Source organism: Candoia aspera, chromosome 3 (genome assembly GCF_035149785.1).
Source record: "Candoia aspera isolate rCanAsp1 chromosome 3, rCanAsp1.hap2, whole genome shotgun sequence".
In the NCBI taxonomy this organism is placed as follows: Eukaryota; Metazoa; Chordata; class Lepidosauria; order Squamata; family Boidae; genus Candoia; species Candoia aspera.
In genome coordinates, this window is record NC_086155.1 from 199437008 (window position 1) to 199581186 (window position 144179).

Below are 144179 nucleotides of genomic sequence, written 5' to 3' on the forward strand. Positions count from 1 at the left end.
CCTTTTGCCCCTGGAGGAACCCTGGAAATATTTTTCAGGCCTCAGGGAAGCCCAGCTCATTCAGGCTCAAATATAGGCCAGAAGTTACAAAATTATGATATTTATTTCATGGGCAGGCCTGCATATATGCATGAACAGTGTTCTTAAACTGAAAATAAAGAATGAAACTTACCTCTTTAATGTGAAGTTGTCTGAATTTGAAATAATTTTTTATATAAATCATGATCTCCCAGGGAACCCCTAGGGACCTCTTGCAGAACCCTAGGGTTCCATGGAACCCTGGTTGAGGAACCCTGTGTAAGAGGCAGATTTCTCCTATCCCATGTCTTGTTCTTCTCTACCTATTCTTGACCCAGAACCTGTGGTTCAGCTTTAGATCCAGTTCAGCCTCTGAGAAATACAGCTTGATCAACCAAGTGGCCATCAAGAATCATAGAATTGGAAGAGATGCCATAGATCAACTAGTCGAATCCTCTGCTCTGCAGGAACAGCTGAAGCATTTCTGACAGAAGACTATCCAGATTTGGATCAAAGATCTCCAGTGAAAGGGAAATACAATATTATGAAGCCACCTGTTCCAATGCCAATAGATCTGACCATCAAGAAATTCCTCCTACTATCTTACCTGAATCTATTTATCTGTAATTTCTACCATTGGTTGTGGTCTTGCCCACTGGGACATCCAACTATATGGTAGTCCTTCAGAAACCTGAAGGCTACTATCAGATCTGCCCTCACCTTATCTTCTGTAGGTTCCTCTGTGACATCTCGTTCAAGCCATCCCTCCAGCCAGCCATCCTCTTCATTGACTATCCTGTCAAGGAAAAGGAGACGCATACATTGCAATGAAGTAATGTACATTGAATGGGACATTATTGTAGAAAAAAGAAACTTAATATGACCGTACAACTCCTCGCATTTTTAGCAGTCCACCCAACTGAAATAATAGGTTTGGATCTCATTGCACCTTCTGTCTGGATTAATATCCTGAAATTGGTAACCTCTGCACCAAAAATATTCCACAACATTATTCATGCTCTGTAGGTCATGCAATTACATTTCCACTGGAGTATCTAAAATCTTAGGAACGTTCAGCTGAGATAAATATTCATCAAGTTTGTTATATGAGTATGCGGGGGGGGAGAGAAGGTGCTATAGTGTGGTAGGGAATATGCAGGCTACAAATTCCCACATGAGGGGCATCTAAGGGGGAAGGAGTCAAAAAGTCAAGATTTATTTTATTTTATTTACTTATTTATTCAAATTTTGCTACCGCCCATCTTCCCCAAAAGAGGGACTCTGGGCGGTGATGATGATTGTGTGATTGAAGTCCCACTCCTTTTTATGTGTATTGCGTAAAAATAAAATACAATAAAATAAAATAAAATAATAAAATGTGTTGAATATGTTGAAGAACCCCTACAATTATAGCTTTTTGCTATCTTCCGGCTATGCTTCAGCATTTATCTTAAAGCGAAATATTCATTCCATAGTCAGATTGGGAGAAGGGTGTCTCGGTCACTGCAGGGGAAAATGTTCATTAGCTTTACTTTGTTTGTACTGGCTGGGAATGACATGACTTGTTGGCCATCAACATTCTTTCAATCCCATCACTTTAACAATAAGAAGCCAGATATATTTGGTAAGCCCACGTTCAAGACAAATCACTCATCAATATTCCTTGTGCTTTGCCTCCTGCATTTGGTAAATATGTATCTGGAAGATATTTATCAGATATCAGCACTTCCATAATACATTTCAAGTAGTCAATGTAATTCATATGCATTATTTGTTTTAGTAATCTTTTCAACAACTTGGTATGGTATTATTATTCCCAGACTGCAGATAGGAAGTTGAAGAGGATGGTAGTGAATTTTCATAAGCCTGACTTTTGCTGTTTCTGTGAAAATATTCGTGTAAAACTGGGCATTTTTTGGCCTCCTGCGGCCCAACCTGGATGTTGTACAGGCATCATCTGAAAGCTGAGAAACAGCACTCAGAGGCAAGCATTGTCTGTCAGAGTTCCTGTCCTGTGGAATAACTTACTTCTAGAAATAAAATTAGTGCCCTCACTTTTGGTGTTCGGGAGGCTAATTAAGATCTGGCTTTTCTGGAGCACAGTTGGACACTGAGGATTAGAATAGATGAATGAGAGATGAGTGGGATGAGTGATGCGTACAGGTAATGTGAGCTCAGAAACCTGCATTACTGGAGCAGCATGTAAGTCCCACTCAGTTAAGTAAGAAAATACATAAATGACTGTGATATGGTGGTTTCTTTTCCATTTTTATGCAATTTTTATGCACATTTTGATAATATAGTTGTTTCTTTTGTAAGCCACTTGGATTCAGTTGACTGAAGCAGCATCAAAGCACCTATAATAAATCAATTAAGATCCAACCAACCATCCAACCAAACTACTACCATGTGAACCTCCATTTCAGAAGTGATGTATATGTCTTCTCCTCCTCCTCCTCCTCCTCCTCCTCCTCCTCCTCCTCCTCCTCCTCCTCCTCCTTTTTTCTTCTTTTTTTTTTGCACCTTGAAGAAAAACCTACTTTTTCTTTGAATCAGAATATTTTAAGTTTGGTCAGGAAGCTCCTTTGGGGGTTCTGCAACCCATGCTTCTTCTCCTATTGGAGGAAATTTTTGTCTCATCTCACTCCCAAGCTCCCAAGCTCAATCAACTAGTACAGTTGTCACAATGAAACTTCTCCAACAATCCCCATAGAGCAGTGTTTCTCAACCTCAGCAACTCAACTTTAAGATGAGTGGACATCAACTCCCAGAGTTCCCAGCCACTGGGAGTTGAAGTCTACACAACTTAAAGCTGCTGAGGTTGAGAAACATTTCCATAGAGGTCTGAATCCTTTGTATACACATCATTTTGTCCTTCACTTTCCTACAATCCCACCAAGCATAATAAACATGTTGCCATAGTTGTATTGGAAAAGGCATCTCAATAGAGAAATGCTGGTGTACCATCCTGCCATCTTGTAGCAGACTTTGGAAGGCCACCACAATGAATGAAAATATTGTGATGCTTTCAGTCCATGTGCATTTGTTCATAGACAATCTTTCCTCCCAGCCAACCCTTATATGTGCCCTTGGAAGAGTTTCTTCTTCTTAGATCCCCAAACAAATGTACAACATTGTAAACCCCTAGGTGTGGGCAGGTGAGTTCCAATTTATATTATGTTCTTTCAGAGGGGAAGGAGAGGAGGACAGCTGAACAGTTCTTTATGTTTGAGACACAATTTTTTTATTATTTATTTTCTACCCTGCCTTTATTATTTTTAAAAATAACTCAAGGCAGCGAACATACCCAATACTCCTTCCTCCTCCTAGGGCTGGGATGTTCCCTGATTGGCCAGCTTGGAGGTACCTAGAAAGAAAGAGCATTCATTGGATGAATTTAATGCTGCAAGATCGGACTAGCTTTGGTTAATAGTATTTGTGTATGTTCTTTAGAAGCGGTGATAACATTGAAGGAAAGTGAGTTTGATTTAGGCTGCATTCTGAAGGCTTGGGAAAGACCTGAAGGAAGGAAGGCTGGTGGTCTGGACATGCCTGTAGAATGAAGCCTTACATGGCAATGTAGAATAAAAGGTCTTGACTCCTTCTCCTTTCCCAGCCTTGCAGAGAGTATATCTTGGGGAGGGGTGGCGAAAGACAGAGGAAAAAAAAATCAGAGGGAATCATCAGAGTTGAAGGCGAAAAACCCACCAGGTTTCAAAGGGGGAACATCAAACTGCAATTTTTTTCAGGGACTTTTCCCTTTAAGAAAAAATCTGAACCCGTAGAGAAAGCCACAAAGCTAGCAGCAAGCAGCTTAAGCTTTGCAAATACATTTAATGGTAATACTGAGCATTGGTTAATGAGCAATTATGGATTAATCTCTTGCAGTGTATCAATTTGGAAGAGGAAGTGCTTATAATCCATTTAAAAATACATTCACGCCCCCGCTTCTGTCGCTACCCTCACTGGCAACTTATGTCTGCCTTTTCTTGACGATAACATGTCATACTGGGAATTAAAGTGCCTTAATCAAATATATTGCAGACAGACTCCACTTAACTGTGTTTTTTTTTCTTCGTCTTCCCCACCTTATTTTAAAATTATGCCTTCCTTCCATCCAGCATCTCAAGAAAATTTGCAAGGAGAGCCACATATTCAGGGCTGGGCTTCATGCTTAAAAATATTCTGGAAATCTTATCATGCATGGTCTCTGATTCCTGGAGGGAAGATTAGATATTAGTGCAAGAAACAGATGATCAAATAAATAAATAATGTTTTTCCAGTAACATATCAAGAGATGTCATCTTTGATATAAATACATAAAGACATGCATCCCTTTTAACAACCCTTCCTGACTAAATATTATCTTATGTGAAACCCTTTGTTTGCACAGTTAGAGGAGAGTAAAAAAATAAGCAAACAAGCCCAATTTTACAGGGTCAAACCAAAGATGAATATTTGCAGTTGGTCTGGAGCGTGTTACTGTGGTAAAATCAAGAGATTCCGAAATGCCTTGATGGGTTTCTGAGATGCTCTTGGCTGGAGGAAAAAAGTAAAACAGAATTGAATGGTGAAGTTATTGACTGTGATCTCAAAAGAGCCTTCTGAATGTAAATTTGGAGGCCATAGCCTCAATTCCAGGGATATCTGGGTGGGGGGGAGGATGTTAAAAGAAGTCAAGATGGAGGTCAGGACTGCGTGATCAAAGCCCCACCTCTTTTTACATCCATTGTGGCTCACAAGTCACAAGTGCTTGGTTTGAAAGTTCAAGATCCAGAAACTGAGCAGTAATCCAGACAATGCAAAATGTTTCTAACCAAGCAGAAATCAGAGAACACAACAGGGATTCAGCCTGAGAAAGGTTGTATTTATTGTTGTAAGCCACCCAGAGTCACTTGCTGAGATGGGCAGCTATAGAAATCAATCAATCAAACAAACAAATAAATAAGATTCCCCTTCAGGACTCAAGATGAGAGTTTGGATACTAGATTCAAGATATACCCAAGGTCTTCCAAGCTTTGATGGTAGTCATGAGTGGTGTTACAGAACTGAAGCTATACCTTAGAGGCATCTTGTATCTCCTGCTTTTAATTTCTTTTCACTGCTATTTCTCACCCCTTTTCTGTGCTTTGCAAAATGTTGTTTGCCTGGGAAGGGAAGAGTGTGACGGTTTCTCTGTGTGATGCTGTTTTTAATGGAGGTCAATTATAGGAAGCATGCAACTAATCTCTAGCAACAAATTCACTGCTTGTGTTTATTTTATGTTGCTTGTGACCTATATAAACTTACATGACTTGTGTCCAGTCACAAGCCTGCCAGATTTCTCTATCCTACTACTATTAAAGCATATTTGGCAAAATGAAATATAGCTTTCTTGGTGGTGGTTTCTAATCTCTGTAACTCCCTAGCAGAAGACTTCTTTCTTCTCATCTTCAGCTTTCTGTAAGCAAACATATCCTTATTCAGACTTCTGAACTGAAACAGGTATTAACTTCTTAACACCCTTTGGATGACTGTTTTTAACTGATGGGTTTTAAAAGCTATTATTTAGCTAGCAGTTTTAATCATGTTAGTGGAAAGTCAGGATATAAAGTTAAATACATGAATATATAAATAAATAATCCACCATTGTTGGCACATATCTGTATATCTGTAGCCAAGTTGGCCAAACCAACATAGTTTCATCCCTTCCCATGATCAACATCTAACGGAGGAGTCTGAAACTCATGGTCCCACATCTATGATTTCCAAAGCACCCCAAGATCACACAGTCAAAATCCAGGTGCAATTTCTGGGTATGAGAACAGCAGCATGGGCTGGGAATGGATACACTAGACTTCTACAAGGCATGATGTACCCATATAACCCTCCCAGTTTCAAAGGCTGCAAAATCACCATCTCTCCAAAAGGTCAACTGGAAGGATGAGTTGATGCTCCTGAGCTGAAAAAGATGCCCCTTCCTGATTTGCATGAAAAAGAAAGGAAGCACCTTTGATTTGTCCACAATTTGCCCACTCATTGTTTAGTTCCTTTGTAGAAAGAGTTCTAAAGTGCCTCCCCCATATATGCAACTTAAAGTCATCAATGTCAGTGTTTCAAATAATTTATCTCTTTCTGACTCAGCATAAGAGTTTAATTCACTGAACAAACCAAATTGTTTATTTATAAGCTGGCTTCTCAACAGAGATCCATTTTTATGGTTCAGATTAGTTAATTGCTTCCCCACCCGGAGATCGGGAGACCCCTTTCTCCAGCAAAGCTTGTTCAGAACAAATGAACTAGATGGATGCAGTTCTAACACAGCCCAATATTTATTCAAGAGCAACACATTTTGCAAAACAAAACATCCTCCCACAAGGGCGGGCTAAAAATGAAGATCCATAAAACTCCCATGTTAAGACATGCATTTTTAATTAAACTAACTTCTTCAAGAACTTCGTATTTACAGTGTTCCATTTACTTGAATTAATTGAGTGCCTTGCAGATGTCCTCAGGTTAGAATGAAGCAACTTGTTGGCCATCCCGATTGGAATTCCAGCAACGTATTTCCACAAATCTAGTGAATACTAGATTGAAGAAATCTAGTTTCCCTAATTCTTATTCCATTTCAATATCATGGGCAGTCGTTTTTTAAAAAGTGAGGAATATTGTTTAACACTTTAAAAAAAAACCCTTCTTTATATGGAAGCTTAATTAAATGCCTCAGAGACAGAGGGTGGGGCTACTGTAATTTAACACTTTTATTAATGATCTCAGGTAGGAGAAAAGAACAACTCCATTAATTTTGCACAGACAGTGTAAAGACTAGATACTGAAGGAAATTGTGTGGAGGACAGACAAGAAACAGAAGAATGCAGTATAAAATGTTCCAGCTGAGAATGTATAACAAAAATTAATTAAGGGAGAAAGGGTGAGGAATGCAAATTAAGGGAAAGATGCACAGTGGAGATGCAATGTCTGTCCTGTGGATGTCATTTAACAACCTGTGTGGAGATATCCCCTCCACAAGGGATATTCATATTATTTATAAATGTATTATAAAAGCAAATGAAATGTGCTTTCTCCAGATGAGTATTTTTGTTCTTCAGCAGAACACATTGAAATAGCCCTAAGTTAGAAACACTGAAAATAGAGCTCTTTTGCAGAACAGCAGAGACATGGGTGGACACAGGATATGTAAGGTCCAGATCTCAAGTAAGAGACAACCTCTGTGTGTGTGTCTCTGTGTGTGTGTGTTGTGTGTAAAAGTAGCAGCACTTTGGAGAGCTCTAGCAAATTTGTTTAGTTGAAAGTTGGAGACTGAGCAAGATTTTTTGACTGTTTCATTACCTCTCCTTGTCTAAGAAACTGAGGAGTGTGGCTACTTGAGGGGACAACACACTGGGAAGCTCAAGAGGCAGCACTTCTCAATGGTTTCTCATCTAGCAGGAATACTGGGTTCCTTGGAGAACACCTGTGAGTCAGGCGCTTGTCTAGAGTTGTGGAGACCCAGGTTCAAGTCCACTCTCAGCCATGGAAGCTCACTGGGAGATTTTGGGCTGGACCTCCTTTCTCTCAGCCCAACCTTTAGCACAGTGATGTTGTTGTAGAGAAAAAATGGAAGAGTGCTTTGTACACCATCTTGAGCTTCTGGAAGACAGGTGGAATATACATCAAATAAATTAGGGAGGTCAATCATAGAACCCTCTGAATTCTTCTCTATTACATGTTAAACTCTAAGGTTTAATTGTGTGCAGAGAAGAATCCAGAGTTCTAAAACTGACCTCCATCGGATGATGCCATTTCAAGCCCATCAAACTTTAGCAGTCTCTATCTTAGAAAGCTGGAAGGCACCAGCAAAGAAGACCACCAAGTTGATGACTTTGGTTTTCTATCATCCTTTGACCTTTCAAGCAAAAGTATGGCCAGGCTGTGCTGGCCTCTTGTGTTGTATAGCCTGTCAATGGCAAGACATTTTGTTAACTTGGTAGGAAGAGAAAAAACTCCTGCATTAGCAATGTCAGCAGAAAGTACTAAGGCATGAATTTAAAGAGCCTATAAAATATAAAAGAAGCCTGTCAACTCCTATTAACCTAGCAGGACATCCTTTAGGATTATTATTATTACTAGTAGTAGTATTTGTTGCCAAGGAAAGACAAAGGGTCACAGGACAAAATTCTGTAAATGCCTGTTTTGTTGCAGGCAATTTTAAGTTGCAGGTAACTTGTCCCCTTATATAATAAATAAATAAATGAAAGGTATTGTAGGTGTATAGCATATAAATAAACACATTTATAAATAATATGAATATCCCTTGTGAAGGGGATATCTCCACACAAGTTGTTAAATGGCATTCACGGGATGGACATTGCCCCTCCATGGTGCATCAGAAGCTTTGTGCAAGCAAGCACCATTCAGTGTGAGATCAAAAGAAAAGCTTTCCTCAGTTGAATCTCACTCTGAGGATTTTTCACGGATTTATCCATTCAGTTTTCTTGGCAATAATAAAGAATAATACGCATCTCTACCTGCCTACATAGCTGTAGGTTTTTGTTTTTTTTTACTCCTTCGTGTATGTTCCCCATCCCCAATTTTAGCTTTCCTGGTCTTTGAGGTTTAGCCTCATAGCCTCTCATTCCTCCTGATAGATTTGTAGAAATGAGTTAGCCTGTAAAATAAGCTGTGATTTTATCCAGCCCTCTGATGTCTGTTTTTTTTCACAAGGTGCAAAATGTACATTCTAACTCATCCTCTTGATATCATTTGTCCTGAGTATTTCATTTTATCCCAGGCTGCATTTATGATGGTTTCTTGGGATGATTGGTAAATAAAGTAGGCTTAATCTTGCTGTCTTGTGAGACTGGTTTCAAAATCCAAATTCACAGATGTGGGGAGGGACAGAGCTGCCTTCCTGCCCACCTATGTAAGAATGGTGATGGGACAGCCACATCTTCTTTCTCTGCCTGGAGCAGTGTTTCTCAACCTTGGCAACTTTAAGAGCTGTGGACTTCAACTCCCAGAATTCCCCAGCCAGCTTTCCTCAGAATAAAAAAGATTTGCACACCCCAATACAATGGGTTTCTTTTGAGGTTCTATCCAGCAACAACATGTAAAGCTGTGAAACTTGCAAACACTACTTTTGTGTGCAGGGGAGAAGTGTGGGGTACTTGTGCATGGATGTTGGGGGATGGCATTTCATATGTCTTCTCATGTTGCTGTATTCATATGCATGTGGGATGCTGTGCATGGATGTACATGTAGGTGGAGTGATGGTGTGATGTGTCTGTGTGCTTCTCTCTATGTATATGTGGTTGTGTGTAGAAAGCTGTATGAGTATTGTATGTTATCAATGCAGGGGATTTGTGTTGGTGTATCTGTGTCAAGGAAGTTATTTCTATTCCTCTACACATTCAAGTCCATGCGGGTATGTGTATAAAGGGTTGTCCAACCCCATCCTATGTAAACTCCAGAAAAAGAACTATATTCTTCTGAATCCAACTGTCAAGGGTGCATGTACGTGTGTGCCAAATTCAAGTCTGCTAGAGATATCTGCTTTGTTATTTAGACTTTGCACTGAATCAGCAAGGTTCTTTCTACACTGTAATATTTAGCAAAGGTAAAGGTAAAGGTTTCCCTTGACATGAAGTCCAGTTGTGTCCGACTCTAGGGGGTGGTGCTCATCTCCGTTTCAAAGCCGAAGAGCCGGCATTTGTCCATAGACACTTCCTCTGTGGTCATGTGGCCGGCATGACTACATAGAATGCCGTTACCTGCCCGCCAAAGCGGTACCTATTAATCTACTCACATTTGCATGTTTTCGAACTGATAGGTTGGCAGGAGCTGGGACTAGCAACAGGAGCTCACCCTGTCACGTGGATTCGAACCACCAACTCTTCTTTGTGAGTTCAGCCAACCCCCCCCCCCTTTAAGTCATTCAAGTTATGATCATCACCACATCTTGCGGTAATGAATCCCACCGGTCAATTATGCTCAACTAATAATGAGACTAGGTAAAGGTAAAGGTTTCCCTTGACATGAAGTCCAGTCATGTCCGACTCTAGGGGGCGGTGCTCATCTCCATTTCAAAGCCGAAGAGCCAGCGTTTGTCCGTAGACACTTCCTCTGTGGTCATGTGGCTGGCATGACTAAACGGAATGCCGTTACCTGCCCGCCGAAGCGGTACCTATTAATCTACTCCCATTTGCATGATTTCGAACTGCTAGGTTGGCAATATTTAGCAAAACCCTTCACAAAATTAATAAAATATACTAAATATCTATTGCCCACTGGGATGTCACGCATCAGAGAAAACAAACTAACAAAGTGAATAGGAGCTACTGCAGAAGGACATTACGATTTCAAAATATGGATCATTTTAAAGACTGTATTGAAACAAAAGCTATCATACTGAGACTGGATGCTATCTTTAACAGCCATCAGGGAATCGCCTGTAACCAATTTGATTTGCTATTTGGGCGGAAGTTCAGTAATTGTGGAGATAAACTCTCTGCAGCACCTCTCCTGTCTCCTTTTTTAATACAGCCACTTAGAAAGAACCAGTAATTCAAATAAGCTTATGGGGACTTGCAAATCCTGATGGTCTGCCTTCAATTATTCATACACTTTCCATTTTTGAAAGAGTCGGTGGCCTGTATTCTCATGCTTTGCCGTATCCTTTGTTTTTCTTCTAATATAGTTAGCAAAATGGAAATTACAGCACAGAGCCTGGGGAAGGGTCTGTTCTCCATGGAGATTGGCTCCAGAGAAGCTTTGTGTTTATGTGTCAGTAAAATGGTACAAAAAATAGTGATAGAGTTATAAGATTTCACATTAACAATTTAAATTTTTTTCAAGTGGTTCACTGGTACATTGGTAACCCAGGGACGTGTTAGACATTCTCATGTTATGTAATTCATTGTTCCCTGATCCTTTTAAGTAGCAATGCCAGGCATTGAACTTTAGACCTTCCCCGTGCAAAACACGTTCACTACTACTGGGCAGGAGATTTTGTTGTTACTCTGAGATACTACAAGAAAATAGCAAGACAACCATGAAAGTGACAAATGTTGCAGTTGCACAATATTTCTTTAGTGTACTTTACACGTCAAACATTCTGTCCCTAGAACACCGAGCATCAGTAATTTTGCAGATATTGAGCTAATTTGAAAAGCGCTGTAGGATGGAATCAAAAATTCCCCTTGCATTTTCAGCTATTCTCCTTCATGTTCATTGGCAAAATTGCTTTCAGGAAAAAAATCAGTGAGAAGTTGGGAGGGAATGCAAGCAGAATAAGTATGTTATGCCCTACCAATATTAGGTTTATTTTTACAAAAATTATTGGGAAATGATGCTGCTGAAAATGTACCGTTTGTTGTTACATTTCAGAAGTGTAGTCTTGGAGCATTACAAGAGCTGAAAAGAAAGATGCTGGGGCAAATGTGACCCTTAATATATGGCTTGTTCACTCTTGTTCTAATAATTCTGGTCCCTAACTTGAAATCCAGTAAAATATCAAAGACTTGGAGACTGGTAGCATCATCAAGACTAACCAACTTTATTAAGACTGCTCATGACTGGGGTTCCTTAGTAATGCAGCTGCCAAATGATGAGGGTGGAAGTTGCAAGATCAACTTGGAGACCTCTCTCTTCCTTTTGCAATGATGACCCCATTTTCTGCTATTTTTCAGGCTAGGTTCAAATATGGGTTTCACACTGCCCTCAAATAGCATTATTCCAAAATAGCATTACCCCCATGCCCAAAGGGAGTCTGAAAAAAGGATGGCCATCAAGCTGCCTTTGAAGGTACCTATCCGGCTTCTCCCAGACCAATAGTGGAACTAAAAGGTGGTGTGAGACTGTGAGACTGGCCTGTGTGAGGATGTGAGGCTAGGCTGAAGTTGCCATAACCAAAATGGAGAAGGCTCATACATAGTAGAGAAGACAAAAGCCATGAATCTTGTCATTAGATCCCTTCAGAAGGTAGATAAGAAGGCATCAATCATCAAGGATCAAAGAAGAAATGTCATCAGAAGATAGACAAAGCCTGCCCATTCCTGAAGTTGTTGGGTCTGGATTTGGCAGCATCTATTTCTCTAACTAGTGCCTGTCCAACCTAGTTGAGCAGGATTGGGGTAAGTGAGTGAAAGAGTATGAGAACAACTTAATACTTTAATCAGTAAAGCTTAACTGTGGCTTTAAATTCGGCAGATCTCCATATATGCAATTGGAACCCTGATGTCTCAGTGTTTGGTTGAAAAGGATTTGCATGTGCTCCTAATTATTTCCCAGCTGTTGACCAGGGATGGGTGTCTCATGTGCTGTAGCCACACCTATCTGGAAAACCCTAGTAGAGAGCAACTGGAGCAGCATGGTCTACATGCCTTGACAGTCTGCATGTGTGCAAGGGAGTAACCATAAGCCAAACCTGACTGGGCATGTAACAGTGGACAGGCAGTGATTTAAGGACATGCTTATTTTATTAGAGACACCAGAAAAACCATTGGTATAAGTAAAGCCATTGACTTCCAGCTAAGATTCAAACCATATAGCAGTGTCAAGATTCAAATCTTCCATCTCTCTCTCTCTCTCTCTCTTTTTCACCAGTACATGATATAAGATGTGGTTGATGCTTCAAGGTTGTGTTGAGATATGGACTGATTGATTAATAAAGTAGATAATCAGATTTGCCTTTTCTGTCCAAATTCACTTCCTTCTAGTCCCTGCCCCACCCACATTAAGGAGAGTGATGGGTGGATGTTTTTCCTGCTGTCTGGAAGGCAAAAAAAGCCAGAGAAATCCATCAATGGCTTCCCTCCCCTTTCCCACATTAAAACTCTAGGGTTGGCCTCCTGTGGCAGAACTGAGCTTAGCAACAAGGGCAGATTAGTTTATGTCAGCAAACTTTTCTGCTGACTCAAGGATGGGAGAAATGCAGATTAACATGGCCATGTGAAGAACAGCTCATAGTAACTCAGACTGATATGTCCTCCCTTCCTCCTTCACATGAGCAAATGAAGTCAGGATTCTCAGAGGAAACCTGTCAACAGCTTAAGCCCCTCTTCATCATTTTCAGCACATCTGAAATTATAAACACACACTTTAAGAGGCTTGGAGGGAGAACAATATGCTGTCCAAGAGTTAGTTTGCTATCCTGAATGTGTAAGCTTTTTTTTATTATTTTGCATTTTCTACTGTCTAAACCAGCTGTCTAAACATCTCCTTAGTAGCTATTTTGCAAATGCGCTCTTCCACATTTTCTTCTACACCAGATTTTGGGAAATTCATCTCTGTCTCAGTCTGACACACACAGAGAGTCAAATACCATTTTTAGACTGGGAGAACAATTTCATTATCAACATACTGAATTTCCCCAATATTAAATAAAGGACAGAGCACTGTGTTTCCATTAAGTTTACATGGGTCCAGCTGTTTTATTTTGGACTGGTCTATACATAAGTTATTACTTCAAGCTCTTCTATGAAGATTTCAGTTCTATGCACCCTTACCTGGATCAAAATTTTAAAACAATTTCAAGGTGGGTTCTGGTGCAAATGTACAGTCTGGGCCTACTTCCTTATGCTTCTCAATCTCACAATTTGCATTTATAGTTATATGTTGTTATATGGGGAGGTAGGGAGGAAGAGATACCTTGACATTTGCGCACATATATTTTGGGCCTATAAATCTATCAGCAGCAGTGTAACCACTTTCCCTGGGATCAGTGACCCTAAGAAAGAAGGCATTTGTGTCTCACAGCTGCTGTCCCTCCCTCTTGTTGGTTTACAAGAAATTCCTGGGCTCAATAGTTCTTCAGAGAATATGGTGCATAAAGAAGCATAAATCTAGCCCGCTTTATGTATCCTTCACAGGAAAAGTCTGACTATGTTGAAGAGCTTTTAGCCCTGCCCAACATTCTCTTTGCCTACATCAGTGTTTCTCAGCCTCAGGAACTTTAAGATGTGTGGACCTCAACTCCCAAAATTCCTCAGCCAGCCATGCTGGCTGGGGAATTCTGGGAGTTGAAGTCCACACATCTTTAAAGTTCCTGTGGTTGAGAAACACTGGCCTACATCCTTGCATTGGACAATGTTGTTTTTTTTTATAAAGGAACCATAAAGCGGACTGGCAGCCAATGCAGCTTGCATAGCAGTGGTGACACATGGGCACGCTGACAGGTACCCATTATTGCTCATACCAATGCATTTTGAACCAGCCATAGCTTCCAGGTGGTCTTTTAGCCATGTTATTTTCCCCCCTTATTCCTATACTGTCCAAGAACAGCATGGACACGTAAAAACTCTGTTAGACTTTGTCCCCCATTACCTAGGAGGAAATCAGTCATTGGCAGTGGCTGAGAATAGAGGTAAGAGAGGGTTCAACAATGAGGACATACCTGTCTCTTTCCAATTGAGTCAAGTAGATGCAACTTCAGCTGAGGAGTAGAAGGCCTGAGAAATCCTCTGATAGGAACAGACTGAGCTGTCTTATACCAGATCAGATTGTCTATCCTCTAGCCTAATTTATTCAGACTGTAAGAACTTCTCAGAGTTTAGGGCAGACATCCTTCCTAACATTCATTTCCCCATAACTGGAATAAGCCTGGGATCTTCTCTACATGGAGCAGGTGACATAGTACACAGCTATCATCCTTCCTGTCCTACATGCCCTAGAATTTATTGGTCCTCCATTTTATAAAGCAAGAGTAAGAATGCAAGCCATAGGCAAAGTATTGCTTGATAAAACAGATTATAATCAAGTAGCACTTTGCCTACAACCTGTATTCTTATTCCATCTGAGGACTTTTCTTTAATAGAAGCCCATCAAAGTCTTATTAGGGATAGACTACATTCATCTTAAATTCCTTGAGGCACAGAGACTCACACACACAAAGCAATGCTTTGCCTTGAAAAGAAAGAAAAGCCATATGACCAGGAACTAGAAAGTCATGTAATGAAGGAATGCCATCAGTTTTCACAGGAAATTGTTTTAATTTTTGTGCCTTTTGATCTTTCTTTTCATGGAAACCTCCAATGGTTCTAACCTCCCATGCATGCAGCTATGCTGAGCCAAGGAGAAGAAAATGGAGAATAAGATGTCACTGCTTTAAGCACACAAGGAACTAATCATTTTGATAGTGAGTGGTCCAGTTCATCTTGGAACCAGTTAAAGCATTTTAAATGATCTCCAATTTTTAAGACCAATATTCATTCATCCATCCATCCATCCATCTCCATCTGTATCCAGTAATCAAACAGCAATTAAAAATAACTTTTATAAAATAATGCATATAATTGTGGAATCCTCTTAAGAAATCCACTGAAGTGAAATAGTCTCAAGGAATCTTTTAAAAGCAGATGAAAAGCCAAAGAACTTTACTTGGTAGGGGCAGAACATAAGTTCCACAACTGAACAGAGAAGGAAAAACTCCTCACCCTTTTTCTTGAGGAAGGTATGAGAACAAGTCTTAAGACGTAATGCAGACCTTGAAACAAGTTTGTAAGAGAAAAGGCTATTTCCAGATATTTAAAGCCATTTGAAGTTTTGGACTGAACCTAGAGGCAAACTGGAAGACAACAGCCAATATTGTCTGGGAATTCTGAGTTCCCAGTATATCTGTAGGACTTTAGGCTGGGGAAATCTCTGTGCTTTACTTCAGTTCTTCTTATCATCTAAGGCAGTGTTTCTCAACCTTGGCTGGCTGGGGAATTCTGGGAGTTGAAGTCCACATGTCTTAAAGTTGCCAGGGTTGAGAAACACTGTTCAAAGCATACCAAGCAAACATACAGTGAGAGGATAGAACACCTACAAAAATAGTGATAGAAGTCAACTATAGGTGAAATGCTCAATTTCTATGACCAGCCCAATGTATGGAGGACATGCCTGAGCAAAATTGGGGGGGGAGGTTAATTGTGGGAGAAAAAACATTGGGATTCATTATGCTTACAGTTTAATGAGATCTATTTTACTGAAAGGAAATAACTTAACCTTCAGAATTCAATCTGATCCAGAACCATGAAAGAATTAATCATTGCTAGTTTGTATACAACTTGACTGTGATCTAGAGAAGGATAGCAAATCTCCGTTGCTAAGCAAGATCAAGGAGGCAACTGCAGGGTAATAAAAAGAGTGGTTGCGATTGACCTTGATCAACCAGCAAACAAATCTCTCTTCTTTGCTACCCAGGTAAAAATTTTAATTCACTGACTCTCTTCACCTTCCATTCCATACCTCCCAAATTATTGCTTCTGTGAAAAACTATCAATCTACTGCATTCAGACTGGCAATTGGTAAATGGCCCATTCCAGCAACAGATATCAACTATTATATGGTTTGCATGGAATGTTAAGAACAGTCCATGATGCATTGATTAAACCACAGTTCCAGTTGATCCAGAATGCTTGGCTGTTAGATGCTGCACAAATTCTTTTCACCTCTCTCTCTCTCTCTTTCTCTCTCTATCTCCTCTGGCCTGTGGAAGATATGCTTAATACCCAACCTACAGGATTATTTCAGAGTTCCATTGCAGTGTGCAATGAACTAGCTCCAAAATGCTTCAAGGGGAATCATCCTGGAGGTGTGAATTATGGCTACTGTTTTGTAGTGAGACTGAGAAAAATATTGTTTTATGTCTATATGAACACCATGAATGAGTAGGCTGGAGTCAGGGCCGTTCATCTTCAAAGGTGATTTAACAGGTTTTGAGGGAAACAGAATGTCTTCTGACTCCAAGCTGGAAGGGAGGGAGGAAACTGAAAACCAAATAGGAGATTCAGAAAGATATCTTTAAGCTAATTATTGCAATGGCAGTTTGTGAAGGAAAAGAGGACTGTGGGTGAAAACAGATCCTTCCCCCCTTCATGAAGTGATTGATTGATTGAATGAGTGCCATCAAGTTGTTTTTGACTCCTAACTACCACATAGATAGATTTTCTCCAGGAGGATCTGTCCCTAACCTGGTCTTTCAGGTCTTTCAACAGTGTAGTTATCACCACCATAACTGAGTCCAACCACCTTGCTGCTGATCATCCTCTTCTTCTCTTTCCTTACATCCTTCCCAGCATTAGAGCCTTTTCTAGATTTTTTTTCACACAATGTGTCCAAAGTAGGATAATCTGAGCCTGGTCATTTGTGTCCTGAGTGAGAACTCTGGGTTGATTTGTTTGATAATCCACTGGTTTGTTTCCTTGGCTGTTCATGGTATTCTCAGGAATATTCTCCAACATCAAAGTTCAAAAGCATCAATACTCTTCCTATCCTGCTTCTTCAAAGTCCACTTCCTGAAGTAATGCTGTGAAAAACAGCCAGCTTTTTAAAATTTTCTATACCACTTTTATTATTTTTATAAATAACTCAAGGTGGTGAACATACCTAATACTCCTTCCTCCTCCTATTTTCCCCACATCAACAACTCTGTGAGGTGGGTTGGGCTGAGAGAGAGGACTGGCCCAAGGTTACCCAGCCAGCTTTCATGCCCAAGGTGGGACTAGAACTCTCAGTCTCCTGGTTTCTAGCCTGGTGCCTTAACCACTAGACCAAAATCACCCCCCAAAACCTAGGATGTGAGGTTTATTACTGCCAGGAAACCCAACAGAAGAAGTGTTCAGTCCCTTCCCCCAGCCTGTGGAGAGTGGCAGACTGATCAGCCCAGACTCATCTCACCTGCAGACACATTGGTATTCCCAGCCAACTGGTTGGCTATGCCCAACTCCTTGATGGGTGTAACAGCATCCACAGCTAGCTAGTTTAGCTACACCCTGGCCTATTCAAGGACATGCTGACATCCATAGACAGCCAGGTTATCCATTCTTGCCCCATCCTCACCCTCAGCCTGAACAGGGAAAACTATCCAAGAGTGGGTGTCAGAAGGGAAGACTGCCATTGAATAAGGAAGCTGGAAGGAACATCTTTAGCCATGACAGGCAATAAACAGGACAGACATTAGCTGCCAGGACCAAGAGCCATGTGCAGCCATGTGCACTCTGGAGCTCAGCTTGATGCTCAGTAGCTACCCTGCTTAGAGCTCATCCTAGAGCTTGGCTGAAACTTGGCTCTGCAGCTTGATTGACATAAGCCACAAAACTGAAGCTGCCCAAAATCCCCAGCACGGGCAAATTATTCTGGAGGGAGACATGGACTCTATGTTGCTTTAACCTACTGTAAGTTCTTACTGATATGGAAAAGGTCTGACTTAGGCAAAGCCCAAAGCCTTGGTTAGGTAGCTAGACCAGTTCATTAGAACTGGGAGAATGAAGTAAGGCCTAAGAAAGTGTGAAATCAATCGAAGCAAATATTTGTAGCTCAGGGTTGAACTGTGGAGTCCCTGGTCCTCTCTGAGCCTTGTTGTTTTCTTGCAGACATTTCATTGCCAGACTAGGCAACATCTTCAGTGTGATGTTCATCCAGAACTAAAAATGACAATTTCCCAGAAATCAAGGAGCCATTAATCCACAGCCACTCCATCTTCCCTGGGTTCAGCCGCAACCTGTTGTCCCCCATACAGGCCCCCACAGCCTCCAGGCACTCAGAAAGGGTGGACACAGCATCACTTACCTCACCCAGGATGGAGATGTATAATTGGGTATCATCTGCATATTGATGATACCTCACCCTGTAGTGACGGATGATCTCGCCCAGTGGTTTCATGTAGATGTTAAAAAGGAGCGGAGAGAGTACCGAACCCTGCAGCACCCCACAAAGTAGGGGCCGCAGGCCGGATCTCTCGCTCCCTATCAACACTGACTGGGACCGACCCTGGAGGAAGGAGGTGAACCAGCACAGAACCATGCTGCCCACCCCCAACTCCTTAAGTCGGTCCAGAAGGATACCATGGTTGATGGTATCGAAAGCCACTGAGAGGTCAAGAAGAGCAAGGATGGATGTACTGCCTCTATCTCGCTCCCGCCAGAGGTCATCCCTAAGTGTGACCAATGCCATTTCCATCCCCTAACCAGGCCTGAAACCTGACTGAAAGGGGTCTAGATAATCCATTTCATCCAGAATCCTCTGGAGCTGCAAAGCCACCACTTTCTCAACCACCTTCCCCAAAAAGGGGAGGTGGGAGACTGGTTATATATTGTCCAGTATAGTAGGGTCCAGCGATGGTTTCTTGAGGAGGGGGTGCACCAGTGCTTCCTTAAAGGCTGCTGGGAAAACCCCCTCTCTCAAGGATGTGTTTACCATCACCTGGACCCAGCCACATGTCACCTCCCTCGCTGCTTTCACCAGCTAGGAGGGGCATGGGTCTAACTGGCAAGTGGTAGCATTTACAGTCTGGAGGATCCTGTCCACTTCCTCGGGTTCAACAGGATCGAACTGGTCCCAGATAACCTGGTAAGTACGTTCCCTGGGTATCTTCTCCGACTCTGTCTCACACTTGGAGTTCAACTCGGTCCAGATCCGAGTGATTTTATCCTGCAGGTGCCCTGAAAATTCCTCCGCACGGCCCGGTAGATGGATTTCTGACTCCCCTTTCCCTAAAAGGGATCAGGTAATCTTAAACAGGGCCGCCGGGCGGCATTCTGCGGACGCAATAAGAGCGGAGAAGTACTGGCGCTTCGCCACTCTTACTGCCACAAGGTAGGCCTTAATCGCGGCTCTAGCTTGTGTTCGGTCGGGTTCGTTTTTTGTCTTCCTCCAGCGGCACTCTAGGCATCTCTTAACCCTCTTCAAAACCCTCAGCTCCTCTGTAAATCATGGGGAGTGCCAGGTTTGGGTGGGCAAGAGAGGCCACACAGGTGCAATCCTGTCCAAGGTTCTGGCCACCTCCCTATTCCAGGCAGCAACCAGGGCCTCCACTGGACTGTGCAGGAGAGACTCGGGTATAACCCCCAGCTCCCTCTGAAACCCAGCTGAGTCCATCAGTCGCCAGGGGTGGACCAATCGAATGAGTCCTGCCTCTCTGCAGAGGGGGGCGGCACGAGAGAATCTCAAGGCCACCAGGGCATGATCTGACCATGACAAAGGGGAAAGATGTAATTCTCCCCTCAGATCACATTGCCACTGCTCCGACAAGAAAACTAGGTCCAGGGTGAGGCCACTGTCTCTAGTCGGGTCCTGAATAATCTGGAACAGGCCCATAGCTGCCATGGTAGCCATAAACTCCCAGGCTGCTTCCGAGGCCCGCCCCAGGGAAGGCAGATTGAAGTCCCCCAACACCATAAGCCTGGGGAACTCCACTACCAAACCTGAGATGGCCTCCAGTAGCTCAGGCAGGGAGGTTGCTACGCAGCAGGGAGGCTGGTACAGTAGCAACACTCCCAACTGTTCTCAGGAACCCAGCTTGAAGAACAGGGTCTCACACCCGGCCACTTGTGGAACAGGACCCCTGACGGCCACTAGGGATTCTTGGATGACAACAGCCACCCCTCCTCCCCTGCCCTGAGGTCACGGCTGATGCCAGACTCAAAACCCAGCTGGGCATATCTCCGAAAGAGCAACACCTCCTTCAATGCCCAGCCAGGTTTCAGTAATACACGCCAGGTCTGCCCCCTCTTCTGTGATCAAGTCACATATGAGAGGGGCCTTGATGTTTATTGACCTGGTGTTACACAGCAGCAGCCGAAAGTCAGGACAACCACGAGTCTGCTGTCCAGGACCCAGGTTCAAGCACAGAGGGCCGGAACACACCACAGGTAACAAGCACCAGGGGCGTCTTCCTCTATGATGACCTGCCCTCTGGCTCCCGTCATATTGTTCCCTACCTGTCACCACCTCAATCACCTGCCCCACCCTACAACCCCCAGGATCTCAAGGTCCATTAGCCCCCACTCCTGGACTCCTAAGATCACTGGTTAAGGATAGTGACCCCTCCATTCATTCACACAACCACACTGTCATGTTCACTGTACCAATGTGCGCTGTACATCGTAACCTTTCACATGCCATGGCGCTGACGCGCATTTCTGTTTGGGAGGGAGCTGCTGTGAAACCTTGTGCCAAGCTCTGTATCTGTGTTCATTACAATGGAATGTGTTTGGGTTACGTGCTCTGTTCAAGGCCTTTTCCCGCAGACCATCAGAAACTGTTAGGAGCACCTGGGATTGTGAGCTTGGGAAGATTCTACAGGGGGAGGGATCTCATTTGCACCGAGGGTTTTTAGTTTGCGTTTGGCGTGCTTTTATCATTCTCAGCTTTCTCTGTGATCCTGCATACTATTTAATAAATCAGATATCTTTGCATTCCTGCTCATGAGTCTGAGAGTGTTTTAGAATAGGCAACCATTACACACACTTCAATTCAATCACAGGGCGATGGCGCCCCCCCCCCCAGTGCACCAGCTCACGCTCTTGGCACTAGTAGAGCCCAACCACCACCCACACTCACACACTGTGCCCCCCCCTCAGCTTCTCTCACTAGTCAGCAGGGGGGCTACCCAACCACTACTCCTCACCTCTTGCCTCTCACTGAAGGTAGGTGTTCTCACACTACCCATCCAAACCTGGGCACCCCCTCATGTCCCTCACACCTGAGGGGGCCCAGCATTCACCATTTAGGGATCCCTAATGTCCTAATTATATCCTGGGACAGTTAGGAAGGGATGGTCAGTTAATTCGCTATCGTCTCTATCTCGATGTTCTCAAGACTGCCCGGCTTGCTTTATCGTGCTGCAGTTCATCAGTGCCTCAAACCCCCAGTCCGCCGTATTCTCAATTCCAGCCTCTTGTTCGTTGTCCATCTCCATGTCAGAAGTATGGAAAGGGAGGGAAGATTAAGATTTGTACCATAGTTAAAGTCACTAGAAAATTCGCAGTTGGGATGAATAAAAAGCTCACAGCCTATTTCAGCCAAGCCCAATCCTCAGCCTCTCTTTAAATAGTAATAAAAAAAAAACTGCTTTACAATGAACTGTCATTTTCACTGATCAGCCCACCAGGGTATCAAGTACCCCAATCTCTCATGTACACACATGGACTGTTTAAATTTAATTGACTCGAATGGGATTTAAACAACCTGCTGATCTATGCAGAACTGCACATGCAGACAGACACAGAGACACAAGTGTCGAGTGTGTGTTACCAAAATCATGTCAAGAAATGACTTGCTAACTACCCAAGTGTTCAGTCTTTGCAAACATCATTTTCTTCTGATGCTTCTGCTCTCTGAAACACTTCAAACTGTTCTTTAAATATTTAATTACCTCTCCTGGTTTACGAGCAGATTCTGAAGAGCCCTCAAGATACCACTTGACATTTTCTTGCCAATCTCTCCAGCTTCAGGTGTACCAGACATTGTGGTTTTCTTTTTTAAAAAAAATCTGGAATCGGTTTATTGAGATGTTTAAGCCAGCTCATGTAACGCCACAGCCTTTCCCCTTCTTTAGATCCCAGCTTTGCAAACTCTAGGGTGGCAAGAAATCAAGAGAGGATTGAAGATGGTTTTGCAAAAGCTTGTTTCCTAAGAAAGATTTGTGGGGGTGTGGTGTATGGAATTGCAAATGAATTCTTTTTTAATAGCCAGGATAGTAATTTGTGGCTCTAGGAACAAATGCACTCTTTCCTCAGCCAAAGTTCAAAACCTCATGTGACCAAAATTTGTTCAGGACTTTAGTAAGAATGATCTATTCTTTGTCTCCTGCCTGCTGCTTGGGAGACAGAGAAGGAGGTATTAGGAAAAGAAAAATGTGTCCGTACTTAGTCTTGCCTCTGGCTCCATCCCCTGCATGCTCCATCCTCACCTGGCATGTGATTCTCCAACAGATTTAGCTACCTATGATTCAGAACTCCTCTTATGGATCTGAACTGGATTAGATCTGGACTGTCCTTTCCTGATTAAATAAAAGCTGAGCTGGTTCTGGAAATCTTCTTGTGTATCTGCGAGCAACTCATAACTGATCTACAACAGCATGAAGATGCTACTGGGTATAACTCCCATAGACACACAAGCACACGTACACACACTTTCCTCAAATATTGAAGGGTCTGCTGCTCATTCCACAAATCCATAGGATCTGAGAGTTTGGTTGGATTTAGAAAACCTCTTGTTCAGGGCAGCCTGAGCATCTCAGAGAGGAAGATAGCCGGCTTCTGCTCAAATATTTCCCATGGAGGAGACCACACTCCCATTCTGGGGCAGTCTGCTTCACTGTCTCCTACCTTCTCTAAATCTCCTTTTCCTGGACTAAATATATCTATACATTTCAACTGTACTGGGTTTATCATTATGATTTGCATTTCTTCCAGTGAATACCTCATGTCAACACATGTACAAGTCAGTTAAAGTGGCAAGTGAGAGGCCATATAAATGGAGGGAAGGACGGACCTCCACCTGGCACATGTTAAACTGGTTAAACTTGGACAACTTATTAAACTTGCCTGTGCTAACCTTGGTTAATGTTAACCTTGATTTATTTTTACATGTGAACTCAATCCTTTTAATTTCCTTATGGTCCAGGTTATCGTGCAAACACTGAAAGTGGGTTATTTTAAAAGGCAGGTTCAATTTACGGCGTGAACACAAGCATAGACTTCTTCTGTGACTAGCAGAAGAATTGTCTGGATTAAAGACAAGTTGCAATATCTCATAGCCTTGTAATTTCTCATAGCCTCCTGTTTCATGCATGTGCCTAATTCTCATCCCTCTTACAAAGGTTATTATTAATAGTAGCAATAGTCATAACATCCTAAAAGGAAAATATTTATCCTTTAAAAAAATCAGACATTTTTCACTAATCTGGCCTCCATTATTTATTTATTTATTTTATTTTATTTATCAAATTTTATCAACATTTGATAAATAATTATAATAATTATTTGATAAATAGTTATTATAATCAAAATCTAGGGTTTTGATTTGATAAAAAATTATCAAATCAAAAGGAGGGACTCTGGGCAATTTTGAAAAGTAACTTCTTTCCCTGGTCACTTCTCCTTCAAAAAGGTTTCCCAGCTAGTGAAGTTGACATGAAACACTATATAGATCAGAGGTGCCTGCAAGGGGGGTTGAGGGGGGGCACAAATGATAAAACCAGCAGCATCCCATTGCAACACAAGCATTACCTATTTTTAATGCAGGAAGACATTCTAGCTTTTGTCATTTTGACGAAAGCCTTCAATTCTACAGATGCCCCCCATACAGTCCATCAGGTTTAGGCATGTGTAGAGTTACCAGATATCTGGACAGGAAAAGGAGGACGTGAACAATTGGAAAGGAGGACTAATGGGGGAAAATGAGGACACATTAAATGTTTAACATCCTTGGCATCTGCAACAAAAAATACAGTGAAAAACTGCCAAAAAAAAATGCCTAAATGTCCATGTATATGAAAGCACTTTTTCGAGCATGAGAAAGACTTTTTTTTTTTCAGACGCAATATTTTTCCAACAAAACTTCATTTTCAAGTACATATGCTAGCTATGATATAGAATTGATGACGATGCGCTTTTCAGATTTCACCATAGAAACATATGACAAGTTGTGCAATCGATCTCCAGACTTCAGTGATCTTAGTTTTGAAGGGGCTGGATGAAGCCGATTGCTGGAAACAGTAAATAGATGAAATAATGTGGGGAAAATAATGGCAAACCACCCTGCTATAGTCTGCCAAGAAAAAGTCGTGAAAGCGGCATCCCCCAAAGGGACAGACATGACTCGGTGCTTGCACAGGGGACCTTTCACCTTTCACCAGGCTGTTGACAGACGAGGGGGAAAAAGAAACAGAAAATTTACAAGGTCACAATACATGAAAATTTGAATGACCACTGTTGTGAAAACAGTCCAAAATTTTTACAAAAACCAAGATGCTCAAAAAACTGGACAATATGGTTTTAAGGCTATGCCTGCTGGATGGAGGTCATGAGGACAAAAAGGAGGACATGGGACAGTATCAGATGCCAGATTGCTTTGACTGTAAAAAAAACCTCTTTGAGACTTTCCTTAAGACTGTTTCCTTTGCATCTAACTGAAGCATGGGAAGCCAAGGAATGCTGGAGACTAGTAGAAAGGTAACTATGCAATGAAATGAAAAATATTTACCCACATCCCTTGCCCCCCCCCCGCAATTACAGGTAGTCCTCAATTAACAACCATTCATTTAGTGACAGTTCAGACTTACAACCGGTACTCACACTTATGACCATCACAGCATCCCCACAGTCACCTGATCACAATTTGGACGCATGGCAATCAGTTTGTATTTATGACCCTTGCAGTGTCCTGTGGTCACATGATCGCCATTTTTGACCTTCCTGGCTGGCTTCTGGTAAGCAAAATCAATGGTGAACCATATGATTCGCTTAACAACCATGTGGTTCACTTAACAAGCGTGGTGATTCATTTAACAGCCGCCGCAAAAAAGGTTGTAAAATTTAGTCAGATTCACTTAATGACCGCTTTGCTTAGCAACCAAAATTCTGGTCTTAATTGTGTTAGTTAAGTGAGGACTACCTGTAATATAAGTGCCAGAACCCTGTGCACCCCTCCTTCAGAATTTCACTGGATTCTTCTTTTCTTCTGCCTCGTTTGGAGTGATTTCCTTTTCATCAATTGAATCAGAATGATTTAAAAATGCAGAACATTTCAAAGCAGCACTAATCCAAACCAATTAAGATTTCAACCAGTTAGTTCCAGCAAGTTGATTGCCTTTTGTGCCTTCAGATGTTTCTTTGGGAATGAAGTATTTTTCCTCCTGAAATGATAGAGGTCTCTTTAGACATGTTGCTCAACCCCCCCACCCCACCACCACTTTACTCATGTTTTTAATTGTGAACACAGACCAGTTCCTTTGAAGGTATCTTTTAGAGGAAGATTTTAATTTGCTTCTAACTGAAAACACACCACATTATTCTGGGTGGAAAGGCAAAATATTAGTTAATGATATACAGAGCCTGGGTAAAAGCATGCTTTCTGCATTTAAAGTATCTAGAACGGACATTTTTAACATCTACCTTGCATGACCTCACTTCACCTGGGCCTCTCAAGGTGTACTTAATTAAGCCATATATAAAAATCAATTGTCCATGTTGTATGTGCATTTAACACTTTCAGAGCCATGCCAAGCATTTGCCGGGAGGAACACCGTGTGGTATGATGATGTGTCCCGATTACAAAAGAATGACTTTTATATAACTGGAATTGCTTCAAGAAAACTTGTCTTTTAGAATGCCCCTCCTATTAATAGTGGTTGACCACTGCCAGCAAGTTCTTAATGAAAACATTACTGACAAATCTTGAACCTATTGCCTCAATCTGATATGGTTGTAACATCCTATGGCTGCTATAGGTAAAGGTAAAGGTTTCCCTTGACGTAAAGTCCAGTCGTGTCCGACTCTAGGGGGCGGTGCTCATCTCCGTTTCTAAGCCTTAGAGCCGGCGTTGTCCGTAGACACTTCCGGGTCGTGTGGCCAGCATGATGACAAGGAACGCCGTTACCTTCCCGCCAAAGCGGTACCTATTGATCTACTCACATTTGCATGTTTTCGAGCTGCTAGGTGAGCAGGAGCTGGGACTAGCAACGGGAGCTCACCCCGCCGCGCGGTTTCGAACCGCCGACCTTCCGATCGGCAGCTCAGCGATTTAACCCGCAGCGCCACCGCGTCCCGCTGCTATAGTCTATTTTTTTTTTTTTTTTTGGAATATATGGAATGGAGCCAAGGCTCAGATTTTAGTGAGTTACTGGAGGAAACAGGGTCTAAATTTCGGGTTGGGTGGGAAGCACCAAGCAACCTCAGGGGGTGTAGTCCCTCCCCAGAGCTCACTTTCCAAATATTTGCCAGATATTTGCTAGACAGTCTCTGAAAGTTTGCAAAGTTCTTCAGATGCATCTGAGAGCTAATAGCATTTGACAGCAAAGACCACTTTAAGAAGAATAAACTCACAGAATCATAGGGTTGGTTGGGTTTTGTTGGCTGTTGAGACCAGCTTGGTTGTTCGTTTCAGAAATGAAGAACTAGTAGATCTCCTGTTGGTTCCATTAATTGACTCTGCTATTGATTTCTCTCTATCTCTCAGTTTGGTTTATACCTTCCCTTTCAGCCCACAGGGCACTTGCAGAAATTAGGACTCGGTTTTTCTTTGGCTGCAACAGGTAGAAACGGATGCTACTATTTTGATTGGCTGGGTCAAAGTTCACGTGCGATCATTCTGCCCTTGCAACAGAACTGTCAGAGCCAAGCCTGCCTCTGACTCGCAAAGTGGAACTCTCTCTGAGTCAGAGGAGGAATTGGATACTTACGGGGCTGAAACCAGGAAAATGAAACTCCAGGATGAGTCAGCAGTGCAGGAAGAGTCCAAGGAGCTGATTGGGCAAGATTCAGGGGAGGATTTGAACCCACCAATCAGCGTGCGCGTCAATGATGGGCTGAAAAGCGTGCAAAGGAAAAGGCAGCCCGACTGGCTGCAGGGGGGTCCAAGCATGCCAAGGATTGGGATAAAAGGCAGCCGTGCAAAGAGCGAGGTGCCGGAGACAACCGATCCTCCAAGCCTCCAGTATTCCCGGAAGAGTCCTTACCTGCATCGGAGACAGCATCTGTTGCCGAAGAGGAATCAATGCTTTTGCTCTGCTCTGAAGAGGACTTGAATCCTGCTTCTGCTGCCATCGAGGATCCTTTGCTCTCCAGCAGTCTCAGTTTTGCTTCCAGTCTTCAAACTCTGTGATTGTCCAAGCGGCTTCTTTGTAACCTGAAACTCCAGCGCTGCCGGGTGCCTTCGGTACCATCCAACCATGCTTCATGTGCTCAGCCATGTTCAGGGATTTCACACCTATCTTGTTCTGGATCTAGTATCCAGGCCAATCCGGGGCTTCCAGCTGAGTCCAGTCTAGTTCTGAGTTCCCAGCCTTGCTCCAAGTCTCCGGTCCAGAGAATCCAGCCTAGTCTGGGGCTTCTGCCCAGTCCAGTCTTGTTCCAAGTCTCCAGTCCAGAGAGTCCAGCCTAGTCCAGGGCTTCCAACCAAGTCTAGCCTTGCTCCAAGTTCCAGTCTTGCTTCAAGTCTTCAACCCAGACCAGAGTTTCTAGTCAAGTCCAGCCTCACTCCCAGTTCCTAGTCCTGCTTCGAAGTTCCAGTTGCTGCGTCCAGTCCAACGCAAGCTTCCAGTGATCCAGCGACACAGCAGCTGCAGTATTGTTCCAGTTTGAGACCCGTTGCCTTCAGCTTCAGCAGTATATTGAGTTCCAGTCTCATTCAGCCTACAGTTCCATTTAGAAGTCCTGTTCTGCTGCCTTGTTGTGGCTCAGCTGGGCTTGTTGAGCCCAAGTCTTCATTTATCAAGGACTTATTTATTGTAAATAGTTATTAATAAAGAGTATTTTTGATATTACTCTGCCTGGTCACATAGTCTGAACAGGACAAGAACAACATGCCATACAGTGGTGGTTTAATCAACTTCAACTGTTACGATTCTCATGAGGATTCATGGTTTAAGACAATTGGGGTTTCACATAGATTTTTAGTCCCATTGATTAGGACTAAGTTTTTGCTCCACATTTCCTCCTCCTCCACCCCCAATTCAAAATGCATTTGGTGGGATCAGGTCCAGCTTGCTGCTTGTTTTCAGGACTCCTTGTTTAAATATTTGGTGGTCCAAATCCCTTGAAGAACTTTCCCCTCATTCCTTAAATATAAATGTTGCCTTGATTGAACTTCCAAGCTTTAGGATATTTCTAAACAGCTATAAACAAGGCACAGTGGTGCAGTGTGGGTGGTTATGCAGTGTCACAGGCCATCACCTTCAGTCTAGAATTTAAGGATTTAAACAATCTTTAAGTAGAGTTACCAAAACTCCCTAGCTAAGTATGAGCCAATTAGTCTCCCTGACATCATAGCCAAGCTCTAGGCCAAACATTTCCTGCACAGTCTGGAAAACTGAGTTGTTAACAACAATATTTTTGTTGAGAAACAGGCTGAGTTTCAACCTGGTTACTTTATCATAGATCACTGCTTCGTATTGACCTATTTGATAAACAGCTATGTCAACATTGTGAAGAAGAAATTACATGTGGCATTCAGCTTTGGACTCCACTGACCAAAACAAGTTATGGCTTAAATTGGAAGCAATAAACATTAACAGCAAATGCAGGCTTTAATAATGAGAATACACATGAACACCCAAATGCAAGTTAGTTTTTTCCCAACAGGTCATCAAATTGATAAGATTACCACAATTAGGTGGATCTTAGCTCCAGTTTTATTCCACCGTTTAATGAATAATCTAGTGTTGATGTTTGTTTGTTTATTTTATCAAATTTTATCACCTCCCATCTCCCCCCACCAAAGGAGGGACTCTGGGTGGTTTACAACAAAAACGAAGTTTAAAATTCAGTATCATTATAAATACAATAAATAGAAATATAGAATATAAAATGTGGCTAAAGATTGTGTCTCAGTCCATAGGGCTCTAGCCATCCCCATGACTGACTGTTCCCCTTCCTGCTCCATGCATGGTGACAGAACCAGGTTTTTAGTTTTTTATGGAAGTCCAGGAGAGAGGGTGCTTGTCTCACCTTTGGGGGAAGAATGCTGAAGGGAGATAACTTTTTTCTAGTTAAAGCTGTTGATAGGAAGTTAACTGCCCTTCTCTAAGTTGATGAGTTGGCCTTAGTCTCCAGCACATACATTGGTTTATGCAGCCTGTTATCTTCTTTAGACCAATATTGTTTTAAAAAAAACTCTTTGACCAATAATTTCAACAAAAATAAAATTATGGACTTAGGCAGAACTCTCCTGGTCATCAGTGGTGTGGGACACCTGCTCCTTTGACCAAGTACCTTCTTATCACCTCCTTATCAGGCAGCTGGTATCAAAAGACCATGTCTCCAAACTAAGTTTGAATAACAGTTAAAGGGACTGAAATGGTAGCATACTACTGTTGAACATCAAATTCCCCCAGCATTATATCTTCTCAAAATGAAGCTAGCCCCATTTTTCCTTATGGGGCTGAGGTATGGGATCTTTCTCCTTCATATAATCTGGAGCACACTGTGGAAATCTGGGGAACAGGTTATTCGATATCTCTGCATGAGTTGATTTCAGTTCAATCCCTAATTTAAAAAGTTGCCCCTTGGTATGTGGCAAAAACATCCAAGGCTGAATGTAATATCTGAAATCTCTCATTGTCTCTTCTTGCCAATCAGTATTAACAAGACTACAGATGCAACAAATGGCATTGGCTCTACATGATAGCCATCACCTGAACATCCCACACTACCAGCAAGTCTGCTCCTGTCTAGATGGCAGGCTAGAAAACATCCCTCCCTATCTGCTTTGTTGTTCAGTTTATGCTTCTACATGACCCACATACATAGAACCTCTTTTGAAAAATAAAGTGTACAGGTCCAATTTCCCCCAAACTGAATTCTCATTGAAAACAAAAAAGATGGTTGACCTGTCAAGACGGGCAGATTTTGCTCTAATTGCAGCTGAACACCTTCTCCACAGCATCACTACATGAAGGTGATTCCATTATTTTAACTTTTTAAATGACTATTAACCTGATTTTATACAATATTCACTTTTATGAATTACAAATTATTGCTTCACTACATGTCTAGTAAAGGTATAGTATGTTATGACCTAAGGCTTGCAACAATAACTTACAACTGACTGGGAGATTACGCTGGTATGCCCTTTGGGTGGATTGTCTACATGAGGTTCTTCGCACTGTACTAAAATAAAGTTCAGAGGCAAAAAATGATAATAATTCCAAGAAGGGGAATATTCTTAAAATATTCTTAAAATAACTGAAAGAATATCATGCAGAAGAAGACAAGGACTTGTGCTCTATCATCCTCGAGTTCGGGCCAAGAAATCCAGAAAGGCAGATAGAACTGGCTGAATGTAAGGAGAAACTTCTTAATGATAAAAGCAGTTGAGCAATGGAGCCAACAGCTTTGGGAGGCGAACAACCCTTTGCTGCAGGCAGTGAAGGAGACACAGAGGCTTTACCGAAGCCGAAAGACATTTCCTGGGAATTCTGTAGCTTAGATCCCTGTGGCGTGTGGTTGGATTCAGTGGTATAGATGGCTCTTTTCAACTCTAAGATGCTATGATTCTGTCTATAATGGGAATGTAGAAATTTAATTTAATTTTTATCCTGCCTTTATTATTTTTATAAATACAGTAACTCAAGGTGGCGAACTTACCTAATACTCCTTCCTCCTCCTATTTTTCCGCACAACAACAACCCTGTGAGGTGAGTTGGGCTGAGAGAGAGGGACTGGCCCAAGGTCACCCAGCCAGCTTTCTTGCCTAAGGCGGGACTAGAACTCTCCTACTATGCCTGGTTGGTTCTTGGGCTGAGAGAGAGGGACTGGCCCAAGGTCACCCAGCTGGCTTTCTTGCCTAAGGCGGGACTAGAACTCTCATACCACTCCTGATTGGCTCTTGGGCTGAGAGAGAGGGACTGGTCCTGTTAATATGTTTTCTACTACAGATTAAGGTTACTATGGTAACTAATCATTTTGGCTGGGTGAAGAGGTTGAATTTAATTGTCCTCTTTTTGGATGTTAATTTTTGCACCTGGGGAGAAGAACTTGCCTGGGCTTGTTTTAGTTTCAGTTTCCCTTCTGTGTAGGCATGTAGAGAGTTAAGCAGCTCTCACTGAGAGCCTGGAAATATGTTTGCTTTCTGTAAATAAAATTATTTTTATAGAAATGCCTGGTGTTGACTTTTCTGATCTCTCCTGGGCCAAAGGCTTTCCTAGCAATCTACTAAAAGGCCCAAGGTCACCCAGCCGGCTTTCTTGCCTAAGGCGGGACTAGAACTCTCATACCATGCCTGATTGGCTCTTGGGCTGAGAGGGAGTGACTGGCCCAAGGTCACCCAGCCTGCTTTCTTGCCTAAGGCGGGACTAGAACTCACAGACTCCTGGTTTCTAGCCTGTTGCCTTAACCAGTAGACCAAACTGGCTGATTAAAAAGAAAAAAGAAAAAAAACCCTTAAAAGAATGCTTAGCTTAGATTCAAGACAAATTCCCGATTCCACTGTCCCAGTAGTTAACTCCAAGTGCAGCTTTAATGTTGATAAAAATGCCCATGGTGATGCAGAATGCAGAACAGTAAGATGAGAGCTGAACCTCTTTCATCACATGCCTCTTAAACCCGCATTAAGAACGAATCTCCAAAAAATGCTTGCCAGTCAGGTACTTTGCTTTTTGGCATTCCTTTTACAACCAGGTAAATGTCAGGGCTATTACCAGGTGGAAGAGTCTAAACTGGATATGGTAAGGTTGTATGAAAGTTTGCACTTCACATCTCATTTCCTGCTGCTTACAGGGCAGAAGGCACGGACCCTCAAAATGTTTTCTAAAACAAAGCAATTCAAAAGATTAAAATGGAAGCCTCCAACTTGAGCTCCTAAGATACGATGGAAAGATGCAGCAGTAATTTTAATCCTTTCTTAGCCGTTCCTATCCATCCACGCCTGTTTGGGAAAGACGCTGAGAACCATCTTTCCAAGTATATTCAGAACATGGGCTGTTTTCCAAGAGTAGCAATGAAGATGCCAATGGTGGTAAGAGTGGTTGGTATGTTGTGGCTTGCTTTCTCTCCTCTGAAAGGACCTGCTCTTTCTGGACTCGGGATATTCTTGGAAATGCCAGCATTTTTCAAAAACTTTTACAGCAACCCAAACCACAGAGAATTCTATAAATCAGTAACGTACCTTTAGAAATGCAGTTTGCTCATGTTGCACAACTGGTTGTCTTTTGAGGTTGTGTTGCTCAGAGCTCTAAACAGCTATATAATTTCTTGGTTGGCTTTTTTTCCCCTTCTAAAGTAACGGAACTATGAAGGATGCCAGGCAGAGGGGATCAGCCTTGGCACTGCTCCTTAAGGCTATTTCTTCCATTTTGTCCTGCAATTTTATTTAAGAATTGTTGACTACCTTAGATAATCTGATCCAGGAATGCACAAGTATTGTTGGGTGGAGGGCTGTACCATAATTTGCATGACATCTCAGGAGCCACACTCCCAAAACAGATGCAACTTTGGTCCATTTTTGATGATTGTCCCAAACCCTGACTTCAAATGCAAAGGGAAAAAAAAAAGATGGATTTTTAATATATATATTTTTGCATCCATACACGCAGGTGGGAAAGACCAAAAGTGAGGTGCGTGTGGTCCTCAGGCCTTCCTTTCTCCCACCTTGTTTTAATCCATCCAGAACAGGAATGGGGAGTTTGATTCCTGCTGAGGTCCATGTTTCAGTTGAGGGCATGGTTGGTACAAAAGTCAGCAAAGTTATGGATGTCACTTGTTCAGGTATGCTTTTTCAGCAATTTCAACAAGTTCCTTATTCTATCAGCTTTTACTGTAAAGAGACAAAGAAGTTTTTTTAAAGAAAAAAATCACACAAAGTCAGGCTGGTAGAGGGGTCATCCTGAAGGAAAAGGATATAAGTCTGGTTAGAATCCCCAAGACCAAATTGAGAAATTTGGAGGTCCAGCTCTAAAAGACCACCCCAAAATTGCCCATCCGTGATCTAGAAATCAGTGAGTCGAATGCCATTGTGTTTTCAACTGCAGAAACCTGATGGATCCAGGAGCTCATAACAAGCAGAGCATGAAGAGGCTGGTCCTTACAGTTGACCCACTCTGTTAAATTGTTCTAAGTGCCAGCATCAGGAAACTACCTAACCCTCCCTTAATACCAAATGCCAAACATTTTCTATGTTCCTCATTTTGCACACCAAAGCTCAGAATCCTGGACTGAGGGACATCACTGTCTGTGATTCCACCTTTTCCCAGAATACTTGCTAAAAGAAGATCTCTCTTACTTTATTTTCATATCAGTTCAAAAGAGAAATGTCTTCTAAGAAAGGCATTTGAAAATGTGCCCTGAAATTACAGTTGTGCCGTAAATATAACAGGCTTAAACCAAGGCGGCTGAAAAATTATAGATATGAAAAATTACAGAGATATGATCTTTCCGCACTGGTGCATAAAGATTTAATCTCCTGGGTTAAGTGCCCAGAACACAGCAATTGTGTCAGGATAATAGATAGAAGGATTCTTTCAGCAGTTGTGGGGGGAAATTCCCTACTGTTATTTCTCACAGTTTGCTTGCCTGGCTCTGTGAAGAAAGTGTTGTGCTGAAAGTACAGGTGCACAAAAATTGGTCACATCTGTTAGCGCAAGTGGTGGGGAGCAAGTTCTCTCGTGGGAAGGTGATTTTGGAGGAAGAACAAATGAAAGAAACTGCTAGACTGCAGAAGGGTTTACCCACAAGTAATCTCCTCTTTTCTGGGAACTTACTATCTAAGATGACTGAAAGCAGAAGGCAGATCCCATCAAGAAAGGCTCCTGCGCATATAAGTTTGGACTGCATGGAATCATCACACTTTTAAATAAGAGAGGTAAGTATTTCACATTCATTTCAGGGTACTTAGGCAGGAGAAAATCCTGCTGGATTGTGTCCAGATTTATGAATAAAGATCTATGCCAAGGTTTTTTAACCTGAATCCTCTCCAGATATGTACTTCAGCTTCCAGAATTTTCAGCAAGCATGGCACTGCTGACAATTCTAGAAGTCTGTGTATCTGGAGGGCACCCAGGTTTCGTAAGGCTAATCTATGCTGCAGAAATAACGGGACTACTGTGATCTGTTTTGAAGGCCAGCTTCAGTTTTGGGGTATGTGAAGCCATAGATGTTATTAAACATCTACAGAGACTTGCTGGAGAGCTTATCCATCAATTCAGATTGAGGCACCACTGTACAGTGACAACACTCAGTTATACATTATTACCCTGGGCCAAGCTGGTGCTGCCATGGAAATCCTGAACCTGTGTCTGGAGGCTATGATGGATCAAAACAAGCTTAGATGAAATCCTACAAAAATGATGTTGCTGATGGTTAGTTGACAGCTGGCTATTGCAGTAACACCATTCCCGGTAGTTATACTGGACTTTTTGACCACCCCCAGCCATCCCTTTCTCTAAGCCAACTCACTGTTTGGGAGAGAAACTACATGGCAATAGATGGGGAACCTCATGGAAAATTCAGAGTAGCAGCTCAAGGACACTGTCTGCGGGGAGAAGAGCTATCAGAAATTTGTACAGGAGCAGACAGACAATGCTAGAGAGAAATGTATAGCAAGACAGTGGAAGAAATCTAATTGAAATAAAGAGCTGGTGTTTTATAGAACTCCTGACTGATTATTAAATGGCTTTAAATCCTCCTCCCCCCCCCCAAAAAAAAACCACAAATGAAACCTACACACCCACACACAGAGGAACAGCACTCAAAATCCAAGTGTGCTCCTCAACCAGAAAAAACGTTGTTTATCCTGCTATGGAAGATTATTTACAGGCCCTTAATTCAGACCCTAGTACAAAGAAACTATCCTTCATCAGACTAAAGGTCAACTTAAGCCAATACTCTGCTCGTCCATTTGCTTCTGGGAAGCCCCAAAACAGGACAAGAAAACATTAGCCACAGGCTTCCAGCAGTGACTGGCTTCTTTAGAAAACAAAATTAAACCTGTGTTGAGTTGAGCTTCACCTTCGGTGGCTACGTAGAATGTTATATAGCCTTTTGGTAGCAATATGGAAGGGGAGGGGGTATCACGGCCATCATCTGGGGTGTCTTTTTAACTTCTCAATGTAGCCGACAATCCTGGAATTTTCTGGTGATTTCACATCCAGTTATTAGTCAGGTCCAGCCCAGCTTCACTTCTGGGGGATCAGCCGAAGGCTTCTACCTGCCGTGACCTAGAAATTGCAAAGTACTCAGATAGTCCCCATAGCGGAGAGTTATTGAGAAGACCTCTCCATGCTGGTCTCTTATATCCACTTGGTGTCCCTTGTTTCATCGTTTGCTAGCATACAGGCAGTCCTTGCTTAATGATCACAACTGGGACCGGAATTTCAGTTATTAAGTGAAGTGGTCATTAAGCAAATCTGACCTGATTTTACAACCTTTTTTGTGGCAGTCGTTAAGTGAATCACCACAGGCATTAAGCAAACCACATGGTTGTTAAGCAAGTCACATGGTTCCCCATTGATTTTGCTTGCCAGAAGCAGGCCAGGAAGGTTGAAGATGGTGATCATGTGACCACGTGATGCTGCAACTGTCATAAATGTGAACCGGTTGCAAGTGCCCAAATCATGATCATGTGACTGCGGGGGACAATGCAATGGTAATAAGTGTGAGGACCAGTCGTAAGTCATTTTTTTCAGCACCGTTGTAAGTCCAAACCATCCCTAAATGAATGGTTGTTAAGCGAGGACTACCTGTATATCAGTTATGACACACCTTCATTTGTGTTCTTTTCACCTATCCTAAATCCTCTTCCTATCATTTTTCAGCGGATGATTCAAGGTTCTCTCTTTCTCCCTTTCTCAGAAAACTGGAACTTTCAAGTCAGGTCTGAATGTAGAAGAACCGCCCGGGTATTGATTGCAACATTTGAAGATAAATAACAATTACAATATAAATAACATTCCCACTCTCCAAGGAGGTAACCGTTTTCTTATTTTATCTTTACAGTACAGCAACCCTGCCAGGTAACTTAGGCTAAGAAGTGGCGGTTTTCTCAGTCCATCCAATCACTTTTATGGCTTCAAAGGGACTTCCCATGAAGCTATTAGGGAAGCAGGATGCTAAAATTCAGAGCATCCGTGTCTTATGCATTCAGAAAATATGGCTTCTTAGATATTATTGACTCATCTTTATATTTTAAATTTCCCATTCCTAGTATTTTACTTGGATTCTTTGGTGGCATTGTTGTTGTTTGCTAGTGAGGTTCCAGAAAATTCACCTCCCTGTCTCAGATGTTGCATTTTTTTCCAGGTTTTGTTATCTCTTCTACTTCAGTCCATAATTGATTCCCATTCATCACTATTTAAGACAGCACAGAGAAGATTACCAGGAGAAGATACAAACAAGGGAGGGTTATAAATTACAGCAGCAGATTTAGTAGTGAGTGGAGACTTGTAAGCTTAAAAATGGGGATTAGGCACCCTTTCTTGCTGCTTTTTTTAAAAAAAGCAGCCATCTGCATTGTTATAGGGGTGAGATTTAGATGTCTCTAAAAGCAGCTTTAATTTGTAAGGCTGGTGAAGGAGTCCTTGAGTGACTCTCTAAGAATAAGAGGAGATCCCAGGAGATTACAAAATATCCCCTGCAAACAAATGCTTAGAACAGAGGATAAGATATGCAAGATGACAAATGGTGAACTTCATAATACTGCAAAGTCGCACACCTAAAAAAATAGGTTACAAAGGACCAGAAATATGTCTATTGCAATAGACTCTCTAACCATTCAGAATATATTGATGCTTGAGCAGTTATTCCTCTCTACTGCAACATAAAACCCACAAAAGATTTAAAGACTTCTTCAGAGAGTTTTGAATGTATTCTGTGGGGCCAACTGCTGCCACGCATTTACGGAGTTGAAAGGGGCCACTTACGCCACCCAGAGTCACTTGTTGTGAGGTGGGTGGCTGTATAAATTGGACAGATAAAATAAATGAATAAATAAAAGGAAGCCTTTTCTGTCACTTTTAGGGCATGCCTAAATAAAGCCAGTGAAAAGAGTACCCAATATCTAATATCATCTTTTTCAGGCATTTTCTTTAGGTGGTTTAAAAGGTTATCACTGATAGCAGTTCTGGGAACATTTCTGAGTTGAACAGTGGGGTATACATTTAAGAATGAACTGCAACAGATGGGATGGGAAGGGGCTGGCTGGACACACAGATGCCTAGAATCCTACAGCTGGAAGGACCATTAAAGCCACTGAGTCCAGCCACTTGCTCAGGGCAGGAATCCAGGTTCCAACATTCTAGATAAATGGATGTCCATTCTCTGATTGAACACATCCAAAAAAGAGGTGCTTATAACTAGTCTGGGTCATGGGTTCCATTAATGAACTACTCTTCCTGTTAGAAAGGCTTTGATCATTCCATCAGAATCTGTTTTTCTAGAACTTCCACTATTCTATGTCTTCCAGACTGGGCCAAGAGAGAAGATGTCTTAAGTTCTGGGTAATGTTCTCTCAGATATTTGAAGAGTGCTGTTATATTCCCTGTCAGTCTTCTCAAAGCTAAACATGGCTTTTTCCTTCAATCTCTCTTCACACAACTTGATTTCTAATGCCCTGAGCGCCTTTGCTGCCCTTCTCTGAACCTGCTCCAATTTTTCTGAATCCTTCTGAAGGGGCAATGCCCCAAACTGCAACTTTATTTCAGAATAAAGTGGAACAATTACATTCTGTGATTTGGCAATTATACTTTTGTTAATAGAGCTCCAAATTACATTTCCCTTCTTTTCACCCACACCATGCAACTGACTCATTTAGGTGACAAACAGCTATTATCCAATTTTTTTTCACAAGTACTATTACCAAGCCAGGTATCTCCCACCCCATGTATTTGGCATTTGATTTTCATTTCAAAAGAGAATAACTTTGCATTTGTCTCTGTTAAATTTCATTTTTTTTTCAGCCTATTGTTTAATCTGTCAAGATTTTTTTAGTTGATCCAATTTTGTGTCATCTGCAGATTTGATGAACTTTCTCTCCATTTGTTCAACTATCATCAATGCAAAAAATTGAAGAGTACAGGGCCAGGACTCAACTAACTCTGGCCCATCACATCCCTCCAGCCTGAATCATATTCCTTCCCCAATTATGCATACTGCCTCGACCAATGCATTGCTCTATCACTTCTGAAACAATTTGAAGAACAGAAAAGGTGCAACGAAAACTGTGTTTCACAAATAAAACCAGCAAGCTTCAGTCCTGATTCTGCCAACTTGGAAAATGATCAGTGCAAAAATGTGAACAATAATAAAAAGGATCAGGGAGCTGTTAAAAGAAGAAGAGGATGACCAGCAGCAAGGTGGATGGACTTGATTCCCGCAGTGATGGTACACCGTTGGAAGGGTGGAATTGGGACAGATCATCCTGGAGAAGGTCTATCTACATGATGGATAAGAGTTGATATTGACTTGAAGGCACATAATCAATCAGTCCATCAGTCAATCAAGTGGCTTGGTTAGATTTAATTCAGATTAAGTTGGATAGGGGAATTTGAGAGGTGGATGCCCTTAAGTCAAGAGGCCTTTCTAACTCACCCGAGAAAGCTCCATAGCAAATGCAAACATTTAGCTTCCCACGCTCAAAATAAGTTAGCTCCTAATATTCTCAGCCAGAATGCCCATTGCTTATTCCCAGCCAATAGCCTTGCATTCCAGGAGTCTTGAAAAACACCACATTTGGAAAGCTGTCCTAGATTGTATCCCAGTATATTATGGGCGTGCTATAAGACAAAGAGGGCTCTTTCAATAATGACATTAGGTCTATGGACTGGGACACACTAAAATGGGGATGGGTAACCTGTGGAAGGCAGACTATATACATGGTCCCCAACAATCCATTTGCAGCCACTTCTCTCCCCTTTGGCAAGGCAAGAAATTATCATCACTCAACATTAAGAAATTAAAGATAGCAGGAAGCCGAGAGGCAAACCACTCCCATTCCCATTGTATAACCTTCCTAAATAAATAAACAAACAAACAAACAAAGCAAGCAAGCAAGCAAGCAAAACTCCCAACATAATTCCACTGAAATTCAGCCATTTCAATAATGAAAACTGGAGGCATTTGGGGCTGTTTTACAAGATATTTTGGAGGAAGGTGGAAATAGAAGCAGTATATCCCCAGTGGCCTCTTAGCTCTATTTCTACCCTCAAAACTCTCGAATTCACTCATAAAAGGTTAATCATACCCCTTCCCATGACCTAATTAAAGCCTTGCATGGACCCCCAGAAGCTCCTTGTTCCCAAGTATGGTTCCTGACCACCACTACCCACCCAAAAAAACAAAACAAAACAAAACACTCTCTTTTTCACTCCTGTTCTGTAAGGACGACAGACCTATTATTTGTCCCATTAGTCTGGGTAATGTTGTCTGGGAAATTCTGGGAGTTGAAGTCCACACATCTTAAAGTTGCCAAGGTTGAGAAACACTACACAAAGCCAAGAAACAAGTGCCAGTCAATTAGAGTTGACCGCCAGGGCTTTGCCTCTGTATTGATTGCTAAAGACTGCAGAATTGTTAATTCCTACAGGGGACTAAGAGGACCATATGCCAGAATGAAAAGTTTATTTCCTTCATGTATTGCAAGGTCTTGATTGTCACTGCTACTGCCAAATGTGTTTCAGGATAATTGGCTCTGAGGTTTTTAAGTCTGTGCCTATTCTCATCTGACCAAAATGTACATGTGATACAATATATAGGACTTAGTGCTGGACTGAAATATTGTTCTGGGTTTGATTTTGATCTCTTTCACCAAAGATGTACACTCAGATGGACACTTGTGGGCATTTTAGACTTCAGAAAGTTAGGACACTTTTCCTTCCAGCCCTCTGAATTTTTCACTTGGAATTCTGTTTGTCCAAGAAAGATTAGGCAGAAAGAAACTCTGTTTCACAGGGCCAAAATAAAAATAAAAATTTCTGAGATCTACAGGTCCAGTTCAATGTGCTATTAATAGGAGCTTTATTTAAAGCAATATTTAATAAAGTAATGAACATGTAAAACCAGATGAAATTCCACTATACCAAGACGTGATAGCAGTCTTCTAATATCTGAAGGCTGTCATAAGGAAGAGGGTGTGGCTTTATTCTTCAGAGCATCGGAGGGTGGGACAAGAACCAATGAGTGGAAGTTTACAGAAAGAAATCCAAACTCAAAAAAAGGAAGAATTCCCTGACCATGAAAGCTACCAAACAGTGGAACAGACTGCCTCCTGGAGTTATGGGTGCTTCATCACTGGAGGTTTTCAAACAAAGGTTGGACAGCCACGTGTCTGGGGACTCCTGCTCTGCATAGAGAGCTGGACTAGAAGATCTCAAAAACCCCTTCCAACCCTCTGATTCTATGGCTTAGAGACCACAGAGTGAAATCTCCCCCACCAATATCTGACATGAAAACCATCACATTGGCCATCACATCAGGATGCTTATAAGTTCCAGCACTAGGTGTAAACGGGAAACATCAGGCCCTAGTTGTACATTTCTGCTTGTCAGCTGAAAGAGTAGCTGTGGAAACAGTTGGGAAAAGGGTTATGTGTCAGATTGTCAAAGCCCAGGATTACAGATATAGGAGAGAGATCTGACACCAGTCTCTCTTTATCCAGCAGCTGTGGCAGAGCAAAGCAAATGACAGGATGGAAAAGGAAGCAGGGGGAAAACCTGTGTTCAGTGTCCAACAGGTCTGCTCTTAGAGTGGCCTTTGCAGTCAGACCACCACTGGTTGCCCCAACCCAGGAACTTGGAGGTTGGGGAGAAAGAGATAACTAGAGGTACTGTTCACTCTGTGATGGCATCTTTTTTTCACCTAGTCTGTCATCCTGAGAAACGGTGTGATGGTGTTTGGTGACCTATATCAACTTGTTGTCCTGGTCTATTGACTGACTGATATTATGTGAAAGACCAGTGACTCTCTCTCTATCATCACAAGGGTTGACTGGCCCTGGTGTTATGGATTGCTAGAAATTTCATCACAGTTTGCCTGAAAAGAATAAAATTATGGGCACTTTAAAAGAAAATTGAAAAGAAATTCAACTTTAAAAATGTCTGCCTTATTTCTGTGGAACTTGGCATGCTTAACCCTCACATAAAGTTCTAACTTGACTGAAAATGTCATCCTATTCTGCAGATATATAATCATGCCCTAGATCTGGATACTGAGTTGGATCAGTCAGCTATGGAAGATTGCTCATTTCCTTCCAATTCCCTCTTTAGCCAAAGATGCAAGATCTGGACCTCTACCAGAGTTTATGTATTTTATGCTTCTAAAGAGCTTCTGTAGCTTCTAAGTCCAGAATCGGTATGTGAGTCCCCCTGTTCCTCCCTGCCACCACCACCCTGAGACCCACACTGAAGAAGATGGGCTGCTGAGGATTCAAAATAGGTATCAAGAAAGGCTATATGTACAGGACAAAGGAATCCGCACTGATGCCTTTTCAGTAACTGATACAAATTTGGTAGTTATGCCTCTGGCATTAAGAGCAGCTGTACAGCTGCAATGGCCCCCTGATTATCCATACCGACAGCAAGAAAAAAATGGCCTGAAATCTTTCTAAAAAAAGGGTTCCCATTAGGGGGAATCAGTTCTCTTGCCCCGCAAGCAGACCAACCCTGAGTCAGCATGCATCTGATTTCAATTAGTCTCGTGGTAGTCTTGTCTGAAGTGGTTTCTCCCCATTCTGGCTCATGCTTTGTAAACCATATACCAATGGATGGTATGAGCTCCTGCCCACAGATTCCCTATTTATTAACTTGGAGGTGAGTGAAGACCAGCTGGAAACAGTCATGGGTTGGGAAACAACAGCAACAGTCAGCTGACAGGGAACAGCAGTGTTGCTGATTCATGTATTTGGTCTTTTTGGTTTTTCAGGAATCTCCACTTTTTCTGAAATCTAGATCAGTGGCATAGGAATTAGTGGCCAGGGTACCTCCCATTCCAAGAGAAAAAGTAGCTTGCTATAATGGAAAGCATTGAAGGAATGAACAAAAAGGACCACTTTGTGAAATCAAGGTCATTTCTATGCAAGGACTAAAATTGGTCTTCTTCAATAGTTGGGTGGATATACAACTGAACTTAAGGGAGTCAGGACTACAAGGATCTAGGATACAAGTTAGCATAGGCATCTGTGGGGAGATACAAATGATGAAACTATGATTTGCAGCATTGCAATGCAAAGTCCACCCTTTTTGTATTTGCGTTGCACACAAGTATGTAAAGGATTGAGACTGAATTGAATCATAACACATGTTTTGTCATTTTGACAAAATCTTGCTTGCTGCAGACACCCCTGCAAGTCAGATGGGACCTTGAAAGAAGAAGAAAGAAAGACAAAGGGATTGGTTCCCTGGGGGGGTCCAAGAAAAGAGCCCCTTGAATCTTATTCTAAAGAATCTAGTAAGGGTACAACTGTAGGGTCTACAGAATGTTTTTCTTTGTGAATCAACATGCAGCTAATGATTCGTGGTTGATCCTGGAGCAGATGCTAGTCCATGAACCATCTATTTATTTAACAGAGTCACCATGCTTCCAAATACCACTTGCTTGGGAAAAACAGAAACCCATTTTCTCCCTGTTGTGTGGTGCCTTGTATGGGATATCAGTGCTGTGTAAGACTTGGAAGAAGTGCTTTGAGGTGCCATTCTGTTGCTATACACACAATAACTTGCCCTGCTGCATATGCATAGTTAAAGAAGCCAAAGGAGGCAGAAAAACTTGACATTGTGAAGAGCCTTGTTAGGACAGATTGCAGCCAGTCCACCAGATAGACCTTTGATCCACTTTGAAAATATTCTTCTTAAGGTGCATTGATTTTGTTTAAACAGCATGTAGTAGGAAACAGGAGAAGGAGATTACAAAACACTTTTGACAGCCCTGGATATAGTCATCTTCTGCTAGCTGAGTTACTGCTAACAGTTTTCCACACCCAAATGAATTACTGTTAAGGTCCTGCTTTCATCTTTGCCATGGCTCAATTATTTTTTGTTTCTCCATGCTGCTCAACCCTGAATTGACAACAGGAAAGGTCATATGGGCTGTGCTTAGCTAGTTGCAAATGCCACAGTACATTATCTGAGACACAGAAAATAATTATCTTTTCACAAGTGGCAATTAGTGGGAATACCTCCCATCACTTCTGCTTAGAATTCAACAATGCTAATGTAGTGGAAGGTGACAGATTACACCCAGGAAGTTCTAGATAAGCTATGCAAGGCTCTCCTTTCTGAAGCCAGATCTTCCAGTCATTGTTTTCACTTGCTTTCACTATGTTTTAAACATCTAAACCAGGGAGTTCAATGGTGAGGAATAGCAAACTGATCTTTCACAAAAGGTTTTAAATGGTCTATTATGCATTTGTTCTAAGGCTGATTTATGAAATGGCATCATAGCCCCATTTCTAGGAAAGACTCTGCTCCAGGAATTCAACTTGAGTGCAACAGGATTTTATTTTGCCTAGAAAGCAAGAATCCTTTGAACCCCTTTGAAGGTAACAGAAGGACAATGGAGGATGCTGGCCAATGGACTTTTGAAGTTTACTGCCAGGTGATGTCATTTTGGCCAAGCAGAGTCCTGAAAGTGTCATCAGCTGCTTGCAAACTAGCAGCAACCTTTCTTCTTCTTGACTAGAACAATTACAAATCTCCTCTGTTCCATTTCTCTCTATACTGAAATATGTATCCTACTGAACTATTCCCTAGTTCCAAGTGGCCAGAAAACTGGTATTAATGGGTTAAAAATAGAACCAAGAAAAATGTTGAAGACTGGAGGCTTCCTAATCAATATTCCAGCCATCAAACAGTGCTAACTTTGAAGTTATTCCATCCCACCTGTCTTTTCTCCACCCCACCTTCATTTACTATCACGCTGCCTGGAAGAGAGGATTTCATGGCCCCACATAACCCCACAGTGTGCTCAGTTATTCAGTGTAGTGCTAATTGGTTCAAGCTCACACATTCTGTTTTTGTTTTTGTTGTTGTTGCAAACCTTGGAGTTCTCCTTAGCCTGGGGACGCCTTCAGCTTTTGAGCAGGTGATAAGTTCTACACCCACCTCTTGGGCATCACTAATTAAAGCAAAGATGCAAATATATTTCCTGCCACAACTTAGAAGGAAGGGGGGCTGTATCCCCACCCCCACTTTCCCAATTGATCACTGGTTAAATATGAAAGCAGAATAATAAAAAAATATATAGCCTCTGTCAAATTTATCATCTCATAAACATCTGTTCTTTCGGCTCTAATACTTCTATCAACTGACACTGAAAAGGGGCTTATCAATAAAGTTGTTGTTTCTATACATTTATGCATGTTCTCCATAGTCTCCTTTTAGTTCTCCACCCACCCCAAATTATATTTATTTAACGTTCTCTGGCTAGTGCAAAAATATGCTTGGGGTAAAAAAACAAAACAAAATTGGAGCTTGTTCCACTGTGATTCTGGTATGCTTCAACAGCATAATTATATCTAGACCTGCAAATATCAGTATCTGTGTGTGTGTGTGTGTGTGTGTATGATAGATAGATAGATAGATAGATAGATAGATAGATAGATAGATAGATAGATAGATAGATAGATATAGGAAGTGAGTCTGCCAAGGGTTGCAATTTCTTTCCCATTCCCAGTGCCTCCCCGCTTTCTGTCTAGAAGCAAAAAGTGTCCGTTTGATGGATTCTGAGTGAAAGGCTGCCTGTCACTCTGCAGAACTATTTTTATAGCAAAGCAAAACCAGCTGGGTTTGTCGGCCTTAGACACATTCACGGCAGCAAGGCGATCTGTCTGGAGGAAGTGATGCCCGGAATGATTTCAAGGGGAGATTCACAAGCTACATCTAACAAGGAAGCTGAACCTCCTGCTTGGTGCAGAAATCCAAATTAAATCATCTCAGACAGATAGCCTCCATTTGAACATACCAAACACAGGAGTCTACCCCTTCTCTGGATAACTAATTGAATGGATTTTTTTGTTGTGACTTTTTCCCAAAATTCAGTCAGAACCTTCCTGTAACTTATTCCATGTTCTGTCTTGGCCTTCTACTATGTGAATCCTTTTAGGTATCTGAAGAGTACTACCATATCACCATTTAGTCATCTTTGCCCAAGGCTATACATACCCAGATTCTTCAACCTCTCTTCATTGGATTTAGTTTCTAGTTCTCTGATCATCCTCACTGCCCTTTCTGAATGTGTTCAGAACTCTTGAATACTTCTTAAAAGTGTGGTGCCCAGAACTGGACATTGTAGGGAAGGGGGCATCTGACCAGAATAAAATGAAATTGTTTCTTTCCTGGTTTATATTTCTGGAGATGCAGCCTAAAATTGTGAATGCCTTTCTTGCAGCCACATCATTCTGCTGGCTTATATTCACTCTGCAAACAACTACTGTTCCAAGATCTTTTTTACAATTTTTACATTTACCATTTCTAAGTACCAGCAGCAGACACGTAACTTGCTTAACCAGTGAGTTAAAGCAACAGTGAATGCATTAGGTCAATATGCTAATGTTAATTAGTTTTAACCTTGGATAGTTCTTTATGTATCTTGGCCAATTTTTAGTAATTGGTTAATTTATGGCTAAATAGATTGTGCCAGGCCAGAAAAGTGAGTGAATTTAGTAACCAAAGGCAGTAGTTTGTACAAGCCCAGTTTAAGAATCATGAGACTATGACAGATCATATGATACTTCATTTTATGGGCTGTGTTCACAGGATACTTTTTTTTAAGTTGGTTAACAAGCACTTGTACCACATTTAACCAAGCTGTTTGGTTAACCATGTCATCTGAAGCCAAAAAGGCCAACTGTTTTGGTTTCTAAACCCTGGGGCTTAGGCTTATGAGAAACTTTGGAACAAATTTTCTGGAAATGCAAAGTGGTGTACTTGACCACTGAGATGTTGCAATAAGCTACAAAGTATAGTTAACCCTGGAGAAGGTCCTGATGCTAGGGAGAGCGGAGGGCAAAAGGAAGAGGGGCCGACCAAGGGCAAGGTGGATGGATGATATTCTAAAGGTGACGGACTCGTCCCTGGGGGAGCTGGGAGTGTTGATGACCGACAGGAAGCTCTGGCGTGGGCTGGTCCATGAAGTCACGAAGAGTCGGAAGTGACTGAACAAATAAACAACAACAATAGTTAAAGAGTTCCAATGGGATGGAGGGTAAAACAGTCATTAACTGCACATTAACTGCACATGTGTTTTCAGGCATCACTATACACTAAAAGAGTGGTACAATTAGGTCATTTTTCTATTCTGGATGGTTTTCAACCAGACTTTTCCAACTGTAAAGGGTGTCATGGCAAAACCACATAACAATCCTGAAAGAGCTAGAGTGTGACATTAACATCTCAGAACTTTCCTCCTGAGATCCCATTCTCCGCTGACCATCCCTGAGTGGAGAAAGCTATTGCATCTGGAGGGAAGAGTAAAACTGATATTACTTTTGATAATCCCCATAAGCTCCCTCATCCCAGGAGTGATCTAACTGAGACAAGACAGAGCAGGTGGCAATAATCAGCATTACGCATGTTCAAGCATTTTCTATAATATGGATTACTGTGGAATTTTCCCCTCTTTCTCTCAGGGGAGAACTGTGAATGGTAAGCCTTTTCTGACAACTTTGCTAAGCTTTTCAATTGGCTTTTTCTCAGCCAGATTGAGCCAGTTTTCAAAATAATCAAATGAGAAAGAATTGGAGGAAACATGATCATTGGCATCAACTGGTAAAATCAAGAGGTTGACCGAGCTGCTGGAAAAACATTGCAATTTGTGGATAATGATTTGCTTTGAGCTAAGTGATTTGCAGACTAGGTCAGTAGGTGCTGCAGTTGTCATCTTGTAATGTTTAGAGTTTCTTCATTCAAAGTAGTTATATCCCCTTCTCACTCACAATAATTATTTTCCTCCATTAGGCCTCTGGCTAAGATTCTCAACTACTTGAGAAGATTGCTCTAGATGTAGAAATAAAAGCAAAAGTAGAATTTGAATGTTTTTCACATTGGGAGATACCCATCAAAGTTCAACCAATGGCTCTTTCAATCCAGAGCTGGCTGCATTTTCAATATTACATTATGCATGAGAATGTTCAGAACAGCTAACCGTAATGTTTGACCCGCTCGTATAAACACAGCAAGCAACGACACAATGGGGACAAAGTGGTCAGGTCATTCAGTCTGTTGGAGTCACACATTCTGCTAGGACAGCACTAGGCAACCAACTGTGGTCTGCAGTCTGCATGTAATAAAATGGTGGGATTTCAGCAAGCAAGTTTCCCCCTTTTTTCAAAGATAAGGTGGAATGGAAGCAGGAAACCTTTGAGAGACAACCCCATTCCCATTAAAAATCTTCCCCCAATTCTAAAAAAAATGGCAAGTTGGAGGACAGGGGCTACTTCTACTTCTACTTCTACACCTGCATGCATCCACACAAAGAGATGTGTAGGCCCCAGCAAAAGTCACCTGATCCCAGACTGCTATTTACTTTCATACAAAAGCCTTCATCCAAGTGACCAGCACCAGCAGCTGAAGACTGGGGAAGGCCTGCCTCAAGATTCTTGGCATTCAAGTAAGTGGGTCAGCCCACCCTGAGTTGTTGTTGGTTTTTTTGACTGATCCTCCAGCCTTCTTCAGATGCTCAATACCCAGATAGCTCTGCCACTGGATGCAAGGGAGGCCAAGAGGAGCCTTTTCCCAATTGGACTGGGTGATACCCTTGTCTTTTCCTCCAGCTGAGCATGTGAGCAGTAGCAGCAGCAGGGCCCAGCGATAGTAATTAGGTTTGTCTTGCTCTGAGAAGATTAATTTCTCCACCGAACAAACAATTACCGCCCAAGTCTGCATCCACAGATGAACTCGGTCCACGGACAGATTTCAATTAGGGAAGTTAAGCTTTCCTTTGTATAAGGAAAGAGAGAAAGATAACAAACAGGATTATTAAATTAATCTTGCAATCCTGGCGACATCAGAAAAGATTCTCAATTGACTTCCCCACCCTCCACCCTCTCAGGGGGAACAATGGATGCATCGGTTGTATTATTTTGTTGCAATAAACTGATAGAAGGAAAAGATCGGGAATGAGCCCATGTCGTTTCTCTTTATGCCTTTGGATTTGTAGCCTAGCTGATCCTGAGCTGGTGGTTTACGGTATTAAAATATGCCTCTCAATATATATATATATATATATATATATATATATTAAAAAAACAAAATGCAAGGGAGACAACAGAAGAACAAGACAGTAAAGAAATAGCTGTTAAAAGTCATGGGAGCTTTATTTAAAAGAAGCTTCAACTTGGAAGGAGTCTTGGTTAAAATGTAGTCCAGCCTGGGGCTCAGTGCAAAGTATGGTATGACTACAGGTAGTCCTTGGTTAACAACCATTCATTTAGTGATGGTTTGGACTTACAACAGCGCTGTTGTACAACAGTACTGGAAAAAACCAATTTATGATTGGTCCTCACATTTACGACCGTCACAGCATCCCCATGGTCACGTGATCATGACTTGGGCACTTGGCAACCAGTTTGCATTTATGACCGTCACATCGTCCCATGGTCACATGATCACCATTTTCAACCTTCCCGGACAGCTTCTGACAAGCAAAATCAATGGGGAACCCCGTGATTTGCTTAATGACCAGTGGTTCACTTAATGCCTGCAGTTATTCATTTAATGACCACCGCAGAAAAGGTTGTGAAATTGGTTGGATTTGCTTAATGACCACTTCACTTAGCAACTGAAATTCCAGTCCCAATTGTGGTCATTAAGTGAGGAATACCTGTACTACCTGACTTCAACACATCTTTAAGAGTCCACACATATTAAAGTTGCCCAGGCTGAAAAACCATGGACTACAGTAACCTTAAGAGGCAGTGATTCAACCACTGTTAAAATGCACACTCAGCACTTCCCAAATAAACTGTAACTGCTGCTGAACAATTCGCTCCATCAGAATCCACAATGAAGCCCATTCTCAGTATGCAACCTTGAATTAGTTAGCATCTCTCACCCTAAGCTACAGAGCTGTCCTGGGGGAGGAGAATAAGGCATGTAGTTCTGAGTTCCTTGGGAAAAGGATGGGTATCAAATACTGACAGTCTATATAATATTCCAGGTGGGACTTTTTTTTACCTGGCAGATACACTAGAACTTTCTGACCTTCCTGAAGGTTTCCAGTGAGGCATCCCCAGAGCAGGTGGGCTCAACATGTTTGGACCTTTTTTGTGTGTTTTGGGGTCCTAGAAGGTTAAAGGGCAAACCCATTTCCCCTTAAGCCCCTCTTAAGTGTGAAAAATAGGTACAATATGGGGGGAATGGGTTTTAAATGATGAAATGGCTTCTGAAAATTCTGCCTGCTAACTTCTTCCCCTCATATCAGCCCCACAAGATAGACCAGACCCCAAATCAACTCCACAGGAAGACTAGAACTGTACTTTATTAGGGTAGGCTCTAATAACAGAACCTTGCAAGACTGTGCATTTCCTCCCCCCACCCCACCCCACCCCACCCCAGTTATAACCCAGTAAGTCTGGGAGGGGCCAACCTGAGTCTCTTCTTAATACTACCTCTCTTCCCAGGACTTAACGAATGCTTCTCTCCTTTGTGCTTACCTAACCGTTTCTGAATATTAGCTTCAAAGCCACCTCTCTGACTCTCTGCACCATGAGATCATTGCAGAGTATTGCATCTGAAAATGTTATGGCTCACTCAGGGCAGGCGGGAGGGGCTCTGGAGCATGTAGGTTGCCCATCCTGCTCTACTGCTTGAAGTGATATGTTGCCGAATGTTTATAGATAATCGTCCCGTTATTGTCATGAGTGAGGATGGCGAGCAGGGGGCTCCCATCCAGGCTGTAAAGCGCATGCGTAGTACTGAGGAATTAGGTGGCCATTCAAAGAGACACAGATCGGGCCCGCCTTATCTTTGGGGTTTATCTGTCTGGGTTTTCCCATGCTTCTTCAGTTTGTTAGGATTCTCTGTTATGTAGCAGTAATATAACACTAGAGACCTACTCCTTGTCTCAGCGTGGTTCCTGGCTGTTAGGACAGTTATGGACATAAATTGTAAGACTGGCGTTCCTGGTAGTTCCTTCTTTACGTGATTATGGTCACCAAGTTCTCATACTTCCTTGAGTTTTTGACAATACTGCCCCATTATCAGAGGTAACATGAACATGCTATGGAATCTTGTATATGAATTCTTCCATGATTTTTAAAAAAAATATGTTTTGTTTTAACTTACATACCAGATGAGATATGGAGTCCCTTCTATTTTTTCCCCTCAAGTGACTTCCTCTAACCCTTATAGCAACTCAAGTGAGCAAACATCAATCTTCATATACACATCTCAATGAATGTTTGATGTCCTCACTGAAAGAGATGGCAATTTTCAATGTTTCACTGTTCAGTCAGAAGAAATTGTAGGCTATTAGGAATCTCCCATCCACTCTGTCCTTCGAAGGGGTAAAAGCAAACACATGTGAACGTAGATTACATGCAAGACTATTGGCTGCAAACTAAGATATGCAGTCTGCATCTCCATTACTAGGTACGGCTCTTGGTCACACACAGTCAGATCAATTTAGCATTCATTTTTATTTTTACTTTATTTGTTCAATTTATATAGCCGCCCATCTCTCATTTGTGACTCTGGGTGGCTTAGAATTAAAACATAAAGAGTACCAGAAACAATCAAAAAATAAAACAACCATACAAACATTAAAAACAGTTAAACAATTAAAGGTATACAGTACAATCCCTACAGCATCTTCCTTTTCCGGAGAAAGAACAATTTGGTCCTTTCAGAAACAGGAGCAGAATTTCAGAAGCTGGGAACTGAAGCTGGAAAAAAAGCATGAGACTCGCACGGTTTCCCATCAACCTCTGATTAAAGTTTGATATTTGCAATAAGCTGGAAGTCCAAGAGAAATGAAGCAGATGAACCGGTCATGCTGTTTCTGAAGGTATAGATAAAATATTTAGCCAGGAATTATACTCGCTTTAATTTCAGTTTGTTTGTGTAGATTATGCTAAATTAAGTCTCATTGTCCCATCTTTTATTTCCTTGTACAAATTGATGAACTTTGTACAGGTAGTCCTCATTTAGTGACCACAATTGGGACCAGCAACTTGGCTGTTAAGTGAAGCAATCACTAAGTGAAACTGCAACTGTGCTTATGATCTTACCTCAGCTTTCCTTTGCTTTACACACCTCAGAAGGTTGTAAATATGAGGGCTGGTCACGAAGTTACTTTTTCATCACTGTCATAACTGCAAACAGTCACTAAATGAGGCAGTCACTAAACCCAGTGGTGCTTCAGCAAGGAAATTGCTACTCAGTGGTCCCAAAGAGAAGCTACACGTACATCCAACAGCACCTGGGAGCCACAATGTAACTTTGGAGGATCCAGATATAATGCTGATGCTTTGTATGCCATGCAAGCCTATTGTCAGTCCTGGAAAGTTGACCAGATCAGGAAACTGACTCCACAGGATGAACAGAACTCTACTTTATTAACAGAATCTAGCAGGTCTGTCCATGTTTTCCCATCCCTCCCTCTTATTCCCCAGTGAGTCAGGGGGGAGCCACTCTGGCTCTTTTCCAATATTTTCCTGCCCCCGACTCCTAGCTTAAAACATGTTTTTCTGCACCTGTGGTTGTTCCTTCTGGATGCCTTCTCCAAGGTCATCTCCCTGGCTCCCTACACCTACCAAGCAAATGGAAATTTGAGGAAAACTAAATTCCCTATCAGGAGCCTGTACTTGTGGAGTGAATGGGTGCATTGTTGAAATATGAACTATTATACGATAGCTAGGCCTATAAATCCTTTGATGATTTCGGATGACTTTAATTCAGAAACATGTTGCTTCTTATCAACGGGGTTCTATAGTGCTGATGCCTTTGCCACAACCATGTGGAACTGGAATCAAAAGAAAAATCCCATCCTGCTCTTAAACTAACATTACATTATTTCACAATATTCTCCTCAACAGCCTGGATTCCTCTAACAGGTTCCTTGATCACAATTTTTCATTCAGTGAAAGTCCCTTGAAATGTTAATGCGTTGATTTCTCATGAGATTGGCATTTTTTAATTCCTTCCTGTTCACATCACCACTGGGGAATTAATGATGAATTCCCCTGACATTGCCACTTGATTAATCAGCTTCTCTTCTGAGAGGGGGATTGAATGACAGGGGAGGGATTTTTTTTTTTCTTTTGTGCATGGCAAAATTATTTCATTTCACTCTTACAAGAATTTTAAAAATTAGAAGATACCATTGTTAGGGCTTTTCTTGTAAAAATCTGGGCTAAAGAAGAAGGAATTTATGCAGCGTGGAAATAATCTTTCTTGAGCAGTCATCATTGGGGCTGTCTGAGTTTTCCTTTTTCATTCCAGTTGCAACTGAGAATGACTCTCCCTTTTCCACTCTGTGTATACACACCCACACGCATGCAGCAGCATCCACAGAGGAAGTCAAAAAAGTCAAGATGGCAGCTGTTCCTGTGCAATCAAATGCTGCCCCTTTTTACATGTGTCACATGCACAACATGTGGAAAAGGGCATGGGGCATCAGTCCTGCATGCATAGCCACTGTCTTGACATTTTTTTGACCCTCTCTGCAGACATCCCTGTGTGCATGCAGGTGAGATTAAAAATTATTTGAGAAATGGGTAGGCTGACCATACGTCCCGTTTTGAATGGGACAGTCCCATTTTTTTTAACATTTCCAGACCATCCTGCCGTTTTAATATAAATGTCCATTTTGTCCCGTTTTCTTAAAAACCTTACTTAAAAATTTGAAAGTTCCCGCAAACCTGTCAGAAGGCAGTCTGACTTTGAGTGGAAGGAGGGGGAGCTCAGCAGAAATGGTGGGAAAAAACCACAGAGCTCAACCCAGTGGGAAACCTAAGAAGAAAAAAACAGGATCGGCTGATAGGCGGTGATCAAAGGGTGAGCCGATTGGCTCCTGCCTTGAAAGGGCAGGAAGAAAAAAACGTAAAAGCACAGCCAGAGGAGGAACGGCTTGTCAGGGACAACCGTTCACTAGACTCTCCAGCCCAGCCTTGCCTCTCGTAAACGAAAGAATCTGAAGATTCCCAGCCTAAGAAACCTGGAGAAGTTCCTGCCTGCCGATCCAGCCCGTCGCCCAGTCCTGCCCTGTTTTGCCATCCCAATGTCCCGTTTTTGTCTCAAGGAAATATGGTCAGCCTAGAAATGGGGGAAAAAATGGAAGAAATGAAAACAGACAGCATGGATTTTGTTTGTCTGCTTTTGTAAAAAATCCACAAAAGGGCTAGTCTCCTTTAATAGCCAGATCAGGACCTATAAGTACAGACAAGTTTATTTTTGATGAACGTTCAGCTGGATGCTCAGAATAAGTAAAAGACAAGCCAAACATCCCTATTAAGTAGCATGCTTGGCTACATTTTGGCAGAGGAATGTGCATGTGTATAGAGAGAGAAATCTTCCCAGCCTTGGCATCAGATTCCCATTTTGAGCAGGAGGAAATTAGTTGACTGAAGTCAGCTGTGACATCAGAAGGAATTGGTCCTGAGATGAATTGTGGGAAAGAGGTCCCTCTTTGATAAGGTTTGCAAAGTTCAGCCAAACCTTCAAATCCACCCACTGTGCACTTTCTCTCTCACACACACACGCCCAGAGGATTCGCTCCAAACTAATAAGATGAGAATTTACATTGTATGTGTAATGGAATCTAATATAAAAAGAATGGGGGAGGAGTTGCCATCAAAATTCAAAGGTGTAAATTCAAGGCATGTAAATATTGGACGAGCATAACTTCTTTATGCTGTCTAATTTTGGATGGACAGATAGTCCAGTTGCAAAGACAATACTAAGAAATAAAAATAACAAGAATGCCTTGACAGAAAGTTAGGGTGGTGCAGTGTTAAGGTGTTGGACTAGGATTGGAGATATTCCCTAGCTAAGGATATTGAATCCATTCTTGGCTATGGAAACATTGGGCCAATCACTCTCTCTTAGGAGTCCTCGGTGCTCTCTGAGCTTGGTTGTTTGCTTGCAGACGTTTCATTACCCAACTAGGTAACATCATCATGATGTTGCCTAGTTGGGTAATGAAACATCTGCAAGCAAACAACCAAGCTCAGAGAGCACCAAGGACTCCACAGTTCAACCCTGAGCTACCTATATTCTCTTCTATTGGCACTCTCTCTTAGCCTGTGATGGGCAAAAGGAATAACTTTGAGGAACAGAAGGAAGAGCCACAACCAAGAAAAAGTCAGATAATGGAAATCTGAGGCTAGCCAGAACTGTAACCTGAGTAAGCACTGCAGTTGCGGTTGAGCAAGCATCTCAGACAAGTCCCTCCCTAGTTCTCATAAAGATAAAGGGAGGGAGGAGTACATTCAGACTTGCAAGATTCTGTTACTGTAACCTTATACTAAAAGTAATATGAGCTTGTGTGACTTTGATTTCCAAGTGTGGTCTACCTTGGAGGGCTAACAAAACCCTGCTCACCTTTCAGGAATGTTGTGGAGAAAGGAGAGCTGTATACACCAGGGGTGTCTGCAGGGAGTGGCCAAAGGAGTCAAGATTGTGATCCGGAAAGGTGCAAAGCTCCAGCTATTTTTTCTGTGTGATACACAAGCAATGCACATAAAAAAAACAGGCAGTGCTTCAATCACACTATCTTGACTCTGTTGACCATACCCTGTGAACACTCCAGACATATACCTACTTGAGCTCCTGGAGGAAAAGCAAGATACTGTAGTATCTAATAAAGAAATTTATGGATGCTGCCTTGAGCTTCTGGGGAAAAGATGAGAGATAGTTCTAATATAAATAAATTAATAAGCTTGCTACCGCGCCAGGCTTGAACCAAACTATCCATCACTTTTTCTTCCCTGTGACCCTAACGCCAAACTTTTCTTCTCAGTCCATAGGAGAAGTTAAGGTAATGACTACAGGTAGTCCTCACTTAATGACCATTCGTTTAGTGATGGTTCAGACTTACAATGGTGCTGAAAAAAACGACTTACAAGTGGTGCTTGCACTTATGACCGTCACAGCATCCCCATGGTCACATGATCACAATTTTGGCACTTGGCAACTGGTTTGCATTTATTTATTTATTTATTAGATTTATTTATTAGATTTATATTACCGCCCCTTTCCCCCAATGGGCAGCTCTGGGCAGTTATGACCATCACAGCATGCTGTGGTCATGTGATCACCATTTTTGATCTTCTTGGCTGGCTTCTGGCAAGCAAAATCAATGGGGAACCATGTGATTCGCTTAATGACCATGTGGTTCGCTTAACAACTACAGTGATTCCCTTAATGACCCCTGCAAAAAAGGTTGTAAAATTGGGCTGGATTTGCTTAGCAACCAAAATTCCAGTCTCAGTTGTGGTCATTAAGCAAGGACTACCTGTAGATGTAGCATCTTTTAAGAAATAGAGAGAGAGAGAGAGAGAGAGAGAGAGACCAGTTTCCCCACTGTGGTTCTGCTTCTACCCACAACTTGTTTAAAATAATAAATTACTTTCACAATAAAAATTACTTTCCAGGAATGATTAGATGGAACCACAGAATGAGATATTCTTCTTACCCTACAAGAGGAATGGCACTGATCTCCCCAACTTGTCAATATCTTTCTAGTTTTGTTTCTGTTGATTTGTACGACATCTTCAGTTGTCTCCAGCTTTGTTAGTACAGAAACTGTTTAGTTCCTCTCTACTTTTGTTCCCACCTTTTAGTGAAATCTGTGTGTTTTGGCTAAGGAAGAAGATAAATCTCAGTCAACAGCTGGATGTTATGTTTCCAGATATGTGGGGAATCCAGCACTGCCTGCTTGTTTCTCCATTTCAGCAATCACTGAGATAATTCACATTTGAAGCCTAACACCATCTGGTGGGATCCATCTTGTAAGTGTCAAGCCCATTCTTCCATGCCAGCTAATACTACCCAAGAGTAACCAAACTGAATAAACTCAACATGAAACCTAGGGGATGTCCAGCTTCAACCTCAACACTATGTGTTTAGCAGAAGAGCTTCTAAAGACATCTTCACATTCAGCACAAAATGCTAAAGGGAAGTGGACTTGCACATGTTTCTGTATATGCAGAGATCTCTCCATGATCCAGAACTCTGCATCTGAGGTTCTCAATCAAATGGATCTTCAGAGAGTTCCATAACGTTTTTGACTGTAACCAAATATCTAGTTATTTATATACTGGCCACACATCCTCCTCCTCCTTGTCCAATAAGTGATTTGAAAAATTCAGAATCTTGCACTCTATTTTGTATTTTTGAGTTAGCCTAATAAAGTCATTCCTTTGCCATATAATATATACAACCATCCTTCATCCTTCGTCTTCCTGACCTACACAGGAAGGTCATCACATTTTGCAGACCACTTGATAATTGTCTGGCTATTGTCCCAGCATTTCAAAAATGAGAGTTCAGCCTAGAATCATTGAACAACATTCTACTTTTATAACCATGATCGGTACAATGAAAGAATATTCACAGCATTGTGAATCTCATTAAGGTCTTTGCATTTAAAATCCTTGAGGCCCCTTTTTCTAGGAGAAATGCTTCATTTTCTGTTAGCTAGTTAAAACCATTCTCCCATTTCCTGAATAGTAAATTCTGCTAAGGGGTATTTGTCACTGCCCCATAACTGCCTAATGAAACCATCGGTTGGTTCTGTTTAACGGAGATTAAGATTGCAGAGTGTCCCCAAAGTACTTTTCAATACTCTTGAGGTCTATAAACTGTGGTATCTCATCAAGTCATTCTAATTGCCAGTTGGGGTATTAAAGAAGAGGTGAGCAGAATTCTGAAAACTCAGTATCCTAATGAACAAAAAGATAACAAAACAGAACTAGTGAAATCTTCAATTCAGCAGCTGGGACTTATGTGTAGATATTGTAGGACTTTATTATTATTTCCCATTTTAAAGATGGCTAGCTTCTAGGTGAATTCTAGGGTTAATAATGTAAAATCTCAAGCAGAAATTGCATACTTAAAAAGGAAAGGGAAAAGAAGAAGGGGAGGGGGTGGGAATAAGTAGAGTTCAACATTGCAAATTGGGCTCCCAGTAACAAGGCAGCCCAGACCCCAAAAATCCAGATCACCACTCAGTGTGGCAATAAAAGATTCATGGCAGCAACCAGGTGCAGAAATCTTGTTGCCCTCATCCAGCAACCATCTGATTTTGGTAACCCACATGTAGTAGACTAACCCCAGAGACTGAGATTTGTTGAAGGACTGGGGCAAGGGGTGAGTGTGTGAGAGAACACAGTTAGGCACTCTAGATGCATGGTCCACCATTCACTGACCCTATTCAAACTCTTCACATTCATGAGTAATGAGACTCTTGGGCATTGTTATGATGCTACTTTTCCAGGACTGTAGCCCAGAGTTGGTGAATAAGGGCAAGATACTAAGTCTGCAAATAGTTAACCCTACCAATTAAACCCTACCCTCTGTTGAGTAAAGGTTGACTCCTGGTGATTACCTGGACACATCCGTGTTGTTTTCCTGAGAACAGTGTAGAAGTAATTTGCCATTGCTCCTTCTTTCAACTTCCCAGTCTAGCCTGCAGCCTTAGTATTTTCTGATGATCTCCCATCCAAGTACTAATGAAGTCTCACTTCCCCAGCTTTTTCAAGATCGGCCAGTCTCAACGAGAAGCTGTTGCCTGCTGTGACATTAACGTAACCTATCAGGAAACACACAGTGAATGTGATGACGTCATAATTCTAGCCAATTAGTAATGACATCTGAGATGTTGAAAGAGAGATGGACAGTGATTCCTGAATCAGAGTTTTGTTTGTTTTGTTTTGAAAGGTTAAACTTTTGTTTTGTTTTGTTTCGTTTCATGAAAAGCATTCTGTCTCCTTTTAGCTCAGCTGCAAAATTGGCCTTGTGGCTGAGGATTCACTGGCAAATTGCATCCTTTTTTGCTTTTGCAAATGTTTACATAAGTGTACATGTTGAGCATGAAGAAGCAGTCAAATGGTCATAAAGAACACTCTTAATTCTTTTCATAACAAGCAGCATATAGTGAAAGCCACACTTAGCTCCTTCTTTAAACTACCCACAAAATGTTTATCTCCTTCACTCGTTTTACTGAGTTTGCCCCAAATATGTTCATGTTGGCATCAAACACAGTTCTCCATCCAAGCTTGTAGAGAGTAAGAGAGATAACCTTGGCAGAGATAGGTCACATCCATTATCAAAGCAATGAGGGGGAAAAAAACATATCTTAAGTTCAAAACAAGCAGGAATTATACACAAGCGGCTCAGATACCTTCCTAATTCACCTGGGTATAAGAAGGGGAGGACGCACAGCACAATCAGACTTACGAGATTCTGTTATTAGAGTCAATCTCAACAGCAGTCGTGTTAGCCTTCCTCTGGGGTGGATTCTTGGTGCAGTCAACCTGGTGGGGCTGACAAAGCCTGCCAGGTGGTACTTAAGGATTGTGCTGAGACATAGAAACATTTCTTCCAGATTATCACTGCTCATGGAGGAAATACAATTCCTTTGGGTACTTCTGCACTACCACCACCACCCCATGAAGCAGGATGGTGTGCCACTTGGGAAACTCCACTCCTGCCCTCACTTTGCCAGGCTTGTGTTGTAAGTATGTGACCTCCACAAATGATAAGCAGTCTATCTGAGAGCTGCCAGGGTTATTCGATGGGAGAGGTCAGAACTGGCAACATGCCATGATGCAAGCCACACACTTTTGGGGCATTCATCAAGAGCACATCCATGTTTAAAATGGGTTTGCCTTGAGATGTACCATCTGCCATCCTCTTGTTGATTTTACCTCCTTTGCAGACCTCCCAGGAGCTGGAGCAGGGAGGGCGTGTGGATGAATCCAGAGCAAAGCTGCTTGGCCCTAATAGCAAGAGGCACGTCTTTCTCTCTGTATGTCTCTAGGGTTCCCTCATGCTCAAGAAAGGAAGCCCAAGATATAGAGTTATAAAAAAACAAGGAATCTGAAGGAGTCTGGGAGCACCTTTTCCGACTAATTTGTTTTATTAAAAGGCATAAGCTTTTGTGAGCTGCAGCCCCCTTCAACAGATGCGTAGAGTGATATACGATTTAAATTTAAATTTATATCAGTCTAGACCGGTGTGTCTCAACCTTGGCAACTTTGAGATGTGTGGACTTCAACTCCCAGAAGATGTGTGGACTTCAACTCCCAGAATGCATTGCTGGCTGGGGAATTCTGGGAGTTGAAGTCCACACATCTCAAAGTTGCTGAGGTTGAGAAACACTGGTCTAGACACTCCACACATCTGATGAAGTGAGCTGCAGGTCACAAAAGCTTGTGGCTTTTAATAAAGTTGGTTAGTCAAAAAATGTGCTACTGGGTTCCTTCTGATTGCTTGCTAACCACGGCTCTCCTCCTACAGCATCTGCGAACCACACAGCAGACGAGTCAAAAGGCAGCCGTCTGGAACACTGTGCTAAGTACAGAGTCAGCAAGGGAGAGAGACTAATTCCAACCCATTCAGGGCCAAGAGAAATATTGCCAGGCATGCAGTTCTTTGAAGAGGCAACTTTGTGTTGTAAGAAAGCATAACACAACACAACAAGGCCAAAGCTAATTTGCAGCATTCAGATGCAGAGAAGGTCCTGTCCTGTGGTCCCTGTTGAAGGAGAAATTTGCCTCTACTGTAAGGTTTTGTGCCTATAGCACAAGGGGACAACCCTTTGTTCTTTGCCTCGAGCCCAAGAAAGTTCTGGGGTTCTTGAACATCTTCCGCTCGCTCCTACAACAGGTTCCCAAGCTCCCTCTTCCCATAGAGATCCTACTTGCCATAAAGCTGGTGATCTTGTTTATTAGCCAGTTAGTGGCTCTTCTTTTTACAGCATCACAACTGTGATTATGTGTAAGAGTTATATCTAGCTTTTTGTTCAGGAGCTAAAGCAGCATACATAGCATTCATCCCTCCCATTTTTCCTTGCAACAACAGCCCGATAAGGTAGGTTGTGCTGAGAGAGGCAGCATGGCCCAAAGTCACCCAGTGAGCTTCCATGGCTCAGGGTGGTTTCAGATCTGAGCCTCCCTGGTGACATTCCAACACCTATAAGCCGTGGGGCTAATCCACTACCCCACATGGCCTCTCATCCATTTACCAAACCCATTTTTCTTTGCATAGTCAACCTCCTACATAAGGTTTGCTAAGTATTACACACTCTCCTGCCTTTTTTCCACCAGTCCTCATTCAATTTGCCAAAAGAGAGTATGCTTTTGAAATGTCTTTCAAAGGAGAAGGAAACATCAATTAAATTCCAGTGACTGGTACGTGATGCTTTAGTGCTGCCTTAGTGGCTAAGCTTTGCCTTTCACTGTATAATTCTCTCTCTAGGGATCTGAAGCCCCCTTGGCTCCAATTCAACTCAAGGGAAGGCCTGATGAAGAGAATCTCCCCATTTTTTTCTTTCTTTCTTTTTAAATATATATTATTATTTTATTCAGTTTTGGGGCTGTCAGCATCAAGGGGAAGTTCTGCCCTCAAGAAATGATTAGAGACTTTTCCCCTTCCCCTGGAGAAGTGCTGAGAACTTGTCCACCCAATTTCTCCATCCATCCAACCTGGTGGAGAATTTCCCAGCATTACTAAAACTGGGAATTAGTATTAATTCTGACACATTGATTTCTGTTTAAATCACCCCAGGAATAACCAAGAACATTACAGCAAATGGAGCAAATTCAGGACTTCAGCACTGTAAACCCTGGATTTCTTAAATAACCAAGCAGCTGTGACCCATATAGGAATGGTGCCAGACTGTCTCGTATGAATGAGGATTAAATTATTGATATGGCGTTGGTGTACCGGCTGTGGATATAGCCATCAGCAGCAACGGCAGCAGATGCTCCATTAACCATTCATGGCTTTGCACCAGCTGACCTTGTCCTCTTCTCAGCTCCTCCAAAGAGGAGGGCAAGGAGATTTCCTTAGCTTCTTTCTGAGAGTTGACAACACAAGGAGGCTGAAAAATCATCCACCCATCTGTTTGTTTCTGAGTGAGCTCATCAGGAAAGATTATGACAATGCATTGGTAATTTGGATGTAACAGTGCCTATGACTTACAATATTGTTTTTCAGAAATGGGTGTTATTAGGAATCATAGAGTTGAAAGACACCTTAGGGATTATCCAGTCCTTCCCCTATGGAAAATATAGTTTTACTGAAGAAATATAAAGGCACTGTAAGAGAGGGAGGGATTTCTTGAGTTAAACAATGGCATGCATGCACACATAGGCCTATCCCAATTCCAACATTCTCCTTCAAGGACTAGATTCTTGCACTGCATTAAGCCACAGTGTGGCTTGTTTGGTTTCAGTGTAGCGTGTTGCACCAACCAAGAATTATGCTTTGTAAATTATGGCCTAGCATTTTGATAAAGCAAGTCATTCTGGTTCATTCAGCCATTCTGAAAACAAACTATGGCTTTAGGTGAGGATGCAAGTGGGTGATCCTGGAGCTAAAATGTTGGGGATTTTTTTTTAAGGAGGTGGGGGGGCTGAAGGGGTGAAATAGATGTCTCAAAGCATCTATTTCATCTTTTTAAAATGCCTGAATTCTCTTTCCTCAACATCCCTGGCCCCATGCACTGCCTAGTCCTTGACATTTTACAGAAAGTCTGATGCCCCCTTGAGAAGATGGAGAAGGAATGCTGGTAGCTTGAGGTAATGTAAGAATCCACCCTTGGCCTGGGTTCTCTCTGGAATCTTTGCCAGTGCTGTACAGGGAAAAGCTTGATCCAGGGGCATTGGCAGGCAGGGTCCAAATATTCAAGATGGTGACTGCACTTCACAATGGAAGTCCCATCCCCTTTTTTACAAGTGGCACCTCCACACAATAGAGACCCTTTGTCCTAGGCAGGCATTGGCTGGCTTTATTACTCACAGTGGCTTCTATGATTCATTGGACACAGGCCATTGCTTCCTACAGCCCTCCCCCATTAGGGGTTCTTTTTTCTTTTAAACCATTCAATCATGTCTGATTCTCGAAGACTGCCTGGACACTCCCTGAAGTTTTCTTGGCAAAGTTTTTCAGAAGTGGCTTGCCATTGCCTCCTTCCTGGGGCTGAGAGAGAATGACTGGCCCAAGGTCACCCAGTTGGCTTTGTGCCTAAGGTGGAACTAGAACTCCTGGTTTCTAGCCTGATGCCTTAACCACTACAGCAAACTGGCTCTGAGGGGTTCATTAGCATCCTGGAAAAGGTCTGTTTCTGCTTTTCTTGATTGGATCAATTATTACATTTATTATTTACTTATTACTTGGACACCTATGACACTGATTCCCATAGGCTTACAGAATGCCAGACGTAGGGCTGAAAACATTGCATTACTATGATCAACCTCTAACACCAGCTCCATCCTTGATTAGATTAATCTTCCACAGTCCTCCAAATAACAAAAGTAAGCAGATCTTTTAACTCTGCTATGGGAGAAGTGGACATGGGGGGTTGGTTGGCTGTTCAACAGAAGGGGGCCATCATTGAGAAGACCACTTTTAGTGATCCTGTGAATGACATTCCCTCAAGGATCAAGCACTTACTTAGAATTTGGTATAGAGAAAGCAAAGCCTTCTATACAGAGAAGTTGCAACAAGGATGATAGAAATGATCATTTTGTGAGCCAAGCCAGGCCTCTGACACAGGGGTACCTATAAGCATCCCTAGAATCATGTTAAGAACATAAGCCATGCCCATCTAGTCCAGCACTCTGTTCTCATGGTGGCCAACCAACTGCACCAGGGAGCCCACTAGTCTCCCAGCAGATGGCTTTCAGAGGCAGTCCCACTCCTATCGAGACTAATAGTCATTGATCCCCATGACTTCCATGAATTGTTCCAACAAATGTTGGCAAGCTTTGTTTCACAGACGGCTCCCTTGCGGTAACAGAACAGAACATTCAGAGGACCTAAATAATCATGTGGTGAACTAAGAGCTTGATTCTAACATTTTCTTTCCCCTTGGCATGATTCTCGATCCACTGGCACCAGCCTGGTGCCCACCAGTTGTGTCAGGACAGAGTTCCCTAAGCTGGCGGTCCCACTTAGGTGCTTTCCCCGAATGGATATTGGGAGCTTTTAAATTCACCATTATTGTTTCACTTCTGCAGAGAGCAAATCGCTGCTCCCACTTTTTCTGGTAAGAGGGCTCAATTCTGAACCAAATGCCAGGCTTCCTTTTTAGCCATGTTTCTTTTTGAAGAAAGCTCAAAGGGCATACTTGGCATTCCTGGAAATACAGATGATGCTGGGAGCTATTGGTTTGCTTTGCAGCATAGTAACTTTTGATATATTTTTTAAAAATCTCAGTACAAAACCATTAAGTCCTCCCAGTAACCTCTTCAGCATTGGAGCTTCACATTTTCACCATACTAGGTCAAGGAGGTTTGTCTTAAAAGCATCCCTACTAGAAAACTAATGTGAATATCCTGTGAAATCGCTTATCCTCATTTCCTACTGGGTAATTTCTATCTTTTCGTCCTGTGGTCATGGGGATTTAGCATCCAATTCAAAGATCAGTTCATTAGGAAATGTTCCCTGAGAATAGTTTTACAAGGAAAACAGTAAAAGCCTTGGGATATACAAGGTAAAAGGAGAAGGGGGCAAAGAAAAATGCAAGGGGAGAACAGCCTGATGGAGATTAGGGGGAATATATGTAAACATTTGATACCAGAGATCTTGAAGGAAACAGCTGTTCCATAACAGATTAGTCACTTAACGTAGATTACATGCTGGACGCTGCTCCCAGGTCCTTGACGTTGCAATTGACACCATGATATTATTTCTTTGTTGGAATCTCTGTGCAAAAATCAGAGCACAGAAATCAGATATTTCTTTACAGAAGCAGCATCAACTCAAGCAACATTCTGCAGACTGCACCAAATTACTGAGTCAGAGCATGGAAGGAAGCAATTAAGCTGCGTCTTCTTCTCCGAACCTGAGGAATCACTCCAGCATTTTCTGTGCAAGAAGTCATGATCACTGCTTTATCTATCATCTATCTATCCATCCATCCATCTCTAGCCATCCATCCATATCCATCTATCCATCTATCCATCTATCCATACATACATACATACATACAGTATCTATCTATCCATATCTATCATCTATCTATCTATCCATCCATCCATCCTTCCATCCATCTCTAGCCATCCATCCATATCCATCTATCCATCTATCCATCCATCCATACATACAGTATCTATCTATCCATATCTATCATCTATCTATCCATCCATCCTTCCATCCGCCCATCCATTTCTAGCCATCCATCCATATCCATCTATCCATTTATCCATCCATCCATACATACAGTATCTATCTATCCATATCTATCATCTATCTATCCATCCATCCTTCCATCCATCTCTAGCCATCCATCCATATCCATCTATCCATTTATCCATCTATCCATCTATCCATCTATCCATACATACATACATACATACAGTATCTATCTATCTATCCATATCTATCATCTATCTATCCATCCATCCTTCCATCCACCCATCCATTTCTAGCCATCCATCCATATCCATCTATCCATTTATCCATCCATCCATACATACAGTATCTATCTATCCATATCTATCATCTATCTATCCATCCATCCTTCCATCCATCTCTAGCCATCCATCCATATCCATCTATCCATTTATCCATCTATCCATCTATCCATCTATCCATACATACATACATACATACAGTATCTATCTATCTATCCATATCTATCCATATCTATCCATCCATCCTCTAGCGCAAATCAACTTTTTGTAATCTTGTGGGCAGCATGTGAACAAGTTCTAGGCAGAGAATTTCTCCTACATTTTTATATCATTTCTAACTCAGCTTGATGAAGGAGAGTTTGTTGTAGAAAGTCTTTGAAAGGAGAAGATAATTTCAAAAAACTGCTCACGGATGGCATTGGGCACATATTTAATCATATGGGGGCTAAGAAGTATGCAGGATTGTCCTGTCTTTTATTCCCTTTTCAGTCCTCTGCAACTCCCTGGCTTCACAGGTTCCATTTAATTCCAAGAAAATACCCTAGGACAGGAGTTTTCATATCTTTTTTTCAGGCCATGGAAACTGTCAGTTAAAAAAATATTCCAGGAACCTGCGCTAGATGACTTTTTCAATAGCAGTGCTATTGTGAACATTACTAGAGTCCCATCCTTGCAAAATTCATGGAGCATTTTTTTTCCTTCCTACATTTGGGGAAATTCAGACCAATCATTTCCCAGTTTCTCCACCCATAAATTGAGTACAGAAATTTAAAAGGCCCATTTGTACCCAGCTCTAAACTGAAATGCTATTTTCCCCTGGTTTTCCTTAGTAGCTTCCTCCTGCCTTACTTGTTATACAGCTCCTAATCTGATGCCCTCCACATGTCTTCTTCATCCTGGATGATGGTGACAGGAATTATAGAGATACTTGGAAAGCCTAGAGTTGGGGGAATGCTGGTCTAGATTATAGATTTTAGTGAGTAGGAACCAGACTTTTTATTTCCCTCTAACGCACCCTTATTGCATTGCTTTTGTAATTATCATGCTGTTCATATCAGTAATTCATTGGTTTTATTTGGAAACCTGGCATTCACATGGGGATGGTCATGAAAACAAACAAAAATACTACGAAAGGGATTGGGAAAATGACTAGACTTTCCCCTCCTTTTAGTGGTAGTCTCAAAGGCACCATGTGGTTACAGTTAAGCAAATAAAACCAAAATCCTGAGCCAGATGACTGGGGTTTCCAATCATCCAGGTTACTTCTGAGATAACATGTGTGGAGGGTCCAAATATGCCATCACTGATCATGAGGATTCATGGGATCGAAGGAAGTTTACATTCTCTTGAGGATAGGCACTTGCTGGAACAGCCAGTAAAATTAGGCTCTGTTCTTTATCAACTTGTTTTGCAAATAGAAAAAAAAAAAACTGGTTTTCATCTGAGATCTCTCTTATTCTTTATGAAGCTGCTGGTATAAAGACAATGACCCTGGCGTGGAAAGGAATGGAATGGTGAGAAATCTGTCCCATCACTTTCTCCTGACTCATTATGACATCACGGAATGCTCAGAAACATTCTGATTTCCATTATGAGAAATAAATAGTTAGCATAGAATCACATTTCACTCCACAATTCTAGGTGATACAGCATTCAGGATGAGATGTAATTCTCTCCCACACATCCCTCATCTTCCAACTGCAGACAATTAGGGCGAATTCTATGCCATGGTCACACTGTTTTGAAACTTTTCAAAGGAATTGCACAGTGATGTGATCATCAGTAAACCTAGAAATTGACTCCTTGGGTTAAGTTTCTAAGCAGCTGGTATGACAATCGGGTACCTCCTTTGAAATTAATGACTGCCTTCCCTGTGCTGGAAAACATCATTGCTTTTTAAAAGGGAACCAATATGCTCTAATGCAAAGTGATGCTTTCCCTAAAGAAATAAGATAATTGCACTAATGGCATGACCAAGGATGCGAAGTTCACAGTGTACAACTTATAATGAGGCCCCTAGATCGATACATCTCTTTGCCTAGTCACCCTGGGCAGGCTGGATTATAATATGTTTGAGAAGATTAAAGGCTTTAGGAAATTGTTGGAAATTAACCCCAAAGATCCTGGAATGCTTCCTTCAAGCCACATTATCCAGTCTGATAGATGGACAGGAAATAACTGCAGAAAGGATTAAGGTTGCCTCTGGCTCCTCTGCAACAATGCTGTCATGTTTTGTAGTTCGTAGTTCAGTCCCCTCCAATACAAAGTGAGTATGGTGGCTGGAAGATCTTTCTCTGGTTCCAAGTTTAATTTGAGTTAGAGAACAAATCAAGTCAATCCTCTCTTCTTTCTATGCCTATATGTAAACCTTCCTTGGACAAGGCGATGGGATCAGTGAAATGAATAATGAGACAAATGTTGCCTTATACCAGGGGAAGACAACTCTTTTGCCCCACAACTGCAACAGTTCCCAGAATGACGTAAGGCCCAACTATCTGAGACATCATTTCTTCTGTTGTGACTCTGTCCAGCTGCTAACATCTACAGGGAGAGGCCATTCAGAAGACACTCCACTGTCCAGATCTTATCCATCTGGCTCGCAGGAAAGGAACGGGTACCAGAATGGTCCCTCTGCACTTTCAACATTTGGAGCCTGTGTAAAAATGCATCCCTTCTGTTGCTCTTCTTCTTCTTTTTTTATACAGCTTTATTCATTTTCAAGATATAATTAAAACACAAAATACAGAATATAGAACAGATAGAATTCAAGTCTAAAAAAGAGAAGAGAAACTGAAACAGTGCAAGAATAGAGAGAAAAACATAAAAGACAGGTGACTTCCAACCTTTTCAACACAGAAGAAGGCACATAAAAGTTAATCACTTGCTATTAATTAAACATTTAGTAACATTATTTCTCTAAAATCAAATTATTTAATCATCAAAACCCAAAATCAGAACTTTGTTTTTTTACGATACAAGCAAATAGTCCAAAAGCAGCTTCCAAACAGAAACAAATCCAGTTATAGTATTTTCTCTTATCAGTGCTGTCAGTTTAGTCATTTGCGCCAGTTCCATTACCTTAACCATCCAGTCCTCCATTGAGGGAATTTGTGCATCCCTCCCTCTCTGAGCGTATAAGAGTCTTGCTGCTCTTTATCATATACCAGAACAGAGTTACGTGTTGCTTCTCAAGCTGTAAGTCCATCAAACCCAAGAGAAACAGCTCCAGTTTCAATTTTAAGTCCACTTTGAGAATCTTTTGAATAATAATACATATCTGATTCCAGAATTTCTTAGCTGTTCCACAAGTCCACCATAAATGATAGAAAGTTCCTTCACCCTGTAAACATTTCCAACATTTGATACCCCATTATACATTTTGGACAACTTTTGTTGTTTATTCGTTTAGTCGCTTCCGACTCTTTGTGACTTCATGGACCAGCCCACGCCAGACCTTCCTGTCGGTTGTCAACACCCCCAGCTCCCCCAGGGACGGGTCCGTCACCTCTAGAATATCATCCATCCACCTTGCCCTTGGTCGGCCCCTCTTCCTTTTGCCTTCCACTCTCCCTAGCATCAGCATCTTCTCCAGGGTGTTGTGTCTTCTCATTATGTGGCCAAAGTATTTCAGTTTTGCCTTTAATATCGTTCCCTCAAGTGAGCAGTCTGGCTTTATTTCCTGGAATGTGGACTGGTTTGATCTTCTTGCAGCCCAAGGCACTCTCAGAATTTTCCTCCAACACCACAGTTCCAAAGCATTGATCTTCCTTCTCTCAGCCTTCCTTATGGTCCAGCTCTCACAGCCGTATGTTACTATGGGGAACACCATTGCTTTAACTATGCGGACCTTAGTTGTCAGTGTGATGTCTCTGCTCTTAACTATTTTATCGAGATTTGTCATTGCTCTTCTCCCAAGGATTAAGCATCTTCTGATTTCCTGACTGCAGTCAGAATCTGCAGTAATCTTTGCACCTCGAAATACAAAGTCTTTCACTGCTTCTACATTTTCTCCCTCTATTTGTCAGTTATCAATCAAGCTGTTCAGCAAAGGATCGTTACCTTGTCGTGGTGCTGGAGCTTGAGCACCTCAATGATGCCATGAGCTAAACCGTGAAGGGCCACCCAAGATGGGAAGGTCATGACAGAGAGGTCAGACTAAATGCGATCCCTGGGGAAGGTAATGGCAACCCACCCCAGTATTCTTGCCGTGAAAACTAAATGGATCAGTACAACCAGAGATATGTCGGTATACCATCAGAAGATGAGACCCCCAGGTCGGAAGATGGTCAAAATGCTACTGGGGAGGAACAGAGGATGAGTTCAACTAGCCCCAGACGTGATGATGCAGCTAGCTCAAAGCCGAAAGGACGGCTAGCGGCTGACGGTGCTGGTGGTGAACGGCGAATCTGATGTTCTAAGGATCAACACACCATTGGAACCTGGAATGTAAGATCTATGAGCCAGGGCAAATTGGATGTGGTTCTTGGTGAGATGTCAAGATTAAAGATAGACATTCTGGGCATCAGTGAACTGAAATGGACTGGAATGGGCCACTTCACATCAAATGACCACCAGATCTACTACTGTGGACAAGAGGACCACAGAAGAAATGGAGTAGCCTTCATAATTAATAGTCAAGTGGCTAAAGCAGTGCTTGGATACAACCCAAAAAATGACAGAATGATCTCAATTCGAATTCAGGGCAAGCCATCTAACATCATAGTGATCCAAATATACGCCCCAACCACAAATGCTGAAGAAGCTAAAGTAGAGCAGTTCTATGAGGATCTGCAGCACCTACTGGACAACACGCCTAAAAGAGATGTTATTTTCATCACGGGAGGCTGGAATGCTAAGGTGGGCAGTCAAATGACACCTCGAATTACAGGTAAGTATGGCCTGGGAGAACAAAATGAAGCAGGACATAGGCTGATAGAATTTTGCCAAGACAATTCACTCTGCATAACAAACACTCTCTTCCAACAACCTAAGAGACGGCTTTATACATGGACTTCACCAGATGGACAACACCGAAACCAGATTGACTACATCCTTTGCAGACAAAAGTGGCGGACATCTGTACAGTCGGTAAAAACAAGGCCTGGTTTTTTTGAGGTTTAGCTGCAAGCCAGCTTTTGCACTTTCTTCTTTCACCTTCATCATAAGGCTGCTCAGTTCCTCTTCGCTTTCAGCCATCAAAGTGGTATCATCTGCATATCTGAGATTGTTAATGTTTCTTCCAGAGATTTTAACTCCAGCCTTGCATTCCTCAAGCCCAGCATGTCGCATGATGTGTTCTGCATACAAGTTGAGTAGGTAGGGTGAGAGTATACAGCCCTGCCGTACATCTTTCCCAATCTTAAACCAGTCCGTTGTTCCCTGGTCTGTTCTTACTGTTGCTACTTGGTCGTTATACAGATTCTTCAGGAGGCAGACAAGATGACTTGGTATCCCCATACCACTAAGAACTTGCCACAATTTGTTATGGTCCACACAGTCAAAGGCTTTAGAATAGTCAATAAAACAGAAATAGATGTTTTTCTGAAACTCCCTGGCCTTTTCCATTATCCATCAGATATCGGCAATTTGGTCCCAAGTTCCTCTGCCTCTTCTAAACCCAGCTTGTACATCTGGCAATTCTCGCTCCATGAATTGCTGAAGTCTACCTTGCAGGATCTTGAGCATTACCTTACTGGCATGTGAAGTGAGTGCCACTGTTCGATAGTTGGAACATTCTTTAGTGTTTCCCTTTTTTGGTATGGGGATATAAGTTGATTTTTTCCAGTCTGATGGCCATTCTTGTGTTTCCCAAATTCGCTGGCATATAGCATGCAGTACCTTGACAGCATCATCTTGCAAGATTTTGAACAGTTCAGCTGGGATGCCGTCGTCTCCTGCTGCCTTGTTATTAGCAATGCTTCTTAAGGCCCATTCAACCTCACTCTTCAGGATGTCTGGCTCTAGCTCACTGACCACACTGTCAAAGCTATCCCCGATAACAATCCTTCCTATACAGGTCTTCTGTATATTCTTGCCACCTTTTCTTGATCTCTTCTTGTTCTGTTAGGTCCTTGCCATCTTTGTTTTTGATCATACCCATTTTGGCCTGGAATTTACCTCCGACGTTTCTAATTTTCTGGAAGAGGTCTCTTGTCCTTCCTATTCTATTGTCTTCTTCCACTTCCGTGCATTGCTTGTTTAAAAATAATTCCTTATCTCTTCTGGCTAACCTCTGGAATTTTGCATTTAATTGGGCATATCTCCCCCTATCACTGTTGCCTTTTGCTTTCCTTCTTTCTTGGGCTACTTCTAGTGTCTCAGCAGACAGCCATTTTGCCTTCTTGGTTTTCTCTTTCTTTGGGATGTATTTTGTTGCCGCCTCTTGAACAATGTTGCAGACTTCTGTCCATAGTTCTTCCGGAACCCTATCTACTAAGTCCAGTCCCTTAAATCGATTCTTCACTTCAACTGCATATTCCTTAGGAATATTAGTGAGCTCATATCTAGCTGATCTGTGGGTCTTCCCTAATCTCTCTAGTCTGATCCTAAATTGTGCAAGAAGAAGTTCGTGATCGGAACTACAGTCAGCTCCAGGTCTTGTTTTTACTGACTGTGTAGATGTCCGCCACCTTTGGCTGCAAAGGATGTAGTCAGCCTGGTTTCGGTGTTGTCGATCTGGGGAAGTCCATCTATAAAGCCGTCTCTTAGGTTGCTGGAAGAGAGTGTTTGTCATGCAGAGTGAGTTGTCTTGGCAAAATTCTATCAGCCTGTGTCCTGCTTCGTTTTGTTCTCCCAGGCCATGCTTACCTGTAATTCGAGGTGTCATTTGACTGCCCACCTTAGCATTCCAGTCTCCCGTGATGAAAATAACATCTCTTTTAGGCGTGTTGTCCAGTAGGTGCTGCAGATCCTCATAGAACTGCTCTACTTCAGCTTCTTCAGCATCTGTGGTTGGGGCGTATATTTGGATCACTGTGATGTTAGATGGCTTGCCCTGAATTCAAATTGAGATCATTCTGTCATTTTTTCGATTGTATCCAAGCACTGCTTTAGCCACTGTACTATTAATTAGGAAGGCTACTCCATTTCTTCTGTGGTCCTCTTGTCCACGGTAGTAGATCTGGTGGTCATTTGATGTGAAGTGGCCCATTCCAGTCCATTTCAGTTCACTGACGCCCAGAATGTCTATCTTTAATCTTGACATCTCACCAAGAACCACATCCAATTTGCCCTGGCTCATAGATCTTACATTCCAGGTTCCAGTGGTGTGTTGATCCTTAGAACATCGGATTCGCCGTTCACCACCAGCACCGTCGGCCGCTTGCTGTCCTTTCGGCTTTGAGCTAGCTGCATCATCACGTCTGGGGCTAGTTGAGCTCATCCTCTGTTCCTCCCCAGTAGCATTTTGACCATCTTCTGACCTGGGGGTCTCATCATCCGATGGTATACCGACATATCTCTGGTTGTACTGATCCATTTAGTTTTCACGGCAATTATACTGGGGTGGGTTGCCATTACCTTCCCCAGGGATCGCATTTAGTCTGACCTCTCTGTCATGACCTTCCCGTCTTGGGTGGCCCTTTACGGTTTAGCTCATGGCATCATTGAGGTGCTCAAGCTCCAGCACCACGACAAGGTAACGTTCCTTTGCTGAAGTTTGGACAACTTATCAGGAGTTAAATACCAATGGTATATCATTTTATAAAAATTATCTTTCAAATTATAATTCAAAGTAAATTTCATATCTTTGTTCCACATATTTTCCCATTGTTCAAGCATAATATTATACCCAAAATTCTTAGCCCATTTAATCATACAATCTTTAATATATTCATCTTCTAAATTCAGTTGCAACAATATGTTACATGTTTTCTTAATAAGATGTTCATCGTTTGTACTAAGTTCCATTTCAGATTGTGTTTTTTCATTAACAAAATTATATACTTCTTATCCAAATTAAACTGTTCTGACCATTGTGCAAATTAAACCAGTGGCAACTATGACCTTCCAATTCTAGTTGTTCCCTTGTTTTAAGTTTAGGTATACCTTCTTCAAAATTCAGCAAATATACATAGCTCAGCCAGCTTGGTTTGTCTGCCATCTCTCTTCTGAAAAGAGCTTCTTCAGGAGACAATCACATAGGTACATTAGGAGACAATATTGGTTTATATTTATTCCAAACCCTCAGTGTGGCACACCTAACAAAATAATTTTTAAAATCTTTATTAACTTTAGCTTTATCATACCACAAGTAGGCGTGCCACCCAAATTGGAGATCATGTCCTTCTCATTCCAATAATTTCATGTCCTTCAAATCACCCAGTCCTTCATCCATAGCAAACAGCAGGAAACAAAATACAATTTCAAATCAAGTGAACTTGGACAGCTTTGTTCTTTGGCATCTTGTAACAATTTATACTTGATTCTTGGTTTCTTCCCTTGCCAACCTTCTGATACACTTCTAAGTCTTGATTGGTTCTAGTATTTAATGCTTTCCAATTTTTGCATTTTCTTCTTTAACTGTGTTAGCTGTCTTGAATGTTCATCTGAGCAAAGTTGTAGGGTATCTATTGAATAAATACATCTGCACATGCTTACACATACCTGCAAATCTGCACACACACCTGTACACATAATGCAGCAGGTGTGCTTGGAAGAAAATGAGGTTCTCTGTTCCCAGCAATTCTGCCACAGTGGGAAATGATGTTTCCCCAATGGTCCATGAAACATCTGTTTGGCAAACTAGTATGAAGCATTACTTCCTGGCACGGTTGTGCTTCTCCTGTCTGCATGTTCCATGAGCACAACAAATATTGGATTGGCGGGTTGATAGAGAAGGTCCTCAGCAGCTCACCAATCAAGTGGGAAACTGTCATAAGCACACAGGCAATCCATAGACTAACAATGCCTTTATGAATCCAAGGAACAGGAAGCAAGGTGAATAGAAAGCAGCTGCAGGAAGTCAACAGCTGGGTGTCTAGAAGAGAGTCGGGGGGCAGAGTAGGGTAGAGATTAGAAGGGATTAGACTCCATTACATTTTTAGTGTCAACTGTGGGAATATCAAACTGTTTGATTTAGCTTGGAATCAAAGAAGATACATTCTAAATTGGAGGGAGGGAGAAAATGCCTGGCTTGGCAATAATCCTTGTGGGGGGGAAAAAAACATTAAAACTGTGGTTTTATTAGCAACACAATATATTCCAGCAGTGTGATGCGCCTGAAAAAAAAAGCAAATGCAGTTTTAGATCTCATCAGCAGACATATAGCTTCCAAACTGCGGGAAGCAATTATTCCATTTTATTTTATTTTGGACAGATCCCACATCAAGTACTGTGCTCAGGCTGGAGCATTGCATTGTAAGAAAATTCAAAAAGAAAAATAAAACTGGAGCAAGTGGCTCAAAGGAGCCGGAAATTAATTTTTGTAAGAAGAGGCTAAGAGATCTGTATTTGCTGAGCCTTGAAAAGAGAAATTTGAGGACAGTTATAGTTCTACTTTTCAAGCATCGGGAGAGGTACCATAGAACCGAAGGTCAAGATGTGTTCTCTATTGTCCCAAGTTGCAGGACATGAAATAAAGATTTAAAGTTACCGGAAGTCATACTCTGACTGAACGTTAGGAAAAACGTCCTACTGATAAATGCAGTTGAAAAGAAAGGATAATGGGATCTCTTTGCTGGATATAATCCTGTGGAGGTCAGACAGCCATCTGCAGGGAATACTTGCATTAGGATTCCTGCATTGATCAGGGGACTGGGCTGGATAGCCCCTTCCAACTTTGTGATAATTCAGTTTATAGAACCACTTTCAGGCTGGATTAGGTGTTTACCCAATCACTGCATTTCAAACATTTTCAGCCTTGGTGCTCAAAGAAACCCAGACCTCAGTTTTCCATTCTTTTGGTTGTAGTCTGTCTTTCAGTGCAAGCCTACCATTGACTGACTGATTGATTGATTGATTGATTTAAGAAATTTGTATGGCCACCCAACTCACTCACAGTGACTCCAAGCAGCTTACAGAAATAAAACCCCAAATACAAAACCCTCTACACCCCACTCCCCTGGCAACAACAATACATTCAAACAAACCACTTGATGGGTTCTGTATCAATCTGGGATCCCCAGGCCCACTAGCAAAACCACATCACCATTTGTTATCTGTTACACTGGGCAGCCTTTGACTTGTTTATTTATCTGCCTTATATCTGAAATCAGCTAAATTCCTTTATGACTGAAGTTTTTAGCTTATGTCCTTAATGGATCAGGCTTCATGGGAACCCATGCCAAGCAGAGCTTCCCCATTAGAAGACTATGAATATTTCTGCAGACAGACAAGCAACTGAGACCATCACATCCTCACTGGAAGAAAAAAAGAGAGAGAGAAAGAGAGTTGCAAACTGAAATTCCAAGCTGATCCTATCTGCATATGCTGCTGGTGATCTTTCAGCCAATTATCGCTTTGTACTGTGATAAAAGGTTGGGAAAGAGACATAATCCATAAGATATCTCCTTTTGCTGAGACACAAAAGCACACCTCCTCCCTCTGATCCAGGGAATCACATGTGCATAAATGCATCAGTTCAGCATGACTAAGCATTACTAAAGTCTTGCCTGGTATTTGCTGTATCATTCAGTTAAATCAGACCTTCTCAGCAGTGCTGCCCTTGCTGACTGCAATTCATGTGATCAAATGATGCTCATCCAGATCTACATTTCCCCAACCAACTCCAGTTGAATCCAGGACACCTGTGCTGTGGTCAACATCCTGTACCATAGTTTAAAATCCCATCTTCCTGGAATTAATTTAACTTGCAAAAGGAAGTTGGCAAATAATACCATCATCTGCAAAGCTGGGTTTTCATTTAAGTAACGCCTTGATTAATTTCATTTTGGCAAATTTTGCCCTTGCTGTCAGAAAGCATTTCTTTTCTTTTGACTATTCCAGGAGAAGTTTGGGGAAATTGTTCTCCCTTAGCTTTTCTTGTAGAAACCAAAATATAGAGAAGAGGTATCCAGGTTGCTTTTGCAAACAAACATACCTTGGCAAAGAGCAGAGGGATTGAGCAGGAGGCGTCACAGATAAACTGACCTGGGAATTCTTCAGAAGAAGAAGGTTTCCTGCTTGGATGGATGGGCAGTCAAGAATTGGACTGGCTGCAATAAAATAAAAAGCCTTCACTTGTGATTAAGCTCATGAGATGTTTTTCTGCATCCAAGGTTCTTCCAACAATGTCTAAAAGGAAAGAAATCAAGGGAAGTCAAATGGCACCTTTAACTGACTTCCAAGATAGTCTCCAAGTTAGACATCCTAGCTTGCATAGAATAGTGTAAACATGCTTGGGACCCAATTGGGGTTTGGTTGTGCTTGCAGAATACTGGTTAAAATAAGCCAGAAATGACTTATACTGTCCTTGTGGTTAGCAGAGAATGTGGCTTGTGGCACAAGTACCAGCTAAGGCTAATCACTTACACCTTGTCTACCTTACTAAAAAGTGTTATTCAAAAGCCTCAATTGGCCAAAGCCAGCATGAGTAGTGGAGGCTAAAATCTACGTCCCTTCTGATGACAACCATGGCATACAAACGATTGCAACCTGGAACATAACAGGAGTATATGGTAGAGCATGAATTAATGAATGAAATTATTCATTCATACAGGCATTGTACGTTTGTGGATGTTATAGAAGGAGAACCATGTTAGTTGACAATAATCAAACATCAGAAGGTGTCTGGTAGGACCTTTTTGACTAACAAATTATATTAAAAGACATAAGCTTTTGCGAGTTACAGCTCACTTTGTCAGATGCATGGAGTAGCTAAACTGAACTGGGATTTATACTGGGGTGAGGCCAGGATGGGGGAAGGAGAAGGCAGGGAGGTTGTACAGATATGGGACAGGTGACAAGTACCATATCAATTAAATGTTTGTATTTAATTGATAGTATTTTGTATTTGTATTTTGTATTTGACAATGTTAACATACATTGTCAATTGAGTCCTTCAGAGAGAGTCTAAAACTTCCTGATGTATGTGAGTTCCGCAACCTCTCACTCATTAGGGCTAACAGATACTCAACAATGCTGGCAAACTCTCTCAAATTTAAATTTTGGATGAAAAGGCTCATGTCTATATCAGAAGGTACGAGTTGATGTCATCCAGGTTGCAGAGAGAGCATTTGAAGGTAGGAATCCATATGTTGGTGACAGTTGCACTTTATCTTCCGGTGAATCACAGCACAGGAAGAACCAGAGCTGAGTTTGAGGGGAAACTATGCAACTTTCCCAAATCAACTGTTCAGACTAGTACACCAATCCATAATAATCCTCCAGTAATCATTATGAGCTTCAGCAAAGGATCGTTACCTTGCTGTGGTGCTGGAGCTTGAGCACCTCAATGACACCATGAGCTAAACCGTGAAGGGCCACCCAAGATGGGAAGGTCATGACAGAGAGGTCGGACTAAATGCGATCCCTCGGGAAGGTAATGGCAACCCACCCCAGTATTCTTGCCGTGAAAACTAAATGGATCAGTACAACCAGAGATATGTCGGTATACCATCGGAAGATGAGACCCCCAGGTCAGAAGATGGTCAAAATGCTACTGGGGAGGAACAGAGGATGAGCTCAACCAGCCCCAGACGTGATGACGCAGCTAGCTCAAAGCCGAAAGGACGGCTAGCGGCCGACGGTGCTGGTGGTGAACGGCGAATCCGATGTTCTAAGGATCAACACACCACTGGAACCTGGAATGTAAGATCTATGAGCCAGGGCAAATTGGATGTGGTTCTTGGTGAGATGTCAAGATTAAAGATAGACATTCTGGGCGTCAGTGAACTGAAATGGACTGGAATGGGCCACTTCACATCAAATGACCATCAGATCTACTACCGTGGACAAGAGGACCAGAGAAGAAATGGAGTAGCCTTCCTAATTAATAGTAAAGTGGCTAAAGCAGTGCTTGGATACAATCCAAAAAAACGACAGAATGATCTCAATTTGAATTCAGGGCAAGCCATCTAACATCACACTGATCCAAATATACGCCCAACCACAGATGCTGAAGAAGCTGAAGTAGAACAGTTCTATGAGGATCTGCAGCACCTACTGGACAACACGCCTAAAAGAGATGTTATTTTCATCACGGGAGACTGGAATGCTAAGGTGGGCAGTCAAGTGACATCTGGAATTACAGGTAAGCATGGCCTGGGAGAACAAAACGAAGCAGGACATAGGCTGATAGAATTATGCCAAGACAACTCACTCTGCATGACAAACACTCTCTTCCAGCAACCTAAGAGACAGCTTTATACATGGACTTCCCCAGATGGACAACACCGAAATCAGATTGACTGCATCCTTTGCAGCCAAAGGTGGTAGACATGTATAGAGTCGGTAAAAACAAGACCTGGAGCTGACTGTAGTTCAGATCACGAACTTCTTATTGCACAATTTAGGATCAGACTAAAGAGATTAGGGAAGACCCACAGATCAGCTAGATATGAGCTCACTAATATTCCTAAGGAATATGCAGTGGAGGTGAAGAATCGATTTAAGGGACTGGACTTAGTAGATAGGGTCCCGGAAGAACTATGGACAGAAGTTGCAACATTGCTCAAGAGGAGGCAACAAAATACATCCCAAAGAAAGAGAAAACCAAGAAGGCAAAATGGCTGTCTGCTGAGACACTAGAAGTAGCCCAAGAAAGAAGGAAAGCAAAAGGCAACAGTGATAGGGGGAGATATGCCCAATTAAATGCAAAATTCCAGAGCTTAGCCAGAAGAGATAAGGAATTATTTTTAAGCAAGCAATGCATGGAAGTGGAAGAAGACAATAGAATAGGAAGGACAAGAGACCTCTTCCAGAAAATTAGAAACGTCGGAGGTAGATTCCAGGCAAAAATGGGTATGATCAAAAACAAAGATGGCAAGGACCTAACAGAAGAAGAAGAGATCAAGAAAAGGTGGCAGGAATATACGGAAGACCTGTATAGGAAGGATAACAATATCGGGGATAGTTTTGATGGTGTGGTCAGTGAGCTTAGAGCCAGACATCCTGAAGAGTGAGGTTGAATGGGCCTTAAGAAGCATTGCTAATAATAAGGCAGCAGGAGACGACGGCATCCCAGCTGAACTGTTCAAAATCTTGCAAGATGATCCTGTCAAGGTAATGCATGCTATATGCCAGCAAATTTGGAAAACACAAGAATGGCCATCAGATTGGAAAAAATCAACTTATATCCCCATACCAAAAAAGGGAAACACTAAAGAATGTTCAAACTATCAAACAGTGGCACTCATTTCACATGCCAGTAAGGTAATGCTCAAGATCCTGCAAGGTAGACTTCAGCAATTCATGGAGCGAGAATTGCCAGATGTACAAGCTGGGTTTAGAAAAGGCAGAGGAACCCGGGACCAAATTGCCAATATCCGCTGGATAATGGAAAAAGCCAGGGAGTTTCAGAAAAACATCTATTTCTGTTTTATTGACTATTCTAAAGCCTTTGACTGTGTGGACCATAACAAATTGTGGCAAGTTCTTAGTGGTATGGGGATACCAAGTCATCTTGTCTGCCTCCTGAAGAATCTGTATAATGACCAAGTAGCAACGGTAAGAACAGACCACGGAACAACGGACTGGTTTAAGATTGGAAAGGAGTACAGCAGGGCTGTATACTCTCACCCTACCTACTCAACTTGTATGCAGAACACATCATGCGACATGCTGGGCTTGAGGAATCCAAGGCTGGAGTTAAAATCGCTGGAAGAAACATTAACAATCTCAGATATGCAGATGATACCACTTTGATGGCTGAAAGCGAAGAGGAACTGAGCAGCCTTATGATGAAGGTGAAAGAAGAAAGTGCAAAAGCTGGCTTGCAGCTAACCCTCAAAAAAACCAAGATTATGGCAACCAGCTTGATTGATAACTGGCAAATAGAGGGAGAAAATGTAGAAGCAGTGAAAGACTTAGTATTTCTAGGTGCGAAGATTACTGCAGATGCTGACTGCAGTCAGGAAATCAGAAGACGCTTAATCCTTGGGAGAAGAGCAATGACAAATCTCGATAAAATGGTTAAGAGCAGAGACATCACACTGACCACAAAGATCCGCATAGTTAAAGCAATGGTGTTCCCTGTAGTAACATATGGCTGTGAGGGCTGGACCATAAGGAAGGCTGAGAGAAGGAAGATCGATGCTTTTGAACTGTGGTGTTGGAGGAAAATCCTGAGAGTGCCTTGGACTGCAAGAAGATCAAACCAGTCCATCCTCCAGGAAATAAAGCCAGACTGCTCACTTGAGGGAATGATATTAAAGGCAAAACTGAAATACTTTGGCCACATCATGAGAAGACAGGACAGCCTGGAGAAGATGCTGATGCTAGGGAGAGTGGAGGGCAAAAGGAAGAGGGGCCGACCAAGGGCAAGGTGGATGGATGATATTCTAGAGGTGACGGACTCATCCCTGGGGAACTGGGGGTGTTGACGACTGACAGGAAGCTCTGGCATGGGCTGGTCCATGAAGTCACGAAGAGTCGGAAGCGACTGAATGAATAAACAACAGCAATCATTATGAGAGCCAGCTGGCTAGATGTGGGAGACCATGAGTTCTGGTTAAGGCAGCAGGCTAGAAGTAGGAGACCATGAGTTCTGGTTCCGCCTTAGGCACAAAGCCAGCTGGGTGACCTTGGGCCAGTCACTCTCTCTCAGCCCTAGGAAGGAGGCAATGGCAAACCACTTCTGAAAAACCTTGCCAAGAAAACTGCAGAGACCTGTCCAGGCAGTCTTTGAGAATTGGACATGATTGAACGGATTAAAAAAAAAATTATGAAGAACCACCATTGCCGTGTAATACATTGTTTTTTAATCAACAGTACTTAAATTAATCATAACCCATTGTGCCCAAATTGAGTTCAAACATGGTTCAGTACAATATGTCCATAATGATTGCATAAGGGATTGTATTGTTTCCATGAACCAATCTTTAATTATCTGGCAGGAGACAATAGCTACAATACTAAGAATACTGACAGCATGTTGGTTTTACTTTGATGTGGTTAAGGGGGAAAAAATCAATCCCAATTTATTAGACTTGTTTCCCTTCATTTAAGATCTGGATTTGTAAAAGAAAGCTACAGTAAAAACATCCATCCTGTTTTGAAATACGTTGGCTGGTTTAAATGCTGTCTTCTACACAGGGGCATCAAGTGATTTCTTTTTCTTCCAAAGGGCTGAGTCTTTCCTTCCCCAGCCACCCTCCACTGCTTACAGTTTTGAGTCTTTGCCACATAACTAGATTAATGTCCCTGATAGTACAAATCAAGGAGGTGAGCAAACATCTTCTAGTATAATGCTGTCAGGCAGACTCACTGTGATTGGCTACTGCAATCTACTGCTTCTATCCCCATGGAAACAAACAAAAAAAAGGTTGCATCAGGCAGATGCTTCACTGTGAACAACTTAACAACTCAGGACCGACTGTTAAGATTCAGCAAGGCTAATCTGCAACCAGTATTTTAAACCCAGATGTTTCTATCAATACTTCCAGGATTTTTTGGAACAAGATTTGGGAGCTTTAGCTGATTATTTTGATATTAAAGCACTTTTACTGTTAACCCAAGTAAAGAACTTGATGTGGTAGAAGAGACAGCTTCTCTCCTCTCCTTTCCTTTCCTTCAAAAAGCAGAGCACTTGGACACATAATCTGCTGTATTTTCCATTCCATTATGGCTCCATTTCATGGGCTACAGCCTGTTGGAAATGGCAACATGTGAATCCGACATGCTGAAACTAACAAGTCACCTCAAGAAGCAGAGAAGGCAGTTTTTTGGGATGATTAATGCCCAAAACTTAATTCTTCTTGTTGTGGCATAGCCATTGTGCAAATCCAGCCCGTTTGATGAACTCAGGGCTCCATATGTTGTGAGAACTAAGAGCATAGGTTAATTCAGTGAACACAGTTTGTCTGCATTGCATATTTTGTAGGACTAGATTTTACTGAAAGAAAGGAAAGACTGCAACACCCTTCCCCTTTGGCTATCCTGTCCTGGGATTTGGGGAATTGTGGTCCTAACACATCTGAAGTTCAACCAGGATGGGGACAGCAAGACTGGAGCTTCAGGCTGGCTCCTTTCAGTACTGATTTTCTGTGTTTTGGAATTCTAGAGCAGTGTTTCTCAACCTCAGCAACTTTAAGCTGCATGGATTGTGTGTTTCCTGCACTGGCTGGGGAATTCTGTGAGCTGAAGTCCACACAGCTTAAAGTTGCTGAGGTTGAGAAACACTGCTGTAGAGTACTGGAAATGACAAAGCATTCCATGCATTTAAGCAACAATTCCTTTTTCAATTTTGGCTTCACTCATAACTAAACACAAGCTGCTCTGAGTGTGTCAAATACAAACCATGAGTACTAATACTACCTTTATTGTAAGGTCACACTAACAGAATCTTGCAAGTCTGAAAGTGTATCTCTCCCCCCTCACTTTAATGGTCCAAGACAATAAGGACGGTCCCTTCTGAGATGGTTGCCATGGCCCTGTTCTTCCTCAGGCTAAGCTACCTCTTATCTGGCCATTGCCTGTTCTGCAGTTCCTCTTCCTCCTCCTGACTTTCAAGGACATTCTCACAGACCATTTGGGAAAGACCTTGGGAGACAGGGCGAAGAGATGCTACTTAGGAAATGGTCAGACAAGAGACAGCATAGCTCACAGCTGGATAGTGGGCTGGGCAAGAGGCTCAGAAGGGACCCTCCCTAGCTTCTTGGGCTGTAAAGGAGATGGCAGGAGATTTGTACTTTCAGACTTGCAAAATTCCATTAATATAGACAGGAAGTTTCAGAAAAACATCTATTTCTGTTTTATTGACTATTCTAAAGCCTTTGACTGTGTGGACCATAACAAATTGTGGCAAGTTCTTAGTGGTATGGGAATACCAAGTCATCTTGTCTGCCTCCTGAAGAATCTGTATAATGACCAAGTAGCAACAGTAAGAACAGACCATGGAACAACGGACTGGTTTAAGATTGGGAAAGGAGTACGGCAGGGCTGTATACTCTCACCCTACCTATTCAACTTGTATGCAGAACATATCATGCGACATGCTGGGCTTGAGGAATCCAAGGCTGGAGTTAAAATCTCTGGAAGAAACATTAACAATCTCAGATATGCAGATGATACCACTTTGCTGGCTGAAAACGAAGAGAAACTGAGGAGCCTTATGATGAAGGTGAAAGAAGCAAGTGCAAAAGCTGGCTTGCAGCTAAACCTCAAAAAAACCAAGATTATGGCAACCAGCTTGATTGATAACTGGCAAATAGAGGGAGAAAATGTAGAAGCAGTGAAAGACTTTGTATTTCTAGGTGCGAAGATTACTGCAGATGCTGACTGCAGTCAGGAACTCAGAAGACGCTTAATCCTTGGGAGAAGAGCAATGACAAATCTCGATAAAATAGTTAAGAGCAGAGACCTCTCATTGACAACAAAGGTCCACATAGTTAAAGCAATGGTGTTCCCCATAATAACATATGGCTGTGAGAGCTGGACCATAAGGAAGGCTGAGCGAAGGAAGATCGATGCTTTTGAACTGTGGTGTTGGAGGAAAATTCTGAGAGTGCCTTGGACTGCAAGAAGATCAAACCAGTCCACACTCCAGGAAATAAAGCCAGACTGCTCACTTGAGGGAATGATATTAAAGGCAAAACTGAAATACTTTGGCCACATCATGAGAAGACAGGACACCCTGGAGAAGATGCTGATGCTAGGGAGAGTGGAGGGCAAAAGGAAGAGGGGCCAACCAAGGCCAGGGTGGATGGATGATATTCTAGAGGTGATGGACTCGTCCCTGGGGGAGCTGGGGGTGTTGACGACCGACAGGAAGCTCTGGCATGGGCTGGTCCATGAAGTCACGAAGAGTCGGAAGCGACTAAACGAATAAACAACAACAGAATTAGCTTATCTGGTTGTGTTTCTTGTCTGGTCTACCTGGTAAGGCTGACACCATTACAGAATGTTCTTAGCTTTTCTAAAAGTCTCCCTTCCAAAAGGGCTCATTTTCTAACAAGCAAGTTGCAGATTATAAATCTCAGATTATAAACATCAACCTATTCAGGGATCCCTCTTTAGACACACATGAATGCATGATCACCATAATAAAAAAGGGTAAGTCCATTACACACACACACCCCTGCAACCTTCCAAGATGCCTACTTACAGTAAGTAGAAAAAACAGTAGGTTCTTAAAGTACTTTAAATACAGTTGATTGTTTGAATTCATATCCTTTTCTCTGGTTATTCACATCAGGATCTCTCCTAATTTTACCCATGAGATAGACTGGAGAGAGAGAGGTCCCAAAGCCAACAAGCACCATTGACAGATATTTGAACCTGGGTCTCCCTGGTTAAGGGCTAGGCTAGGCAAGTCTGCATTGCACTACACTGGCTCTCAATTTATGGCAGCACCAACTTCGGAAACATTATGGTGTGGAGCTCCAGAGGCAACACCAGAGTCTGTGGAAAAGTCAGAGCCATGGTGCTTCTCCCCAATACCTTGATTACAAAGTAATAACCACAAGGAAGAATACTAGAGCTCAGCTATTCTGGTTTTGTTCATTCTCCAGCAGAATCCTATACAATAATAATATGGGATTTTCAATGGGATCTGTGGGTTTTATGCCCAGAAATGTGGATATATGCTGCAATGCTGTTCCCCACTGCTGAATTGACCCCATACTTGAATTGTCAGAAAATTTACCAGCATAAAGTTTGCAAGTGACACTAAACTAGGAAGGATGGCTAATATAGTAGATGAAAGAGAAAAGATATGAAAAGAGCTAGACAGGCTTGACCAATAGGCTGAAATTAATTGGATGGAATTAACATGGAGAAATGTAAAATTCTGCAGTGGACCAAGAATAAGATAGCGCCCAAGTACAGGATGGGGGAGATCTGGTTTGGCAGTTGTATATGTGAAAGGAGTCTGGGTATTCTTGTGGTGTATAAATTGAACATGGGCCAGCAGTGAGCTGTATCTGCTAGAAAGGTAAAGGCTATCTTGGAATACAGTAACAGGACCATTGAGTCCAGATCATGGAGAGTAAGTATCCCACTCTACTTTGCCTTGGTCAAACCCCACTTAGAATCCTATGTCCAGTTCTGGGTACCACCATAGTTCAAAATGGACAAAAAGGAGCAAGTTCAAAGGAGGACTACAAAGATGGTGAAGGGTCAGTCTGGTGAGAAATGGTTAAAGCCTGGTGAGGAATGGTTAAAGGATCTGGTTATGTTTCGGTGACAGACAGACGGACTGACACATCAAGCTAGTGGCTTCTTGGAGTTAAGCAAGACATGCCTTTTCAGCGAAGGTTGTTTCAGCCTTTATTTTATCCATGTCAGCACTGATCTTTCTTTGTAGGAATCAAATGTGATTAATTAATGCAAAGTGACATATTTTATGGTATGCGTTTTGAGCTATTGATTATGCTGACACTTTGAATACCTCTGTATAAATCTGATGTTGTATTTTAGCTTTAATGTGACCTTCATTGTGAGCCCTTTCCAGCAACTGGAACCAGAAGCTACAGCTGGTTCAAAATGTGGAAAGAGAGCCATGGTAGGGATCAGCAATGAGAACAGTACATTTTGTAGAACCAAACTATCATAGAGGTGAAAATAACCACAAAGATAATTTAGTCCAACCCCCTGCTTAGTGCAGGAACTGTTAAAGCATGTCTGGGAGATGATCATCCAGCCTCTGTCTGAAGACCTCTAGAGAAGAATTCATGTGACTGTCAGGTCTTATAGTCATGAAGTTCTTTGTGATGTGTAGCCTGAAACTCCTTCCTTGCAGTTTCAACCCACTGATTCTGGATCTGCCCTCTGGAACAATAGAGAATTAGTAAGGCTTTCTGTCCATTACGCATGTCAAAAATGACTCCCAAAGAAGAAAATATTGGGACATGAAAACCTCAGAATGCCAACATTCATGGAATATCAAATCAGATTTTCAGCTCCCCCGGTCTCACCATATTGATCTTTCTCTGAGGATGCCTGTATACGAAGCAGAGTCAGATGCAAATTAAGATATGCAAGCATTGTCACTGCAACATTATTATGGAAGAAAGATGGAGTCTTCCCAGGGATCTAGAAATAGAAAAATTAATATGGTAAGACTGAGTAAGGAAAAGAAGTGAATTTGGGGGTTTGGATTGGTGTAGCTGGCCATCACCAAAGAGTGTTCACAGGGAAAGACACACCTCCACATGCACTCAAGAGGAAAAAGTGAATTCATTCAAGATTTATCATGCAGGTCTGGTGATGATAAAACATCTGTATGTGCTGGAAGCCCGGCCTTCCATATTTTGCTGGAGTAATTTAATCACAACTCTGAGCAATTTATCTGCAACAAGGATGGCTTCTGTTTCTCCATAATGAGCTGATTATATCTTGTCAGAGGAGCCTTAAACCCATCAGATCTCAAATGAATTATACCAAACATACTATGTTCATAGCAGCTGGAGATGAGTAATGAGTGCAACAGAGCTCTTTATTGTCATATTTCATTGAGAATAATAACAGACAGTCTGTTAAAAGGGAGCACGTGACATCAATTCACGTAGGTCACTAATTTCATAAATATGAACTTGATCATTTATTCAAAGACTGGCTCTGGATTGGCTCAGGCAGTTGGAAGGGAGGTATTTCCTCTCTGTAGAGCCAAACAGAAGCTTGACATTTCATTGATAGTATCTCATTGCCCATTTCTCACACTTAGTCCTACTTCTCAGAGGCTGTAGAGGAAGTACCACATCAGTTTCTGGGTTGTACAAAGTCAAATTAGAGGTGAAATGCACAGTGGTTGGAATGTTTCTGCACACACACACACACACACACACACACAATTGCCCCTTTCAATCAAAAGCAAAAGCATCCGTGAAAGAAAGTAGAATAGATTTCTTCCCCCTAATCTTTAGTTTTTTATATAAGATAACATTCTCTTTTGTAAACTTTCATTACTTCCTAAAGTGGGTCAGCTCCAGAAATAGTGTAACCACATTAGGAAAAAATATATATTTCTAACAGTTACTAAAAGTTTGCTTCTTCATGTTAAAATAGTTCTATACTATTCATTGGCAAAGCATCACAGGTGATGTGCATAATTAAATATATTTTAAGTACAATAAAATACAATAAAAACACATAAAATATACAGTATCGTGGTGGCCTTGGATTCACCAAAGTTCAGGAGTGTCTACCAGGGGGAGGTATTAAAAAAATCAATATGGTGGCCATGACCACATGATCATTTCACATAAAAAAGGGACAGAATTTTGAGTGTGAGCTCGCAGCTGCCATCTTGATTTTTTTTACCCTTTGCCCATGCCAATGCTCCTGGACAAATTCTTCCTAAACCTGGGTTAACAAAACACAATTGTTGCATTCACATATCATGCTATTCTCCCCACACCCCCATCCAGGTTATGCTTAATGAGATGGTCTGGTTCCTCCAACTTGCTAAAACTATGTCTTTGTTCCAAAAACATATGCACAAAAATACCTATCTTCCTGCCACATGGTATAAAAAAATTAAGCTAACATTACTTAAAACCCACTCAAACTTTCATCCACTCCTGAGCCTTGGGACTCCCTTCCATACAAACTACAAAAATTTCAAAGAGCAGAATGTTTGATTCAGAACTTTACTTTTCTACTCCTTCTGCAATTCTAAAGAACATCATAAAACTTCCATTTCTGGCCAGCTAGATCCTTGTAATGGATTTTTTTTTTTAGGAGCACACTAGCTGACTCATGTTAAACTGTGGTTTGTTCTAGTCTCTAGTTTCTCATCTAAATCACAGTTGGCCAGATTCACACAAAACCTTAGGCCACAAGTTATGGTGCTAAACCTAAACTTAAAGTAGCCCTCAAGGCAGCTGGCAATTGTTCTACTCTCACTGTACATGTGAGCTGTTTTTCAGAGTGGCTGACAGATGCTGAGGAGTCAACTCCCTCCTTTTTGGATTGTAGGCAGGAAAAGCTGTCCAGGGATGTAGAAGAGCCTCTCCTGTTCAACCATATAGCATCTGCCATCCTGTAGATCAGCTGCCTTGGTACCAGGTTTTGACAGATGGCTAAACTCAGGGGTCTGGCCATCTGTCAAAACTCACCTCCTTCCCGAGGCTCAGCCCCACCCCTCATTAAAAAGAGCAAGGTGACACTTGGTAGAAGAGGAAATGAAGCCAGAGGAATCTATCAATTACTTTCTTTAATTTGTCTTGCATTAAAATTGTAAGGACAGCACCATTCCCTGGCCTCATTGCTGAAGTTGAATAGTGTATGGCAGTCAAGGTAGCAAGTTTAATGCTGGCACACCTTTCATCTGACTCAAGGGCTGGAGGAATGCCTATTAATGCACACACACACCCTTCCTGGGGTGTGCCCTTTGGCTCAACATAGCACATGAACCCAGCACCTTGTTGCAGGTCTACATTTCTTAATTGCCTTTGGGAAATCAGGCACTCTAAGCCAGCACTCTGCACATCTAGTAGTAGCCAATTAGTTAATATCTCCTCTCTTTCACTTCCACATTATTATTTACACTGACTTACCCTGGATTTACAGCCACACAAGTAGCAAATTGGGCTCTCCATAAACCAGATGCTGCAACAATGTGTTCCTTGCCTGCATGCATTTGGATGGCAGTTGCCATGGCATGTTTCCCATAACTTCACACTTGTGTTCTCATCTGGATTGCATAATTGTTGCTGATGGTGGCTTTAATTGGACAGACAACAGTAGGGACAGCTGGAGAGAGGAAGTTTTGGTAAGCACATGCAGAAACAAACTAGGGAGGGGGATTCAGGGAAAGCCTGTGCAAATGACAGCAGCATGAAGAAAACCCAAATGAAAAATGCTTCATTGGCAAGGAAAATCCAGAGTCTTGCAGGATTTACGTGAAGATGCAAGGTCACATTTGTTCAAGTCCTCTTGTCAATGTTCTTCATCCGCAGAAGGGAGTGGGCAAACACTCTTTATTATAGGAAGGATTAGTTATCTTCTTGGGTTTTTTTTTTACTCAAAACATATTACATGTAGACCTTGCTTAACAACCCTAATTGGGACAAGCAATTCTGTTGTTAATCGATGCAGTTGTAAATTTGGAAAATCATGTGACCACACCAACGTACAATGGCAGTTTCAGCAGTTCTGGTTGCCATCATTAAGCAAATCCCGCATGTCATTAAGTGAGGAACTCACGTAACCACGACTTGTGACCTCCTGCTGGCTTCCCCATTGACTTGCTTGTTGAAGCCCAGTTGAGAAGGTCGCAAATGGCAACCACATGACAGTGACACACTGCAACTATCGTAAAAGTGTGATGGTTGCCTAGAGCCCAAATTGCAATCATGTGACCACAGGGGCGCTGTGACGGACACAACTTTGAGGACCGATTGTAAGTCTCTTTTTTCAGTGCTTCGAAACTTCAAACAGTTGTTAAACAAATTGTCATCAGCGAGGACTACTGTAATTAACCATAGAGGTCAGATGTGGTGGTCTTTATTTTGATAAGAGCACCTGTTGACATAAGGGATGTAAAGGATATATTATCTCTTAAACCAGTGTTTCTCAACCTCGGCAACATTAAGAAATGTGGACTTCAACTTCCAGAATTCCCCCAGCCAGCATGGAATTCTGGAGAATTCTGGGAGTTGAAGTCCCTACCTCTTAAAGTTGCTGAAGTTGAGAAACACTGCCCAAACTGATATACAAACTGAAATGAGACTTCATGCCAACATCTGCAAGTTTCTCAATTTTATGATGTGGTCAGCATCTGGGGGAAACACACACTACAGCATGTACAGAAATGCTCGTTTTAGCCAAGATAAGCACCAAAAAAGTGTAAGCATGGTTGTGCAGCTTTACTGATTTATTTATGTGCTGAATGAGGAAAAAGGCACAAAAATTGGCCAACTCCACTCTGCCCCCTACCCCATTACAAATGGGAAAGGTCAAGCCACTTAAAATGAAATTGGCAGATTTGCTCATCCCTAACAAAAGTAGCCCAGTGAAAGTGCGGGTTAAACCGCTGAGCTGCTGAGCTTGCCGATCGGAAGGTCGGCGGTTTGAATCCGCCTGACAGAGTGAGCTCCTGTTGCTAGTCCCAGCTCCTGCCAATCTAGCAGTCTGAAAAACATGCAAATGTGAGTAGATTAATAGGTACCGCTTCAGCGGGCAGGTAACGGCGTTCCGTGTAGTCATGCTGGCCACATGACCACGGAAGTGTCTACGGACAAACGCTGGCTCTTCGGCTTTGAAACGGAGATGAGCACCGCCCCCTAGAGTCGGACACAACTGGACTTAATGTCAAGGGAAACCTTTACCTTTACCTAACAAAAGTAGCCCAGTGAAAGTGATGAAAAATTGCTCCCAGTAAACAGGTGGTAGCACCCAACCAACCCTGGTTGATCTTGAAAAACTAAGAAAGATCAGCCCTGGTTTTAGTACTTGATTCAGGGACAACTTGGGGACTATCTTGGGGCTGTGGTCCAGACTGGGATGTTGAAAATGGGACAATGGTAAACCGCTTCCATACATTAATGCTGCCAAAAGTCCCCACATGGATCACCAGAACTCAAGTTTGAGTTGAAGGCATGCACAACTCCCGCAGTAACTGAAGATGTTTAAAATATGGTATCTAGCAATAAAAGAGGAAATAAGACTTGTAACAGCTCCACTTTAGCTTGTTTAGCTTGTTATTTGCACAAGATGCTTTCAGTAAGGCTCATTCTCTTCTTAGAGAGGCTCTACATCATTCTTGGTAGCTAAAGTCTTGAAGATGTTGAGCTGAACTCTTGGTGACTTATAGACATCCATGTACAGTAGTTTTCTTGGCAGTAGTATGGGACTAGAGGCTAAAAAGTGCATGCCGCTACTAAAACCCTTCCATCAAACAATTTCCAGCAAGTTAACACAGATCAACACAGTAGTTTAACTACCCTTCATGTCCCCAAAATATTTCTGTTTTCCTTGGAATTTGGAGCTCCAGACATACAACAACTTTGTTTTTGTGTTCTTGATGATGACCTATCAAACTATTATAAAGATCCTGTTTTTAAAAAATAATAATGTATTTCATCTCCCCTTCCCCCCAAAGGGGGCAAGGCCAGCACAACACAAAATACAAATATAGGATTATTACACACCAGCTAAAACATTTATCCAGGGAGAGAGAAATCCATGTACTGTACAATAGACATTGGCTATGTTGATCCATCATGTTATGCCACTTTAAAAAACCCTGGGCTTTGATTCATTCACACATTATAGCTTACAATGATTAGGTTCACAGAACATTAGCACCTACTCTATTGTTTAGTGCAATGTGTAAACCCAGTTGTAATCTCAGAAGAGTAAAAATGCCAGACTATAGCAGTATTTCTTATCCTTAGCAACTTCAAGATGTGTGGACTTCAACTCCCAGAACTGAAGTGCACACATCTTAAAGTTGCCGAAGTTGAGAAACACTGATCTGCAGAATGATTCCCTCCCACCACCCTGGAACCAGAAGAACATGCGTGTGCAACTGGTGCTTGCCCCACAGTGTGGCCTTGATCCATATCCAGAAGGGAGCTGTGCTGAGTGCTGTCCATGAAGCTCCACCAGGCAAGACTGTACTGTTGTTATTTCATTTTTTTATATAGCTCAGGAATTAAGAAACAAAAAGTTCTGGTGGATGTAGTTTTCTTGCTGGAGCCAAAATGTCTGAGTGTGGCCAGGTCAACATGTCAATCCTTTGTCTTTCCAATTGATATGCTACTAGTTACTATGGTAACTAATTGTCAGTAGCCTAGATAAAGGTCAATGTTCTCCTGCTTCTGTGTCCTGCTCTCTGGTTTCCACTTGTCTTTTGCTATTTAGATGCAGCTACTGTAAGTCTGCTTGTAAAAAAGGTTTATCTCCCTGTGTGGAGAGGCAGAACTGTAAAAATGCTTTTACTCTCTGTTTTGTAAATACAGTTTATATTTATTGAAGTTGCTGGCTTGATTTTTGATCTCTCTCAGTGGCAAAACTCTTCTGAAATTCTGATGCTGATCCTCAGGATCACACACACACACCAACATGTACAGCCTGCAACTGGTCCCACCCTTGTCACCATTTGTAGCGGTGGGGGAAAGGACCTGCTGACCAGAGCACAAATTGTGCTTCAGAGTGTACTTTGTCCTCATGCAGATTTTCTTTTTCTTTTCCTACAGAAGGAATATTAACCTACCCAACATCTGTAGTCTTCCCATGGTTCTTAAGAGACAGACGTCAACAGAACTGTGATCAATGGGATTGTGATTGTCCTGTTGCACCAAGTATTGGCCTACACAGAACCCCTCCTACTAGAGACTTGTTTGAACTCCCCAAACCAAAAAAGAACTATAACAACCATTCCCACCATGGACTCTTGGGACCCCCTCCATGTCTTCCAGCAATGAGATATTGTTGTGATGGACATAAACTATAAAAAATTGCAGTGCTTCCAAGGCATCACCTCATGGGTGCAACTGAACCCACTTGTAGAACGAACACCTGCCACCCACCCATGCTGGAGGACAAAGCACCAATTTCGCAGGCCACCCCCCGTGAGTCTCCAACACAGGGTAGAATGTACAGTATATAGTACATCTGCAAAAGAATGTATATGTTCCAAGGAAATTTATCAGGCTGCAACCAAAGCTAGTGCATAACTAGGTGATCCCAAACTGAGGGGACACATTTGTGTGAAAGAGATAGAAAAGTGAATGATACCTGCCTGTTTTTACACAGACCAAACGGCTGATCCTCTGTGTATGAAGGCTGATATTTCTAGCTACATATAATGAAAAGAGGGCTGTGGAGGGTGGAGGGCCTGCCCACCCCTGCAACTGAAGAAGAATGATAAATGAGTGCAGGGCTAAGCCACCAGAGGGGAGTAGGCAATCCTATCCCAGTCCTGCCCAATCAGGTGGAATGAGGAAGGTGGCCAACCCCAACTGGCCTCTTCTGGCCTCTTCTGTGTGCATCCGGTCATCTCCATGGGAAGGCTTCTTCTGCTACATGTGGGAAAACATTACTTTTGTCCCAGAGTACCTTAGCCTGACTTCAGCCCATCACAACAGTAGGCTGATGGCAGGATAGAACCTGTGGTGTGCAGACAAGTGGTAAGTGAGCAGTTCTAAAGCAGTGCAAGACTGCTGTATGGATGATCCTTTAATCTGCATCAGAAAAGCCTGGTTGGGCAAGCAAGTTGTATCTGTCATCTGAAATCAGTCTTTCTCACTCCTATGAAAGGCAATCAATGAAGGTATGGAAACTTAGACCTGAAGCCAGACAGAAACTGGTCTAGATAATTTGCTTCCTCCTGACACATCTACTGCTGTTTGAGCACCATCTTCCTTATCCCCAAGAAAATAATTCTTGATTGGGTAGTAGACTTCAAGGTCCAAGGAAGGGAAAATTGGCCCACCATCTCTTTGAAAGCAGTGGGGCATAATTTCTTCCCGTAATTAGGCTCTCCTGCTTCAAGCTACTTGTTCCATTGACACATTTCACCAGCCAGGGATGGGTAAGAGACCAGAGAATTGGTTGGCCTGAACTCCTCCCCTCCCTTCTCCACAAGCATCTTGTCCAGTTCTTCAGTTGACCCCATTCATGGCCACCAGCAGGTGCCTTGTTAATTAGAGCAGTGCCTGCTTAAGAGGGGACTATGGAGGTTCTCTCCTGATGGTAGCCTTCCATAAAAGATAACTTGGTAAATATTAAAAGTGGCAGAACCGAAGGTTCAGACTGCAGTAGCTGGGCGATCCAAAAGAAGCAAGCCACTGATATTCTTTCTTTGGCTAGGGGCTACTGTTTCCATTTTCTTTCCCCAAAGCTGCTGAGTCATTTCTTGCAGCCTAGGGTTGCTGTCTCATATTGTTATGGTGCAGCAAATGCCTTTGCCTCACTTTGATCTGAGTCATTCTTTCAATGCAGCAATGCTGCCAGAGCACAAGGCATTCTAAGCGGGGAAATGCCTCTGCTTAGCTTCTCTGTCCTAGCTTCGTTGCCGGCTGCCTGAGTTTTCCTCCGTGCCCTTAAATGGCAGTGACTTCTTCTCAGGGTGGGCTGGATTGCTCCCTCTCTTCCCCCACTCCTTCTCAGATCCCAGAAGGAAACAAAGGGGCATGGTTCCTCTTCTTTTTTTTAAAGAAACACTTGATAGAAGTGTCCCACTGGGCAAATGAAGGCAAGTCAGAAGCCATGCGCCAGGGCATATCCCATCCCTTCTATGTAATTAAGAGAAGAAAAGAGAAAGAGGGGGGATGAAAAGTGAAGTTGTGTTGTCTTCTGGAAGTTATCCCTACGGTGGAGTCCTTGGCTTATGCTCTCTAACTCAACCCTCGGGACCCCCTGCTTGTATGCATCCTGGAATAAATGTTGAAGATAATATGGCTACTGAGAGATACCTAAATGAGGGGGTAGCATAACTTCTCTGTTTCATTTTATCTTTGATAATGCTGTGCCCAACAACTACATTCTCAAGACCATATGCATCCCGGGTCCAAAGATGTTTGAGAAAAATCTCAGCATGCCCCATATTGACTCTGGACATAGAACATGATTCTAAAGCACAAAATGATGCCATGACAAAAGACTTGGCTTCCTAGTTTTAAGCTAGTTTCTAGCTGTCATTGTCCAAAGTCAGAAGAGTCCATGTAGGATTCCAGCAAATGCATAATAGTCCTTTGGTCCTCTGCAAAGTTCCTTGTCCCTGCTTGTAATAATAAATAATAACTCTCTCTCTCTCTCTCTCTCTCTCTCTTCTTTAAAAATGTCACAGATAAGGAATTCTGTTTTGCTTGGCAGACAGTCCTGGGTTTTGGTTTTTCCTTTGTTGGTTTGCTTCAGCGCAACAGTTCCACAAAGTAAATCTTCCCGGTCTCTGTTGCTCGAGCCTGCATTAAAAGATTTGCTTTTAAAGAGATAAATGGACAAAAAAGGGAAGCCAGAAGCTTTCTGGGCAAAAACAGATCCTGATTCTGGACTTGTTCCTGTCCCTTCTCCTCCAAGGATATTGCTGTTCTCTACCAAGCACAATCCATCCATTCACCTCCAGCACTAGCTCCCAAATTTAGTGTTATTTCTCCCCATTGTTACAGCTGCTGTGTGCAAGATGCTCAGGAAGAGTGATTGCCAACAGCTGGTGCCTGTAAAAGTCTCTTCTTCCTCCCACTCTGGTTTAATGAATGAATGTAGATCTTACTCCCATTCTGGAACCCATATCCTTGGTGTACTTGTGTGTCCATAAAAGGCTTTAAAATGAAAGAGGCTGAAATAAATTGGAGTATAATTATACCTGCTGTTGCTTAAAAAAGAGAAAGAGAGATGTCTTCTTTATTCCCCTGTTCCATTTCACAATTGAGTGTCATTTGAAATGGCACTGTTCCTGGAATGGCAGATTTTTGCTGTTAGTTTCCCTCTGTCAAATGCATCTTCTAGGCCAGTGTTTCTCAACATCAGCAACTTTAAGATGTGTGGACTTCAACTCCCAGAATTCCCCAGCCAGCACGTAGTATATATGCCCCTTGACTCCCAGGGAGAGTTATGGAAGTCTATAAGCACAGCATGCAGACGCTGAGCATTTCTGGAAGTTGGGTAGTCCAGCTGGAACGAGATGATACAGAAGACAGGATATTGAGATTCAGCAAGTCTATTGATACCTTGTGATGCAAGTTACATGGGATAATGATAGTAGTTGTATGGCCTGGTCAGTTCATACTTCAAAAAAACAAAACTGAAGCTGTTCAGCCGTGGAACAGCTTGCCTCCTGGAGCTGTGGGTGCTCCATCACTGAAGGTTTTCAAGAAAATATTGGACAACCGTTTGTCTGATATGGTATGAGGACTCCTGCCTTGGGCAGGGGGTTGGACTAGAAGACCTCCAAGGTCCCTTCCCAGCCTATGATTCTATGATTCTTGAGAGAACATAAAACCTTAGGATGATTTTGAAACTTAATCTGGAAACCTCTGCATGATATCATGTGTTATGGAAATGCTATGTTAATTTTATTCCTTTTATGCTACTGTAGCTTTAAGAGGAAAACCCTCTTCTCATTTTCCTTTGTTTTAGTCATCACCATCCTGGGTTTTAGAAAAGGACAAGTCTGCCTCTGTATTAAAACAATCCTAACAATAATGAACCAGACCAGGGGCCCCACAGACACCTTAACCCCAGGCCTGGGACCAAAACCAAATCTTCAGGGCTTTCCAGAACCCCAGGAGAGAGGGAGCTGTCCATATCTCTGGGGGAATGCTGTTCCAGAGGATGGGGGCCATGACAGAGAAGGCACGTCTCCTCAATCCTGCAAGGTGACAACTCTTAAGAGAAGGGACCTGGAGTATATCTACTCTGCCGAAATGTACCACATGGGCAGAAACAGTTGGAGATAGGTGGTCCCTCAGGTATCCAGGCCCTCTGCCATACAGGGCTTTATAGGTAATAACTGGCACCTTGAATTGCACCCAGAAGCCAACTGGCAACCAATGCAGCTTGCATAACAGCAGCGACACACAGGCATACCAAGAAGTGCCCATAACTGCTTGTACCATTGCAGTTTGTATGACCCGTAGCTTCCGGATGGTCTTCAGTCGATGCCCTTTTTGGAAAAAATCCTCTAGAGACATTGTTGAAACCTTAGTCTGTAGATCTACAAAGTTCTCAAAGCCATGATTCTACTCTGCCAGGTTTGTTTTTTTTTTGCCTCTTTTAAAGCTTTTTATATCACTCTGAATGTGCCTGTCACATGTCATTTAACAGCAGTAAGTATCTCATGATAAATGCCTCCTTCCTTCTCAGGGGCACATTACATTTTTCTGTACCATTGGCCAGCTTGAATCACTTTTATTCCTTGGGAAACATAAGCTCCATGCTTCCTTAACAGGGATCATAATTCTCTCCAGTGGAGACCTCTTAAAACGCTCACTACTGTGGCACCATCTTCATTAGATGTAGGCAAATTGAAGTCTCACTATTTTTCCTCTTCTCTTTAACAATCTGGTAAGTTTCTCTCCAATGCCACTGGAGATGAGATGGTGATGTAGTCTTATCATACTATCATAATCCATGATGGTAGATCAAGAGGCTGTGGCCCAAAATAGGACAGTTTTCCCCAAACAAGCCAAGAGTCACTTTTTTTGCAGTACAAATGAGACTTTATTTTCTTCCACCTTAAGGTTGTTACTCATCACTCACTCTGATTCTGTGAGTCATTGGTGTGATACACAAAAGAAAATCTAGGTATCAAAACTATGAGCCTTGACTCATGCCAGTATCCCCAAACTCTGAAGGATCTCTCCCCAGTGTCTCCCTTGAGCTCCTGAAATTTTTTTTTCTAATATTTTTTCAGAATTCTAAGCACAGAACTGGTTAAAGTTAACCATCCGGCAATATCCTTGCCTAACGTGGATCCGAGGCACGGTGGGAAATTAAAATGACATTAGGCTCATCTCTGCTACCATGTGAAGTAATCTTGTGCTGAAATCTATACTTCTGCAAATGTTTTTCTTCCCCTGCAAAAGAAGCTTCCCATTTTCTACCTTATTTTCAGGATGCTTAAGAATTTATTTTGAATTTCTCTCCATGTGATTTTGGGATTATTTAATTGTTAGAGGTGATTTCCCTTTTAGGAAATGTAGGAGACTCACAAAGGAGTAAGGGATGGGAAGTTGTTCCTCCTAGGGATTTTCCAATTTTCCTTTCAATTTCAGTGTATGTTTGGAAAATTGGGGAGAGAGAAATTAGAAGTCAGAAGAGGCTTCTATTTTTCTATCTTACTCAAAGATCATTCAAGAATTCTTCTTCATTTCTTGCAGTGTGTTCTTGAACCTACTTTATATGGTGTGCTATTGTTATTTTCTGTTACACCTTTTTTATCATTCTCCAGCTGCTTCCAATTTCCAATCTCACTCTTCAAAGCAGTGTTTGGCAACTTTAAGACATGTGGACTTCAACTCCTAGAATTCCCCAGCCAGGAGCAAATTCTGGGGAATCCTGGGAGCTGAAGTCCAGACCTCTTACAGTTGCTGAGGTTGAGAAACACTGCTCCAAAGAAAATAACATTGAGAGAAGTTGTCACCTGATATGTTACGATTAAAAGTAACTTGAACAAAATTAAGCAACTGGCTGCAGGCCATTCCAGGGATAATCTTATAGTATGAAACAGGACAATCATGCAGAACTCTTGACCATCTCATCACCATGGATACCTGCAAAGGAGGTGAGTGTTGAACAAGTCAAGAAGCTACTTTTTTACATGCAGTACACATTATCTGCCACCTTGACTTTTTTCTTCACATCCCACCCCACCCTCCAGGCATGGACATTCCTGCTTATCACAAAATAAATACCTTGCTCTATATAAGATAATTTTACCACAATTTTCTACTCCTTTGGGGGAAAATGTGAAATAATATTAATGAGAATTAGTAGGGAAAAACTACAGGGAATTTTTTCCATATGGTGCAAGCTTAATGTGCTGTTTTTGCTTCCCACCACCAGACTAGTCCATCAATGGAGGAGGGGATCCAGAAGACAACATTTGTCCAGGTCTCCCTTAGATCTGGATCAGACCAGCCTAAAGGTTTGGTTTTGATTTAAATAACCTACACCAACAGAGAAATATGTTTCTGCCATCTGTTTTCTAACAATGCCCCTAACCTACTTTTCCCAACTGTGCAGGAAAACATACTGTAACTGAGCAAGATTCTAGGACAAGAATAATCCACTTATTTCGATATACGTTTTTTTAAAACTCCAATAGACAAGAAATTTTAGGATTTGGAGATGTCACCATGTTGTCACCGTGTCCCCTATGGTTCTCAGAAGCATGTTTCTGTTTGTTTGTTTATTTATATATTTACTTAGTTACTTATTGGGAACCTCCAGCCAGAAAAGGTGTCTGGCCATGATCTAGAAAATTAAAGCAAAAAAGAGATCTTTAGAGTTCTTGAAGGCTGTACTAAATTCTTCAAAAGATGTCTAGGACATTCTAAAATATTAGTGAGAAACAGCCATTCAATATGCAATGCACTTTTCTCCAAATTCCCTATGAGGTCAGAGGTGTTTGGATTTTTGCACCCAAGCTGCGTCAAGGGGTCATTGATTTTGTACAATATAATACAGTTGTTTGTTTTCCATAGAACTTTGGAAGTTTCTAACAGTCTTTTGTGATGTTATGATTTTCAAGGTTTTCATATAACCTCTGAGATCCAGCAGTCTCAGACTGGAAAAAAATAACTTCATTGAGCTGGACTTTTAGTGAAGCTTGGATGAACAATCTAGCCAACAATCTGCTGTTTGCCTCAAAAGGGAAGATGTGTCATAAAAATAATACTTTAGAGAGGAGGAGGAGGAGGGTTTTAATTATGTGCCATCAAGTCATTGTTGACTCCTAGAAACCATGTAGATAGATTTTCTCCATGATGTTCTGTCCCCAACATGGTCTTTCAGGTCTTCCAACGTGCACTCATCACCACTGCAACTGACCTGTCCACCTTGCTGCTGGATATCCTCTTCTTTTCTTCCCTTCCACCTTTCCCAGCAGTAGAGCCTTCTCCAGATTTATTTATCTATCTAATTTGTCCCCGCCCATCTCCTCCCGTCAGGGGACTCTGGGCCGTTTGCTGGGTCTTCCCATAATGTGTCTGAAGTAGGATAATCTGAGCCTGGTCATTTGTGCCTTGAGTGAGAAATGGGTTCATTTGTTTAATGATCCATTGGTTTGTTTTCTTGGCTGTCCAGGGCACTCTCAGGAGTCTTCTCCAACACCAAAGTTCAAAAGCATCAATCCTCTTCCTATCCTGCTTCTTCACAGTCCAACTTTCACTTCCATAGATTGTCACAAGGAAAACCATTGCCTGCATTATTCTGATCTTTGCAGGTATTGAATAAATAATGGTTTTAATAATAATAATAATAATAATAATAATAATTAATAAATCATGGTTTTTTAAAACAGTAATTGCCACATTCTGGGCAAGAATTCTCTGCAGTCAACATACAATGCAGCTTTGCAGCAGTTTGTAAATAGTAATAATTATGTAAATGTTTGTGAAACAAATAAGCCACTGTCATCAGCAATAACATTCCATCAAGTTATTAGCTTAGCAAACCTGATTCAGCACTTTTTAATTCAAAATTGAAACAGAGCAATTTAAATCACTATCTATGTTTTGCTTTTTATTAAGAGAAGTAAAATGCATTGGTAATTCACTTACTGTAAATGGTTAAATTGGTATATTTAGATAGATCCTAATTTAGCATACAGCCTGATCTTTAGAAGGTAAACATTCAGCCAGACTCCCAGTTAAACAAACTCATGGAAACACCACTTCTAATACTGTACTTTAATGCAGGGGGTAAAAAAAGGCAAGATGGAAGCCTCAGCTGCAATTAAAGCCTTGCCCCCTTTTTACCTGTGTCATGTGCAACTGTCATGAGTACGGATGGTGAGCAGGAGGGGGCCCTATCCAGGGGGCAAAACGCATGTGTAGTTTAGAGGCTTTGAACCTTCCTTCGAAGAAACTCAGAGCAGACCCACCTTGAGTTTTGGGTTTATCTGTCTGGGTTTCCCATGGTCTTTCAGTTTGGCAGGATTTTCTATCTACTAGAGTAGGACGATAGAGACCAAGACACCAAGACATTTCTTCGCTCTAAGATAGGACAGCAACACTCCTTAAAAAGGGGGCAAGGCTTTGATTGTATACTCATGGCCACTATGCTGTTTGTTTGACCCTCTCTTGTGGATGCCCCTGCTTCAGAGAGGTATATAATTAAATGACTCCAGAAAGACATACTGAAATTTGGAGGGGACAGGGAGTGGTGGTATTGCCCATACCAGCTCTAGATAAATTGTTACCATGTTTGTGGTGGAAGTTCTGGCAAATCCAGCATGCCTCATTTGCATGTGAATTAGCATGTAAATTAAGTTGTCCCACAATGCAACTCTGAGGAAGCTATTTGTTGCCACTCCCACTTCCTCTTTCTCCTCTTCCTTCTTCTCCACCAGAAGCAAGCACATGAGTGTGTGCTGTTCTCCTCCATTCTGGGCACCATGTGGTGGGACTGGAATTCCCCTTTCTTCCACACAGCTCTTGGCAGCTGTAGGGCTAAGAGTTTAGGGCAAAACTAAGTATTTAGAAAGGAAAGAAGAACAAAGAACTTCATCTTTTCCACCAAGACGGATGTTACAGAACAACAAAGAATAAAGTCAGTAAGCTTCTTTTTACTTCTTAACCTAATATGTCCAAGCGTGCGATTCTTTATGCTTGGGAGGGCTGAATGTGTAAGATCCATAATCTGTATTTCTCTGGCATGCTCACTGAAGCTATCTAAGATACTTTTCTTTTTCTGTGCCAGCTTCTAAGCTGTGTTTTAAGCTCTGCTCCATTTTTGTGGTTCTAGCAGGTCACTAAATTGGCTTCAGTTTGTTCTTTTCCATTTATCCCTCTTCCTACATTGGACAGCAACTATCCCAAGATCAAGGTAGCAACTGAATTGCTGACCTAACTACATCATTGGGACATTTTAAGATGCTGTGAAAGGACAGAGACAGAGACAGACACAAACTGAGGAAAGAGGTAGAGATATGGAGTTGGAGATTGAGACAGACAAACAAGAGAGAAAGAGAAGCTGTAGAAAGAGAGAGATGGCTCCAAGACATAGCAAAAAGTAGTGAGTGTTTCCCCACCCTCAGTTTTCCACTGTCTCTTTTTCTCCCCTATTTGAACTAATATTTTCAGTAGTGTTCCTAGGTAGAGTCACTCCTACATCAAGACACTAAACCTTAAAGCTGGGTTAACGGAATATAATTGCTGTGTTGACATAGCAGGTTATTGCCCTAAAGGATGGTCTAAACTTATGGACTGCGTTCACCCAACAGGATGAGCCAATGGCATGTTCCCAGAGCACCATGAAGTACAGATTATCCAACTTCAGTTTAGCTTTGTGAGTGGGGGGCAAGGTGAAGAAAAACCCCTGTATGTGCCTCAAACTCATGAAAAGGGAAATATGCCACCGGACCCTGAACTGAAGGGGGAATGGAGGACATGGGTGTTAGATAAAGTTATTTAGGTTAGAAATGTGTAGTTAATTGTGTATAAACTGCCGGCTGGCGCCAGCAAAGATATAGTTGAGTAGGATGAGACCCTGAAACAAGTAGGTGATAAGAGTTGCAGGAACATCCTGCTAACATATGAATATGGCAATTAGGTCATAAAATGTTTTGGAATAGATAGAAAGATTGTGAGCTGAGCCCTCGTATGAGGGGGAGGACAGCTAGGGTATAAAGGTTTTGTATTAACTTTGTTCTTGGTTCCTTCTTGCACGGAGGGACCCGCCTTTGCAAACGCGTTACAAATAAACTCTTTTCTCTGTATCATCGAACCTTGTGGATTGGAATTCTTTTGGGAGGTTTTCCCGCTGACAGCTTGGTCTAACATTTTCTGCAATCCCAGCTTTTTAATGTGCAATGGTGCTATAGAGTTTGAACCAGTTGTATGAGCAGGGTCTTGTTAGTATGTTTAAGTCCAATTTGGTCATTCCTTCACCCCAACATGTAGAAGACTTTCCAGAAAATTGGCCAGGAAGTAGTTTGGATAAAGCCACATGTGGGAGGAGGCTTGAAGTTACCTTTCTTGCAGACGTCTCCTCCCCCTTTCAAACTTCTTTCCCACATTGACTTGGACGGAAAAAGAAAATTAGCTTGCAGGGAGAGTGGGAGGTTTGGTTTAATGTGACTATTTTCTATAAAAGGAATTTGGCCCATTTTTAAAATAAGTTTTGGAAATGTCATATCAGCAGTCATTGCCAATGATGGAGCTTTGCGAGCCAAAATATCTCTGAGAAAAGTAAAATAAGATTTACTCTTCATACAAATGGGCTGTGTCTAAAAAGGATTTTTTTTAAAAAAAAAAATTGGTTTAGGAACTACATGATAACTAATTGTCTCAAAGAACTTTGCAATCAAAAGCACTGGAAAAACTAAACTTGGTTTAGACAAAATCATAATGTGATTGGTTTGAAGTGCTGCGTGACCTCACCCATTATGGTTCATTCATGGCTTGCTGGCTAGGGAATTCTCAGAGTGGAAGTCCACATGGCTTAAAGTGGCTGAGGTTGAGAAACACTGATCTAGAGCCATCTGCCATCAAAGTAATACCTACAGAATGAATATAAGCTCTGCTGCTGCAGATGTAGCAGAAGAAGCCCATGGCTGAGAGAGCAATCCTCCTTCACTTCCTTGTGAACCCCATCCCAGACACCGTGTGGCAAATGTATTTATTATTGTCATAACTGAATGTGTGCCCTGCCTTTTGGTTTACACCAACAGTCAAAGCGTCTTGCAACAGCACCAAAATATAGAGTATAAAATGTAATAGAATTGATGCAATCAAAATCAATCTTCAAATCATTCTGTAAAATAAGTAGCCATTAAAAGTTTGGTTGTTGGAGGAAAATTCTGAGTGCCTTGGACTGCAAGAAGATCAAACCAGTCCACACTCCAGGAAATAAAGCCAGACTGCTCACTTGAGGGAATGATATTAAAGGCAAACTGAAGTACTTTGGCCACATAATGAGAAGACAGGACACCCTGGAGAAGATGCTGATGCTAGGGAGAGTGGAGGGCAGAAGGAAGAGGGACCGACCAAGGGCAAGATGGATGGATGATATTCTAGAGGTGACAGACTTGTTCCTGGGGGAGCTGGGGGAGTTGACGACCGACAGGAAGCTCTGGCGTGGGCTGGTCCATGAAGTCATGAAGAGTTGGAAGCAACTGAACGAAAAAACAACAACACAAAAGTTTGGTGAAAGAGATGCTTTTTTGTCATCGTCTTAAACTCTAGGCAAGCCACAGCTGAATACTCTGCCTTAGGAGACTGATTCGTAACCTGGGACTTGGTCCCATGTTGTCATGTGCGCCGTTTCAATGTATTTGATGCATCGTAACGTTTCGCATGTCATTAATTGGATGCGTGTTTCATTTGTCTAGGGAGGATGGGAACGATTATATTTTGGCTTTGCTTTGGCATGTATTTGTGTTATCTACTGCACTCAAGGTTACTTTCCCAGGCTAGCAACTCTGACGATTGCTAGCACCTGTGCCGGGCGGGGCTGTTACGAGGGAGGCGGGATACGTTTGAAGCAAGGGTTTAAGTTTGTATTTGGCGCGCTTTTGCTCATTCTCAGCTTTATCTGTATTTGTCTTTAGTACTCTAATAAATCAGATTTCATTTAGCATCCTCTTGTGAGTCTGAGTATTTGGGGCTAGGGCAATCATTACATAAAGCTGAGAATCTCAGTTCCTAACTCCGCTGGCCCCTGTCCAGGAAAGACAAGCGTCTAACTTGTGAGGGAGAGAGCCCGCGATGACCGAACCCGACATCGTGATGATGGAGGAAGGGGAACCGGACTCGACCGTGAGGCCGTCCGGCTGACCGTCCCAAGGTGGGGAGCTGTCCGCCATCAGAGAGGAGGCGAGCTCCGGGTCGGAGAGCGAAGCCGGGGGGCTGAAAACGGCCCCGGAGACCACCGTGAATTCTCCGGGCGAGCTGCTCACCTGGGATGAGACCCGAGGAGATGCCACAGCAGCGGGGGGCCCATCCTGGAGGCAGAGATACCCCTTATCCCCCAACGTGGTGCAGGTGCAGCCAACGGAGGGCTCACCCACTCCGGATCGGATCCGAGTGCTGGAGTCGAAAATGGATTCGTTGGAGGCTATCCTGAAACAGCTGAGCTTGGATGTAACCTCGATGCGAGAGCTCCGGGAAGAATCCAGCCAGAGGCATTCAACCCCTTCCTCCCAGGGGCTGACCCCGGAACGGCGACGGGTGGTGCGGAGGCGCGAAGGGGACCAGTCGGTCCAGATGGAAATCGCAGCATCGCCCGGGTGATCACCCCGGGGCCCCGTGCCGCCCCGAGTCAGGGAAGCACCAGCCGCAGCAGCACCGGTGGTGGGGCGCAGCCCGGCGGGAGGCGGCATGCGAGACTTCCCTGTCAAGTTTGATGGGGACCCGACCAAACTCTCGTTCTTCCTGACGAATGCGAAAGCCTATATGGAGGAATGGGGGGCGGTTTTCCAATCGGAGAAGGCAAGAATCATCACCATTGCCACCAAACTGAAGGGGAGGGCGGCAGACTGGTATGTCCAGATGTGCCAGTCGGAAGCGCCTGAACTGGAAAATCTCGAGGAGTTCCTCTGGGCGTTGAAGCAACACTTCGAGGACCCCTTAGCAAAGGAGAGAGCAAAGCGAGCCCTGAAGGAACTCAAGCAGGGGTCCCGATCAGTGGCCGATTATGCTTTGGAGTTTAAAGCGCTAGCTGGGAAGGTGGATGACTGGTCCCAAGCAACCATTATCGAGCTCTTCAAAGATGGCTTGAATACAGAGGTGCTGCGCTGGTCCCTGGGGAGGGACGACCCATACACGCTGTATGAGTGGATCCTGCTAGCAGGAAGGGCTGAACATGCCCAAGAGATCTTTGCCCAGCGGAAGACCGCCAAGTCGGGGCGGGAGGTGAAGCCCAGCCGCCCATCGACCACCGGGGGGAAACCGGGACAACGACCCTGGGACGAGGAGCGGGAGAAGCGGTACGCCAAAGGCTTGTGTCTGAGATGTGGTAAGGAGGGGCATCGAGTGGCAGCATGCCCGAAGGCAAAGGTGGAGGAACGGCCCGGAAAACCGCCGGCGAAGTCCCCTGCGTTGCCGAGGAAACAGAAAGCTGCGGTGGCTGAGACCGAGGGAGACGATGTGATGTTCTACGAAATTGAAGGGGAGACCGAAATCCCGCAGCCGGCGGGAAACGCCAGCCACCTGCTCTAAAGGGCGCCGCTGGGCAGGTGGTAGAGGACGGGCGCGAGCCTCCATCGGTGAGTGGCACTTACCGCATACTCATGGTGAAATTGAAATTGGGTTCCCAAGTCAAGACGGTGGAAGTATGGGCCATGATTGATTCGGGGTGTTCCCGGTGTCTGATGCACCCCGACGTGGTGGCAGCTTTGGAGCTCCCCACTTTCCCTCTACAAAGACCCATCGCATTTACTCAATTGGATGGGTCCATGGCAGGGGGCAAACCGGTCACCCATTTTACAGGGCGGGTAGCCTTGCAACTGGGCAGTCACCAGGAAGGGTTGTCTTTTGTCGTGGCTCCCGTAGGGGGGCCATTGGTGGTGTTGGGGGTACCATGGTTGGTGCAGCAAAACCCCCAAATAAACTGGGTTTACCGGACCATCACATTTAGGGATGGGTTTTATCAAGCGGCAGAGGGGAAGGGTGCCCCAGAGGAGATGGTGGGGGTTGCGGCAGCTGCGACTCCACCTTACCCGGCCTCTCCTCTGGAAGGCTTGCCGGCCGAGTACAGGATGTTTGCTGATGTATTCGGTGAAAAGGAAGCTGACCAGTTGCCCCCCCATCGAAAGACGGACTGTGCCATAGAACTGCTGCCCAACACTCAATTGCCTAAACCAAAAATTTATTCCATGACGCAAAAGGAACTGACTCTATTGAGGGAATTTGTGGACAAAAATTTGGCGCGCGGATTCATTGAGCCGGTGAATTCACCCGTGGGGGCGCCGGTTCTTTTTCGCCCAAAAAAGGATGGGACATTGAGACTTTGTACGGATTTCCGCGGATTAAATGCCGTCTCAATTTCCAACAAATATCCCTTGCCATTGATAAAGGACATGTTGTCACATCTGGCCAAAGGCAAGATCTTCTCTAAACTGGATTTAAGAGAAGCCTACTATCGTGTACGAATCAAAGAGGGTGATGAGTGGAAAACTGCATTCAATTGCCCGTTGGGAGCCTTCCAGTATAAGGTGTTGCCGTTTGGGTTGGCTGGGGCCCCTGGGGTATTTATGCAATTAATCAATGAAGTTTTGCATGAACATCTGTTTAAAGGTGTACTGGTGTATTTGGATGATGTGTTGATTTATACGGAAACCATGAAAGAGCATGTAGCTCTGGTAAAGAAAGTCTTGTGTAAACTCAGATCTGCTGAATTGTATGCAAAGCTATCGAAATGTGCCTTTCATCAGACCCAACTTGACTACTTGGGGTATAGGATTTCTGATAAAGGTATAGAAATGGACCCTGCCAAGGTGCAGGCTATCATGGACTGGGAGAGTCCCCGTACCCGCAGGCAACTTCAAAGTTTCTTGGGGTTCAGCAACTACTACAGATTATTCATAAGGGGGTTCGCTGAGATTGCCTTGCCCCTAACGGACCTGCTTCGAACAAAAGGGGTGGGGGATACTAGGAGAGTCAAGAATCCCGGAGCGCTGTTGAGGTGGACGCCTGCTTGTCAAACGGCGTTTGAGCGGCTGAAAGCAGCTTTCGTCAAAGAGCCCATTTTACAACACCCTGATCCCTCAAAGCCTTTTGTTGTACAGGCAGATGCCTCCGATTATTCTATTGGCGCATTGTTGATGCAAAAAGACGAGGCAGGATGCCTCAAGCCCTGTGCCTATCTATCCCGCAAGTTCTCTGAGACTGAGAGGCGTTGGCATGTTTGGGAAAAGGAGGCATTTGCAGTGAAAGCTGCATTGGAAGCTTGGCGGCATCTGTTGGAAGGGGCAAATCATCCCTTTGAGGTATGGACTGATCATAAAAACTTGGAGGCACTTAGTACCCCTCGAAAACTGAGCCCTAAACAGGTTCGTTGGGCTCAATTTTTCAATCGATTCAATTTTCAGTTCAAATTTATTCCAGGGAAAAAGAACTTCTTGGCTGATGCCTTGTCAAGGCAACCTCAAGACTCTGGGGCGGCGCCAGATGTGGTAAGCACTCTATGGTCGGCGCCCCAATTGGGCATGCAGGCTGTGACGCGAAGCCAAACGCGCGCGCAGCAACCGCCCACCACAAGCGCTGCTCAGCCAAGCACTTTGTCAATTCCCTCCCAGTTGCAACAAAAGTTTTTAAAAGAATTAAAAGCGGATACTTGGTTGCTTGCGAATAAAGACAATGTTACTTTTGACAGAGGCTTCGCTTGGAAATCCGACCGCCTCTACGTTCCTTAAAACCTCCGAAAAGATGTGTTAACACGTTCACACGATGACAAACTCGCAGGTCACTTCGGGTTTGTAAAAACCTTGCACCTCGTTCGGAGGCAATTCTGGTGGCCCACATTACGTAAAGATGTCAAAGACTACATTGCTTCCTGCACTGTCTGTGCAATGTCCAAGCGCAAGGTGGGCAAGCCCCAAGGGCTGCTGCAGCCGGTAGCAGCCCCCTCTTCCCCTTGGGAAGAAATCTCCATGGATTTTATTGTAGAGCTACCACCCAGCCAACGCAAAACGGTCATTTGGGTGGTCAAAGATTATTTCTCCAAACAAGCTCACTTTATCCCCTGCGTGTCCATTCCGTCAGCGCGTCAATTGGCCCGCCTATTCCTTGTACACGTGTACAGGCTACACGGATGTCCCTCCCGCTTGATTTCGGACAGAGGTACACAATTTACCTCGCAGTTTTGGCGGGCGTTTCTCAAGCTGTTAGGCACGAAGCAAGCCCTCTCCATGGCTTGGCATCCTCAGACGGACGGGGCCACTGAGGCGGTTAACTCTACTCTAGAGCAGTACCTTCGCGCTTTTGTGAATTATCAGCAGGACAATTGGGTAGACCTCCTACCATTTGCTGAAGTGGCTTACAACAATGCAGTGCATCAAAGCACTGGGCAAACCCCGTTTCGGGTGGCTCAGGGTAAAGACTTTGTACCTATCACTGATCTCCCACAACCTCCTGCAGGTGCAGTCACCACAGATGATTGGTCAACACAACTGGCTGACTCTTGGCCAATGATTCAAAAGGCATTGGCTGATGCACAGGCAGATTATAAACTGTATGCTGATCGGAAGCGAGCCCCACAACCTGCGTTCCAAGTTGGGGACTCGGTATACCTTTCTACCAAGTTTATCAAGTCTGCACAACCTTCAAAGAAACTGGCGCCTAAATTTGTGGGTCCTTTCCCAATTGTCGCTCAAATTAACCCTGTGACTTTTAAACTTGACTTGCCTCATAACCTTAAACGCTTACACCCTGTTTTTCATTGCAGCTTACTCAAACCGACTATTCCTTCTGATCGCTGGCATCGGCAACCTCCACCTCCCACCCCCATCATGATTGATGGTCAGCAACACTTTGAAGTTAAAGAAATTTTGGACTCTAGACGCCTTCGCAATACTTTGCAATATTTAGTTCGTTGGAAGCATTTCCCTCATCCTGAGTGGGTCGCTGCACCAGATGTAGCTTCCCCGGTTCTGGTGGCCCGTTTCCACTCCGCTTATCCCTCGAAACCAGGTCCCTAAGGATATTTTAGGAGGGCGGTATGTCATGTGCGCCGTTTCAATGTATTTGATGCATCGTAACGTTTCGCATGTCATTAATTGGATGCGTGTTTCATTTGTCTAGGGAGGATGGGAACGATTATATTTTGGCTTTGCTTTGGCATGTATTTGTGTTATCTACTGCACTCAAGGTTACTTTCCCAGGCTAGCAACTCTGACGATTGCTAGCACCTGTGCCGGGCAGGGCTGTTACGAGGGAGGCGGGATACGTTTGAAGCAAGGGTTTAAGTTTGTATTTGGCGCGCTTTTGCTCATTCTCAGCTTTATCTGTATTTGTCTTTAGTACTCTAATAAATCAGATTTCATTTAGCATCCTCTTGTGAGTCTGAGTATTTGGGGCTAGGGCAATCATTACACATGTACACAGCCAAGCTTCTGCCAAGAGGAACACTTCAAAAGGGCTTCTGATGGTCCAGGTGATCATCCAAGTTGTCTAAGAGGAGGTCCCTTGGATGATAAGGCCCTGAAACACGAGCTCCATAAACTGCACCCAGTAATCAACTGACTGCCAAGATATGAAGAAGAATCAATGTATCCTGGATTAAATTGCTTCATCTTGAAAACTTACGTGTATTTAGAACAAATTTTCACTCTCTTTAGGTCTTTGCAGAACAGAACAAAATTTGTTCGCTGCCTTCTTATTTTAGAAATAAAAGATCATGACTGCTCTTTAGATTTTTCTCTCCTTTTCTCCTCCTTGCTCCCCTCCCCCCTTGTAACTGCAGATATTTTTTTTATTGGATTAATGATTTGTAATGCACAATAATATGCAGCCCTCTTTGCCAGTATTATCCTGAGAGCAAGGCACGGCCTTAATTATGTTTACGCTTGTAAAATAAAGCATCATAAAATTGCTAGCAAATGCAGTAGGGTGATATCTCCTTCCTTACAAATCATTTTGCTATGAAAACCATTCCTTTTCTGGACAGAATGGATGAACCCATTTAAAACAAAAACAAAAACAGCCCACCCAGGATAAAGCTGTTATGGAAGTTGTTGCCCCAAAGTGGAATTACAGCCACTGTTTAAGATAGCTTTATAATGTTTTTAGCCAAGTGCATAGAGCAGTGTTTCTCCACCTCAACAACTTTGAGGTTGTGTGGACATCAACTCCCAGGATTCCCCAACCAGCATGCTGACTGGGGAATCCTAGGAGTTGAAGTCCACACATCTTAAAGTTGCTGAAGTTGAGAAACACTGGCCTAGAGGCTGGGACTATCAATGTGTATAAGCCCATGATAACTAAACAGATCCTCTATGCTCAGTGTATCTCTGACTGATCGTTATCTGCTACCCAACAAACGTTTTAGTTTTCTAAACACATCTGTTTAGCTCCTTTTGGAATAGGATGTTGGGCCTAAATGAACAACTGATTTGATCCAGCATATCTCCTCTTCTAATGTTTCCAGACCATCCCTGCTCTTTAACAACCCTACATCATTATGGCTAAAATATGTTGCCCAACGCCACCCAGAGAAAAATCAGAAGCAATATTGGCTCATAATGTCCATGGTATTCATTATCTAGAGGGGACGCAGTGGCGCTGCAGGTTAAACCGCTGAGCTGCTGAGCTTGCCGATCGGAAGGTCGACGGTTCGAATCCGCGTGACGGGGTGAGCTCCCGTTGCTAGTCCCAGCTCCTGCCAACCTAGCAGTTCGAAAACATGCAAATGTGAGTAGATTAATAGGTACCGCTTCAGCAGGCAGGTAATGGCGTTCCGTGTAGTCATGCTGGCCACATGACCATGGAAGTGTCTACAGACAAACGCCAGCTCTTCGGCTTTGAAATGGAGATGAGCACCGCCCCTAGAGTCAGACACAACTGGACTTAATGTCAAGGGAAACCTTTACCTTTACCTATTCATTATCTAATGCTCAGAGTATGTAAAGCATCTACTGAGCTTGAGTTCTTAAATACAGGAGGGCAAATACTATTTAATAGGTGTAACAGAGAAATTATGGGATGACTTTAATGCCTGGAATGTACAATAGAAGATACAGTTTGTTGAAAACCAATACAAGCTGAAAAAAGAGAGAAGGTGTCATATTGTTTGTTAAGAGTGTCCAACCCTGCTCAGAAATCCAAGTGGATGAATTTGGTAATGCTGTAGGGAGCATCTAGATCATAAATAAACAAATAACAGTAATAATGTTGTGTGTGACCTGGCCAAACAAAGGAGGAGATGTGGGTAATGACTTCCAAAAGCAGATTGCAGATCTTTCAAAGGGGAATAATTAGTAGTGATGGGAGATTTTAATTACTCTGACATTGGTTGAGGGACAAACTCTGCCGAGCATGGTCCATCCAAGAAATTCATGACTTGTCTTGCTGGCAACTTCAGAGGGAGGAGGAAAGGACTGAGATTCAGCTATCTTTGTCCTGATACGAACCATTCAGGAAGATTTACTTGAGGAGGCAGAAGTAGGAGGAGGAGCCCTGGGGAGCCCTGACGAGTAGTCCTGCAGTTCTTGATTTTAAGGGAAATTAAAACTGAACATACTCGCATATGTACCTTGAACTCTAAAAAAGTAGATTTAAATCAAATTAGAACAATGATAAGTAGCATCCTCTGGCAGGAGAAGCTCATGGGAAAAGCAGCTCAGTGTGGGTGAGAGTTCACAATGCACGTAAAAAAGAGGTGGGGCTTTGATCGCATGGTTGGGGGTGGAACCTTGATGGCATGGTTGTGACTGCCCTCTTCACCTTTTTACCTCTCTCCCTGCAGATACTGCAGTATCTGAACTGTCGCACAAGGCCACTGACACTTTGTTAATTTACCTGGAAATGAATCAGCTGCCAGTCAAGCTGAAATAAAATGAGATCCCTATGCTAGCTATACTTGTTCCTAATAGCTTCTGAATAGCCTTCAAAGTCACCCCAGGCTTAATATCGGTGGGCATAATACACTAAGCTGTATTTAGTGGTCCAAAACCAAGCAGTATTATTAAGGAGTAGCATCTTAATCACAATTACAATATATTTTATGGTTATAAATTGGTTTGATGTGGATTAGCATAGTTTACGAAGGTTCAGCTTGTCATTCAGACCCTATGATTAAGCCGTGATTCATCCTCCAAGACAACAAAGGGAAATTCAAGAACAGCTGCTCCTCCAACAGGGGACAGACTCTTCCCATTTTGGTTTTCCCCTGCCCCACTTTTGCCCTTGACCTTACTCTTGGTACCTCCAACTTGATAAGGCTGTCCCAAGTTTTGATAGTTGGTCAATAATTGGAGGAGGAAGAGGAGGAAAAGATTATATAGCTATCTGCCATGAGAAGTAGGGGAAGGGGAAGTAACAGAGTGAATTAATGAAACGATTAGGAAGGTTGGCTTCCCAACCATGTTTGATGTCCACCAGACTGGAGCATGTCATATGAATGAAGTCAGAGAGTATTAATCTAAGAAAACATGACCAGACAGGGATCAAGTTTGGATCTAGACTCAGTTGTGCAAAAGCACCATGGTTTCCCAGAAGCCAGTTTATACCTTTAGGGTTATAAGAGATGTTTTGCAACAGCCAACCCATTCTTGATGAGCAGAAGGTAAGCAGATGAACCAACTCAGTAAGAAACCATTGCAAAGAAAAGGCAGCATTTCCCTTGAGTTTGCATTCACCAAGCCATGTGCATGCATGTACAAATCAGCCTTTAGCTCCTTTTTGAAGCCCTGTGATAGTTTGATGCATTGAACCAATTGAAGAAAAAAAAAGAGAAGGTGCTTTCATATGCTGTTCTTCCCTCACTAGATTTACACTTTTAGTTATCTATTGTTGCACATTTTGAACTACCTGAAATTAACTATGATAAGATCCTTTACTGAAACTTACTAACTATGGGGCATGAGAGATAAATCTAAGTGTCCTGCCCTGTTAATTAAACCAAGATTTATTAATTTATCAAGACTCCCGAAACAGACATGTTTAATTGCCCTCTTTATTAATGTGTCTAAGAAAGCTTTAGCATTTAACTGGCATTTAAATGAGGGTTCCAGCAAGATGTGGTATCAATTAATGGTCTTCTTAAAAGTCAGACAGTATTTTAACAATGCCAGCCCAACTCCTCTTTTCCCCTCTCCACCAGTATACCTCAAAGAATAATGGAAACGCATTTTGTGTGCTAGAAAGAAACAAAACGTGTAGGGCTTCTGTCTGGGAAATAATTCTTGCCTGCAATACCTTGCCAATGTTTTTAACAACAAAATCCTTCCTAAACTGTCTTTCCAAGAGGCAAATGGAATCTCCCTCTTCTTCAAAATGCAGTCTCAAGGGCCAACAAACTACGGGGGAAAATCAGAATAATAAAATGAATTTGAAAATGACTTTTCCCCAGGGGGGAGGGGCAACAGGACTTTAGTTGTTGTTGGAGGGTTTTAAGTGAAAATCTGAAAAGGAAAAGGCCCATCACTTAGTTTAGGATTCCAGGTTCACCTGTATTAAATGACACACCACTAATTGAATTGTTGGCATGTAAACTGACATTGTGGTTTGCAACACAAATCTAACTTTTCTGCCTTTTCGACTGCTTTCATTTTAAATTCATGTTGTTTGAATTGTTGTATTCTTATGGGTTTTTTTATTTTTTAGGATAGATGGGTTTTTATTGTTTCATCTAATTGCTTTTTATTGTTTTTTACTTTGGTCTCCTTTGGGAGAAAAAATGGTGTGGTTTAAAAATGGGATAAAACCTCATGTAATCTTAAAATATCCTTGTGTAATCTTGCACAGTGGAGTAGGAACCCTCACCAAAAAAGAAAAAAAAGATCTAGTGATCTTATGAGATTTCAGGATCAAGGTGCTGAGTTTCTGACTCCTGGTCTAGTTAAACTTGTCCATCAGTTGAGATAAGGACCAACTCTAGGGTAGCAAGGACAACCTTTACTGACAAACCAAAACTGGGAAGATGTTCCAATTCTTGCATGCATTGAGTTTTCAAGAAAATGGCAGAGCCAATGAGAACATTCTCTGATATTTACATCCTCTACCATTTCTCAGGTGGTCCCTCTTACTGATGGGGTCTTGCATGGAAAAGTAAAAATATTATGGATGGAAGTAATGGTAAGATCAACGCAAAAAAGTGCAGTATCCTTTTATCAACTTAATAGGTTAGATCAGTGTTCCTCAACCTTGACCACTTTCAGTGTTCCTCAACCTTGACCACTTTAAGATGTGTGGACTTCAACTCCCAGAATGCTGGCTGGGGAATTCTGGGAGTTGAAGTCCACACATCTTAAAGTGGCCAAGGTTGAGGAACACTGGGCTAGATCATTTCACAGTCTCCCACACTTCCTCACAATCCATAACCTGAGGCATATAAGAATACCTCCATGTATTCAAAGGACTTCATCATGGGTATTGCATTTCATTTGTATAACAGACTGCCTACACTTCATAGTTATCACCAGATGTCTCCTGCCCTGTAATGATTGCCCAGTCCAAATACTCAGACTCACAAGAGGTTGCTAAATGAAATCTGATTTATTAGGAAACTTGTGACAAGTACAGAGAAAGCTGAGAATGACAGAAAGCGCGCCAAATACAAACTAAAAACCCTCGCTGCAAACGTAACCCCGCCTCCCGACAGCAGCATCAACACCACCCAACCCAGGTGCTGTTAACCATCATCCCTTCTAGCCTGGGAAAGCAACCTTGAGCACATGAGATAACCCGAATACATTCCGAGCTTGCAGCCAAGAGATAAGCATTCTATTTGCAAGAACTGTCCTCCCTTCAAAGATGAAACACGCATCAGCTTAATGACATGCGAACCGTTACGATGTACTAAGCACATTGAAACGGCGAACATGACATGCCCCTTCCACTGAGAACAGACTCTGTTCTCTCATCCAACCAATCCCACATCTTCAATCTAGCAACGATAGTGCTGGCCTATCTGGTAAGGATTACCAAAAGGAGTATTTAAAGAATTACTGTGCAGTGCTAATTCGCAGGAGGGTTTGTGGTGGCACAAGGCCTTTTTCACACCATCCTCATCAAGGTGTGGCTGGGAGTTTTGGGGCACTCTAGTTGGGGGATCTGGTATAGCATAAGAAATCCATTCCCCACCAAACTTGGGTTTTGATTCCTGGAGTTTTGATGGCTGAAAGAAACTTCTGTGTTCAGAAGCAGTCCACCACTGGATAATATGTGCTCTGGAGCAACAGAGAGGAATGGATTACAGGTAGTCCTCACTTAACAACCAGAATTGGGACCAGAATTTTGGTTGCTCAGTGAAACAGTCATTAAGTGAATCCAACACAATTTTACGACCTTTTTTGTGACAGTCATTAAGTGAATTGCTGCAACCATTAAGCAGACCACATGGTTGTTAAGCGAATCACACGGTTACCCATTGATTTTGCTTCCCAGGAGCCAGCTGGGAAGGTTGAAAATGGCAATCACATGACCATGGGACACTGCAGTGGTCATAAATGCAAACCCGTTTCCGAGTGCCCAAATCATGATCACATGACCACAGGGATGCTGCAACGGTTGTAAGTGTGAGGACTGGTCGCATGTTTTTTTTTCAGCACAGTCGTAAGTCCAAACCATCACTAAACAAATGGTTGTTAAGCGAGGACTACCTGTATTGCTTTCAGGTTCTGCTCACAGTGAACACAATGCTGGACTAGCAGACAGCCCTTTGGTCTCATTCAGAATTCTGGGATGTTTTTGTTGTCCTAATTTATACTACTAATATGCCAGAAAACATCTCCAGATTACACAAAGGGGACTGACTCTGTTAAGGGTAACACAGGTGATTGCAGAAACCACTGATGCCTTCACTGATCCACCAAATGCAGGAGAAGGGGGTTGCACTTGCAGGGGAAAAGGAATTCAGTAAAGGATCTGAGAGCTGGAAGTCACCTCCCCTCTTCCTTTCCTCAAAGAAAGTTCAACATGTGCCCAAAATATCATGCTGTAGCTGATGATCCAATTTCTCTTCCATATTACAGTGATCCCCTGCCTGGGCCACCCTGCTAGTCCCCTGACCACTGTGGTATGGTGGGGAGGGGTGGTAAGGAGGTGATTATTGTGAAAAAAGAAGAGGAGGAGGAGGAGGAGGAGGAAAGTGCTCACACCTCCCTGAATGCACCAGAGTAGCTTAAGATTTTTTTTAAAAAAATTGTTCAGGCTAAAAAAAATAAAAAATGGACTGCCCACCCAGTAAGATGACTTCTCCCCCAATTCTTTGCCCTTCCATTTGTTCTACTTTGACTTTCTGTGCCCTCTTCACAAGCAAGGTGGGGGTGAAGCTGAACAAACACTGAGCACGACAGTCATGCAATCAATTTCAGTCAGACTGCAACAAGAAAAGCACAGCTTTCTACTTCTCTCCCTCCTCAGCTTTTCCTTCCAGAGGAAGGTTCTTCCTTCACATGGCTTTTATGCCACACGCGCACCCACCACTTGCAGCCCAACCCCTTGCCAGAAGTCAGGCTGCCCTGACTTGAAGCTGAGAATTCAGACTCTCTCCAGACAGCCCCTATTTCATTGGTCACGTGCTCAGCGTGATCTAAGCACACATCCTTCTTGGAGCCAGAGAAGCAAAGGGGACTGAACAAGCAATAATTAGTTCTGTTCCCTAAGAAACCACCTTGCAAATTAGAAGGAAGGGTGGAAAATCTCAAGGCAGCCTGTGTGTGTTTACAAGCTGAAACGAGGGCTGAGGACCACTCAGCACATATAGGTCCTTTGCATCCAACTCTGGAAGTTTGTTCTCCTTCCTTGCACTTGTAGCACAGTGCAATTTCAAGGAGGCAATAAATCAAAGCATGCGTTTTGGAAACACACATTTCGTATGGACAGTTTTAGACTGTAGAACTCCCCTTGGGATAGGCTGGATCTCCTGCAGCTTTTTGCTGTCGAAGTTCTTCTTTTCCCTATATATACGTGTGCATGAAAGAAGCTGTTCTTGTGTTTCTGTGTGAGAATTTCTCTGTAGTCTTAGGAAGATCAAGATGGTCATTACAGGGAAATTAAAGATGTCTCGTACTAACAGTGAAAAATATTTTTTAAAAAGAAAGAGAGTATAAGACTGGTGTTCACTAAGCCAGTGTTTCCCAAACTGTGGCACATCTATGCAATTGCTAGGTCGTAGAAGTAGTCTAGGCAAGAAGAGACTCCCTTATTAGGGAATTGTGAGCCATCACTGAGAGCATTGGGCTGAAGAGCCAAAATAAAGCCTGATTTTGCACTAATTAATTTTCACTGTTGTTGTTTATTCGTTCAGTCGCTTCCGACTCTTCGTGACTTCATGGACCAGCCCACGCCAGAGCTTCCTGACGGTTGTCGCCACCCCCAGCTCCCCCAGGGACGAGTCCGTCACCTCTAGAATATCATCCATCCACCTTGCCTTTGGTCGGCCCCTCTTCCTTTTGCCCTCCACTCTCCCTAGCATCAGCATCTTCTCCAGGGTGTCCTGTCTTCTCATGATGTGGCCAAAGTATTTCAGTTTTGCCTTTAATATCATTCCCTCAAGTGAGCAGTCTGGCTTTATTTCCTGGAGGATGGACTGGTTTGATCTTCTTGCAGTCCAAATAACTTTCATTATTTGGATGCATTTTGGAGGGAGTTAGGGAAAGATTGTTCCTGTAGCAGCAAATACTTTTCAGCCCAATTAGCTATCACTCGTTATTTTACAATTACATCAACCATACGATTGCAATTTCTGATGTCCTTAAAACTTACCACAACTGATAAATGTTAACAAGATTGTGTGTGTGTGTGTGCACGCGTGCATGCATGCATGCATGCCTTTGAGTTAGTCTTGACTCCTGGCAACTGCCTGGACAATTCCATGGAGTTTTCTTGGCAATATTTTTGGAAGTGGTTTGCTATTACCTTCTTCCTAGGGTTGAGATAGAGGGACTGGCCCAAAGCCATCCAGCTGGCTTTGTGCTGAAGGTGGGACTATAACTCATGGTCTCTCTCCAGCACATAAGGATGCATGCCATAGGTCTTGTGCATCCATCCCTAAGCTAATTCCCTGATCTCTACTGAAGCAAGTTTTGTCTTCCTGAACACTGAAGTCAAATTCAACAGTCAATCTCATCAGCCGGCACAAAGACTTGGGAGAAAGCATCTCTTCCTCTTTGTCTCAGCTAGCAAAGTATCTCAGAAAGTAGTAAATTCTGAGGATGGGATTGTGGAAGATGCTGAGACACACCAGTGGAGAAGCTGACAAGAATTTAATGTTATCGTTGGAACAAATCCAATCCCACTTAGCGACTGCGTATATGATACAGCTATCTATTAAAGGGGGCTGAAATCAGTCAGGGACCCTAATCTTTTGAGGATTGGTTGTAAGAATTGGAATGTGTGAGTGCAGCATGAATTCTTTAAAAAAGCCTCTCACTTTTCATTTTAATTTCAATGAAAAGTCTTCAGATGTGGATGGTCTAATGGGAGAAATGTTGAAAGATGGATGGGATAGAATGGCTGGGTGAGTTGTTCAACATGTATGCCTGATGACTGAAAGAATGCTGCTATCGTTCTCCTATACAGAGAGGAAAATAGCAACAGTGCATGTCAAAACTACCATGGGGTGAGGGTGTTAAGTGTATCTAAGAAGGCATTTGGCCCATTTCTAATAGAAAAAGTACAAGAGGCAACAACTAACAAAATTTAGAAAGTATGGCTGTGTGCTTGGTAGAGTGTATGCAAACCACAATTTTGCTCTTCAGCAAGTCATTCTAAAGGTATGAATGGCAAAGTATATTGTCAATGTCTTGGTCTACAGAAAGTCTATGACAAATTTGAATAATGGAATGTTTTACACACATTTAGTGTTGAAGTTTCGTTATTGAATTCAGTAAGAGCAGTGTAAGCTGGATATATAGCATGCATGAAAACAAAAGGGATGCATAGCCAGCGGTTCAGTAATGAGCTAGGAACAAGACAAGGATGTGTGAAGTTCATCTGGCTGTTAAAAGTGTTTATGGAGAAATATATAAGCAACGCCTATGGTGACATTAGCGTTATGCTGGTTGATGAGGTGTCTATGCATGTACATTTGCATGCAGATGATGGTGTCTTGTTGGCTGAGAACCTGAATGATTTCCAATAAAGGTTAGACTGTATGATGCAGCCAGGAGTATGGACTGGAAAATTAATGCAAAAAGGACCAAGATACATGTTCCTGACCAGAAACTGGGGTGAACAACTGCAAGTTATAGAGAAGTGGTAAAAAACTAGACAAGTAGATGAATTTGTGTGCCTTGGTTGAATGTTTACTAAGATGGGCAAATGGATGGAGAAATGTTAAGATGTGCAAAGGCTGCTAGAAAGGTAGTAGATGGTATGTGTTCTGTTGAAAGGAATACGTTTTTGTTAAAAGTAGTAGAAATAGCTGAATGTAAAAAACCCTCTTTATATGTAGAAATGTGTGCTGGCTATGTCAGAAGAAGTATAAAAGTAAACTCAATGCGGTGGACATAGGTTGTTTAAGAAGTGTATATAAGAAAACAAGAAGAGACAGAGTCAAGAATTAATGAGTGGTAGGTATGGTGTGAATACAACAGTGAGTGACCAGTATGAAAAAAGTAGGTTGAGATGGTTCAGTCCTATAGGAAGAATGAATGAGAGCTGAACTGCAAAGAATTATATCAAGGGAGAACAAATGCATTGAGAGAAAAGTAAAGACTGAGAAAGATGAGATTGGATGGTATGGGTGAGGTCTTTAAAAAGAAAGAGTTTAAAGGACAAAAGGCCATGAATGAAGCAGTGGTAGATGCGGTGGACCCACAGGCTTCCTAAGGATAGAAAAATATGGAGAGAGAGATATGGTGTTGGTGTAACCTAGACTTAATCATGTTTCATTTCCTTTTATTTTATCTCATGTCTTTGAATTCTTGAGTTATTATTTCTTACTCATTTTCCACACTTTGCATTGCAGTACATATCCAGGCATGATGGGTATGTATGTTTTCTTTGAACAAAATAAATTATTAAAACATAATGTATACGTTGTGGAGGAGATGGGAGAGGTGAGGAATAGAAAATTGGATAAACAAGCTAATTGAAGGCAAACCAAGCAAGAAGGAGATGAGGATAATCAACTGAGAATCACTTGACTGCTCACATGAGAGAGTGTGATCTGCACAAAAGCACATCCACACAAAAAGAGAAAAGAGTGGGGGACATTGAAGTTTCATTGTCATGACACAGCTACCCTTTTCTGCTCTCCCTAAGATCTCAAAGGTTGTGATTGACATAATCAGTTGCAAGGATTAATTTGGTAAGAGGATGGACCAGTCAATACCTGAGTTCAATCTTCTCCCTCTTTTCTTTCCTTCTCACCAAGTCATAGTGTTCATTTAGAACTATATCACAAGTGATCATCATCATCATCATCATCATCATCATCATCATCATCATCATCATCTTTCTGTTGAAACACCCCTGAACTATGTATTGTACCAGTTTCAGGAAAGAGTTTGAATTAAGGAAAGACAATGAAACACATATCTCACTTGACTTCAGTGAATTAAAACCACCTTGAATTTCTCCAATGCAGGCCACTTAGATTGTCAACCAAGTCAAAATAGAGCCGTAGGCAAAACAAAGCTGGTCATAAGCTGATGGTCACCTGAAATCTAAGACATTGGCCCAACCTTTCCTGTGATAGCCTTCTGGCTGTGTTAATGCAGACTATCCTAGAGCAAGTTGCTCATCAAGGGAGAAAACTAGGGATTATAATAATTGCAGATTATAATCTGTAGTGCAAAAATGTAAATGGGGAAAAAAAACTAATCTTAGTATGCTCTCCGAACTCCAACTGAGATATGTCACAGTGAGCTTTCTACCAACCAATGTGCTGTATTAGTAGCATCACAGTAAGATGAATGATACTGCAAAGGAAAAAATGTGGATTTTCCCTCCTCTAATGGATCATGTCACCAGCATTGATTTTTCTTGCTGATTCACCTTTGGAAATTCTTCCACACCCTTTTCAGAGCTGCAGCTTGTTACAAATAACTTGACAGCAACCACAGGGATATGGGAATCAGAAGGAAGCAGGGAGCTTCTGCACTTTCATGGTTCATTCATCAGTGAAAATGGATGAACATTTGTTAGACTAACTTCAATTTAAGGGTGGAAAATCACATTTAAAAACAAATAAATGGTTGTTATTATTGTTGTTGTTGATGATGACGAACATCATCATCCATTAACCTATTGTTGGATTCATACACATTAAGCAGTCAGGCTAGATTTGTATTACATATTAAGCCACAATATAACAAAATAAGGTACTGACCAAGCTTAGGCTGGTGCACAAATAGAGCCAGTAATTCTTTAACCAACCTGGTCAATTGTCATCTGTGAAGCCATCTACATACCAAAATTGTAACACACTTCCTGAAACTGACTTAACAGACATCCTACTCAGGGTTTATCATTTCAAAGCATTCCCTCTTGTGCATGCTTTGAATAAAATTAATTTCCCTTTGCCAGAATAACTCAAATGTCATTGGATCCAACAGGCATTTGCACACTGAGTAGTAGAAGACAAGTTTTCATGCTGTCAAGCTTCTCTCCTGTAGATAGATGTACTCAATGAACAAATACCTAAGAGGAAGTCACATCATCACAACATTGTTGTAATGTCTGAATAAGCCTACTGTTGACAAAAACACCGGAGGGTGGGGAACGTGGTAAGGTATGGCACCAGGTAGCCATGAAGGTTTTGAGACCTTAAAGATCCTATTACTTGAGTTAAATTAAGCTCTGTAGCTTCTCCATTTGAACTGCCCAACTTCAGCTGCAGACTCTAAGTATTAAAAGTATCCATCATAAAATGTAGTTCACCATCTTATAAAGTTCTACCAGGTTCAGGTGGCAAGAGAAATCTTTGTGCTGACTGAAGCTCCCTATCATGCCCTACCAAAGACCTATGGATGGTAAGGTGACAACTCTGCTTGGATTTCTAATGCAGACTCCTCCAAGGACTTCTCTTTATTGTTGTTGCTGATTTCAAGGTATCTAGAATAGGAAGTTCTTGCTTATATAATTGTATATAGTATATAACAATTTGGAAAGAAAGACAATAGATATTGCTTTTCATGGTCACAGAGAAATAGATACTTAAAGACTTGGAAGATATTCCTCAGTTGACTGTACAATGGTCCAAAAGATGCACTTTTCACTCTATATCTGTTTAGGAACAGGCAGGAATAGCATACACTGAATGGCAGAACCAAGCAGCTGGCATTGTGCACAGGAACATCTGCACAGGGTATGGGCTAGACCCTCCCAAGTCCAAGTGGCGATTCCACAGAAGGTTGTGGAGAATGTCAGGGCTAAGATCCTGTGGGACTTCCAGATCCAGATGGACAGGCAGGTACTGGCCAATCAACCAGACATCGTGGTAATAGACAAGGACCAGACGACAGTGGTGGTGATAGACATAGCAGTGCCAAGTGACAGCAACATCAGGAAGAAGGAGTATGAGAAGCTGGAGAAGTACCAGGGCCTGAAGGAGGAACTAGAGAGGATGTGGAAAGTGAAGGCCAAAGTGCTCCCAGTGGTGGAAGGGGCACTTGGGGCTGTGACCCCCAAGCTGGGAGAGTGGCTCCAGCAGATCCCAGGAGCAGCATCCGAGAAGAGTGCAGTGCTGGGAACAGCTGAGATCCTACACAGAACCCTCAAACTCCCAGGCCTCTGGCAGAGGACCTGAGGTGGAGGAAGACACATGTCACCCATAGGGGTGAGAGGGGATTTTTTTTTATATAATATATAACTTTTATTAAAAGTTTTAACAGCAATAATAAGAATACAAACTTAAATAGAAGAGGGAGAACAAAAAAGAAAGAAAGAACAGAAAAGGCTAAAAGTGCAATAAGAAAAAAGTAGAAGTAGATAAAAAGAAAAAGTTATAAAGAAAGATATAAAGGTATAAAGAAGTGGCTTCCAATATTCTTCACAGCAGTTATAAGTACAATTATATTTTAACCTCTCTCTCTAAAGTTACATCATGACTCTCTTCTTTCTATAATCTATCCTGTCTAATCATCAAAACCATAAATCACATGTTCATTCTTTTTTTCATTTTTATGCAAAAAGTCCATTAGGACTTTCCAGTCACCAATAAATGTAGACTTTTCACTCTATATTTGAACAAGCATCTTACTGCCAGGAGTCTCATTTAGAATACTATTTAGAAATTTGGACTGCATTTACTAGGTCTTTTCCCCCCCTAATGTTAAGTGACTTGACTTAAAGACTCATGGTTTAACTGTATAACGTGAAATGAATACTGGCATGTAGGATTGGGAGTGGTTAGTACTTAAGAGATATGTGTTTTTATGACATTTTTCTTTTTCTTTTTGCATTTAAAAAAAATTGAAGGAAGCTGGTTTAGGGAGGACTTTACTAACTCAGCATAACTGTATTGCAACATCTCTAGTCAGCCCCTCTTCACATTGCCTTGGCCACTGATATTCAAGTTCTCCCAAAGAGATTTCTGGGGATCTGGTGGGGGTAACGCAACCCCTTTGAAAATTTTTGCTTGTCAACAATTATGGGCTGGCTGATATGAGAAGATGGGGAACACTGCCTGGATGGAAATCATTGTTTATTGTTCAAGGGTTAAATAAATGCACAAGTAAGTGGAATGGTTGTTAGATTTGGATCCCTCTTCCCTCCTGGAAGCTGGAAGAAAGAGGATGCTGGAAGATGGTTACTAGTTCAAGAGCATCTTGTTAGTCAAGATGGGTACTATGAAGTTGGCCCTCAGGGTCAATTCCCATAGGACCCGGCTCAAGGCTGACCCAAATGACCCTCCAGAACAATGTTTCTCAACCTCAGCAACTTTAGGCTGGATGGGGGATTCTGGGAGTTGAAGTCCACACATCTTAAAGTTGCTGAGGTTGAGAAACACTGCTCCAGGTAGTAACAGGATATGGTCAGAAGGCTGATTACTGGGGGAAGCTAGCATTGCCAAGAGAGCTCATGTTGACTTTACTTCTCACAACTTCCTTTCTCCCCCCCCCCCACCTTTTTTTTCTTTTTAAATGCATTTTACTACTTGGGGAAGTAGGGAAGCTGTCAAGTATATGCAAGGTTTGTGTAATAGTTTTTGAATATTTTTGCTTTAAAGTTATATTATCCCTTTCTACATAAGTAGAACTTACTCTCATGGAAATACATTTATCACTGGAGTGCAGAACTAAGTTCTTCATTCCCATGACTAAACTGGCACCCTAATTTAGACCAGTTCAAAATATGAAATATAATAATACCAATCATTCTGGATCTTCCCCTGGGGAAAAAAAAAATCATTAATTGCATCTCCCAACCACCCAAATGTTTCTCAATAAGAAAACTCCCATAAGATCATTAAGATCAGGGTCTACAATGATGTAGCTGGGCAAGAGCTCAGCATCATGGCTGGGTGGGGATGTGAACTAGGTCTCCCTAATCTGATCCATAGCTGGCATGTGGCTCCCCATCACCCCATCTGCATTCTTCAGATCCTCCTAGAGTAAGGTAAAGGTAAAGGTTTCCCTTGACGTAAAGTCCAGTTGTGTCCGACTCTAGGGGGCGGTGCTCATCTCCGTTTCAAAGCCTTGGAGCCGGCGTTGTCCATAGGACACTTCCGGGTCATGTGGCCAGCATGACTCACGGAACGCCGTTACCTTCCCGCCGAAGCGGTACCAATTAATCTACTCACATTTGCATGTTTTCGAACTGCTTGGTGTGCAGAAGCTGGGACGAGCAACGGGAGCTCACCCCGCCGCGCGGTTTCGAACCGCCGACCTTCCGATCGACAGCTCAGCGGTTTAACCCGCAGCGCCACCGCGTCCTAGAGTAGGCGAGGACATTTTTTAAAAAAAACATTTCTTACCTTTACAAAGTGGTTAAATGGTGAAATGGGTACTTAAGCTTTGCAAAGGTTTGAGATACCCATGCTGCCCTTTAAAATCTTACAGAGAAAAGAACTAAAGAGAAGGCAATTGGACTTTCAGCCCTGCCCCCTTCAGCGATACCACAGTACCACCAGCCATACTGTAGCTTGCAGGCATGCCAGTAAGAGCAAGCATGGCCTGGAAGCTAAAAGAAGATTGCCCATCCTTGCTCTGGTCACCATTGACTCTCTCTGAACATGGGAGCCTGAACCAATTTTGAAAGTCAAGCACTGATGGAAATTTAGACTTGAAGCTGATGCAATAAAGTCTGTCTCCATGATGGGTAGTCCTTGTTTCTTTTGCCCCAGCCCTGTCTTTAGCTTCCTTGAAGAGTTCAGATCTAATAAATAATGTTCAGCAGATGTACTTATGTTTAGAGCAAGTATCTGAAATAAACCAACCTTCTTCTAAGCAGGTGCTTGCCAACCACTTATCATTATTCTCATTCAAGCTTGAGACCCTAATCGCTTTTTCTGTACTCTCTCTTGCGTTGATCCCTAGTCCTTCCATTATTGCCCTTTCCAAGAGCAGAAGTTCCAGCAATCACCAACCTATGAAGTCCTACCTTCTGCTGCACCTACAACCTTCCCACAGCATTTAGAAACATTGGTTGCTTTTCTTTCTGAAGACCTGTTTCCTAAACATAGCTGTAGCAATTTCTCTGTGGGAAATGCCTAGACAGCATCCCTGGAACCTCAAAGGCTAAATGAGGGTCTTAATTTTAATTTGCCTTTCTTGGCTTCTAATCCACAACAGGCTCTTCTTACACTGTTGCTGTTGCTAGAAGCTTCACATGCTTCTCCTTCTCATTCCATGAAAGCACAAACAGGTCAGGAAACAATTAGATATAATGGAACTGGAACAGTGTGGCTGGTTTCTAACAAAATCAGCTTTGCTTCTGGGTGTGCTACATTTCCTTTGGGGACTTAAATAGTGAGTTTTTGATGGGTAATTAGATCTAGGCTCAGTCCTGAGATGGGAGACTTTCTCCCACCCTGTTAAACTTCGACAGAGAAGATACTGAGAGCTAAAATATAGTTATGGATCATGATCAGAGCCCAACTACATATTACACACAAATATCCTTCAAGCATTTGAGCCGTTAATGGTTTCATAATAATAACAGCATGCTCAGTTTGGATTATGCATGTTTGGATTGGGAGGAAGGGAAGGCGAGAAAGCTAGTTTAGCAAAATGTAATGAATCCGCCCAGAGTCCCTCCTTGAGGGGGAGATGGGCAGTGATAAATTTGACAAACAAACAAACAAATAAGAATGAATGAATGAATGAATGAATGAATGAATGAATGAATGAATGAACAAGAACTCCAAGTCCACATTTTCTGGGACAAGAAAATTAACCGGTGCAACAGGCATGAGTCCAAAGGATAGTGAGAGATAGTAAAAGGTTCCCTAAAATACTTCTCTAAGGTAATTTGTTCAGTAGCAGCATTTTTTTTCCTATCCTAATCATGGACCTTTGCCACTCTTTTGCATTTCCAAATGAGTTTTATTGGCACACATTCTTTGAAAATTCTTTGAAAGTTATTTATTTATTTAAGTTACTTATTTATTACATATATTTCTATCCCATCACAATTCAGAAAAGGCTTTTGGCACCTTACATAAAATAAATAATATAGTTAAAACATCCATGGTACAATCTAAAAACCCAAAAATTGTAAGTACAAACAGTACAGTGAACAACACAAGCAAAAACCACAACAGTACCATGTAAGTAAAAAATAGCAAAACTTCAGCCCAGCAAATTTCCCAGAAGTGAGAGATTTGTAGTTTTTCTCTAGTAAATCTAAATGGTTGGGCCAATACTAGCTAGAGCAGATTTTAAGCACTGAGGCTGACCTATGAAACTTGATCATTACAATGTATTAGATGAGGAACTAGAATAGATCAAAAGCCAGATCCATTCCCAAGGAATGGGGCTTCATCTGGTTCTGCCCTGTTAACAGATGGAGAAGATGCCTCTTCCATGAACCCACTTAGCCAGGAACTGCCCAGGGTGTGCCCAAAAGAAAATTGCATTTTCTTTTTTGTTCCATATTTTTGTCTTTCCCCTAGTCTTTCCCTTGTCATAAAGAAAAGCAAGAAGTATTCAGACTGGACCCAAATCTCCTGCAGGTATGCCAGCAGGATCAAGGAGGAGAAATGGCCTGGTTTGATCTACATGCTTGATAGCTTCATAATATTGGTGGACCTTGGAAGTGAAGCAATCTAAGGGGCACTGGAGGGCATCCAGTTACTCCATAGCCTCATATCCATGCATACACAAACTTAGATCTGGCATGTAGATGCCATGTAACCGCCCAGGGTCCCTCAGGTGGGGGAGATGGGCGGTGATAGAAATACGATAAATGAATAAATAAAAATAAATGTAGATATCTAGGTGACACATCAAATTAAAGCTTAGTCAGATGTAAAATCCTTTTCCCATACACCTTCCCACTCAAGGCATCAAGGTTTGAGGTTGCACCCCTAAATGATGTTGGTGAGAAAGCTAGCACCCCAATAGAGTGAGGGTTTCACTGGATTAAATTTGAGCCTTACAAGATTCCTATTCATTCCCTGTTGAGTTTCCAGACTTGACTATTGTGATTATACCAGTGTTAAACTGCTTTCAAAGCAGTTCATAACTAGTGGGGAATGAACACATCCTAACTTCTCATTCCATAAGTACCCACAAGTGGTCACCGATAAGGAGAGTGCAATGGAGAGATTTTCCACTCATCAAGTTTAGTATAAAGGTAAACAGGTTTATGAAGACCATATTTAGCTTTCAGAAGGAGGGGGACAGGTTTAGATTGAACTTTCTTTCCCCACTATCAACATATTTTTCCATGCAGACATCCACTTATCCGTAATCAATAGCTGCAAGCTAGCAAATGTGACTCCGAGAAGGTCAGTCCACATGCCTTGACATGGGTGATTAATTGGACTCAGGACCCAATGGCAAGTGATGGGAACATTTCAGAACAAGCCTGTTGGGAATCAAGGTGGCTAATTCTGATGGCAAAAGGAGACCATGCTCAGACAGAAATCTATACCTTCAACAGCTTTAGCACCACAGTAACAATGATTATAACATATAATAACAATGAGAGCCAGTTTGGTGTAATGGTTAAGACACCAGGCTAGAAACCGGGAGACCGTGAGTTCTAGTCCCACCTTGGGCACGAAGCCAGCTGGGGGACCTTGGGCCAGTCGCTCTCTCTCAGCCCTAGGAAGAAGGCAATGGCAAACCACTTCTGAAAATCCGTGCCAAGAAAACTGCAGGGACTAGTCCAGGCAGTCTTTGAGAATCAGACAGGATTGAACTGATTAAAAAAAAACCAGTGATGATGAGAAGCTTAAATTCAAGCCTAAGTCAAGACCACAGTGAACAGATGGAGATATAGTTCTAAGGACAGAGGCACGCAACTCTTGCTGGGCCATGCATCAGCCTTTGAGTGGTGTTCAGAGGGACTTGTGCTAAAAAGAAGTGAAGTGTAACCAAGACAAAAGCAAAATTTGCTTTCATTTCATTGACAGTTCAGTACATTAAAAATACAGTTCATATAAATACTATCCAAGAATCTCTTTAGGAGTTCATAGAATCTATATGATATTCCTTCAGGTGCTATCATACCCCTCTCAGTTGTCTTTTCTCAAGGCTACCCAGATTTTCAAACTCTCTTGCGGGACTTGGTTTCTGGGTCCCAAGCCATTTTTGTTCTTCTTCTCTGTATCTGTTCTAGTCGGTTGGTTGGTTGGTTAAATTTATACAGCTGCCCATCTCACTTCTGTGACTCTGGGTGGCTTACAAAGTTGAAAATCAATATCTATCTATCCATCCATCCATTCATCCATCCATCCAAAAATCAACCTAAAAATATAACCACAAAGTTATTAAACCATAAAAAACAATGCAAACTATTAAAACCATTAAAAACATAATCTGCAGGAAAGCACCATTCATTCTCCTAATGGTACAGCCACTTAGCAGGCTCTCTACCAACATCCCTGGATCCCCAAGCCAGGTAGCAAAGTCGTGTCTTCAGGCTCTTCGGGAGGCCAACAAGGTTGGGGCCAATCTGACCTCAGGGGGAAGATGTTTCAGACATGGACAGAACCTGCAGCATGCCCTTTCTGTCAGACCTGATGCGATGGGTAGATGTGGTTCTCAAGATCCTTCTTGAAAGATGGTGACCACAACTAGACACAATACTCAAGGTGGGGTCTGACCATAGCAGAATAAAGGGGAACAATTATACCTTGTGATCTGAGAGTTACACTTCTGTTCTGTTCTGTTTTGCCTTCAACTGCAGTTGCCTTCTTTGCAGTCACACCACACTGGAGCCTCATATGCCATTTGCATTCAACCACTTTTCCAAGATCATTTCCACAAGTACTATTACCCAGTTAAGTATCTCCTAGCCAATGTTCATTTGAGTTTTGTATCCTAATTGCACTTGTCTCTGTTAAATGCCATTCATTATAGTCAGCCCATTTCTCCAAGCTATCAAGATAATTTTGAAGGTTACTTTTATCTTCTTGGGTATTAGCTGTCCTACCCATTTTTTGTCATGTGCACATTTGAAAATCATTCCCTCCATCTCTTCACCAGAAAAAAAAAAAAAAAAAACTAAAGGAGCAGGGGATTCAGGACCAATCCATGTGCAGGGGCTTCCATGGGGGGGCAAAAAAGTCAATATGGCAGCCACAACAATGCAGTTAAGACCCTGTCCATTTTCTATGACACATATGCAATATACTTTTAAAAAGGGTGGAGATTTGTGTAGCTACCATCTGGACTTTTGACCACCACCACCCCCAGATACCCCTCTCCTTGTGGTACCCCACTGGATACCTCCCTCCAGTTTGATACATAACCTCTTACAGATAGTCCTCGCTTAACAATCATTCATTTAGTGATGGTTTGGACTTACGATGATGCTGAAAAAATCGACTTATGACCGGTTCTCACACTTAAAACCATTGCAGTGTCCCCACGGTCACATGATCACAATTTGGGTGCTTGGCAACCAGTTCACATTTATGACTGTCACAGCATCCCATGGTCATGTGATTGCCATTTTTGACCTTCCTGGCTGGCTTCTGGCAAGGAAAACCAATGGGGAACCATGTGATTCACTTAACAACCACATGGTTCAACTTAATGCTCATGGTGATCCGCTTAACAACCGCTGCAAAAAAGATCATAAAATCGTGTCAGATTTGCTTAATGACTGCTTTGCTTAGCAACTGAAATTCCAGTCCCAATTGTGGTCATTAAGTGAGGACTACCTGTATAACTATGCTTCAGCTATAGTTCTGCTTTAATTTAAAAATGAATTTAATGCATCTCTGGGGACTACATACATGTTTTCAGGGAAGTACATGTGACCTCAGGGGAGGGGCTTCAGCTGTGCACTGATACCATGAGATATTCATAGACTGGGCTACCTGAAAGAGGTCAGAAATCTCAACATTCATGATTATGAGCATTAAGGCAATGAAGAATTATAGCTTATTTTTAAAATGTGGTTTCTAGTTCTCAGGTTAAAAGTTCCATAGGGAAATCTACTGAATAGCTGTGTAGTTATATTTTTATAACCCTTAGTTCTTATCTCTTAGGTATGCAGATTTATAAGAGAGCCAGTTTGCTGTAGTGTTAAGGCATCAGGCTAGAAACTGGGAGACTGTGAGTTCTAGTCCCACCTTAGCCAGCTGGGCAACCTTGGGCCAGTCACTCTCTCTCAGCCCTAGGAAGGAGGCAATGGCAAACCACTTCCAAAATCTTTCCAAGAAAACTGCAGAGACTTGTCCAGGCAGTCACCAGGAACCAACACTGACTTGAAGTATTTTAATAATATTTAATATTATTTAATATTTAATAAAATATTTAATACATTTTTTTAAATGTAGATTTATACCCCATCTTCCTATTGCTCTCACCCCCTTACAATGATTTTGCCCACAGGGGAAATCACACCTTCAGGTGCTGGAGAAACGTGGCTTTGATGCAGTGAAGAAATGGTTATCCAGCACTGCAGCAGCATCTGAGTGGGCGGTCTCTCCCACTGCAGGGACTCTGCAGGAGCTAAAGGAGAAATTAGCAACAAGGAGAACATACTGAGCAAGGGCCTCTGTAAGGTGTGGCCAAAAATGTTAATATGACAGCCATGATGGTGCAATCAAAGCTCCACCAGTTTTTTATGTATATCACACATACAATATGGGCAGAGCTTCAATCACATCATTGTGGCCACCATCTTGACTTTCCAGATCACTCCTGCAGACACACCTCATACTGAATGAAGGCCCACCTAGAGAGACAGTGACTTTAACATCCTATCATCCAGTTTGTCAGCTGCCACGAAGGGAACCAACATAAATTTGCTCTGGGCCTACAGGCTATGGTCTGCAGGTAACAGGACTGTCGGATGATGCTGTCCTAACAGTTTCCTGCAGGACAAGTTCAGGTGCACCACTCCGATTGGTGGAATTCCTTGCCAGTAGGAAAAGCATCCACCAATTGCTCTACAGAACATGGATTAGGGTAGGGCTAGTTTTGATGGATGGCTAGAGCAGTAACTTTACCCACCTTTCAGACCTTTTGTGATGGAGTTTATGGGTGTCCTAGTAAAGCAAGAAAATTTCTCCCTTCCTGCTTTACCTGGAGCCCCCACCCACTTCCTGGATCACCAGAAGGGCCTGATCCAGGAGGTAGCCTCCATCTCTCTATCCCCTGGATCTACCAAAGGAGGCTGTTCCCTCCTGTACTGGGAAACCCCCAGTTCTCAGATTTCTCCCTTGGCTCCCCACCCCTTGTCCCCTGCAGACTAGACTTGAACCAATTCCACAGTTACCCAAGAATCCAGGAACTTCTGATAAGGAAATGTAATGTATAAGAAGCCACTATTAAATAATTTGAGTGACTGCAGGGTATAAAAAAATGAGACCTATATGTAGTGAACTCAGTTTTCAATTTTTGCACTTTTTCAGTACTCATTCTATGCTAGTGTTTCTCAACCTTGGCAACTTTAAGACGGGTGGATTTCAACTCCCAGAATTCCTTCCAGTGTGCTGGCTGGGGAATTCTGGGAGTTGAAGTCCACCCATCTTAAAGTTGCCAAGGATGAGGAACACTGCTCTGTGCAATGGACAAGACCAGCCTCTTTTTTGCACAGAAGACCTGGTTTCTATCTGTCTCTTGTTTGGTATCAGGTTGTTTCTCTCTGGCCCAGCGAGGAACCTGCATGGATCAGCTGCAGCTCCTGCTCCCTCCATCACCCTGCCCTGTGAATCAGGTGCTGGGGAGGTTCCCATAAGGTATGGGAGGTTATTCCCTTCTGCCATTCAGGGAAGCCCTACCTCACACCACCTTCCTACAAGCCTCTGCCAGGGATGATCCGAGAAGTGACTTGCCAACAAAGTGCACAGGTATGTACCGGTTCATGGAGGAGGCCTCTCTTCCTTCATCCAGCATGGCCCCCCATGAGGCAGGTTGGCAGGTTGGGGCAGGTACTTGCTGAAGCAGGAACAATCTGGCCATAGCAGGAGAAGTTTTCCATTCCAGGCAGCACCCAAGCTGTGCGACTTCCACAGCCCAACTGCATTGGTCCCCAAAATCTCTCACTTCAGCTAGTCCTGCCACCATGGGATCTGCTGGCACAAATGCAGTGGAGAGCAGAGGGGAGGGGCCCTGCCCAATCAGCCTAAGGTGGCCAATGGGAACAGGGCAGATCCCAGCCCCAATTGCCAAGATAATATGGAATACACTAACCCACAGAGGTCTTTGCAGGAGCAGGTGGCTAAAAAAAAATCAGGATGGTGGCCACCCTTTTATACATGCATCATAATTAGGCTGACCATATGTCCCATTTTGAACTGGACAGTCCCGTTTTTTTTAACATTTCCAGACCATCCCGCTTTTTTAATATAAATGTCCATTCTGTCCCATTTTCTTAAAAATCTTACTTAAAAATTTGAAAGTTCCCACAAACCTGTCAGAATGCAGTCTGACTTTGAGTAGAAGGAGGGGGAGCTCAGCAGAAATGGTGGGAAAAAAGCTGCAGAACTCAACCCAGCGGAAAACCTAAAAAGAAAAAAACAGGATCGGCTGATAGGCGGTGATCAAAGGGCGAGCCGATTGGCTCCTGCCTTGAAACGGCGGGAAGAAAAGAATGTAAAAGCACGGCCAGAGGAGGAACGGCTTGTCGGGGACAACCGTTCACTGGACTCTCCAGCCCAGCCTTGCCTCTCGCAAATGAAGGAATCCGAAGATTCCCAGCCCGAGAAAACCAGAGAAGTTCCTGCCTGCCAATCCAGCCCGTCGCCCAGCCCTGCCCCGTTTGGCCATCCCAATGTCCCACTTTTGTTTCAAGGAAATATGGTCAGCCAAATTATAATCATATAATTATGGCTGCCATTTTGACTTTTTAGACACATGCACACCCATGCCTGAGGACACCCCTACCAGCTTCACGTCATTTCGGAAGAACCAGCTGATCCTGGCTATGGGCAGTGGATAAAAGGAGGCTGCACAATGCCATGGCATCTGTCAAGACTGGTTAGCTAGCCATCCTGAAGCTGAATCTAGGGGAGCATGTAGAGTTTGGAAAGGGAAGAAAAGGATGTTCCAGAAGACTGTTTCCTGTTCAGTGTTCCACTCTCCACCTCCTCCTGCTCCTGTTGAACCTCTGAAATGGAAGATGTTGCTCTGGGAAGATACATTGCTCCCAGAAGAGAAAGAGATGGGAAAGAAGGAGGTGGCTATTGTGTAGATCAGTGTTTCTCAACCTTGGCAACTTTAAGATGTGTGGACTTCAACTCCCAGAATTCCCCAGCCAGAAGTCCACACATCTTAAAGTTGCCAAGGTTGAGAAACGCTGGTGTAGATGAACCCACCATGCTACAAAAGCAGACTTGGGCAGAGCTGCTGGTCATATTAATAAAAGAGCTCAGAGCATCTGCCCAGTAACTGACCTCAGAATGCTCCATCCGTTTTCATCCTAGGAAGAACGTTGCCACAGAAACCTGATGGCCTCCAGATGTTTGGGACTACAGTTCCCATCAACTCTTGTTACAACCGTGCTGTCAAGGATTGATGGGTGTTGAAGTCCAAAGCCCCTAGGGGACAGTGGGTTACCAAGGTCTGGTCTGTAATGCAAGTTACTTTTAATGTAAAATAAATGATAAATAAATGGCAACTTCCTGAAGAGGGGAAAATCCAAAATCAAGGAGAAGGTGCCATCTAGAGGTCAAGGGAGGTAAATATGTCAAGCTTAAAGAGGAGGAGGAGGCTCTAGTGTTACTGATCCAGTTTTCTTCCCGCATGGGTGGATCTATAACCATTAGCCCAGCCACCAAGGTCAGCTGGGGATGATGGGCATTGTCATAGTACCCATCTGGCTAGGAAGAGTGAATTATAAGCTGCAATATGTCCAAGGCAGGATCCTGGTGGCACTCTAGCCCAGCCCAATCTTCTGTTGCCCATCTGAGTTTCCCAAGGTCTCCATTGTTCTTGAAATGTCCTGAACTTACACCACTGCACTAATGCAACCCATTCGCTCATCTGCCCTTTTCCAAGAGAAAAGTGTGCTCAGAAACAGAAGTGGGGACTGAAATAAAAAACATTTGGAAATCGTGGCTCAGTGATCAACTGCTATTCGATGTGTGCTGCCAGTCGATAGGAAGTGGCACAGGCTGCTTTTCCTTGTATTATTTGCTACTTGGAGGAGCAGAAAATTGGGGCACCCAGTTCTTCATCCTCATGGGACAATAGTAGACCACATCCATGAATGATTCTCACCAAGCAGCAAGTCCCAACAGCTTTCGGAATGAAGTCCAATTAAGAAGCCTGACTGTTGCTGCTTAACTGAATCCTGAAGCTATAAGTCATCTTATCTAGACAGTGGGGAATTAAAAGTGCCAGAGAGTTTAATTAAGCTGTGTTAGATCAATAGCTTTCACACTGAGTGGAGAACAGAATCTGCACCAGACCAAAGACCCACAGGTCTGTCAAAAGGGCATCTGAAGTCCCAAGTTGGAAACATATTCCAAGACCAAAATTGGGACTTTCCCAGGACAACTTCACACTCTTCACTCATTCATACGTTACCCTCCATGGATTCATTGGCCTGGATCCCAGGATATGCCCCTCTCTCACTCAACGGATTCATTTTTGTGTACGACAGACATAATTTCAGATGACTTGGTCATTTATTTATTTCTATATTTTATTCCTCCCAACTATCACAAAGTAGGCTAGAAGGCTTTGACTTCCTTCCCCAATTCAAGTCAGTCGGGACTGGTGTCTCCATTGGCATGTTTTAGGAAGGGGTTCATATCCACTCACATACATTTCTGTTTGTTTATCTAGGGGTGAACATGGAAATGACCATAGAGATAGAATGTCTAGAAAGGCCCAGTTTGTCAGTCATGGACATGGGAAGGAACTGGCAATTCATGGGTAAGTAGCTTGCACAATACAGACTGGGTGGGGAGTCAGTTTAGTCCCAGTTAGCTGGTTCCAGGGGTTGAGTTTTCATGAACGGATTGTTGATTTTATGTCTTTATTCTTAACTACCCAAAGTTGATTGAGTGGGTTGGTATACAAACATTCTAAATAAATAAATAGAATGAATATAGTTGCAAGGAAAAGACATCTTTCTAAAAACCACAAATATTTTTTGACAGATCATCTGTATTTTTATGATAAGCAATTTCAAGTATAGGACTAGTGGGTAGAAGAAAAAAAAACAAGTGATATGGGTTTGTGTGCATGCGTGTGTGTGTGTGTATCTATGTGCGCATGCATATGTTATATAACACTATTATTTAATAATACTTTTAAAGTATTGTATCTAGTGTTATCTATATCATAGTTAAAGGCTAATGTACATACATATAATGTACATACATATAATGTACATATAACTGTTTTCTAGGATCACTGTATAATGTATAGTAGACATGCAATGTTAACATTAAATAAACATATATACTGTACTGTATATTTTTTTAAAAATGAAACTTTAAAACAATAAAAGTGCAGCTGTTCCTTTTCTCCTCACCCTGACTGTCAGTGCTGTCTTATTCTTTCTTATCCACTAATTTTGGTTTTCTGTAAAACTTCTTTTTATTTCTCTTTTTTTCCTTTTGCACAAAATGACACTTCCAGAATCGAGTTTCCCTTCAGCTTTTGCAACTTCCCTTATGAATGAAGTCACCCTGAGGCCTGACCAAAATCTTCTCCCACATCTATTTCACAAAGTTCACCTCTAAACGAAACAACATTTGCCAAAAGGAAATTCAACCCATAAAACACGAGCGCAGCTTCCTTTTTCTGCCTGGCTTTCTTTGAGAGTCATTCATTTTTTTAAAGTGACAGTTAATTCACAAAAAGTGATCAACAGTCACCACCATAGGAAAGGTCATCCTGCGATCTGCAAGGAAGGTGGGGCATGTTCCTTCTTCAGACTTGACAAACCAATCGTAAGGACTACTGGACCTGTTATCTGCCTGCAAAAGGTTTCCCCACTTCTACTTAACCACCCACATCTTTAGAAGCCAGAAGAAACAGTGGTGACATCAAGAAACAAAATAAAGATTCATGAGCTGGTTCCTGGCCCCATTTTCCACAGCAGTTTCTCCCAAAGTGTTGTAGGAGGTCTAGGATCTAGAACTTCATCCTTTAAAGCAGGGATGAGCTCAAAGTCATATGTGCCCCCCATGGCCTCTTTTTCACAGATATCAGAGGCACCTCTGCCAATGTGTATTGAAAATGATTTCCTGGAGTTTTCTGGAAATAATTTCCATGAAGCTTTCCTCCATTTTGAGGTGAGTAAGCTGCCCAACAGATGTAGAAGTTTTCCTTGTTGATTTCCCAGGATACATCCAGGCAGACATCTCAAAAGTGAAACTTAGAAGTCACATGATGCCTGCCTACACCCCTTTTATGCTTCCTCCAGAGTTGGTGGGACCAACATTTAGTTTATTTTTTTTACACTTTGGATGATTTTGAACGTATTAAGAGTCAAAATGTGTGTCTCAAACCTTACAGATGCTCAAAGCACCTATGTCATCCCTTAAAACTTGCATCAAACCCACTTGCCCAAATGTGACCTAGACTGGCCCACTTTGAACCATGGCCTTCAGGGTATTGTGCAAAGCTCCATATGGTGCTTGAATCAACAGAACAGGAACATTCCTACTTTAAGACCTCAATTTGTGAGAAGCTGTGGAGATGAAGAAGGAGGGAAAGGCTTGTACCTTATCAACTAAAGAAAAAAGACACCACCACCACCCAAAAATAATAACCTCACCCAAATATTTGATGTGGTTCCACCTATTTTGAAGACCTCAGAACTTCCCCTCAAAAAAAAAATGAAATGAGGCCCTGAGCAACTAAAAGTTTGCCCAACATTAAAGGGCACAGGTTGGACATCTCTTGCCTGAACAGAGGAACTATCCAATAATATTGGAGTGGTCAATCTGTGGGTAGCCTCAAATCTCATCAGGAATCCCTTCTTACTTTACTACCCATATTTGGGAGCAAAACCGCAAACATCAAGTGGCAAGGATTATTTTCATGTTTTAAAATTCTATAAAAAGAAAGTTAAATGTTAATAACAACAACAGCAGCAACAACAACTTTGGTAGACTCCCTACACATGCAAAAACAACAAGGAAACCTGGGGGGTGGGGGTGGGACAGCCTCTCTGATGTCTGTCAGGTGATCCCAGTTATTGTAGCCTTCTGGGTTGACCTCCAACCCAATAAATCTCTCCACTCCCCAGAAAAATACCCTTGCCTATACTGACAAATCCTCTGTCTTGGCTGGATTGAGCCTTGGTTTAAGTGCTCGATTCTCCATTATCATGTCATGAGGCTCATTCAGTGTTTCCACTGCCTTACCTGGCTCTGAAGAAAAAGAGAGAGAGAGCTGGATGTCATCGGTGTGTTGATGACAGAGCTCCCTCAGTCCGTGAATGATCTCACTCAGCAGTGGAAAAGTGGGATCAGATAAAACCTGGTGGAACCCCCCAGTGTAAACACCATGAGGTTGAGATAAAAATCCCCAGCACCACCCAACTCTCCAGACGGAGACAATGATGGATGAAATCAAAAGAGACCCAAGAGAAGTGAACAAGTCTCACTCCCCTCCATCTCTTTCCTAGCAAAGGCCACACCCAAGATAACAGAGGCAGTTTGGGGGCCTAAGCCCTGAATGAACTGAATGCAGACAATCCAGTTCTTCCCAGAAGATCTGGATCCAGTCAGCGGGCAATTAAATGGTAATGGCTTCATTTTCAAGTCCTGATCACAAGTGGACTTCATCAATTCATGCAGTGAAGCTCTGGCCTCATTCCAGCAAAGGAGATCAGTGGCAGAAGTAGGCAATTCCCCAAGCTGGAGAGCTATGTGGATTTGCCTTTGCGTTGTAATAGCTATCATGTCCTTCATGTGTGGTATGGAGATGATCATGATGAAGATGGAGATTTACATCCCAACAGAAGCACTAGGTCACTTACACCAGGGCCTCCCTTCACTGTGCCCCAGTAATAACTGAAGTGCAGCAGGTTGGGCTGAGATGTACAGACCTGCCCAAAGTCAGATTTTTATGACTAAGGGTGGACTTCAACCCAGGTAGTCCTGGTTCTAGCCCAACCCCTTAACACAATGGCTCAAATTATGAAAGTGGAATATCTCAGCCTTGGTAGAGATCTTCACTGATTAACCTTCTGATTCAAGTCATTAGCACGAACAGTTAAACATGCACACACAGTCCTATCTTTCTCATATTAGCAAAGCTAAAGTCAAAGAAGAAAACAGAGTAAGCACTTGGACTGTGGCATAATATTTTCCAGTTAGCCTACTAAAGCATTAGAAGTCCTCCCTTGTTATGGTTTCTCCTGGTGGCCTTACGGATTTCCCATGAGGCTCTGCTGTTGCATGATTCCAGGGCATTGTGGGAAATTTAAAATTTGGACCTGACTAGGGACCATCATGTCATTGCACTATAATGTTTAAAGAGTATCTTGCTTCGATCAGGGAAGAGTAGGAAATAGCGTGGTGGGGAGGAAGAGTGTTGGGGAGGGCATGGACAGGGTTAACATGGGTTGGTCCTTCTTGGGTCCCAAAAGCCACCCACTGGTGATGGATGTTAAGGGAAGTTCTAATTAGCAAGTCTTGCATTATTTGGTCGTATGAATGAAATATCACAAGGGTGTACTCTTTCCTACTTTCTTGCGCAAGGAGAAGAATAACAGGGTCCAATAAGACTTTGCTCTCCAGAGAAAAAGTTCTGTTTTATATAACTCAAATGTGTTTTAAGAAGTCAAACCCTGCTAAGTTCAGATGCAGGTCGACAGTTGAGGATTCTGTTCTGGTCACCCACCAGTTTCACTCTATCTTCCCACTACCACCAAAAATAGTCTAAGAAGTGACAGAGGAAACAGTACCAGTTGACATGTACAGCATTATAGGGCTAATAGACAGAGACCTTCTGCCTAGGGTTAGGGAAATCTAACTGAAAGTGGAAATCCTCTGTGTCGGCCTCACAGGGTAAACCAGATAGGAATCACAACCAGATGGGATAATTCTACTTTACTGTAAAGCTACATTGACAGAATCTTGCAAGTCTCAAAGTACAATTCTCCCACCAAGTCCTTTATAGCCTGAGAAACTAGGGAGGGTCCCTTCTGAGCCTTTTGCCCAGCCCACTATCCAGCTGTGGTCCTTGCTGTCTCTTATCTGGCCATTACCTTGGCAGCGTCTCTTCACCCCATCTCCCAAGGTCTTTCCCACATACCAGTACACTGTGGCAGGTTTCACACCTGCCCAGCAGCTGGCGATGGGAACTTGCAGAATGTTAAACAGCAGTTAGCAATCTCTGCTCTTCAGGAAGAACTCTGTGACCAAAATGCATCTGATCCTGGAGGTTGTCACTGCATCAACACTGCCATATTCTCTCCTTGCCCACAAATGAATGAGCATTGTTTGCTTAGCATGTTCATTCAGCTAGTTTTTCATTGAGAAAAATAGAGACGGATGACAGTATGCTTGTCATTCAAAAGGTTATTGCTCAGTGGGCGGTGTGTGGAGTGCTTTTATTTTTAAACAGCTTCAAGTTTTCCCACCCACCTAGGAAAGTTGCTCTGCTGCCATGCACACACACTGTGAATCAAAACCAGAAAGTGTCTGCACTAAATGAAATGATTCATTTTTCTGTGTTTGCAGCTCTCCTGGCAAAAAAGTCCTGCCAATTGAGAGGATAGATGTGCCCTGCTGCTGTATCTGCAGAGTCTCTGTCATTGGCCAAAGCTGGAAGGATGCAGAGAAGACTCCAAGTGCCTGTTTTTAGGGAGAAAGCAAATATTGAAAGTCCAAAGTCCATCCCTTGGCTCTCCTCATCCAAAGGATCAGGTGGAAGATGGTTGCAGGCATGACCACTCCAATGAAGAAGAAATGATGCTGAGGTAATGGACCTCTGACCACTGTCGTCAGGCACCTTCTTATAGACCAGAACTACTAGCATCCTTTTACTTCTGCAATTTACTCTCTGGGTTCACATGACACAGTAAACCTTGTTTAGTTTTGGTTTAGCATGTTTGGTGAGGCCAGACGGTGCTCAGGCCTTGACTTCTGTGAACCCAAAGGAACAGGGTTTAATTTAACAAATCATTATCTTACTACCCATGGCTTAGGGCAATGCACAAATGGTTGATGAGTGCAGATGGGAAGAAAAGTGGTGCTTCCCTTCCTTTGAAGGGTTCCAGAGCAGCTTCTGGCTGGCTGTTAGCTGCAATCCCCACATAGCATTTTTGCTAAGGGCATCAGGGTATGTAATGGTATGTGGGAAAGACCTTGGGAGACTGGGCAAAGAGATGTTGTCTAGGGAACAGTCAGATAAAAGACAGCATAGCCCCCAGCTGCATAATGGGCAGGGCAAGAGGCTCAGAAGGGACCCTCCCAAGTTTCCTAGGTGGTAAAGGAGACAGTGGGAGAGCTGTGCTTTCAGACATGAAAGATTCTGTTGATGTAGCTTTACAATAAAGTAGAATTAGCTCATCTGGTTGTGTTTTCTGTCTGGTCTACCTGGGAAGGCTGACAGGATACTCATTTATTCTAGTCACTAGAGGTACTAGTGACTTTGTTCTCTTTCTAGCCTTAAAGAGTAAAATCCACGGATGATGGATGGAGAGAAAAAGAGAATTCTGCTTATCAGAGGAGCACATGTATTGATTAAAATTTCTATCTTGAACCAGAGATATCACACACAAAAGAAATAAACTATGAAGTTGTTGTTTATTCATTTAGTCACTTCCAACTCTTCGTGACTTCATGGACCAGCCCACGCCAGAGCTTCCTGTCGGTCGTCAACACCCCCAGCTCCCCCAGGGACAAGTCCGTCACCTCTAGAATATCATCCATCCATCTTGCCCTTGGTCGGCCCCTCTTCCTTTTGCCCTCCCCTCTCCCTAGCATCAGCATCTTCTCCAGGGTGTTGTGTCTTCTCATGATGTGGCCAAAGTATTTCAGTTTTGCCTTTATTATCATTCCCTCAAGTGAGCAGTCTGGCTTTATTTCCTGGAGGATGGACTGGTTGGATCTTCTGGCAGTCCAAGGCACTCTCAGAATTTTCCTCCAACACCACAGTTCAAAAGCATCGATCTTCCTTCGCTCAGCCTTCCTTATGGTCCAGCTCTCGCAGCCATGTGTTACTACGGGGAACACCATTGCTTTAACTATGCGGACCTTTGTGGTCAGTGTGATGTCTCTGCTCTTAACTATTTTATCGAGATTTGTCATTGCTCTTCTCCCAAGGATTAAGCGTCTTCTGATTTCCTGACTGCAGTCAGCATCTGCAGTAATCTTCACACCTAGAAATACAAAGTCTTTCACTGCTTCTACATTTTCTCCCTCTATTTGCCAGTTATCAATCAAGCTGGTTGCCATAATCTTGGTTTTTTGAGGTTTAGCTGCAAGCCAGCTTTTGCACTTTCTTCTTTCACCTTCATCATAAGGCTGCTCAGTTCCTCTTCGCTTTCAGCCATCAAAGTGGTATCATCTGCATATCTGAGATTGTTAATGTTTCTTCCAGAGATTTTAACTCCAGCCTTGGATTCCTCATGCCCAGCATGTTGCATGATGTGTTCTGCGTACAAGTTGAATAGGTAGGGTGAGAGTATACAGTCCTGCCGTACTCCTTTCCCAATCTTAAACCAGTCCGTTGTTCCGTGGTCTGTTCTTACTGTTGCTACTTGGTCGTTATACAGATTCTTCAGGAGGCAGACAAGATGACTTGGTATCCCCATACCACTAAGAACTTGCCACAATTTGTTATGGTCCACACAGTCAAAGGCTTTAGAATAGTCAATAAAACAGAAATAGATGTTTTTCTGAAACTCCCTGGCCTTTTCCATTATCCATCAGATATCAGCAATTTGGTCCCTAGTTCCTCTGCCTCTTCTAAACCCAGCTTGTACATCTGGCAATTCTCGCTCCATGAATTGCTGAAGTCTACCTTGCAGGATCTTGAGCATTACCTTACTGGCATGTGAAATGAGTGCCACTGTTCGATAGTTGGAACATTCTTTAGTGTTTCCCTTTTTTGGTATGGGGATATAAGTTGATTTTTTCCAGTCTGATGGCCATTCTTGTGTTTTCCAAATTTGCTGGCATATAGCATGCATTACCTTGACAGCATCATCTCACAAGATTTTGAACAGTTCAGCTGGGATGCGGTCATCTCCTGCTGCCTTGTTATTAGCAATGCTTCTTAAGGCCCACTCAACCTCACTCTTCAGGATGTCTGGCTCTAGCTCACTGACCACACCATCAAAGCTATCCCTGATATTGTTATCCTTCCTATACAGGTCTTCTGTATATTCTTGCCACCTTTTCTTGATCTCTTCTTCTTCTGTTAGGTCCTTGCCATCTTTGTTTTTGATCATGCCCATTTTTGCCTGGAATTTACCTCCAATGTTTCTAATTTTCTGGAAGAGGTCTTTTGTCCTTCCTATTCTATTGTCTTCTTCCACTTCCGCGCATTGCTTATTTAAAAATAATTCCTTATCTCTTCTGGCTAAGCTCTGGAATTTTGCATTTAATTGGGCATATCTCCCCCTATCACTGTTGCCTTTTGCTTTCCTTCTTTCTTGGGCTACTTCTAGTGTCTCAGCAGACAGCCATTTTGCCTTCTTGGTTTTCTCTTTCTTTGGGATGTATTTTGTTGCCACCTCCTGAACAATGTTGCGAACTTCTGTCCATAGTTCTTCCGGGACCCTATCTACTAAGTCCAGTCCCTTAAATCTATTCTTCACCTCCACTGCATATTCCTTAGGAATATTAGTGAGCTCAAATCTAGCTGATCTGTGGGACTTCCCTAATCTCTTTAGTCTGATCCTAAATTGTGCAAGAAGTTCGTGATCGGAACTACAGTCAGCTCCAGGTCTTGTTTTTACCGATTGTATAGATGTCCGCCACCGTTGGCTGCAAAGGATGTAGTCAGTTTGATTTCGGTGTTGTCCATCTGGTGAAGTCCATGTATAAAGCCATCTCTTAGGTTGTTGGAAGAGAGTGTTTGTTATGCAGAGTGAGTTGTCTTGGCAAAATTCTATCAGCCTATGTCCTGCTTCATTTTGTTCTCCCAGGCCATGCTTACCTGTAATTCCAGGTGTCATTTGACTGCCCACCTTAGCATTCCAGCCTCCCGTGATGAAAATAACATCTCTTTTAGGCGTGTTGTCCAGCAGGTGCTGCAGATCCTCATAGAACTGCTCTACCTCAGCTTCTTCAGCATTTGTGGTTGGGGCGTATATTTGGATCACTGTGATGTTAGATGGCTTGCCCTGAATTCAAATTGAGATCATTCTGTCATTTTTTGGGTTGTATCC